Source organism: Furipterus horrens, unplaced genomic scaffold (assembly GCF_987537825.1).
Source record: "Furipterus horrens unplaced genomic scaffold, mFurHor1.1.pri manual_scaffold_17, whole genome shotgun sequence".
Taxonomy (NCBI): Eukaryota; Metazoa; Chordata; class Mammalia; order Chiroptera; family Furipteridae; genus Furipterus; species Furipterus horrens.
The window spans coordinates 96,345,155-96,489,333 of NW_028327187.1; the positions used below are offsets into that span (position 1 = coordinate 96,345,155).

General features: G+C 38.0%; 1 protein-coding gene, 1 long non-coding RNA gene, 1 other non-coding gene and 2 pseudogenes across 3 annotated transcripts; 4 read left to right on the forward strand and 1 right to left on the reverse strand.

The window, feature by feature from the left end:
* The first annotated feature begins 23,132 nt into the window (after positions 1–23,132).
* On the forward strand, positions 23,133–23,239 carry LOC149991656 (U6 spliceosomal RNA). The gene has a single exon (XR_016508730.1). It is a non-coding gene; the product is annotated as a U6 spliceosomal RNA (small nuclear RNA).
* A 26,142-nt stretch (positions 23,240–49,381) lies between these two features.
* Positions 49,382–50,401, forward strand: LOC149991657 (malate dehydrogenase, mitochondrial pseudogene; annotated as a pseudogene).
* Positions 50,402–52,686: 2,285 nt separating this feature from the next.
* LOC149991658 (uncharacterized) lies at positions 52,687–57,664 on the reverse strand. Its single transcript, XR_016508559.1, has 3 exons — positions 57,509–57,664; positions 54,042–54,142; positions 52,687–52,888 (listed from the first exon to the last, which is right to left on the reverse strand). It is a non-coding gene; the product is annotated as an uncharacterized LOC149991658 (long non-coding RNA).
* Positions 57,665–58,100: 436 nt separating this feature from the next.
* Positions 58,101–89,180, forward strand: TMEM47 (transmembrane protein 47). Its single transcript, XM_090264380.1, has 3 exons — positions 58,101–58,572; positions 76,372–76,512; positions 85,865–89,180. The coding sequence occupies exons 1-3, from the start codon at positions 58,347–58,349 to the stop codon at positions 86,041–86,043; spliced, it is 546 nt and encodes a 181-aa protein (XP_090120506.1). The 5' UTR covers positions 58,101–58,346; the 3' UTR covers positions 86,044–89,180.
* Positions 89,181–118,824: 29,644 nt separating this feature from the next.
* On the forward strand, positions 118,825–120,479 carry LOC149991660 (keratin, type II cytoskeletal 8 pseudogene; annotated as a pseudogene).
* Positions 120,480–144,179: the final 23,700 nt, after the last annotated feature.

Sequence of the window (144,179 nt, forward strand, 5' to 3'; positions counted from 1 at the left end):
CCACAAGCTGTCCTTGTTCCCTTTGGTCCATTTCATTCTCTTTTCCCAAAGAACTGGTACTCTCTATTTGCCCATGGGTTTTCATTCTTTTTAACTTGAACACAACCTTTACCAATTCACCCTCATCTGTAGTCAGTGTCATGCAGTGATTAAGAGAAGAGGTTCTGGAATCACATAGACCTTGTTTGAATCATTGCCCCACCAGTTATTACATAGTCAAGTAACTTACTTCCTCAGGTTGGGAAATTAAGAACAGTGCCTGGGTCATGGAGCTATTATGGGGATTTGAAAGACAGCCCATGCAATGTGCTAGATAGTGTCAGGCAGATGGTAGCAACTCAGTAAATATTAGCTTTTATATTCTCACCACATCCCTTTAGCTTCTGCTTCTAGTTCTAATTGATAAATTCTTTCTGACTCCCTGTGTTCAAATTCTTGAGAAAGAAACTCAGGTTGGCATAACTGCCCTACCCAACCACATAGCCACAGGGCTGTGTATGGATTAATGAGTCTTCAGTCAAGTGCCCTCTCTTCACTACCTCACCATGGTCTGGACACGAGTTTATGTTACAAAACCTGCTTATCAAATTAGCAGAGGCTATGGGGAATCTGTTTCCTAAAGAAGAGGCAGGGCTGGTTGGTACTGCTCAGTGTCCTAGAAAGTTTTTATGAATAAGGTTTTTACAATATTGAACTAATGTCCCTTTATATCAGAAATGACCATGGTAACTACTTGTTATTGCGTTTTATGAGTTTCGCTGGTAGAGTACATCTGTGTTTTTCTTAAGCCTACTTACTTTGAGAATTTCTGTGGTAGTTTGATGATATGATGATAATTAATTTAAAGGCAATTCTGCAGACACAAAATAAAATTGTTTCCATGAAACAGTCTTCATGGCAATGAGCCTCTGACATGGCTGCAGGAGGAGTGAACCTGAACTCGATCTGCTGTTGCCTGCATGGGGTGTATCTTCTTGAAGGTGAATTAGCTTCATGTAGCAGGCAAGCACACCAAAAAACATCCACATAAACCTCCTAGAAATAGGCATGAAAGCTCAATTCAAATGAAACCATCTGTGCAGAGAGGTCTGTGAAGCTGATGAGTATATTATTTAAAGGCCAATGCTGTAAGATCTGCAGGCTGACTAATTAGGACAATAGCTACTCTGGCCTCTTGCTCCCTCTGACTCAGTTCACAGAATTCATCTACTCAGTCAAACATAGCAGTTCTCTGACGAAGCACAACACTGTCTATTCTAGGGAATAACTGTATTGACAAAGTATTGTCTACTTTGATACAGTAATTTATTTCTTCTGAGTTCATTTCATTTTAAAACTAATACGAAATAACTTTAGTAACTCAACTGTTAAAGATAGCAAGACACTAAGGTCTGATTCCATTCATTCATTTATTCACCTATTTATTTAACAAATATTTTCCAAGGACTTACTTACGCTGGACCTTGTTTCAAGTACTTGAGATACATCAATGGACAAGACAAAAGAGCTTACCCTAACAAAGATTACCTTCTATGAAGAAAAAGAAATAAAAAAAGATAAACAAGTAAATATATGGTAAGATGGGGAGTGAAAACAGCTGGATTTTTTTTTTAAAGAGCAGAGAAGAAGGACATTTCTTTGTTACGTTTAAGGTAGGGGGTTGAGATATAACAATAGTAAGACTGGCAGCATTTTCTGGATGTCTCACTTTTATATTTTCAAATTCTAACAAAAAATTGAGAAAATCTCTCACATGGACAAACCAATCTGCAGGCAACAACTCCCCATTGGCCCCTAGCCTCAGGTAGGGCACAAGTCAGGGGCCTTAAACCACCCAAATCCACCAGAGAGGTAGTGAATTATACTGAAAATCAGGGAAAGTATTGGGTAAGGCCATAAAGCAAAGAAAAGCAAAGCATAGATCTAGAAACCTGGCCGTCAGAAGAAGAGGAAATGTCAGGTCTATATGAAAGATAAGGCCAGACAAAATAGCAGGCAAAGTTAAAGGCAGTCTCCTATTAGAAGCTCAGAGTTATACAGAGGTAGTTGGGAAACAGATCCCCAGACAGGATCACAGTAATAGGGGACAGAATCCAGGCAAAGAGCTCGAGAAGCAGATTTAGAACAACTCAGGCAAATTAACCTCAACTCCAAACAACATTCACTCTCAACCAGGAGATTTGAAAAACATCTTCTTAGGGCAGAAGTCAACTCGTCCTGTCCGGCCCTGTAGATAAAGGGAAGAAAGGTGGCTATGATAGTAATTTCAAGGGTACTATTTAAAGTACATCACAACAAGTGCTACAGAGTAGAATGGAGACAGGTCCAAGCAGAATGGGGACAGGTCTGAATGCTGAAGAGGGTCCTGGAAGGCAATTCCAAGCATGCCCCGTTAGTTGCTGAATGGGTTACATGGTAGTGAGGTGGGGGGATGTCTAAAGCAACAACAAGGAGAAGGTCGGGAAAGTGACCGATAATCAGCTGGTACTCAAACACCTCGATATATTGCTACAAGTTCTATTACTATCTCTCAGGTACTAGATCTTAAATCCAAAGTCATAGAGTGGCAGCTTTGATGACAAAAGCTTTGCCCATTAATAACATTTTAGTTCAGGTGAGCAGTGCCGAATAGTCATTAAAATAGAGAATACCAGCCAAGCCACTTACAAATTGGGTCTACAGCACATTCCTTTTTCTCTCTAAGCTGTGACTCTCCAGCAGTGAAATGGGGGTGGTGACACCTACATCACAAAGATATTGTGAGAAGGAAAATGAAATGGGAAAAGGCTCAGCACGGTGACTAGCACATAGAAATTGCACAGTAACCAGTGAAGAAAATGTTACGCTGGAAGGGCCCAATAAGATCTTGGTCAATTCTTTATTGTACATATGAGAAGCTTTAAGTACAGGGATGTTGTCATTCTTCATTGTTACCCAAGAGTTTAACCACAAGATCAGAAGAGGAACACACAATTCCTGTCTCTCAGGTGAACGTTCTTCATTCTAATTACATGAGCCTTTTACAAAGAATTTCTGTAACTGCTCCTGTGGTACATTAATAAGATATGTATTCATGTTAGTAACTTTTTGTTGTAGAACACATAATAGGGAAGAGGGAAAAAGTAAACATGAAACTAGGTTTTATGCATAAAGGATAAAACCTACAGGTATTTACTTAATGACGGGACTTGAAGTGTGGGGTGGGGGATTCCAATGAAAACAGCATATAGGCTATGAACTCATTCTTTCAAGAATGATCAGACAGTATGATGCTTTTTAAAATATATTGTCCTCACAAATATTTCCCGGTTATTCTCTGACTAATTAGACTCTCCAGAAGCTCAGGTAGGGGAATATATTCTGACAGCGCACAGACAATCTTGCCTTGGGAATTGTTGCCACTAAGTCTTCTGTGAATCTGCATTTCTCTAACTAGCAGCTTCAAGATAGTGTTTCGAAACAGCAATGTTTAGTAAAAGCCACAGCATAAAGAGTATTCACCAGGTTAGCACTACTCCTGATTGCCGGGGACACATCAAACTCACAGATAAATGGTAATGGGAAAAAATACAATAAAAATCAATTTTAAAAAATTAAAAAATAAGGAAAACTCCCAAATATGTCACCCTATTCTTTGTTTGTCATTTATTTAATAAATAAATGAGTTTGTGTGTGGATAAAGCAAAGGAAACAAGCATCAGGCCTGTATCTTAGCCACTCTCTCCCTCCTTGCCTCCTCCCCAATCTATAGATCTATAAATGAGCAGCACCATTGATGGAAGTTGAGAATATGGTCCTATGGCTCATCGATGTCTGAATGTGTTATATGATGCTACCATTACACAAACTCTTAATAGTTACTAAGGCAGCAAAACATGTTCTACCTTCCAAGAAGCAGAAGAGTCTGTCACAGTCTGTCAGAAAACAACCATTTGCCAAGAACTCTTCCAGGAGCCTAACCTTTGTTTAATACGTTATTGATTTTTTAAACTGTTATGTATGGTTTATAATGGCAATAACCTACACGATACCACTCATTACATCAGTTAATACCTAGTTTATTAGAACATTAACTTTCGCTACAGGCAATTAACTGACAAACTGATTGCATGTGGGGGGGGGAGCGAGGGAGAGAGAAAGAGAGATAGAGACTTATGAGAGATTTCCAAGAGAATATTAGTTATCTATTTTTAACTCGCTTACAGTAGCTCAGCAGTGAAGTCCAAACCCTTTAAAAATATTTTATTTATTTTTAGAGGGAGGAGAAGGGAAAGAGAAAGAGAGGGAGAGAAACATCGATGTGTGCGAGAAACATCAGATCAGTTGCCTCTCACACGCCCCTAACCCAGGACCTGGCCCACAACCCAGGCATGTGCCCTGACGGGGAATTGAACCAGAGACCTTTTGGTTCATGGGACAAAGGCCAATCCACTGAGCCATGCCAGTCAGGGCCCAAACTCTTCTTGTTTTTATCTTTTGTTACTAGAAGAAACAGCCAAGTACTATGCACGTATGAAGCCCTGCTCACATTAATGAGCTAATCCACAATTAGCCATCGGAAATAATGTGCATGGTTAATTAAATGTCACTATTAATGGAAAAATGTGTGTGTGTGTATGTGTGCAGGTGGAGAATTTGGGAATGTAGTAAAGAAGAATTCTAAACTAATGTAAGAACATTAAGTTTTGCTCCATCATTGGTGCAAGGTAAGATTCATGTTTATTCCTTTACACAGAGGTAGCAAAACATGTGGGAGGTTCTTTATATTTTATTGTATCCTCAACTTAGTACCTTTTTTATGAAATAATATTGTCTAACTTATCTATACTTCTATAACAATTTTTCCTAAGTGCCTCTATGAAAAATGTTTAAGATTCTTAGTAAACATATATGTATATATATGAAAAACAGAGAAGGAAAACTCTGACTCCAAAAAACCTCCGCTGCCTTGCGGCATACCTCTTCTGGGGAAAGGCTAAGGGAGTAAACCCCGACAGAAAATCCGGAGCCGGAGTCCCTAAGGCGGTTTGACGCTGTAGTCAACACCGGCAACTCCTGCGGCGCACCTGAAGCCAAGCTGTATCGACTCCGTCTTTCCCTTGGACCCTTCAGCTGCGAAGAGAGGGGGGGTCTGCTGCATGGGCAACAGCAGACCCTCCATATCACCCTGCCCAGGCTCTGTAGCTTCAGCTCCACTGGAGAGGACACTCCAGCGTCATCGCAAGATGTCGATTCAACACGGGAGGAGACAGATGCCGTGTCACTCCCGAGTCGGACTGCACAGCCATTCTCGGCGGTGCAGATAGACACTTAGGAAGCTACACCATCGTCTCTCGAGACGGACGGCTGCCGACGATATATATGAAAAAGATGCCTTGATACTTTTGTTTTTTTAAATTTTTATTTATAGTTTTTTTAGAGGGGTTAATGGGGGGGAGAGAGAGAGATAGAGACATTGATTTGTTGTTCCCCTTACGAATGCATTAGTTGATTTTTGTATGTGCCCTGACCAGGGATCCAACATGCAACCTTGGTGTATCTGGATGATGCTCTAACCAATGGAACTACCTGGTTGGGGAAGATGTCTTTTTTTAAATTTTTTTAATGTTTTAAAAAGCTAGTATTTGGAAGAGACCAGACTTCCAGAATGGTGGAGTGAAGAGATATGCAAATCTTGTGCTTAACACACAATGATACAACTGGAAGCAATCGTCAAAACAGTCATTTCGATATTTTTTGGAAATCAACCAAAAGCATACAACTACCTGAGAATCATTTGTTTATGCTCAAAAAAACTGCTGAAATCTGGGTTTCAGGTACAAACAGCATTTTCACCTGTACTTGCTCCCTTTCTTCCCCTGCCCCCTGCTAAGTTCTAAGGTGGGCAAGCCATAATCATCAGGAGGCCAACCTGATGTGGTAACCCACATGCAGGGACTTTGTCTGAAACAATGGCTATCTTAGTGGCAAACGATCAGCAAAGGACAACATCACAGCTGTCTGAGCTGTTATACTAGATGTAGCAATTTACCAGACAACCCAGCAATTTCACTCCTAAGCATCTTGCAAAAAGAGATGAACACACAGACTTGTACACAAATGATCATAGCAGCATTATATATAATAGTCAAAAAACTAAAAATAACCCAAATTTCCATCAATCCATGAATAGATATACAAAATGTTGTGTATATATATATAAAATAAAATATTATTCAGCAATAAAAAAAGGATGAGCTACTGCTACATGCTGCAACATAAATAAATCTTTAAAAAATAGCGAAGTGAAACACACCAATACCAAAGATCATATATTGTATGATTTCACTTACATAGACTGTCCAGAAAAGGCAAATCTATAGGGACAAAAAACAGATTAGTAATTGTCAAGGACTGGGGGTAAGACTACAGAGTGAATTTAAATGTGCAAGTGAATCATTTTAGATTGTGGTTATTGTTGCATGACTCTATAATTTACTAAAAGACCTTTAATTGTACACTTAAATTGAGTGAATTGTATGGTATGTAAATTTCCCTTAATAAAGCTGTTAAAAATTGGTATGTAATAGAGTATGAAGATGTGAGTAAGGATACTAGCACTAACACAGAATAAACACTTGCTTTAGTATAATAATCTAACTTCTCTTAAAGTATGAAGCATCCTGAAATAGCATTGTAAGATTCTAAGTAATTTCTATAAAACGTATATCTCTTATTGCTTCATAATATACTAAAATAGAAAATTCTAACAGCCCCATTATTTTCTTTGGTATATCTTAAAAATTTTTTTCCTTTTGGAAATGGTCTCATAAATCATGATAATAATTTCAGATAGTTATAGGAGAATCTGTTCCAAAATTACATGTGTTCTAATAAACTACACATAAGAAAAACATAGGAATTACTCTATGTTCCAGCTATTGAAAGAGAGAAAAATAATTGTTAATAATTTACTCTGCTATTAGCTTGGCATCAGATAAAGCAATGCACTGAACAAAAGAGTGAATACCATTACAGATAGTATCTACAAGGTCTTCTGAAATTCATGTAATTGTCAATTTTTAAACTAATTCAAAAACACAAGACCACTGTCCTTTTGTTCCCTTACAGAGTTTCTTTGGTGGAGATTGATCAGGAGCTCCATTTTTATTTTGTCAGAATAAAAGCAATTCAATAAAACAATCGTTTTGTGCTAAAAAGATTTTTTCTAAAAAGTAAAAGATAAAATCATGGACATTATGCTTTCTCTCTCTTTAAATTCAAAATGTTGGAAGGGCCATTTCCACCTACGACATTTATATAATACATATGTGCATACGCATATATGCATGTATTTAATTTAATTCTATTACCTACTGTTGATGGGGATGTGGAAAATCTGATAATACCATTTGTTGCTGGTTACATTGCCAAATGGAATCAATTTGTCCCTGTTTATCTTGAAACATAAAAATCTCCATGCCTGTGACTAGTAATTATCTTTTAGAGAGCTTGTCCAAATATCCTGTTACTTGAGTATTAATTCAATAGATGCAGCACCTTTGGGGTCCAGGGTATGTGTGGATATGAGAAAGAACAATCTGACTCAAAGAATATTAAATATTTTCCGAGTGCCCGCCTGCATCATGATAAAAAATTAACCTAAACTAATGCAGATTAAATCTCTTTTCTCCTCTGACATTTTCTCCAAAGCTTTCCCAATTCAGCTTTATTGCTACATCAATCCACATATCATGTGAATTAATAGAGATATTACTCAAAAGATCTTGGCAAAATGAATCTGGAATTGTGACCCTTAAGGTTAATGTAGAAACAATCATCACTTCAGGTCCCATTTGGTAAGGTTTTACTGTTTTTAAGGCTTTTGGTACCTTGTGATCTACATTATCTGCCAGTGAGCATGTGTGGAGTCCTCCTTTAAGTCCCCAAGATTCTTTACCAAGTGTATCACTTACCACTTACGTAACAGGGTGATGAATGCAATTCTTTCTGTAGGATCAGAATGAGGCCACAAAAGCTGAAAAGAGAACAATAGTTGCCTGGTAACCACACTAAGCCAAGGGGCTGGCTCATCTATGCAGGATTTGCAAAGGGTCTGGCCCAAAGTTAGGTCTTCTAGCATTAATTAATAGATCACTGGTCTCCAGCTCAGATAAGAGGGTGAGATTAAAACGTCAAGATAATTAATCTCATTTTTTGCTGGTTTGTTCTTGTTTTCTTTTGTTTTGTTTTATAATTCCTACTGAAGTCTAATATCCAAAAGAGAAGTGTATGTATTAATAAGTGTTAGCTCAATAAAATTTTATGAACTAAATTTACCCATAACGCTAGCACCAGATCAGGAAACAGAACATTACCAGCAACACAGATTCCTCCTTCAAGCTTCTTCCAGCCAATCATCCCACTATCCTTGACCTCCAATATAACACAGTAACTTGGTCTAGGTTAAAGATTTTATATAAATGGTGTCATACAGTATGTCCTCTTGTGCCTGGCTTCATCTGCTCTATATTGTATTTTTGATCTTTTAGCATGCACAGTTGTAGAATGATCATCCTCAATGCTGTATAGCACTCCATTGTGTGAATATTCCATTTGCCTTTACATTCTATTACTAATGAGCAACTGGACAATTTTCATTTGGGGGTTATTACAAATGTGGCTTCTACAAACATACTTTTTTGAACATATGTGTGCATGTCTGTTAGATATATTTCTAAAGAATAGAATTGCTAGGTCATGGAGAATAGATATATTCAGCTATAGTATATAATGCCAAGGTATTTTCCAGTAACTATACCAATTTATACTACTACCAAAATATATGAGACTTCCAGTTGCTCCACATCCTCACTAACACTTAATATTTTCGTTTTCATTTTAGCCACTCTGATGGGTATACGGGCTATGCAGTAGTGAGAGGATTTATTTCAAGAAAGATTTAATTGTGCTGTGCTTCACTTCCCCTCAACTCAAGTGAGAGGAGCTTTGGGATCTACAAGAAAACCTTGATATGTATTTCTAAAACCTGGAGGAAGAAGAGGACAAGCATCTGACTTCTTCTTATGAATTCTTGTTTGCTAAAAAATATGTTTTTTATTTATTTATAGAGAAAGGGAAGGGAGGGAGAAAGAGAGGGAGAGAAACATGCATGTTGCCAATTAGTTGTCTCTCACATGTGCCCACAACCCAGCAAACCAGTGGGTTCTCAGGCTGGTCGCTTAATCCACTGAGTCACACCACCCAGGGCCTTCCTATGAATTCTAATGACAAGATCTATGGCTGTGTTGAGGAGGGGGAGAATTCTCCCCACCTGCCTTCTTTATTTCTTATAGCTAGGCCAATAATTAATACAATTAAAAGAGGACTATACTAACAGGAGGAAAAAAAACAATATAATACTTGCTCATGAGAGAATCACAATGTGATACTTAGATCATAAAATGAGGCTCTAAGAAATGATCAGGGCCAGAAACCTTGTTACACTTTTTAAACAAAGAAACAACAAATTCATGAGCAAGTGACAGGACAAAGAAAGTCGGTGTTCATTAGAAATGAACCTAAGCAAAGTTTTAGCTTAAGAAGTCAATTAGTCAAGGCATAACAAGGTTTGTTTATACAGGCTCTTTTGACTGTAGATTGTGTAACTCCTGTGATAAGGTTGTCTCTTAGCCCTTGAGGAGTAGGGAGTGCACCTATCATGGAGATTTATCTTCTGCTTTTAGGGAGACAAAGGAGAGTATGAGAGCTCTTCCTGTTCGCGCTGCTTCTCAAGTGATTTTAGTTCAAAATAATCACATGCCATTGTGGCAACCTGCCCTGACAGCTGGTACTGCCCCTTGCAACTGGCAGCGTGGAGAGGGCGGCCCCGGGAGCTAGCTCCTCTTCCAACAAACATGGGGCAGAGGTGCAGGTTTCCTAAGGACCGAATATGACTTTGCAAAAGGGATACAACCTGGGTATCCAGATCTGTGCTTCAGAAAAGGCAAAATAATTCAACAGAAGGTGTCAGACTGACATCTCTAAGCCTCTACTTACCAGTGAACAGTGAAAACTGAACGCCTGTGACTTAACCTACTACTGCTCTGAAGACTGTACCATCAAACTGTTCTAACACCCCCAGGACAGAAACAGTCTTGCTCCCGTTGTAACAGAAGCATGTGTGACCAACATACAGACTACTGAAGTTTCTGTGCCACAAGTAAATTCCAGTGAAATTTCAGGGTGTACAGCAAGTGTTAGCATTCCTCAGACTGCCACACAACCATTTCTCTGCCACCAGAGCTGATGGTGTGTTCTTCAACATGTCTGGTAAACCAATCACCTAGACCTTCAGGGGCTGCAGCAACAAAATTACCTAATCCTATAGTAGGAATCAAGAGAACATTCTCACCTTATAAAGAAGAGCATTTAAAAACTAAATAGCTTCACTGCTGGCCTCACAGAAAACATCTAGTTCAGACCTTTCCAATATCCCTGGGCTCCCTAAAAATTCTATTAAAACTGAGATTTAACTGGTCCAAACAATTTCAGGGGACTCAACCTGTTGTCTTCAAATACTAAAAGAGGAGAATAGAGTAGAAATTTAGACATGACTAAAAACTGATTGTTTATATGGGGATTTCCCTAACTGCTGAAGGAGAGCAGACTTTTTCACTCCAAAATATAACTCTTTGAGATACTGATTATTTTAAGAGAAAAAAAAAAAAGAATCAGGAAAAACCTACCTTCCTCCTACCTACCTAAAAAATTTTAGATAAAGAACCTGCTCCAAGTAGGGAGCTATCATCATGTAGTTTACCGTGAACTAGGTGTGATAGACAGGAACCTAGCGAGGCCCATTTGATCAAAGTCCTCCCTGTGTCCCATTGTTAAAGAATGGCCCTGCAAACATTTGTTTAACAATCATCTGCTTTTCCATATACTAGTGAATTGCCTTCTACATTTTGAAGTCCAAACCACTACTCTCCTTTTTCCTTAGGTTCAGAACAGCATATAAGCCCCCACTGCCCTATCTGTCCCAGGGCTCTACATTCTTATGGAACTCCTGTAGTATTGAATACATGAGTAATTTAATTTGAATGTTTTTCTCCAGTGAACTTGTCTTATGTCATTTTAATTATTCAACCAGGCAGAACTAAGAAGGGAAAGGGGAAATTTCCCACTCCCCAACACTGGGCTAATTAGTGTTTGTTAGAAAGTTCTAATTAGTAAATGCAGAACCAGGAGTCTATTATTAATTTGTTAAGAACAGTATAAAGTATGTCAGATAGTGATAAACTTAGTTACTCTTTCTTAATCTGGACAAAGAAAAAAAACAAAGTTTTTCAAATAACATGTTTCATAAATTCTCCATTCTATCCTATGTGGATTTTCATGTTAAGTTGCAATTACTCCAACTCTTCATCTTTTTAAATTAATTTTCCAAAGTTGAAGTATAGTTTTTACACACTTAGGAGATGCCTGAATTGAGAATGTCTTTTTACCATTGCTGTATGCTGTCTAGTACACACTATTTCTTCTTCCCACATTTTCATTCTTTGTAGTCACTTTGCTACTCCAGCCCCACTGCTTACAAAAATATGGTTGTACTCACAGGCGAAGTACACACTGTATGGTGTTTTGTGTAGCTATGGATTTAGATTGAAATGGTCAGGCACAGATTTAGTCTTGTCATTTTGTTTACACAATGGAGAAAAATTCAGCTTATTACACATTTCATGAAATTGCATCTAAGCTTTACCAAGCAGGAAAGTTGGACCTTTTCTGTGTACTGACTTTTTAATTCTAGTTTTCATAACCTAGAGATCAGACTGTTGCTTTTATGTGGTGATATATTTCCTCATTGAAACACATTTTTTTTAAAGCCAAAGAAAGAAAAGAAACAGCAGCAACAACCAGCAGCTTAAAGGGAAAAAAATCAGGAGTAAAATAAACTAAATGTTTAATATTAAAGGAATTGAGAGTATAAACGGATTTAACTTTACTTAGTATTTCTAATTTTCTGTGATACAAATATGCAACATTTATAATGTTAAGAATATAAAATCAATCATTTTGACCTGTTAATTAAAACAAACATTAGAGAGCAAATATTCATATTTTACTTTAAATGGTTAAATTTAATGATAGCTTTCATTGTCTATACATTTAGAAGTTATTTTTGGAAGTAATTTATAATATTTCCATTAGATATATTTTTATTTATATAATATGTATGCATGTACATATAGATATGTGTATGTCTATATATATAGGGTATATATATATGTGTATATATGTTTGTGTGTGTGTCTATGTATAGTTCAAATGCATTTTATTGTCTGTTTCATTGTATATAGTACTTTTAAATTTTTAGTTACAAAAAATAATAATAGATATAGAATCTTGCCTTCCTGGAACCTGGAAAAGTGTAAAGCAGTAAAGAGTTAAGAGAACTTTTCATACATGATTTCACGCGGGCTTTTTTTAAATTAAAATATTTTATTTACTTATTTTTTGAGAGAGGGGAAAGGAGGGAGATGGAGAGGGAGAAAAAAATTGATGTGTGAGAGAGAGAAACATCGGTTGGTTGCCTCTCACAAGCCCCCAACTAGGGACCTGGCCTGCAACCCACGCATGTGCCCTGACTGGGAATTGAACCCGCAACCTTTCAGTCAAGCCACACTAACCAGGGCATGTGGTTTCAATAGGATTACAGATTATTTTGTGGCAGAGATGCCATTGTGTTAGTGAAATCATCAAATAATGTTTAAACAATATTACTAACATCAATTTCTGGAGCTTATATATAAGAACTTATACTTGTAACTCCGAGTCAACTCTATTATTCCCTTAATCTTAAAGACCCTAAACTCTTTGTTAGGTACATGGTCTAGGGCCTTAAGAAAACTGAGATAATATTGGTCTCAATCTCTTGTAGACAGTCCAATTGAGGCAGGCTAGTAAAAAGCTAAGAAATTTCTGGGCAAGTGGAATGGGAAAGCTGAGACAAGAAAATTAAATAAGGCCAAACAGTGTGAGCAGCTTACAGCCAGCTGGTGAATCACAAGAACTTATCTACCCTAACCAAGGACACTTGGGAGTGAATGGTTTCTACCTCTCCTCCCTAACCACAGAATACATAGCTTAAATCTCCTTGGTCTGGAAAATAGAAAACAGAGACTCCATTAATGTCATTGGTGCCAGCTAAATCCAAGGACAGATAAAGTCAAGAACAAATAACAAAAACCCCATTAAAAACCAGACAGACTCAATATAAATGTAAAACAATATAGCTGATCAAAGAATATTCCCAAATCCCCCTCATATGCTCATTTTAACACATCAGCATATTAAAAATGCACCTGGAAAGCTGTTGAATATTCTGCTAACAGCACCCCCCCCCCAGATTACCACCTGCAAAAGAAAGATAAAAAGCCCTCAGGACAAAGACTCAGGCAGGACTCCTTCTACAGCACCCCTATGCCCCTCCCCTGGCATCAACCTTTCATTTCCTCCTAAACTCTAAGGGTCCCCACAAGACTTGCAAGCAGGGCAGGAGTGGGCAGCAGCATCTCTACCCGGGCTTACCTCCCTCCCTGATCCTGTCTCCAGGGCCCCCTTTTTCTCTGAACTCCCAGTGAGCTAACAGTAGCTCTGCCTTGGCTCATTCCTTTCTTATAACTTTTCTAGGGAGCCAAAGCTGAGCACTGCCTGAATTCTCTCCTGTTGCTTCTTGTACCCTAAGTCTTTCCTTTGTTTTGCTGTCCCAAGCCTTAATAAACACTCTCTAAATCACCTGGACTCGTGTTGTGAAAACTTTCTTACATAAAATCATGAAACCACACACTACAGGCCCATCTGAGGCAGACACACTCCGGGACTGTGCCTGTCCAGTAACACAATGACTCATCAAAGATTTTTGCAAATTCCTGGTAGAGGTGTCAAAGTAAAGAGGAACTCCAGGTCTGATTGCATGCCTTCGGTGCATTCTTATCCACTACTCTGTGTCTCAGGATTTTCCTCTCTTCTCTCTCTAAAAATAAATAAATAAAATAAAATAAAATAAAATAATTCTATTGAATAATATGCAGCACGATATATCAAAGCAAATTGAAATCATGTATTAGCTAAGCTTATGCTTCAAATCCATTGAGCATCTGGTTATAAGAGATTTTTTCTCAATTCCAGTGCCCCAAATACCACTCTGACCTCTTGACATTTCCTGAATCCCTCTACTCATCAATTGAAACATATTCTCCCAATGACACTACAGTAGTTCCCCCCTTATCCATGGGGGATATGTTACAACAGCCCCCGGTGGATACCTGAAACCAAAGATAGTACCAAGTCCTATATGTATATTATGTTTTTTCCTATACATACAAGGGGTATGTCCAGAAAAAGTCTAGCCATTGTTAATATAATGAGAACAATTTGTGTGACATCAAAGTAACCTGGCAGCCAAGGACAGTGGAGTGGAATGCACATGGGTGAACAATGATGACTTCACTGTACCAGTTAGTGGGGGCAAGAGATGTCATTGAGTGAGCATGTGTACTGTGTGGCCGTCACATTCAAAATGACTGAGTGAGTAGAGTAACAAATGTGCATCTAATTTTGCATTAAGCTTGAACATTCCTCCATGGAAACTATTTGGATGACTCAGAAGGCTGCAGCTATGAGCAACTGGTGATTGGTAGCTTCATCACGACATTGCACCCACTCGTGCATCACTTCTCATGCAGAGATTTTTGGTGAAACATCAAATCACCCAGGTGACTCAGCCTTCCTAACAGCCCAGATTTGGTGCTCTGTAGCTTCTGGCTTTTCCCAAAACTAAAATCACCTTTGAAAGGGAAGCGACTTCAGACCGTCGATGAGATTCAGGAAAATATGATGGGGCAGCTGATGGTGCTTGGGAGATCTGTGTGAGGTCCCAAGGTGCCTACTTTGAAGGGGACTGAGACGTCATTGTCCTATGTACAATGTTTCTTGCATCTTCTTCAATAGATGTTTCTATTTTTCATTTTACATGGCTGGATACCTTCTGGACAGACCTTGTATATACCTGTGATAAAGTTTAATTTATAATTTAGGTGCAGTAAGAGATTAACAGGAATAATAATAAAATTGAACAACTATAGAAATAAAAGTTGTAATGAATAAATAATAAAACTAAATAAAATCTTGTAATAAAAATTATGTTAATGGCTTTGGGTCATTATTAAGTAAAATAAAAGGTTTTTTGAACACAAGCACTGTAATACTGTGACAGTCGATCTGACAACAAAGATGACTCCTAAATGACTAATAGGCAGGTAGCATATACAGCATAGATACGTTGGACAAAAGGATGATTCATGAGATTTCATCATACTACTCAGAATGATGCATAATTTAAAAGTTTTGATTTTTTTACTTCTGAAATTTTCCATTTAACATTTTTGGACCCTGGTTGACTGTGGGTAACTGAAACTGTGAAAAGCAAAACTGGATAATTGGAGACTACTGTATTTTCTCACTCTGTTATTGAAAACAGTTAAGAGCTTATTAATATCTATTTATGTAACCATCACTTATAAGCACCTAAATAAGAGAAATATCAAAACAAAAGCCATTTGAACAGGAGATCCTAGGAGGGAGAGAAATTTATATTGATTTTTTACAGATCTATTGACTGAATTTGTCCAGTCCATTTGAAGGGGAGCTAAGGCAGTACTTATTCATCCATTTCGATAAATATTGGCAGTGTGTTAGCCTCTAAAGATACTATTTTGAATGAAACATAAAAAGCTTCTGAACATCCATAGTTTACTGTCTAGGGGAGACAGACAAACTCACATAAATAAGGCATAATTAAGAGCCATGATGAGTGTTGCATAAAGTTTAAGTTTGTTTTGTTAAAGTGTGCGGGGAGCCTCATTTCCACTGGAAACTACAGGAAGGCCTCTCTGAGGTGTGGGCACGGACAGCGTGCCCTCAGTGATGAGAAGCCAGTTAGGGAAACAGGCAAGCAGGAAGAGAGGCAAAAGTCCTGAGGTAAGAACTTGGGCGTTTGAGGAAATGGTAGGAGTGAGTAGTACAGGGAGGGCGTCAGCAGGGCTGCAGAGTGCAAAGAGTCTGTAGAGACAGGCAGAGGTCAGCTCCCCAAGGATTCGAGGTGTTATTCTAGGTATACAATATTCCCTCACTTATCGCAGGTATTATGTTCTAGACCCCCCTCGCGATACCCCTCGCGATAGGTGAAAATCCACGAGGTAGGAACCTTACGTTTATTTTAGTATTTATATATATTTAAAGCTTTATAAACCCTTCCCACACACTTATAAACCGTTCACAGTCCCTTATTAACCTTTCCCACTCCCTTATTAACCTTTTCCGCATTTTCATAAACACTAGTTATGTTCTTAAACATAATCTACACTCTTTAACCTATGTAACTTTAACAACATATGTATACAGTACCACAAAATCCTGCGATATAGCAAAAAATCCGTGATAAATAATTAAGTATAATATTTTTAAAAATCCCGCGATACAGTCAGGCTGCTATAAGTGAACTGCGATATAGAGAGGGACTACTGTAATGGGAAACCCTTGAAAAGGTTTTTGAAGAAGATGGCATGATCCAGTTGACATTTTAAGGCGATTACTCTGTAGTTGATTATTAGATCCCAGGACAACAATGGATTGCATTTATGTTTATAAATCTAGAAGAGGTGATGAAACAAATTATATATAAGACAAATTATATATAAAAGAACACACTTGTTTTAGAAAGAGTTAGATGTCAGGAAATATATCCAATTTGTCTAATGAAAGAAGCACCTATTAGGACTGTTGGAACTTTAGAATAAAATTCTTAGTAGACACTACTCAACATAAACTTCCTCAGGTAGGTTAAAGTCTAAATTACTTGAAATGCCTTTTCCCTTTTGATCATCAAATGGAACATCTGATGCTAATATTCCCATGTAACAAAGCCATGTAAAATCATTCAGATACAATTTCATGGGACAAAGCCAAAAATTGCAGGTCTAATTTATATTGCCATTGCACTCACATGTCTCCATACAGCTTATTGTGTGACTGCTGCTACAGTGAAGAACAGGGCTCCCTAAATTTAAAACTCTATCACCCAGAACACTTATTATTAATGTGTGCTAGTCACTCAATTAATTATATAGATCTATTGTACAAGGTTTGCTGCGATGGCTGAGAGACAATATACAGAGCACTATCAGCATGCAATATAATGCTGGTGCCAACCACTTGGTGAAACATGAGTAACAATATCATAGTTTCAATACGTGATTTTCTAATGAAATTTATACATTTTAAGAAATTGATTGCACACATATAATAAAGAGGCAATGATAGAGGCCATTATTTTTTAAAAATTCATTGTACACATTATAGCAAAAATATACCATATTAACTTCATGCTAATGTTCAGAAATTTTTCACAGCCTTTGCTTCCCTTTTGGTACTGTTTTGTATTTTCCAAATAGTTTGGGAGTATATAAATTTAAATCTGGTGTAGGTTGGTCTATTCCCTCTATATATTCCCTTCCTTGCAAAACCATTGTGGAACCTTTTCAATTTGAATTATCACAGTAATTCAGACCAAGTTTTACTGCCACCAATCTCAGCTCTTAATAGCTTATTCACATGTGAAGATACATGAAGTAGGCTTTCTTTTGTATTTTAGGAAATTGACTAGTACATTGTGCCCTTCTTTTCTGGAAGCTGAAAATGTTAGCTAGAAATAGCTCAAAGCATAAAAGAGATGAATGCAAAGTACAATTGGTCAGACCTCCTAGAGTTTTTCATAACATCCATTCCTAATCTTCCAGGAACAAAAAAAAAAAATTTTTTTTCAACTTTGCTTTCTATGAAATACAAAAATTCTGGCCTTGATTATTGCTCATTTTTAACCATACTGTTAGTCCATTCAGACATACGTTTAGTGGAACTTTCCCTATAAATTAATAAAACAGGTCCTGATCTCAAAAATACTTCATGCTATTTGCAGAATTTGTTTTCAGAGGGTGCCATCAAGGGATCCTATAATGCTAAACCGGTTCTTAATTTTCTGTAATATATACAATTTGGGTCTTGCTTTCTGCTGTCACATTGATGGAAATTACATATAAAAGGGGTTAATATCCAGAATAACAGAAAAAGAAAAGGAATTGGACCCTGATTCATACTCAACATGCAGCTGAAGGAGAGAGCAATGTCATGCATTGGAGAGTGTAGTTAACTAGAAAGTATTCCCAATCTGCTCACCTATTCAACTCTTTGCCTGGAGCTAAAGGGTGATAGAAGATGGATATATTTTAATTACATTGCAAGCAGCAGAGAGTAAGTGGTGAAGACAGAATGGATTTGACTATATGTAGGTTTGGGGTTTGGGGGTTTTGGGAGCATTTCAGTAGAGGGAGGGGAAAGACTGTTTCTGTAGCTATGCATGCAATGTTGTGACATAGAGTAAAGAAGGAAGAGGGTTTTAAGTTGTGTTGATTGTCAAGTATAAACATCCATATCCATAGCCATTTCTTTAGAGACTATGGTTTAAAAAAATGAAATGGCTTTCCAACTGGTTTTGGATGGTCATTGTTTTTTGTTTTTTGTTTTTCATCTAATGCAAAGCTGTATACATTTTATATACCATCTCTCTAATCCTGACAAAATAATTACTTTTGTGCTCATTTTACAGATGATAGAACTAAGATTCAGGAATGTTAATTGGCTTGTTCAAAGCCCCACAGTTAATAAGTAGGCCTGCTGGAGATTTTAGTCTGATATGTATGAATCCAAAATCTATTTTCCATTCTATCATGCTGCTTCCCTATGCATTCTTTCTTCTGAGCAGAGAAAATAAAGAAAGCATTAGGATGAAAAAAGTACTGAACTTTCCCTTTTATCATTCTGCTGCCAACATAAATATTTCCTCCCTAAACTTATTTTAAATCGAAACATGAGTACTATTTAAATAATAGTAGATAATTTAAAGGAAAAAACAGACAATTATCTGGTTCAATTGGATTTCATTTGACTTATTTCTTTAGACAGACACTGTTTTTAGTGTGGGTGGCAGAACATACATTAGAAATAAGGCATCAGTGGCTTGCGATAATGATACATAATAGGCATTCTCAGTCTTTTCACACAAATCACAGGCAAATGTATTCCCAAAGACTCAAAGATTCATACAGAAATGAGGAACACAAAAACCAGTACTAAAGGGCCAGTTCTCTGAATAAAAGAGGAATATCACAGAAATATGAGGTAGCCAGGTTTCATTGATCATTTGTCCACCTGGGATCCTGTCAGAAATATTCAGGTTCAATCGTCTTTCTTATCAGAATGTTTGTCTGGCAATGTCTTTACGGATTATCTATTTCTGCTGAATAACTTGCAGCAGGGCTGCTAATCAAGAGAGAAAAGAAGCTGCCATTGGTGGTGAAAATTGTTTTCCAGTGACTGATTGTGTTAATCAATCTTCTACAAAGGAAATCAGGAGTAAAAGATGGGCAATAATTGCAAAACACTGCTGTACACATGAAGAAAAATAACTGATGCACAAAGCACAGAAAAGCAGCTCTTAAAAAAATGTTGCAGAGTTGGCTATTTAAAAAGTGTGTGTGTATATGTGTGTGTGTATATATACACACACACACACACACACACACACACACATATATATATATATATATATATATATATATATATATATATGTTGAAAAGCAGTTCTTCACAATTTAACACCTAAGCCTTATTTTTAGTGGGTGGGTAAGGACTATGCCTACTTTACTCTGGTTTTATAATATTTGATAACACTTTATAATTTGAGAGTAGCTTGGGTTTCTCGTTAGGAATCTGAAAACTCATTGAAAGTTATAAAAATTATCAAGATTGCTGATGCAGGGATTACAGTTAGCCTCTGATTACAGTTTTCTGTGTATGATAATCACAACTGAATTCATGACAGAAAATCTTCATTTCTAATGATTCCCAACTGTCAGTACAGCTCAAAAAATAATCACCAGTGCTTCAGTCTTTGTTTAGAGTTTGCTTGTAAGTTCATCGTGCTATTGCAAGTTTGAAATCCAATGTACTGTTGACTCTACAGGTACTTCTGTGCAGATATTATCAAGTACAATCTGAAACTTATACTCTTTCCCATAAAAAAAAAAAAAACAAACATTAATTGTTTTTTCGAATCTATTGTGAACTTAACACAAAATTTTTAGGACTTTATAACTTGAGTCAACTACGTAAGGGATCTAGAATTATATATGTGAGTAAAATATGTTAGATAATGCCTGAAATTTTGGAAATCAATTTTGGCTGCTTAGAAGCAAACACCACATTTTTTCAAATCCAAGAGAGCATCAGTTGTATGACTCATTAAAAAAATTAAGGAAGAAATATATCACTAATTAAATTATGATATATCACTTTGATGAAAGTCCTGCCTGACACATGATCTGGTCACACTATTTTTGCTTTGAAGTTCACTCTTACAAGTGATTTGGGAATTTCTCCTGCCTACAGTGACCCTGCTCGGAGTATTTAGGCAATTTCAAAAGGATATAACAAAAACTATGACAGCAGCATCCATTTATAATGGAAATCTTTCAAAGGTCTCATGAAGCCTTTTTATATTTCTTTGCATAAAATCATGAAATTGTTTTCATTCTCCCAGTGATAAGCATTTGCTTTAATAGCATTAAATTTATGTTCTACTGCTGTATTTTCATGCCCAAGTAATTCTGTATTTCAAACCGAATGATACTGTAATCACTGACAAAATTGTAAAGCAATGAAACTCAACATGTTAGTAACCTAAGTCAACAGAAATTATATTAAAAGCTATTACCAAGGATGTACAGGGGCAGGCAACGACAAATACTACATAATTGCTAACTAGACGATGGTAGTTGTAAGATACAGATACATCCTGACTTCAGAAAAGTTAAAATGTGAATCTTAGGATTTATGAAATACACTAATATATTGCAAGGTAAAGTTGTTCAATTTCTTTATTTTTTACAGTGGTTCCATGAGGACCAATGAATTAAGAAAATCTGTTTCAGATGGCAATAGAAACTAGATAAGAATGTTAGTTTTTAAAAAATAGTTTACTTATTTATTTTTAGAGAGTGGGGGAAGGAAGGAGAAGAGAGGGAGAGAAACATCAACCAGTCGCCTCCCGTACATGCCCCAAATGGGGTACAAATCCACAACCCAGGTATGTGCCCTGACCGGGAATCAAATCAGTAGTTTTTCCCTTTGTAAACAATACCCATCCAATTGAGCCACACTGGTCCGGGCTAGAATGTTAATTTTTAAGACAATTTATACTCTATGAATTCTTATTTTGGTGATCTGCCCTTTTGAATGATTCATTACTTTATGATTTTCTCCTTTTCTTGTGCTCAGAGCTGTTATTTGATTGAAGAATGATTTAATGCATCATTCTATCAACCCCTGATCATTGAAAATGCTGCATAAGTTGCTTTTATTCTTTATAAAATGAATGTACTTGGCAACATAAAATGTTCTGAATCCATTATGTAATTTCAATACCTTATTTACTTTCTGGTAGCTAAAGGCTATAAATATTATCCTTGATTAATCTTCCTAAAATAACACTTTCTTTCTGCCAAATTAAATGTCTTTTATTTACTGCATCACTTCTAAACTTCTCTATCCAGTTTTTAAGGCTTTTTATAATTTAGTCTCATCTAAATTATTCAATTTTATTTTCCTCTTCTAGAAACCACATTATCCTGATTTTTAACTTGTTCATTATAATGATTATTCATAAAATGCCTGTAAAACTATTCTTCAGTCTCAAAACTTTACCGTCTGTCGAAGGAATCTTCTGAAAGTTAAATAATTTATTGTATTATTTGGCTTTGGCTAATAACATGTAATGTGTACCACATCTGGGCTTTGAGAGTTACTAACTGGTTCATTTTATTTCTTCACCTGGCTTTAATGGTCCTTTTTGACATTGGTTTTAGTGGTGTTTGGTAGACATTGTCACACACTAGGTGTATATGAAGGCCTTCTCAAGCAGTATATCCCCTTTTTCATTCTTTTCTCATGACAATATATCTCTGTCAGTAATGAAGTTTCTTCCTAAAACAAGAAACCAAATTTAAAAACTGTTAAACCGACTATCACTGAATACATTCAAATTATTACTATATAATAGACGGTTGATATTGACTTCTGGTTATTATGGCCCTTACACGTCTACTCTGCTAAAAAAAAAATAGAGTTCAAAATATTGAAGTACTAACACAATACAAAAATAAGAAACTTCACAGTACCTGTACCTGAATGTGTTTGTCATCATTTAGAAAGTATTCTAGAACAGCAAAAGTACATTTAACTACATACAGATCAAAGGACTGAGGAGAAATCATATGATGTTTGAATTGGTTTGTGATGGGGAGTAATTTCCTTTCACCTTTTCTCTCCTATAACTTAATAAATTGTAGTATTAAGGACAATCTTTAACCTGAAAGCCATGGTCACTTTGTCATAAAGATTAGTCAACCAGATATATGATATAAGCTGTCCTTTCCAAATAAAATTATATCATCTATATAATTATAGATATTATTATTCAATCACCACCTTTTATATAATGAAACACACACATGTGTAGCATCATATAGATATGAGTTTTAGATTTATTATGAGCACAAACTTTACAAATTAAGGTTTCATAAATAAATATATCACAAATTAAATTTAATATTCAAAAACAGAGCACTTAATTACCATAATGAAATACAAACAACCATTAGAAATTATGGCCTTGTCCTGACCAGTGTGGGTCAGTTGGTTGGGTGTCCTTTTGTGAGGCGAAGGGTCACCACTTCAATTCTCTGTCAGGGCAAAAGCCTAGGTTGCAGGTTTGGTCCCTGGTCGGAAGGTATACAGGAGGAAACAATCGATATTTCTCTCTCATACTGATGTTTCTCTCTCTCTCTTTCTCCCTCCCTTCTCCTCTGCCTAAAAATAAATAAAATCTTAAAAAAAAGAAATTATGGCCTCAAGCAATTTCTCAGTATATATAAAACATCAATCTTATATTAAGTTTTTAAAAGCATATCATGTGAGTGTTCACTTCAGCAGCAAATATACTAAAACTGGAACAACACAGAGAAGACTGGCATGGCCTTTGTACAAGGATGACATGCAAATTCGTGAAGCCTTCTATATTTTTCCCAGTCAAGGCTCACACCTAGGCTACAGATTCGATCATATGATCCCTGTCTGGGCATGTACGGAAGGCAACCAATCGATGCTTCTCTCTCACATCAATGTTTCTCTCTCTTCCTTCCTCTCTCTAAAAGTAATGAAAAAATATCCTTGGGTGAGGATGAAATAAATAAATAAATAAAACCATACCATGTGATCTAACTAACGTGATCCTAGCTAAAAGCTATACATATTATATGGAGCTAACAATATAAATGTATCTATATATTAATATTTAGAAGGTTATACTGTACACCCAAATGTAAAATGAGAACAGAGATTGGTATGAGCCATGGCATTACGAAATACTATTCTGATAAAATGGGATTACTTTAGTGCTATAGTATCTTCATTTTATGTTATTGTTCTTTTTTTGAATACAGAGCATTCATATTTTCTGAAAAAAAATTTATAATAAAATATAAAAATATTATATTATGCCTATTAATGAAAAAGGCTATCTACTTATACGCCAGGATATTTGCAAATTGCATGACGATGATCAAATATGTGTTGTTAGATCACTTTGGTTGCCATCAGAAATCAATGATAATATATATATATAATTGATCAATCCTTAATCTGAGAAATCAATGTAACCCATGACTACATTGGGTATAATAATAAGAAACATGACTATTTTAAGAAAGAAATGCATAATGTACGTAAAGTACCTAGTATACTGCCTAGAAATTACTAAGCACTCATTAATGGTTAATTTTTCATAAGAAATTTGTTATTTTAGATTTTTTTTTACTTAAAATCGTATCAGCAAATATATGCATCTTTTAAAAAAATTATGACAAAATTAGTTCCATAATGTTAAACCAAGAGTTGAGAAATCCCTTACACTGTATAGTAAACATGTAGACCTTGTGCTGATAGGTCCTTTGAAATTTCATGTATATTTAATCAATGAATTGGTTCTGTACCCATCTGAAGGTATTTCCAATGTCAGCTTTTCCAATTCATAGGTTTCTACTTTAAGACACTACATTTACAGTTATATTAATTCAGAATTAATGTATTGCAAACCTCACTTCACCGTTCCAGACTTCTAACATAATTTGCCAGCCATATCTGTGATTCTTAGAAAAAAATTTTTTTTGTTAAGAAAGGAAATGATGAACTAAGAAGGAATACAACTACCTCAAAAGTAGAAACAAGCATAAGTTTCAGAAAAACCAAACTGCATGGAAGTCCAGCAAAGAAAGAGATAAAGAAGAAATACTCATCCAGGCAGGTACGAGGGGCAAAGCCGGGGCAGAGAGGATGCCGTGTGGTGGCGGCAGCAGCGGCGGCAGCGGCAGGCCGGCAGAAAGCACAGTCACATGTTTTAAAAAGTCAGAAGGGACACCTGGGGAGCATTCCCAGCTCCTCACCGGACCTCACAGCTCACAGTCCCAGCACTGGGGAAAATCAAGCCTCATTGCTTCTGACCGTGCAGACCAATGGGCACTGGGGTTGAAGCAGAAACTGCCGGACTCAGCAGAGTCCACTTGTTTAAAGGGCCCCCACGGTCCTAGAACATCCGCAGACCCACCCACTCTGGGAACGACGGCCAGGGCAGCAGCTAGAGGGGCGCCAGTCTGGTGCAGAAGTGGGAGAGGTGCCTGGAAAGGGGGCAAGTGCTGGGCAGGCGGCATTGTACCCTCTCAGACCCCTCCCCACATACAGCACCAAAACGTGGTGAAACAGATCGCCCTGTACTGACTAATCACTAAGGCTCCGCCCCTTACAACGTAACAGGAGTGACAGCTCTACCTGGGACATGGAGGCAAACAAACACAGGAGCCTGTCAGAATGAGGAGACAGAGAAGTATGGCCCAAAAGAGGGGATGGATCAAGGTTCCAGTGGGAGAACTAAGCGACGAGGAGACAGCCAACCTAACAGATGAGGAGATAGACAACCTAACATGCAGAATTCAAAGCGCTGGTTATAAAGATGCTCACAGGCTTAACAGATATGCTTGAGTACGGCAAATGCATAAGAGAAAAAGTGAAGGCTATGCTAAGTGAAACACAGGAAAATCCACACAAAACCAATGGTGAAGGAAAGGAAACTGGGGTTCAAATCAATTATTTGGAACATAGGATGAAAAAAACAGTCAACCAGTGCAGAATGAGGAAGCAAGAATTGAAAATAAATGAGGAAAACTTCCCAAATTTTGCGAAGGAGATGGACATACAGGTCTGGGAAGCATGGAGGGTCCCTGGTGAGCTGGACTCAGAGGGGACCACACCAGGATGCATCATGATTGAGATACTAAAGGTAAAAGATAAAGACAGAGTTCTGGGGGCAGCAAGAGAGAGGCAGAGAGTTGCATACAGGGGGGTGCCTATAGGACTATCAGCTGATTTCTCAGAGGACACTTTGCAGGCAGGAAAGGACTGGCAAGCAGTATTCAATGTGATGAAAAGCAAGGACTTACAACCAAGATTACTCTATCCAGCAAGGCTATCATTTGGAATGGAAAGGCAGATGAAGTGCTTCCCAGACAAGGTGAAGCTAAAGGAGCTCATCATCACCAAGCCATTATTATATGAAATGTCAAAGGGACTTAAGAAAAAGAAAATCAAAACTATGAACACTAAAATGACAACAAACTCACAACTATCAACAACTGAATCTGAAAAATAAAAACAAAATACAACTAAACAAAGCAGAATAGGAACAGAATCATAGGTATGGGGATCATTTGAAGGGTTATCAGCTGGGAGGGGGGAGGAGGAGAAGTGGGGAAATGGTGCAGGGATTAAAAAGCATAATTGGTTGGTACAAACTAGATAGGGGGAAGTTATGAATAATATAGGAAAGAACTTATATGCACAACCAATGGACATAAACTAAGGGGGGTGGGATTGCTGGAGGGAAGCGGGTACTGGGCAGAGAAGAGTAAAGGGAAAAAACATTGGAACTACTGTAATAACATAATCGATAAAATATACTTTACAAAAAAGGAAATGATGAGTTTCTTGTTAAAATAAAACACCCAATAATGGAGTGAGAAATTCCCAGAAGGTAATCACCACTGTACATCAAAGCTCCAAACTATTTTCTGAAATTTATTTGCTCTTTGTGTTTCTTGCTTGTTACTATACAGACCACTGTACTAGCCAGAGTGCAAATAAAGGTTGGAAGGGACATGAGTAGAGAAATACCCTAATAGCCAGAAAATTCAACTCTGAATATTTCACAGCACTGTTAACTTTAGTGAAACTTAAGGTAGTCGCTTCAATCTGTCACTTAAAAAATTTTTTTGGCTCTTGCCAGGTAGCTCAGTTGGTTGAAGCATTGTCTCCACATATGCCACAGTTGTAGGTTCAATCCCAGGTCAGGGTCAGTCGGCAGCCGTCCGTCTCGAAAGACGATGGTGTAGCTTCTTAAGAGTCTATCTGCACCACCGAGAATGGTTGTGCAGTCCGACTCGGGAGTGACACGGTATCTGTCTCCTCCCGTGTTGAATCAACATCTTGCGATGACGCTGGAGTGTCCTCTCCAGTGAAGCTGAAGCTACAGAGCCTGGGCAGGGTGATATGGAGGGTCTGCTGTTGCCCATGCAGCAGACCCCCCCCTCTCTTCGCAGCTGAAGGATCCAAGGGAAAGACGGAGTCAATACAGCTTGGTTTCAGGTGCGCCGCAGGAGTTGCCGGTGTTGACCACAACGTCAAACCGCCTTAGGGACTCCGGCTCCGGATTTTCTGTCAGGGTTTACTCCCTTAGTTAGCCTTTCCCCTGAAGAGGTATGCCGCAAGGCAGTGGAGGTTTTTTGGAGTCAGAGTTTTCCTTCTCTGATGTGCCCTGACTAGAAGATCGAACCAGCGACACTTAGCTCGCAGGCCGACGCTCAATCCACTGAGCCAAACCAGCCAGGGTCTCAAACCAGTAGGAGATACCCAGGTCAGGGTACATACCAGAATAAACCAATGAATGCATAAATAAATGGAACAACAAATCTCTCTGTCTCTCTCTCTCACCCTAATCAATAAATATTTTTTTTAAATGTTTTTCAATCAACATGGAGCTGCTCTAGGTGAAGATGAGGGATCCTAGGGTCTATCTTCTCAATGAGGGTCCTTGGAACCTCTAGGTCTTTCCACTGGACAGAGCTTTGAAAAGACCCGAGTTAGAGGACAACCAGAAGGAAGTAAACAAAGGGGAAAACACAAACCTAGATAATCTGATTTGTAAAGTGCAGTTTGATTGTTTTCAATTTGAGGACTTCTACAGAGAAGATTCTCTATGAAACTCATAACAGAATGCCACCATGAAGCAAAAACTGCAGTATCTGTTATGAAAAGAGCACATACATATTTCTAGATTCTTGAAGGTCTCAACTCAACAACACTAAGTCTAAAACGAGGTTCTTTTGTTCATGCTGGGCCACATCTGACTTTCTTTATAGGTACTACTTCATAGTCTGGGAACTAAACTCTTCCCAAGTACTGACACAGTAAGGCCCACTCTTTCAAAGAAGACTCTGCAGGAAAACCTTATCTGAATACATTGTCATACTAGAACATAGCATATAATAGATCCACACCAACCGTATCAGCTGTGGTTTCATAACACAGTATTTCTTAACCTCCTCAAAAATCTAAGTCCTGATTTTATTTACCACCCATTCTGATATATCGGGACTCCATTTCCCAAGCAGAGCCACTATGGTGGCTCCATTTCAGTTTTGCAACACTCCACACACCTAAGGAGTGTCACTAGTGATTCTGTGCAGAAATGTCAAATTATTTTCATGCTATCATAATCTATTAATTTTAATATTCCCAACTTAACTGATCATCACCAAAAATGGCATAGATATACTAAATAAGAAAGTGAATAAATATTTAGAGACAGCCTGCTGGTAAGAAATACAAAGAATGTTTTAAAGTTATAGTGCACAATCCAATTTTAATGATTTTCTTACTTATCACAGAGCTCTTCTTTACTGTAGAGACTGGGTGTCTTATAAAAATTCAAACATCCTCTCTTCATCTACATTAATGTCAATAACCAGAATTTTAAAAAACTAAAAATCTGTTTCAGTCAATAGTCGAATAGAAAAAGAATAAAGTCCTTATTTCAGTTTATATTTTTCAATATGAAATACCTATTTTTCTTGCCACTTTAAAGGAAATAAACATTGATAAATGTTATTAACATTTAATGAATGATTAATAGCAGTGCCTTTCCCATAATAATTTATTATAAGAAGTGTTTTATCATGTTTAAGAGACATGTAAATAATCCTGTGCAATGCCATTTATAAATGCTTTATAACAGAATGCTAAAACATTATTTAGAACCTGTTTCAAACATGAAAAAGGTAAAAACATGCCTAACGACTGCATCTTAAAAGCCTGTGTTCTCATCAATCAAGATTGTTAAATCATTTCTAAATGTTACCTCAATTTAAAAGGCAACTGCCATTTCTTATTCACTTTTGCCCTCAAACAGAAATAGAAAAACCTACAGCACTGAACCTGGAGTGAGCACCATGGCATAGAATTGTTAGGTGCAGCGGTAACAAAAGCTCCAGACCATTACCTGTCATCAAAGGCCAGAATATTCTGTTATTACAGATCGATTATAAGTAAGGGATATATTAGAATGGAGTTTATGACACTTTTTAGATAAATCTTTCAAACTAACTTACTGATACTAAACCTAACTTAGAAATGAATGCCACCTATCATTGGAAAACGGGAAATTTCCAACCTTATGTGGCATTTTTCTCCTTCCTGGCCTCCTGATGGAAATTTTATCTTTATTCTGCCATTGGAGATGCATTGAATGAAATAACGACTTCCAGAAACTGTGGAAAGGAGAAAAATTGGCACTGTCCACTTATGGAAGTAAGGGTCAGGCAGGCAGTTCTAGCTCACTTTGGGTTGGTGGGGTGGAACAGAGGAGCAGGGTGGAGTAGGGGATACCTTAGAGGCTGAGACCTCCTTAGCCACTGGTCAGAAATTACCTTTGAGGAATTTAAGATCACATTTTCATTGCAGATCCTATTCTCCTTTCATCATGCCTTTCATCTGCTTTCTGTAAGGCCTAAACCAGTGGCTAAATTCTTGGGCATGTACAATCAGAAATACCACATTCAGATAAAATAAGAAAATAAATTTTATATAGATTTGGATAAAATAAACAAACTGAAGAAAATAAATAAAATAGCAAAACTCCTACACTGCTATAATAAGCACTAATTCAAAATTTGACGAAAATAATTTCACAGGTTAAAAAAATCTATTTAATACTGTAGTTGTTTTGTAAATAGGAGAGAGTTGTCTAGCCAATGTCTCCGTGACTGTGAATTCTCACTTGGTTATCTCTTTACCGTTAATCTTCTTGTCCCCACCACCCTCCCTATTCAGATATGCCTCCTCTCCCTGCCTCAAGCTCCTCTCCTCTATACCGTGCTTACATAACACTGGTTATACTGTCACCCAACAGCAAGTGGGGCCCCGCTGCCTGGCTGCCACCCTCTAGGCAAATTGTGGGGGCAAAGGTTTGGTGATAAAGGAAATGAGTCTTTATTCGAAGGCTACACAATTTTGGCGTAACAACTATCCACATTCATTAGTCACTTAAGCCTATCAATTAAGGCTAAAAATCTTTAACTCTTTAGTTAAAGCTTTAATAACTTAAGCCTGTCAATTAAGCCTAAAATCTTTAGCTCCGGAGTTCCCCTACCAGTCCCCCTATCAGTTTTTTAATTATCTTATTTCTATAGGGTTTGTTTACAAATGAAAACAACGTAAGATTCAAAAAGCTACACAATTTTGGAAGACTGGCAGTCTTCTGACTCAGAGCCTGTCCCTTCTAGAACAGTGGTCTCCAACTTTTTTTCGCATCAGGGACCACTTTCGTAGAAAACAATTTGACACAGCCAGGGGTAGCATGGAGAGACAGGTTCACTCGCTTGCCCACCACTTAGTTCATCTCCTGCTGTGCAGTCCAGTACTTAACAGGCCACAGACAACTACTGGTCCATGATGCAGGGGTTGGGGACCCTTGCTCTAGAACACCCAATGAAAAACAACCCTGACACCCTATGTCAGGCCAGCCCGGTCCTAGGCTGGGCCTGGAGTTTCGTCTCCCAACCAAAATCTATCCAAATCACTGCCCTTTGGGAAATGCAGGCAGCTGCTGCACAATCATCCAGGTGTCCTGGAGGAAGAGAACCCAAGAGCTAGTCTCTGCCCTCTTTTTAATTTAAACCTTCTGGTCCACAATTCCATGTGTTCTGGAGGTATTCCGCTTTTCAGCCAATCCTGTCCTAGGCTGTTTACCGTTGCCTCGGGCAACCTCCTCCTAGGGCCTATTCCTACTCCTCCTTCCCAGTGATCTGATCAGTATCAATACCACTCCTTCGGGATGTCTCATTCCTTACACTAGCATTTCTTACCCAAGATCCTCAGAACACATACATTTCTGGAGAGGGTACCTGGTGTTTGATTGAAAAAAAAGAATTTGTGATCAAATATATTTTGGAAAATACAGGGTAAACAGCAAAGTCTGTTTCTCTACTTCTCATAACGTTTGGTATCCCAAAAACTCAATATGAAGTTCCTAGTTAGAGTTAAGATATGAAGCACAGTACCTTCCAAATTTATCAGTTCATCACAATTGTTTTTTGCAAAACATCTTCCAATATCTTGAAGGAAGCTTTTGCTATAGTAGTCGACAGTATAATGACTCAATTCTAAATCTGGTAGTCCATGAAATTTACAATAGGACCTTGTATTAGTTTCCTTGGGCTGCTATAACTAAGTACCACAAACTTAGTGGCTTAAAACAACAAATACGAAGCCTGTCCAGAAAGTATCCAGCCATGTACAATGAAAAAGAGATATTTATAGAAGAAGATACAAGATACAAGAAACATTGTACATAGGACAATGACACCTTAGTCCCCTTCAAAGTAGGCACCTTGGGACCTCACACAGTTCTCTCAGAGTCTTTCACTGTTCAAGACACTGCAAAATGCTTTGTTGGAATTGCCATCAGCTGCCCCATCGTATGTTCCTTCTGCTCTGGTAGCAGAAGCCGCAGAATAAATTTTGCAAGAACAGGTTTCATGCCAAGATCCTGTGTCAAAATCTCAGACACAGTAGTTATTGGAATCCCCAGATTAGTTTCTAGTTCTCACTGATCTTTGTTGATTCCAGCCCATACACGTTCAACATTCTCAGGTGTTCTGCTTGTTGCAGGCCCTCTAGAATGTGGATCACTTTCAACAGATTCTCGACCATCTTTGAAGAATTTGTGCCACACTTTTATTTGCACTGTGCTCATTTCATCATCCCCAAAATCTTTCAAAATTATCTGAATAGTTTCTGTGGAGGAGTTTTCAAGCTTAACGCAAAATTCGATGCAGATTTGTTGTTCTCCTTGCTCAGTCATTTTGAATGCAACAACCACACAGTACACATGCTCACTCAGCAGCATATACCACCCCCACTGACTAGTACAGTGAAGTAAGTCATCATTGTTCATGCATGTGCACTCTAGTCCACTCTCCTTGGTTGCCAGGTTACATCAATGTTGTGCACACTGTTCTCATTATATTACCAGTGGCTGGACTTTTTCTGGACAGATCTCATATTCTCTTGCAGCTCTGAACGCTTGATGTTCAAGATCAAAGTGTCAGCAGGGCCATGCTCTTTCTGACGTGTCTAGGGAGGAATTCCTTCCATACCTCTTCCTGGTTTCCAGTGGTTGCCGGCAACCTTGGCATTCTTCGCCTTACAGCTGCATAATTCCAATTACTGCCTCGATCATCACATGGTCATCTTCCTTCTCTGTCTATCTTTACATCAATCAACTTCCCCTCTATGTGTGTCTCTGCGTGCAAGTTTTCCTCTTCTTATAAGGGCACCAATCATTGGATTAGCGTCCACTCTAATCCAGTTTGACCCTGTCTTAACTTGATTATATCTAAAACACCTTATTTCCAAATAAGTTCACATTCTGAGATTCTGAGTGGTTATGAATTTTGGAGGGACACTAGTCAAACTAGCACAGGCCCCAACCATCTTTGCAGTATTTTCCTTCACTATTCTTTTACTGTTTCTGATATTTCAGCCAATAAGGTTCTACTGTGTTTTCCTTCCTCTATCACAGATTATGTTGTCCTGGGATAAATTATCCTTGAGATCCTATATGATGGCTCCCTTAACAACTATACCAACTTTCTCTCCCTCACTTTTTTCTACTATTGAAGGTAGAAAGCGAGATAACTTGAGGGCCCAGCCACCCTTGCAGCTATGGGTGGCCACGTAAAAAGTTCCACACAAAAGTCCTTTGGGAAGGTTCTCACCAAAATATAAAAACACAAATCATCATAAGGAGAAGAAAGTTTCCCTTCTTGTTTTATACTTTTCCTGTCTTCCTAGAGAATGGGGAGACATGATGCTGGAACTGCAGCAGCCACCTTGTGACCATAAAGATGAAAACCATACAAACCTCATGGCAAAGGAGGAAGAAGATCAAAGCAGCTTGGGTGCTTGCTAACACCACGAACAGCCTCTTCCTAGACTTTTTCTGTGCAAGAGTATCTGTTTGCAGGGGTTTCTTCAGCCAGCAGCCAAGTCCCATCTTGATTAATAAGCCTCTTGCATTTGTTAAATTCAAGTCCATCAGCTCTCAATAATCAGACACTGCTTTCTATAGCTGAAAAGGGCTTTCTTCTCTGAATCGACATAATGACTGATTGCTGGGATTCATTTATCAATTAATCCTGCCCTGCCATCCAGAATTTTTTCTAGTCTACTCTTGAACTCCTATGGCAACATTCTGTGTACCTTAAATCTTTTCAAATTTACCCATATAACTAAACATAACAGTTGTATTACATGACTCACAAATACATTATACCATACTTAAGAGCACATATGGCTTCTTACATTTCCTTCTACTTCATAGCATGTAATAGCTAAAGTATTTTATCAGAACATGTCCAGTATGTTATTAAATTTGGGGGGGTTTGAGTTATTTGTAAAAATATTATCTAATATTGTCCTCTCAAATAGTTCTTTTTGCTGAATCTTTTGCTACATCCATCAGATTGTCTTGTTGACATCCTCCTGCATAATAAATCTGGAAGCAAACATTGCAGATATTTTCTGTAAGGAAGATTTAGTCTAAAAATTGATTTCTTTGAGATAAGAAATTAAGTGTCTCCTACTCAAAGAGTCAGTTCAGAGTTTGTTTTTTGTTCAAACCATAACATCTCTCTGCTCTTGGAACCTAACTCTTGGCAGAAGGATAGACAGGCCTAAAATGCTCTTCTGGGAGTCCAGAGAGAAGGAGCCAGAAAGGACTGATGCTGATGTTTGCAATAAACTTTAAATAATTTGGTAAATGTTCCATTTATCCTAAGATAACCTTTCGACAGGCAGAGGAAAATCCCTTTATAATAATGGTCTCTGAACATAACTATATACGTTTGCTTAGGCCTGGCCTCATAGCATGGACAGAACTGAGCCTTTACTTAGTGCCTTTGCTATATATGCACATATTCATAAATAGATACACATAACCAACACACATGCACTCGTAAATATGTACACATAGACATAGATATTTATAAACGCACATGTGCACATGCATTCATAAGTAGGCACATGAATAAACACATACATATCTATAAATACACACACACAGACATTCATGCAAACTAATAAATCCTGCATTAATCTTTATATATCTTAAATATGTCAGATCTTCCAGGTGAAATGGAGAAAGAAATATCCATGGTGTTTTCAACATAAAATTTATAACAAGAGTTTCTGTTGTCTCACCATAGAGATAAGAAGCACTTGTACTAACGGCAACTATTTTGTTTTTAAATAGGATTGGAGAAGTCCCAGAGCTCAGATTCTTTAACAAGTATTGTTTGAAAAGAGTGCCATGCCAATACCTCTCATACCTAATCTACGTGAGCCACCCACCCTGGCATTCATTTAGCTCCTTAAAGGCTACACCATCTCCTTCCTGATTCAGACACTCTGTCCACATTGTTCCTTTCTGTTTCCTGGTTAAGTGGTACTTTTCTTCCAAATCCCTGGGTAAGTTTGTTCTCCTTAGGGAAACTTTACCTGGAGTAAGTACTAAGTAAGCTCCTTCTTTTATAGTTTCTTATAATCTTGAGTATATTACTTCTATTGTTCTCATCAAAGGCTGTAATTGTACATTTATTTGTGTGATTATTTAATGAAAGGTTGTCTCCTGCACTAGACTATAAGCTGAGAAAGCAAGAGTTATCTAGTTTGTATAATAGTACCTCCCCTGAACCTATCAGAGTGACTGGTACATACATAATAAATAAGCAATAAACATGTGTTGATTTGATGGGAGGTTATCTCTGAAAGATCAGAAAGCACAACGCATTACTGCCTTGTATCAGAATATATTCAGCTGCAAAAAAAGACAAGGTGAATATGGCTCGAACAATAGAGGAAACTTACCATTTTACAAACCTAGGAAGTCCAGGTAAGGGATGAGTATCAAGGATGGTTTGATTCAATAGATCAATGGGGTCTATAAGAACCGTGATTCTTTTCATTTCTCTCCTTCTGTATCATCCTCTTAGATTTGGCTCCCCTGCATGGTCACAAAATGACTGACTGCCAAAAAGTCCAAAAGCTACATGCTTTCTTGTCTATATTCAGGGGGAAATATTCACCACAGCAAAAGAAAGAAACCTACAGGTTTTGAATTATGTGCCCCCAAAGTTCATACAGTAACTCAGAATGTGACCGTATGTAGAGATAGTCTTCAAAAGGTTCAAGTGGAGTCATTAGGGTTGGCTCTAATCCAGTATGACTGGTGTCCTTATAAGGAGAGGAGATTAAGAGTCAAACAACTCTGACTGATGGAGGGATGTCTATGTGAGTTCACAGCAGGAAGACAAGCCAAAGAAAGAGGCCTCAGAAGAAACCAAACCTGCCCACTCATTGAACAACTTTACCCTCCAGAACTGTGAGAAAATACATTTCTGTCATTTCAGCCACCCAGTCTGAAATTTCGTTGTAGCAGCCCTAAAACACCTAAACATGGAGACAGTGTAATTTCCAAATTGATTAGCCAGCAGTATAGAACTTAGTGGAAGCTCAATGAGAACAGAGTTCACGCAGGGATATGGCACATTTACATGGCTTTTCACTGGACCCTGGATTCCCTATTCATACACAGTTTCCTGTCATCCGCTCATGCAAGTAACTTTCTGTCAGAGTCGAAAAACATTCAAATTCCTGCTCTTTTATATCAGGCTTCCTTACATCATTCTCTTAGAAGACTTAACATAAGAATCTGTGTATTTCTATTTAAAAGCTGTTTATAATTACTAGATATTTTTGTCTCTTCATCAAAACTGAACAAGAACATGCACATTATTCAGCAAGAGAAGATAACGTCTTCCCAAACAGAGCTCCCTAAAAAGTAGCCATGCCTCTCAACATTCCATGATCTGGAAAGCCAATAACCCCATATAACCCCAAGGACCATTAGCATAAAGCCATCGCTTCAGCAGAAGTTCCCACTTCACCAATGTGACTGTTAGTAAAAATGAGGTAAGAGTTGACATTTTCCAACAGTTGGAGAAAGTAAGATAAATTCAGGGCCCTGCATCTACATAGACCACAGAGTGGTTATTACAGAAACCTCTAGATCGGAAGGGGAAACAACTACAGCATAAACCTACCAGCCCATGAAAGAGCTGAAACCCAAATCCTCTGCTTTCCTTCTCTTAATTTATGGTTCTTATATCAGACATGAACACAGGGCCATAAACTCAGCTGTGCCAGAATTGCAGATCTGTTTATTGCTTTCAAGCTCATTGTATTTCTGTAATGATCTATTCCACTGCCACGATGGTTTTACTCCGTGTGCCCAGCTGTCCCCGGCATGGTTCTGTGCCTCAGGACACTGACCTCTACAGGCTTCATACCCTACACTCCGTTCCTGTTCTTTGGTTTGGCCAGGGGAATGAGAAAGCAGGAGGTAGTTTCCCACCCCGCACATCTCTGCTGCTGGGCAAAGCCCTGACCAAAGTACAGCCACCTTCTGCTATTCCAGCCATGCTTTCTGCCCTAATGGATCATGAAGAAATTTAGGAATTCCCAGGTAAGGAGGTATCAGGGAGGCTGGTGCACGGCACGCAGGAGATCCACATGGAAGCTCATGGCAGCAGCAAATTATCAAGCAGTGTGGCAGGATTTCTAAATGTTAATCATCATTTTTCTTGCATAGGTTCTTGCTGGCTGAACATCAGCCCCAGTTCTGCTCTAATCCATGGAATGCCTGTAGGAGTGAAACTTCTGCTTGGACTATCTTGTGGCCTAAATGAGGCACAATGACCTCACTGAATTATAACCCAATATTAAAAAAAATGATGAGAATAACACTTTATTCTGTAATTTCAATAAGCAACTTACCTAGCTTGAGCCTACATTTCTTCAACCAAAAAGTGGAGATGGCACATACCTCACAGGATAACTCTAAAGGTAATTGGACTCAGCATGTGTAATATGCTCAGTATTGTGAATGACACCCAATTTAGGAACAGTACTGGAGCAACTAACCAGTATTTTGAATTATCATCAATGTAATAAGTACTATATATACTGTACTTACTACAGCAGTGCAGAAATCATTACTTTTCAAAACAATTTGGAATACTTTCTCTTATTTAATCATTTGAATTCACTTTCTCCATAGAAAAATCAGAACGGCTCCACTGTATCTTTGTAAAAACATACAGTTTTGTGAGGCTGTAATTTTAACCTTATCTCAACCCAACCCCGCCCTTGCCATTCTCAACAGTTGCACTTTTGCTATGCTGGTTTTTCTCCTCATAAATCAGAGAAGCAAATGCTTTCTTTTAGATTTTGGAAAGTCCTGAAATAGGCAAGAAAAATATTTTTACATTGAAATGAACCATCTGGCCACTTTATCCCTGTCTATATCTAACATCCACAGTTACTATAATATTTATTTATTGGATTCTTTATTCATGAAACTGATATTGCAACTATAAATTGCCATGAGTAGTCAGCAACTGCTTTTAACCAATTCCTTTTTTTTAACTAAGAAAAATTCTCTTTTTGAGATAGACTTAAGAAATGTTCATGTAAATTAGAGCATTGAATAAGAAATCTAGATCCAGCCCTGACCAGTGTGGCTCAGTAGGTTGGGTGTCATGCTACGAAGTTAAAGATTGCTGATTCGAGTCCCAGTCAGGGCACATTCTTGGGTTGTAGGTTCAGTTCCTGGTTGGGGCTCATGGGAGACACAACCAATCAATGTTTCCCTCTCACATGGATGCTTCTCTCCCTCTCTCCTTCCCTTCCCCTCTCTCTAAAACTAAATAAATAAAATCTTAAATAAGAAGAAATCTAGATCCAAACATAATTTCTGTCACTAAATTTGTAATCACCAACAATTCACTTAATTTTCTCACCAGTTCAATGTAGAATTGGGATAGGTGGTCCTTAAGGAACCCTTCAGATTTAGTTATTACCTCTTCGTGTTTCTAAGGTATTTTAGCATAAAAGAGCACCTGATATATTGTAAACAATCGTGTCATGAGCATGTGCATTTAATAATCATAGCAACCCTACTTTGCAGATAAGAAATAAAACTGTGAGGGCAGGTTTCTAACTCAAGATCTTTCCAGTAATTGGTATAAGTGTCATAGCTTGAAAAATTCGTTTTGAATTCAAATCCTATAACTCACTAAATATTACCTTACTTTATGATGATTTTCAAAGTAAACTAGAAGCTTAAATGACTGGGGAAAAACAGTCAAGTTTCACAAGCAATCAGTGAGCCACTAAATAAATAAGCGACAATTTTAGCAAATTTGAAGGATTGCTAAGCATTCAAAATGTGTCAGTTAATAAATGTAGAGATATTTTTAATCTATTTATTTAAAAAACTATAAATGTAACTCTGCATTTCTAGGAACAGAACAATAACAGCTACAAGAAAGAACACCCTCTTTCTGCCTCAATGGAACCAGGGATTGTTTTGCTGCAAGCAAATCCCCAGAGCATGGCGCCAGCTGCCTATCTGCCTGCTGTGCTTCTCAGGCAGGTGTTTCTTTGTTGGATGATTGCGGAATTCAATGGATGGTTGGCTCATGATCTGAAAATTGTTACTTACATATTTAGTTTTATAGTCAGCAGATTGTTTTCTGGATAGATTATAACAGTTTCCTAAGATTTATGTGAAACCAGTGACTCTGAAATTCCTACTGGTGGAAGTTACAAAAAGATCCACAGCTAGGGGTGTTTTTATTGTTTTATTATAAGGAGAAAAGACTAACAAATATAAGCTAATCTGAAAAGAAAATTTAAAAATGTAATATGTATTTTAAATTATCTTAGTAAAAGGTAATGACAATAGCCATCTCTGTGGCAGTATTGTGAGGATGAAGGGGATGATATTGACAAAACTTTTTTTTAACATGAGATGATATTGCTCTCGGTTAACTGTTAATCTCATTTATAAAATCTTTAAAAGAAATACCTTCCTGAGGCAGTAATGACATTTTCCGTAATACTACACAATGCTTGTCTTTGTAGAGCGCTGTAAAAAATCTTTTGGGGATTTGGAACTTGAACTTTACTTCTATTTATTGGTGCAAAATTATCAGTAAATAGAAATCACAGTAATTATAATCAATTAACAGACATGACACATCATCATTTCTATTTAGATATGGTCTAATGTTATGATTCATTGAAATTAAAGCTCAATGTACTTCTTCCCCTGGATAGAGCAATAGAAAAAAAAATCATTATCAATTGATTGAGAGAAACTCTTACAATTAATGCTTGGTGCCAGGCCCCCTGACAATTAGGTATTTCAAAACCATTATATCCATTGTTCTCAAATGACATGACCTTATATGTAGGAAACCCTAAAGATTATACAGACACACACACAGTTAAAACTAATAAATGAATTCAACAAAGTTACAAGACACAAAATCAACATACACAAATGAGCTGCATTTTTGTACATTAACAGAAAGCTCCTTGAATATAGAGGTAATATGTTGTTGTTTTTTCACCTAAAACCTTAATAGAAAATAAATTCCTCTTGTCAAGGAGCTTATATTATCAGTATTATATAAAAGATTCTGATTTTGATGATAAAATTCCACAAGCGTTTAACTATATATTCCATGATGGTCAGAATGTAAATCAATGACTGGGGAGAAATTAGAAAGTAGTTCAGGGATTGTGTTTTATCCATCTCTCTGTCATAGAACCTGTCAAATTGCCTAGTGTTGCATTATGAGGATAAAGAGAATTCTACATAGTGATCAAATGTTTCAATCTGTTAGAAGATAATAATGATTCTAAACTCATGTGGGCTTAATAATATAGTCTCAAACTATGTGAAGCACAAACTGACAGAATTAATGGGAAATTACAAAAACTCTTATCACATTGGGAGACTTTAACACATCTATAATGACTAATGGATCAAACAGATAAAAACTTAGCAAGAATATAGAAGACTGAACACCACAATGAGTAAGTTTGATCTAATGAATGTATAGGTAACATTGCATACAATGATTAAAGAATATTTTTTCTGCAAGAACTTGAGAAACATTATGGAAACTGATAACATTCTAATATACAAAGTATATAACAGTACATTTTTTTCTCTTCTTGCTTCCCCTTTGTCCCTATTCAATATATTCTCAACTTCCTAAGGGAAAAGCTAACCTGGATAAGTCATATCTCTCTTCAGATTTCTCCAGTGGCTTCACATCATACAATAAGTGAAAATTTAAATCCATATCGTTACAGTAGCCCCAAAAGCCTACCCACCTAGCACTCCAGCCAACTTTGTCTCTCCAATCTCATCTCTTCCCTCCTCCCTCACTCAGTGTGTGCCTAGTACATCTGTCTCTGCTGTCCCATTAACACATTAAGAATGAGTCAGCCTCTGAACTAGTCAACTTGGTGCTTCTTCCGCCAGAATCTTTTATGCAGATAACTGAACACTCAGTGACTCTTTCATCTCCTTCAGGTCATTTTACTAATACTACTTTTTACTAAAGTCTTCAACACCCTATTTACAACTCATTCTCTATCCCTTGTTCTGACTTCATTTTTCTCTAAATCATTTCACACTGTCTTAAATATTACTGGTTTTATCATCTGTCTCCCTTCACTAGAATGTAAACTCTTAGAGCCTATGGTTTTTATTCTACTTCATTTATTGTTATATCACTGGTACCTAGAGCAGTTCTTGGTATTTTGTCTGTATATAGTAAGAGTGAATGTCACCCTGGCTGGTGTGGCTTAGTGGATTGAGCCTTAGACTGCAAACCGAAGATTCACTGGTTCAATTCCCAGTCAGGGCACATGCCTGGGTTGTGGGCCAGGTCCCCAGTTGGGGACATGTGAGAGGCAACCAATCTTTGATTCTCTCGCATATCAATCTTTCGCTCCCTCTGTTTCTCCCTTTCCCTCTCTAACAATAAATAAAATCTTTTTCAAAAATGAATGAATTTGGAAATTGAAAGGCACTTTTTACATAATCTTTAAGTTTGAGAAAAAAGTCATAATAAAATTATAAAATATTTTAAACTAAATGAACAAATTCATATGTATCAAAACTGGAGAATGTAACTAAAGTAGTACTTGTAGGAACTTTGATACCCTTCATTATGCTCATTAGAAAAGAAGAATCATTTTAAAATAATTAACTAAGCATCCAATCTAAGAATTAAAAAATCAAAGTATAATAAACATCCTCAAAATATTAGGGAGTAAATAATAAAGATCATAAATAAATAAAATAGAAGCAAAACATAAGAGGCCAATGAAATCCCCCTTAAACAATTATTTGTAAAGACTAATAACTTGCACAAATTTCTGCCTATAAATAAACAGAGAAGGCAAAATAGACAGTATTAAGAATGAAATAAATGATATAACTACAGATACTACAGTAATTAAAAAGAAAATTGTATTATGAATAATCTTATTAATAAATTTAAAATATTAGATGAAATGGGGAAAAAATTCTAGAAAATGCAACCTGCCTAAACTCTTTCTATTGGAAAGAACAGAAAACCATTAAAATTCACAATCAGTAGTTTAAATTATCCTAACACACACACACACACACACACACATTAGAATCGGGTGGTTTTGCAGGAAAGTTCCAGGAAACATGAAATAACAAAGAATTCCAATAATAAGCCAACTTTTACAGTAGAGAAAAAGGACTACTTCCTCCAACTTTTTGATGATGACATAACTTTAATAGCAAATGTTTTTAAAATAGTGTATTAAAAGTTATAGGACTGGGCTCCTTGGGGAAATGGCTGGTTCTAGGACTGGTGCTAAAAATATACACAGTGAGCCTGGGGTATCCTGTAGTGCCAGAAAGAAAGGAAGTGTTTGGAAAAAAACAAAACAAAACAAAACAAAATAACACAATGATTTGGGTACGTCACAGGAACACAGAAGACAACATTTGAGTAACAAAATAAATAACAATATTGAATTGTAACCCAAAGTAGAGAATAAATATCCATGAGTCCACAGTGATATAAATAAGCGACTGAAAAAACAAATAATTAAGGGAAAAGAAACAAGTCTCCAGTGCAGAAGAATTCCAAATAATTTATGTAAATACTCCTTCCTTAAGGAGGGGGAGCATAAATCTCCAATCCTTAGGACTTGTGGACTGTGCATAGTGACCTCCTTCCAGAGGGTCTAGTGTGTCATGTTCTAGGCACATTTCATGAACACAGAAGCACTACTCATAAACACACTACCAACAACCTAAGTTTAGTCTTCTTGAAAAACGTCATCATTATCAATTGGTATTATCCTAGAAAATATTTTAATATTAATACAAATTTTAATAAAAATTCACTAGATTAAGAGACTATAAAAAGGAAAAAACATAAGTAGATCAATAAAACATTTAATACAGGGGGCTCTGAAGTACTAACACTTTATTTTAAATTTGGTGTTGGGTACATGATTGCTCATTTAATTGTTATTGGTTAAATTGATATACCTCCCTTTTGCAAACACGCTATATTTCATAATTAAAAATGTGATTGTGAAGAAAAATGGTTTTAGGATTGGTGGGAACAGAAAAATATGTTTTTAGCTGGGAAATGACCTATAGCCTTTTGGGCCAGTGAGGAGCCTGTGAGCGCTCCCTCCTAAACAGTGTGAGGCTTTAGACACATTAAAAAGATCTATGGCAACCATTGCGTCTGCTCAGAGAATTTTTCTCCATTTTACCTCTCCCCTCTCCACTATAAACCTCTTAGCTATCACCTCATTCACACAACCATATACCTGGATTTTACCTTGGTCTGGTACGTTAGGGTTAAAAATGTTTCCTCGGTCTACTTGGCTTCACCCCCAGGATGTAGCTTATATATTTGTCCTTTATCCACATTCATTGCACTGCCCATGGACAAATAATGCCCTGGCCCAAGTTCTCAACCTGCCCTGCACTGTCCTGAAGGAGGAAGAGCCATAAGCAACTGCTTTAGCTTAACTCTTTGAACTGCACGTTCACATGATTTTTGTGATGCAAAACACAGCTAACCTGGATGGAGCAAATATTGGTTCAATTGCAATATCAAAATGATAAAGTGAATATTAAAACTATAAATATTTTTCTAGGATATTTACATATAAGTGAAATTATTGGATGAACGATGAGCAAGAAAATAGCCTTAAATTAAATGCAGATGTTATAATGACTTTTTATACAAATCATAGTTTCTCTAAAGCCAAAGCTTTTTGGATATGCATAAATGGATATTAAATAACTTTATTTCTGCTGTTGGAAAGATAACTAGATCACTTTATATTCAATCTAATTATTTCCCAAAAAGGGGTTTAATGTTTATAACCTTTATCAAAAGGTTGGGGTGTAAACAAAGTCATCTCTCTTGTATTTTTCAAATTGATTTCTTAAAACAGAGAAGGAAAACTCTGACTCCAAAAAACCTCCGCTGCCTTGCGGCATACCTCTTCAGGGGAAAGGCTAAGGGAGTAAACCCCGACAGAAAATCCGGAGCCGGAGTCCCTAAGGCGGTTTGACGTTGTAGTCAACACCGGCAACTCCTGCGGCGCACCTGAAGCCAAGCTGTATTGACTCCGTCTTTCCCTTGGACCCTTCAGCTGCGAAGAGAGGGGGGGTCTGCTGCATGGGCAACAGCAGACCCTCCATATCACCCTGCCCAGGCTCTGTAGCTTCAGTAGAAGCTACACCATCGTCTCTCGAGACGGACGGATGCCGACGACGACGATTTCTTAAAACCCCGCATCCTTATTAGCAGTATTCCAATCTCTCCTTTTTGAAAGCTTTAGCTTGCATTTATCAAGAAAAGAAGAACTTACTTGGTATAAATAAATCAATTTTTCTTCCAAAATCTATCTGAAAAAGAGCTCGATTCTAGTTTGAACACCATTGTGTTGTTGCCATATGGAGTCACAGTTGTACTCTGATACTCCGAGGTGTGATGGTTGCTTGTCCACTGCTGAGGTGAAGCCTTTGGTGGTTTGAATCCTTTATGGGACACAGAGGTGCTCTGGTCCAGAGTTCCAACATTACGGTTGTATGTTTGCACTCGTGTGTGTGTGTGTCAACGTCACACTCACATTCTCAGCCTTTGTTCCTCAAAGTAAAATGGGACCTCCTAAGAGATTGAGCACATATTTACCAATCTTGTGATACAGGCCCAAGATACTTCCTTGGAAGAAGAGCCCACTGATGGAAGTGTCCTAATATCTTCCATGACTAAATAATTATCTAATTTGGGTGCATGTTTGATTTTAAGGACAAAGAGAACTTACACACTTAAGAGTCCATCTGGATTTGGACTGCATCCAGATTTTTGTCTGGTTATTTCCCATTTTATACCATTGCTTCTCCTACATCTACTTTGACAATTACCAGAATATGTGCAAGCACTTTAACATACAGGTATCATCACAAACACAAATAGTTCTTGGTAAACATTCATCTTCCCATGGAAGCAGGCCTACAGTTGAGTAAGCTTACTAACCCTGAGTCTTGAGTATTCCCTGGGCATCAGTTGGCCTGCTTTACAGACACAGTGAAAAGTCTAAGTTAAATTTATTAGTTGGTCGGGTGGACATAGGTTTGTTACATGGGATGATGATACATTAAAATGGCATATAAACTATGATAGTACAAAGAAATCTGAACTAGGAGACACAGGTGTCCCTATGTTTACTGACTTTCAGTCAAGATACCTTCAGTCATCCCTGGTTAATATAGCAGTCTTCCACATTTTGGGTTTGTATTAGTATGCAGATTGTGCTCTACAGAAAGTGAGCTTGGTGTATGTGTTTGTGTGTGTGTGTGAGTGTGTGTGTTTATAAACAATGCTTAGTCTGGAAGACTAAGTGTCCAGGTGGAGACAAAGGCAATTAGCAATGCTGAGGATGGGGGACAGAACTGCTGGGGGTGGGAAGACAGCGAATAGGGGGTCAGTCCTGGATTGAAGTCTACTAGGAGGAATAAAACAAAAGGCACTTAGCAGGGCTTGTCATCTGGTTCCCTGAGTAAAACATAGCTTTAGGCTCCCTTGTAAAAATACATTGACTGGCAGCAATAAAATGATCTTGATGTTCTAACCAGTTCAGGTGACATAAGACAGGGATCTCAGCTTTTTTACGTAATTGTACAGCCTTAGGTGAGTGACTCAAACTTAACACAACTCAGTTACCTCACCTAGAAAGCAGTGCTGGCACCTACCTCTTTGTGCGGTGGTATTCACTTAATAAATTTTAAAAGCATGTGTGAAATACCTAGAAAAAGCTAGCAGTTGGTAGGCACTCAATAAATTATAGCTAATAATAACATTAAGAAAATTATGTGCAATAAAACTTGATTTGGAACTACTTACATCTCTCGCACACTAGGTCTTTAATACATGTGTGTCACAACAGTTAAGTTTCTGACAGTCCTTGACCAGTCATCTGAGTGAGGTCCACATATTCTCTCTTTCTCAACCTTCTGGCCATACTTGACAGCACATTGTGACAAGGTCTTATAATGAAAGTCTTTGCCTCAAATTTAAATTAAGTACCAAATAGAACAGATACTGGGATGCCAGAGGGAGGGTGACAGATTCCCTCTATCAATTACTAAATTTTAAAGAATACAGAGCAGGACCAGTTTGATATTTCTTGACCCCTCAGCCTGATCAACAACATAAACAGACCTAGAATGGAAGCACCATCCCTTTTAAAAAAAAGAGCAACTTCATATGTCCAATCTGAATCAAGTCTGAGCTACTAAGAAGGTTTAATGTTAAATGAAGTTTGGAGTTTTAATAGATTGCATCTGGTCATTGTAATCACTGAACTGAGGTTGTATTTGCCACCTCAGGTGACCATGGGGCTGTCTATTACCTCAAAGCAAATGAACAGATACCCATGAGCTCCATAAGAGACTTCATGGAGGAATAGAAAAGGATCACCCCCATACTAAAAATATTTAAAGAGACATTGGGGAAAAGATAAAATATTAAGATGCCTTTTATTTCTCCCATTTTTATTGTGGTAAAATGCACATAAAACTTATAATTTTAACCATTTCTAAGCGAACATTTCAGTGGAATTAAATGCCTTCATAATAATGCGCTACCGTCACCACTATCAATCTCCAAAACTCTTCATTTTGTAAAACTGAAACTCTAAACCCATTAAACAGTAACTCTCCATTCATCTCTTCCCCCAAGCCCCTGAAAACCACCATTTTACTTTCTGTAAGATGCTTTTTGAATATGTCTTCTTCAAATAGATGGGTTACTCATAAATGGTGGAGTCATTTCCAATTCTTCACTCTTTAGTATCTACCTATCTTGGTTGCTTCCAAACAGGCTTACATTTTTTTCTATATAATGCTTTTCCAAACTTTGTCTTCTTATAGAGTCATTGTCAAATAAATTATTCAGAGTATACTCATCATTAACTTAATATAGACTAATTTCTTCTGATTTCTTTCCAGATCCAGCAACAAGGGGAAAATGAAGAGAAAGAACTCAGGGACAGGGACAACAGTGTGGTAATTGTGAGGGGCAAGGGAGTGGGTGGATGTGGCAGAGGGTATAGGTGGATAAATGGTGATGAAAAAAGAAATAAAATAAAATAGCAAACTACTATTAATGATTACCATCAAACTCTCTCTCTTTATGTATATAATCTACTATTTTACATTTGTTCTGATATTTTCCAGAAGGGATAATCAGAAGGCAAGAAACACCTTACAAGACTAAATATTGCAGCATTAGCAGATGCTGAGACTAAGACATGGTTGGAAAACCATTTGGAAGAGTGAAAGAACAAAGTCACTTAAATACTTAGCTTCAATAGTAAAGAAGTGTTACTGATAACACAGAGCAAAATAGAGTGAAAGTTCTTCACTACAGATTCAGTGATTTCATATCTGGATTTTGCAGGACACTCCAGAGTTTTAATAATTAGCCTAGTTGTTCCCTTAGTTGGTCAGACCTTGTGTCCTAAATTTGGATTTGATGACATGCTGGTTGGCACAGATCTGGCTTGGTAATAGCAAAATCAATGCCACATTCAGTAAAATGGCAGTGGAACCATTGTATCAACATATGCAGAGTGTTTTCAGTTTGGTGAAATTGCTCACATCCAGGAAAAACACATTTCCACATATTTCTTGAGGAGAGACAAGGATATTCATGATGGTTGTATATCATACAAATAACACAGTCTGGACTCTGTGTGTGTGTGGGTTTTCAGACAATTCGATCCACTGCTCACTTATTCCAAAACAATTAAAATTCAGAATGTGGATCATGTGAGAGAATGAGTATAACAACAGCATAAAAGGAATAAGAATAATATTTTTAAATGGGCAAATGATGCATACTTTAGAAATGCCTTTTAATTGTTTTTACCTCTCTCTCTGTCTCTGTTTCTCTCACCGGAAATAGGGAATGTGAGTAAACACTGAAAATCATCAGGAAAAGACCATGAATGTGAAAGAATAAGATAAAATGAAAGCATGGAATAACTGAAAGTATTTTTCAGCAGGTCCATCAATAATTAAAACCACACTCTTTAAGATAATTTCTGTTTCAGTTTTGCTGACTCCAAAGCACAAATTTAATGTGTTTATTTTTCTTATATTATTTGATCCTGCACTCAGAAACTTGAGCAAAGAATGAAAACCAGATTTAGTTTTTCTCTGGAAAAAAAAAGCTTGTCTCTAAGAGAGAAATGTCCTCCAGAAAAAGGCATGAGCAACAGCAGCGCACATTAATTCAGTCAATGAAAAACTATATTAAAAACATAAAACTACCCAAAGCATACACCATACACCCAAAGTATGTGCTCTCCATCATGGGCACACACAAAGTATTAAAATGTATGGCCAAAAAAAAAGGTCCAGAGATTAATATGAAAATGATAGGGAATTGGTAATACGATTCAAAACATTTTGAGAAAAGCTGCGGTACTGAATAAAGGCTATATTGGAAAAAAAAAAAGGACTTCTCTGAATGTGTTTAGGAATCTTTTATCTGTCCTGCTTTATCAAATTGGTGATATCTTGTTAAGAAATAATAGTTATCAGAAATCACAGCTTCACTCTGCACTGTAGGGCGATGGTGTTAAAACATAGAATGGAGGTATCAGTCACCTGGATTCTATGCTAGCTATGAATTGTGCCCTGCAAGGGTTACTAGCATGTCCTTCAGTCTTAATTGTCCACTGTAGTCATCAATCACTTTCATTTATTTATGTTATTTTATTCTCCTGACTTGCCAATTATTCACATAAAATTGAGCTTTCATAATTTTTAAAGTTAATTTTAGTTGACTTCCTCTTCAGTTTTTTTTCTCCATCATAGGGAAAATCCTGTCTATGCTCTGTCTACACATCCCGTCCCCTGGATCAACTCTCTCAAATACAATTTAGCTTCCTCTTGCTTCCACAGGCAGTTTCTGTTCTCAACACTGTTCTCTGGCACACTAATTTTTGTTTGTCCATTCGTCGATTAAGAAGACTACATATAAGTTTCCAAAATCTAATAACTAGGTTGGCTCAAGATAAGAAATTTATAAAGAGTTCGGAGTGTAAATGTCAAAGTGGCCAGAGTTTGAAACCACAATAATGCAGCTTCATCCTCTTACTTTATCTAGAGATATCATTTCCAGGCCTGTGACTCTTGGTATTTAAGGCTCTGTATCAGCAGGGATTAGCTGCCCTTTTGTACTTTGCTCTATGATGCTCTTTCAGATGGTTTGGATAACTGAACTTCTTTCTGGCTTTTACCTCTAGGTCCCTGGTAATTTCTTTATGTATTGTGAAGCTGCACAAATGTCTCGGAGTGAATTCGCAAGGAGCCAAGGGTCACTCCTAGTGTTCCTCAGTCTCAAAAGTTGGTTTTTAAGGTGCACTCAGAGAGGCCTCATCGTTTATATTCATTGGTCAATTAACACGTCAGAATCTTGGTACTGCACTGAGTTCATAGCCCTCAGCAGCAGAAGCCAAACAAAACAAGGTAGTTTAGAACTATCGTGTCAAGAATACAGTACTCCCTCACTTCTCGCGGGTATTACATTCTAGACGCCCCCCACGATAGGTCAAAATCCGCGAGGTAGGAACCTTACATTTACTTTAGTATTTATATATATTTTAAGGCTTTATAAACCCTTCCCACACACTTATAAACCATTCCCAGTCCCTTAACCTTTTCCACACTTTTATAAACACTACTTATGTTCTTAAACATATTCTACACTCTTAAGCATACAAAACTTTAACAACATATGTATACAGTACTGCAAAATCCCGCGATATAGCGAAAAATCCGCGATAAATACTTAAATATAATATTTTTTAAAATCCCGCGATACAGTGAGGCCGCGATAAGTGAACCGCGATATAGAGAGGGATTGCTGTATACTGATGCTGCTGAGGCCAGACAGAGCGGAGCCAGGAGGCCCTGAGCAGCGTAGAGGTGGCTGGCATCATTTGCCCACCTCCAGCTCCTTCCTTGTTGGTTCAAGCCCCACCCACCCCAGCCATGCTCTCAGCCCTTACACGGCTGGTGCCCACTCACCACTCTCTTTGCAGCTTCAGCACCTTGGCCCAGAACAATGCTAAAACTAGCTGGGCTCAGGGCTTCTGGAGGAATTGGGCAGCCCCTTTCACCTCTCCCGAAGAACAGCCCTTTGGTGAGCCACCTAATCCTCTACGATACTGCGCATACACCTTGAATGGCTGCAGATCTGAGCCACGTACAGACCAGAGTGACTATGAAAGGCTGGCTACCCGAGACATGAGCAACTGCCCGACTGCCTGACAGCTTGTGATTTGGCGGGTATTCCAGCTGGAACCTTGTCAAAACCAGGCATGACATGGGATGGCCTGTTCAATAGCAATGCCACAATTGTGACCACGCTGGTTGCTCCCTGTGCCCAGCATTGCCCTGAGGCCATGATCTGCATCATTTCAAGTCCCATTAACTCTGCCATCTCGATCACATCTGAAGTCTTCAAGAAACATGGCATGTACAACCCCAATAAGATCTTTGGAGTGACAACCCTAGACATTGTCACAGTCAACACATTTGCTGCAGAACTGAAGGGTTTGGATCCAGTTGGAGTCCATGTTTCTGTCACTGGCAGCCATGCGGGGAAGACCATCACCTCCTGGTTTCTCGGTGCACTCCCAAGGTGGACTCTCCCCAGGACCCACTGACAACCTTCACTGGGAAAATCCAGGAGGCCAGCATGGAAGTAGTCACGGCTAAAGCCGGAGCAGGCTCTGCCACCCTGTCTATAGCATATGCGAGAGTCCAGTTTGTTTTTTCCCTTGTGCATGCAATCAACAGAAAGGAAGCAGCGGCCAAATATTCCTTTTGTAAGTCCCAAAAACTGAACTGTCCCTATTTCTCCACACTATTGCTGATGGGAGAAAGGGGCATCAGGAAGAATCTAGGCATCGGCAAATCGCCCCTTTCAAAGAGAAGACGATCATGGAGGCCATTTAAGAGCTGAAAGCCTCAATCAAGAAAGAAGACTTTTAAAAGAACATGAAATGAGAGAGCAGTTAGTGAGCAATCCTTTTCCTTAACTTAGTAACACATCATGTCACTGTAAAGTTATTTCAGATATCTTTGTATTTCGATTTGCTTTGATGATGAGTACTGTATTCACATTACCACCCCTTCCAAATTGTAGGTCAGTCTACTGGTGCCTCAATAAAAGCAGGCTTTGATTTCCTTTAAAAAAAATAGAAACAAAAACAAAAAAGATACTGATACCAGTTAAAGTAGACAGCGCTGACTAATCATTGCTAGTGGGACCAAAACCAGTGACAACTTGAGCCTGATGATAAGTGGACATGAAAGCAACACCATTTTCTTGGTCACCATGTAATGTGCTGAAAGTTAAGGAAGAAACTTGGGATTTTTAAAAATCTCTCAGCAGCCGCGTTGACACAGTTACTTGCAGAATAGGTGAGTCCTGAGAGGCCCGAGAAGATAATGCAGATGCAATGCTTCCTGAACTTTAACTTGTACATGAATCACTACAGATCCGTTAAACTAAAGATTCTGATTCAATAGGTCTGGAGGGAGGCCAGCGATCTGCATTTCTAGCAAACTCTCTGGTAAATCCAGTGCTGCTGGCATCCTTGGACCGCACTTCGGGTAGCAAGAATTGAGAGCACTAGTGATGGAATCTACTGCATGAGCAGATGGGGAGAGGAGGGAAAGATGGGAATGACAGAGAGATAGAACAGTGGATAAATGTGGTTCTGATGAGACAAGCAAGACCTGGGGGGCTTTACTCTTCACAGTGAAGTAACCCTTCTTCATGACTTCTCAAGTAGTTAGAAAGTTTAGTCATTAAAAACTATATAGTGCTATTTGATGTTTTTCCTGAACATTGGTGAAGAGGCTGACATTTGTACCTAGGGTGTTTAAGGGTAGCATTGAGCATTTTAGTTGTAGAACCACTGAAAGAGAAGAACAGAAGAAGCAAGAGTTTGGGAAAGGATTTTTGACTCTGAAGAAACATGAAATAAGATTCAAACAAAGTTTACCTACATCTCCCAGGGAGCAGAAGGCCCTAGCTGACATCTGGATTATAATAATATAACAATTATAATTAGTGCTTACCATATGCCAGACATTACACATTATATAAATTACCTCATTAAACCTCACAACTCGGAGATGTAGGTATCACCCCATTTAAAAAAGGAGGGAACTGAGGTTAATGGCATGCCCAGATCCACAGTCAGTAGGTTCCAGAGTATGTTAACCTTGGTCTGGCCAAATCAAAACCAATTCCTCATATTGTTCACCAGAGAGCACTTAGCACCACAACTTTCTCAAGTAATAAACTAGACAAAACCAAGTATAACTTCTTTCAAGACCTGATGATTTTCTTGCAACATCTAAGATTTTCAAGATCCCTAGATTGATTTTTACAAAGGACATTTTAATTTGTGAGCAGACATAACTTCTCTTTTGCTCACATTTATAGAATTATTGTAATCTCCACAGGAGGGGTGGGTGATGTGAAACAGTAAATTAAGGAAAAGTTAAAAAAGAAAAGATTCAGGGAATGACAAAAAGCACCGATCTTCATATGGTTCTGATACTTCTACCTATATTTGTTTGGATCCAAATTAGCTGACATTTGAATTTTGACAGACTGCTGACAAATCACGCAGCACTACGAACTCTCTTTACAGACAAATTTTAAAAGGTGAAATGTAGAGGTGAGAGCTACACTGAAATACAATTCCTAAGAGGATCATTTTTCCACTAGCCTCAGTCCCCTAGCATTGCTGACATTTAAGACCACCTTTTGGAAATTCCAGTGCGAAATAATTAACTGCATTATTCTACTTGGAAGTATGAGTATAAATTGCTCCACTTACCCTTTCTACTTAAGCCTTTTTTAATTTCAGCCTTTCCTTCAATTAAATTTGAGCCATCACTATACTTGAGATGTATACATTTGGGGTTCACTTCTTTTCCCATTAATAATGTGAATCCTTCAGGCTGCAAAGGAGAGGAGGGACCAAACTTTCTAACTAAAGAGGACTTTCTTATACTACATAATCCCTATCAGGAGAACACTTGCAAAGGGCTTCCAGCCACAACTTTGAGACTGCGTATATTACAAAAAATGAACACATGGGAGAGAATACAACATTGCCAATCATCATGGATGAAAATGTTTCTGAGATGAGAAACTGACCCCGTTGCTGTCTAATTTGGGAAGAGGGAATGTTATAGGCAGGCATTTCTTCACATTTTCTATCTAGTCACAAGTCTAAGAGTAAAACGTTTCTTTGAAAACTCACCAAGAAGTAGGTTTCTTTGAAAATTCACCAAAGCCCTGGCTGCTGTGGCTCAGTGGATTGAGTGTTGACCTGCAAGCCAAGTGTTGCTGGTTCAATTCCTAGTCAGGGCACATGACTAAGTTGCACGTCAGGTCTCCAGTTCGGGGTGCAAGTGAGAGGCAACCACACAGTGATGTTTCTCTCCCTCTCTTTCTTCTTTACCCTCTCTCTAAAAATAAATAATAAACAAAGAAATAAATAATTTTTTTAAAAAAGAAAACTCACCAAGAAGTGCACAAAGATGGCTTTAGAGTAAAATCTAGTCACAAAAGGAGGCTTAGCTAATGAACTCCAAAGAGTGAACAATTGTCCACGGTGTTTCCTGATGATGATGATTTAATCTCTGCTCTGACTTCCCTTGGCTTGTGTTGAAGTCAACGCCTAAGTCATGATTCAACACTAATCCCCTTCAAGCTCCACCAAGTATAAGCTAAACCTGCTCATCCCACCAAAGTATTCAACTATTCAGGGTAACCATTTCTCAGGCTTCCAGTGCTGCATTTCAGTTCAGTCCTCAACTGTGGTGCACACCAGGAGAGATGGAGAAATGATGTGTCATGCTGATGGTGGCCAAGGATAACTGAAATGCTACCAGGATGATAATATGGTGGTAGGTGAGCACTTGCTTTAGAGTAACCAAAAGCTTCAATTTATAGTTGTAGCAACAAGGAGAGAAAAAGTTTTAAAATGCAGTCATGAGATGCTTGAAATGCTTACACTGGGTCATTTCTCCACAAAGCTGTAAGTGACTACAACAATAACATGTAAATATGAAGGAAGACCTGCGCCTATAAGTGACTGTTATTAAGGAAATAGAGGCTTGAAAACATGGAAGAGGCATTTAGATTTAGTCCCACTGCAAATATTTTAATTTTCCCTGTATTTCCTACCTCCTGGGCACCCAATTCACACTCCTTTCATTACAATAAACATATTTATTTAAAACTAATCATCCTTCAACTCCAGTGGCCTCTTGTGTTTTCACTTCCATGATTTATTTCTTTTCTTTGTGGGCGAGTAAATTATTATGGTCATAGCTACTACTGCGAAACAATTAACTTGAAATCAAAACATGAACACAAAATGTGAGTGTGCTGTTACTGACTTAAATAGAACTGAGTCAACAATATCACACATTTTCAATTGGAAAAGATATTGCAAAACAATGGAATTTAGTATTCTGAAAGTGGAATTCTTCCTTTCCATCAATGTTCTTATTTTTTAAAAATAATAAACAGCAATTATTAGTCAAAATTATTTGTGATAACTCTAAGAAAAGAACAACACAACAAGAAATCTCAATAATGCAATACAGAACATACCATAACCTGGAACTCTCTTGGATATGATTAATTATCATCAATATCATGCGGGTCTCATTATATAATGGTTTCACTCCCATCAGAACTCTTCTAGCGTGGACCTCAGGAATGAAATAGAGTAAAGAGAGTAAACCACTGAAGTATTCTTTGCCTCTAATTTCTAATGTACTTTGCCAACATTATCTGTTACACTGAAAAAAAAAGTTGGTGGATATTTCTAATCTTTGAATGATTAGTTTGTTTCCCTCTCCATTCTATCCCTTCCTTTCTGAGAGCAAACAGGTCTAACCAGTGTACGTCTGGATGTGACCCCAGTGCTGCAGGTCCTGTGTAGGAAGGCCTTTTTAGGATCTGGGAAGAGAAGCAGGACTCAAAGAGCAGAGCAATATGGTTTGTCCCCAATGGATGGAGCCTACTCTATATGGATGGTGACCTGGATTCAGAATAAACTGGAGGACACCTCCCCACTGCCTACCTAAAGAAGGGGTAGAAGAGGCTGCTGTGACAATGTCAAGACTGGTGACTTGAACCATGTATGAGATTTGCTAGGCTCATTCCTGAAAACAGTCAGTTATTCCTGTTTAGTCGCTAACAGATTAAGCCCCCTCTGGTTGACACCAAACCACTGAATTTGAGTAGCTGTACATTTCAACTGCTAAGCAGATGTAGAGATGGTGCCCTTGCTGACAGACCGTGTGAGCAAACATGACATTTACTCCTCTTTATTTTCTAGAGAATGTTCAAAGTCTGGAACACACTCCCCTTCCCCCTCTCCTCCACACCCTCCTCTACCTCCCACCACAACACATTTTTACTTTTCTGATGAATTTCCCAATCTCTTCCATCCAACCTCACCCCTCACAATTCTGTCCCAATTTTCTGGCCTGATTCAAGTTATGGGTCTGATCTCTTCCTTTACTTCAGAGACTAAGGAATGGCTCCTTCCTGCTTTTCCTAGGCTGCACCACTCATACAGAGTCACACATCAAAGTTCTGTGACTCCAATTTCCAACATCATGGAGCTCTTACCGTTAGTGCAAGAGAGAGAGAGAGAGTTAGGGCCCCTAGACTTTGCCCCATTGAGGTCCAGGGATAAAGGTAACTATTGTGACATGGTGCCATAGGTTAGGCTCAAGTGAAAGAGGGGACCTCTGGCCTTTGTGTGACACTATAGTGCAGGGCCGACAAAGTCACAGCCTCTAAGAGATCATCAGTAAATCCTCTTGAGTCAAAGACTCTTCTTCACATACTATTTCTCAGATAAGGTTCTATTTGAATCCTTGTTTCTACCTATCTCCTGCACACACACATACCTTAGTTGTCACCTCATATTCCACTTCCAGTCAGATAACTTCTTTTTTGTAGGTTTTCATTCCATGTTTACTAATTGCTGAAATCCCTCATGCTACTTTTTCCATCTTTAGGGTAAATGCAGGTCCACCATCTCGTATCTGAAACTTTGGGGGCTAGCCGTGTTAAGGAATTCAGACTCTTTCAGATTTTTGAAGTAAACTATAGTGCACATACTGTGAACTAAACAACACCCAACAAGGTGTGTGGCTCCATATTTATTCACACTAAGTGGGATAAATCAAAAATAAATAGCTTCAGATCAATTTGAAATTGAGTTTTCTACCAAATGACTTTCCAACAAACTTATGAAAAAAAAAAAAACTTTTGTCTTGAGAGCTTTTCATTTTTTGAAAGTTAGTAGTAAGGATGGTTGATCTGTTGTCAAAATTCTAGAAATAATTAACAGAGGAATGGAGTGCTTTAGGAGAATTTGGTTTTTTGTTGTTAAAATGGCTTATTTTTCTAATTTTGGAGACAGTACAGAGACAAGTTTGTAGGTAGTACAAAGAAGGATGGAGTCACTCAAGTGAGCAGTTGAAAACAAGCCAGAAAAATGAAGCAAAAGGAGGGTGGGGGCGGCAAGAGTAGGGGTGGAGGAGAAGGAAAGCCCAATTTAGAAGGAACAAAGATAAAGAAAAAATATCAGCTGACTAGAAATGGAACTTATTAAATGACAGGTGATAGAACTTGAAGAAAAAATATGTCTTTATAACTTCAAGGACATGGTCAAGAAATTTTCTTAAACATTATTTTCAAAAGTACATTATAAGCCCATGAACATAAAACCAGGTAATAGAAAACTATCACAAGCCTGGTCATCCCTATTAATCATCCTGGTTTTTAATTTTTCAGTGTTCCATTAGCAACCATTTTAAAGGAGAAACACTTAGGCTTCTTCCTCCTTGGGAGGTTGGGAGGCCAAGAAGCCTGTTAAAAGTTACAGGTTAATGAGATCAGAGGGCTCTAGGTATTCCTTATTAATGGCAATAAATATAGCAATTGAGGGGTAGGGGAAAGTTACCAGTTCTCTAATTTCCAAATATAAGAAAATTATGGGTTTCAATTTCACAGTGGGTTCTTTTTCTCAAGTCATTTGACACTAATTATTTTTTATAATCAAAATGTTGCTTGGAGCCGTTGGTTGGGATGTGGTTCCATACACCAAAACACTGTGGATTCAATTCCCGTTCAGAGCGTCAGTTTGATCCCTGGTCAGGGCAGTCCAGGAGGGCCCCCGGACTGATGTTTCTCTCTCTGTCTCTCTGTTTCTCCCCACCTCTCCCCTCCCCGCCCCCCCTCTCAATCTCTCTCCCTTCTTTTCTCTCTAAAATCAATAAATATATACTCAGGCCAGATTTTTTAAAATGTTGCTTGGGTCAAAACTGTAGTCAGCCCCAAGGAAAGATGTGGTTAGAAGGAAAGAAATGGTTAGTGACAAAAACTATGAAATCCTGCAGTGTCAAGGACTGTGTTTTCATTAAAAGAGAGAAGGCATGTCTTCTAGTCTTCAGATCTTAATCACTATTTTGAGTTTCTCATCATATTTTCCAGATGACCCACCAATCACAAGCTGACTTAGTTAATTATAGAACTGCGAATTCAATTTCAAGAGGTGTTTATTTCTCATGTATAGATTTAAAAAATTAGAGCTTCTCCTTAAGAACAGGAGCAAGGTCATATTTGGCTGAATCTTTAGCCCACAGTGCACTGCAGGTGTGCAATACATATGTGTAGATTGATTACTTAAAGATATGCCACTTTTCCTATGCCAGGCCCTGGGCTAGGTCTTGTGGGGAACAAGACCAGGTTAATGCCCAGGGAGGAATTCAGATCCAACTTGGCATAAGGCAAAGCGAAAAGAATAACGGTTTTAGTCAACACCCAATCAAAGAAGAGAGCAGCGGGTAAGCAGTAAGACTTCACATTTTGCAGGAGCTTTCAATCCCATTTTAGCGCCTGGGCATCGCCTTTCATAGAGGGCGTGAAAGGAGGCGAGTGCGGAGAATAGAAGCGACAGCAGTTTTAGAGGGAAAGTTGGGAAAATAGGGAAAACTGAGGGATTCCTGGGTCCCAGACTGGGTCCGTCCTGGGTTTGACAAGAGAGGACGAAATACCTGTTGTCACGTTTCTTCTCCTTCCTCCAAATCCCCCAACATAAGAAACTGACAGGGCGGCAGTGAGGAGTGGAGGTGGTGTTACATCACTTCTTACTCCAATGGCTACAGCCCAGGAAACCTAGGAATCCACAGCTGACGCCTTCTAGAAAAGGACCCACTCTAGCCTGCAGAGAAAAGAAAACCCACGTGATGGCTGAGGGTGGAGGCGGGAAGCAAGGCGACCCCGGAGCCGGCGCGGCCCGGGGCAGGGTTGGGGGCCCGGCAATTTTGAGGAATCGCCTCGCGTAGCCGGTTGGGGGCAGGGGTCTCGCACTAGGGTCCTCACGCGCGCGGAGCACCACCGAAGAGAACTAGCTCTGAGCGCTGTGCGCGCGAGGGGCCGAGAATAGGGACTCGTGAGGCGCGCACCGAACAGGGGCGGGATGGGGCGGGGCGGAGCGGGCGCTAGCTTCTTGCGCCTGGAGCCGAGAGCCGAGCTTGACGCCGCCCGGGTGCGGACCGCCGCCCCGCCCAGCTAGGCAACTGCCTCCCGCTGCCCGGGGAGGGGCCGGGGCGGAGCGATCCGGGCTGCGCCTGGGCGGAGCGGGCGCTGGCGCGGGATCGGTGGCGAAGGATCGTGGTGGGATCAGCGTCGCTGCGGCTACCGACGACCTAGCCCCGGTCGGCCACCTCCGCAGCCCAATTTAGCTGCGGCGGGAGGCGCGAAGTCCCGAGGGAGCGAGCCCCGCGTGCGGCGGCGCGGCTGCTTCCCTTCGAGGGAGGTCGGGCTCCCAGCTCTCCGGACCCGCCTGGCGTCCTCGCCTCCCGCGGGCCGGCCGACTGCGGCGCCCGGGGCATGGCTTCGGCGGGTAGCGGCATGGAGGAGGTGCGCGTGTCGGTGTTGACCCCGCTGAAGCTGGTCGGGTTGGTGTGCATCTTCCTGGCGCTGTGTCTGGACCTGGGGGCCGTGCTCAGCCCGGCTTGGGTCACGGCCGACCACCAGTACTACCTGTCCCTGTGGGAGTCCTGCCGGAAACCCGCCAACTTGGACATCTGGGACTGCGACTCCACGCTCAGCAGCGGTGAGGGCCCGGCGCGCCGCGACCCCTGCTTCCCACCCCGGACTGCCCCGCGTCCCACTGCCAGGACCGCCACCACTTCTCTCTGCATCTTTTGTGTCCCCTACCCTTATCTGCCCCGCTCCATCTTAGCCTTTTGTGGATCCTCGGGCTCCAGTCGTCTCCCTGATGTCCACCCCCTCCCCTGTACCCTGGTCCTAGTCGCCAACCAAACCCAATGCGACGTCCCGCGCACTCTCCCTCCTCCGGTGGCTTTTCCTTGGGCTCTAGAGTAACACGGGTGCTCTTTTGGGCAATTGTTATCATTTAAGGAGAGAACCAGGTGTCTGTGTTAAAAATGAAACGGCTTCCTCACCCCCTTTAAAAGATAAAGCAAAAACGCTCCAACTCCACCAGGATGCCATGGGTTCTCTCTTGGTTCGGCGCCTTTTTCTCCCTCCTCTCCGCGGGAATCCGCCCTAGTTTACCTCTTAGTGCCGGCGTTCCTGCCTCTTCTACTCCACTTTACGTGGCTTTCCCCACAAGAAGTTTAGGTTCGGACTTTATTTCCTGCATTTTTGAGGGATATGGACAATTGGGAGAGGGACAGGCTTCATTTCCTTTTTTGGTGACACCGTCGTTGATTGTGAATTGCTCTTCTCTCCCAGCCCAAGTACCTCCTATCCCCTTCAGACCTTTCTCTTAAGGAACTACTCACAGAAGCCTGGAACTTCGTACCTTTTTCAGCCAGCACTGAAAGCTGCAGTTGGATAGAATGGAGGGTGGATAGAAGGTAGTCACGGGAGCTACCGTACCCCTGGGGGCTTTATTGCCGTACTCTCTTTTTGACCCCCAGTTGCCTTCCCCTGCGCCCCGGTTATGCCTGTAGCAGAAATGCCAACTTCCGATTTCCTGCTGCAAACCCTTTCCCTTGCTAATATTGATTATTTAGCTGCTTTCAGTATAGAGAAAGGGGAGTAAAGGGAGAGGACCTGCCCGTGATTTTACACTTACACACACTCCTGAGAAACTCATTAAATTTCTTCATTCAGTTTCATGGCCTTGGGACTACTGTATTTATAAAGCTTTACTGGAAACATTTCCAGTTCCAAGAAAGTTGAAATAGCACAAAATCCACAAGAATCTCGTTGACTTTTGTCTTTGGTTTCTTGGTATAAGAGAAATTAGTTCACTTAGTTAAGATTCTTCCATAAATTTGATTTTTCTGTTTACAAAAGGCTTTTTCTTTGATATTTACTCAAAATTCCCATTGAAAGATTTTGGCTTTGTTGCTTAATTCACTGTGGAGGGGACTGGTTGGCAGCAGAAGGTCAACATTTAGGTCTTTTAATTCTTTCAGGGTTGGTTGTTTACAACTAAAGATGAAATGAATTCAGTAAAATGCCTTTCTTCAGTAACCAGGGGATCCAAGTAAACTTTGGGGAAAATATCTTTTCTTTCCCCTCTCCAATAGAAATGGAAATTTATGTAGGAATGCCAGCTTCAGCGAGTCTCCTTAGCAACAAGAGTCTTTTGCCCCTTTCCCACTGTCTCCTGAAATAATAGCCCCTGATTGCATAAAGACTTTTCTGCTAGGTTAGGGAAACCAGCTTCAACTCCCATTTTCTTTTCAGGCCTGGATCCTTTTCTCTTGGCCAGGAATGTGGGGTATGGGGAGAAGCCAGTTCGGGTTTGTTGAGCAGTATGCAGTGCTTGCTAATCTCCCCCTAATTGCCTCCATACCCATTTATCTCAGCCTTTTTTTCCCTCTCCCTAGGCCAGGAAGTAGGGAGACAGGAGCTTAACGCAAAAATGTTGATAATAGGACTGGGCAAGGTACAAATCAAGAAGCAGGTACAATTTCTGATGTTTTCCCTCAAGCCGTTTTTCTGCCCTCTTGCTCAAACTCATACCCCAGCACTGATTTTTATTTGGGTTCTTGAATATCAGCTTCGGTTTTATTTTGCTTCCAAAATAGTTTATATCCTAGAAAAAGTATACTTCATCAGCAAATGGGGGGTGGGGAGAGGAGTAGAGATGGTATTTTTGAGGATATCTGGAACAAGTTGTTGGCTTTGTTTAGCAGCAGTTCATTTTTGCCTCCCCAAGGTGGTGTGTGCAGGGGTGGGGGAGAAACAATATGGGAAATTGCTCACGCTCCCCACTTTACAAAATCAGTTTTCTTCAAATGTTCTGTGGACTTAAAGCTTCTGTCCACCAGTGTTTTGAAACGAAGGGGTCAGCTTGAATCGGAAACGAGCAGTGCTTTTCTTGCCTGTTCCAAAGGGCCAGCAGCTTTTCTCAGTCTGTTTGCTGTGTATATGTAGTAGCAGAAAGCAGGGAGACAAATGTCTCCTCTGAAGATTTGAAGAGATCCACTTCATTGTCTCTCAAAATGAATTATCTTGGAAAGAACGAAAAGGGACAGTTTTACAGAAGGCCATTCACCAGGATTTTCAGGGCTTAATTGAAAACCTTTGTCTTAATTAGAATTAAAACTGCTCAGAAGAGGCCAGCTTGTATTTACAGAAGGGAAATTTCAGGAATGTTTCTACTGACGCTGACAACAATCTGTCCTACTTAGGCCCAGATCCTACAGAAACTTTGCCCTCAACCGTTATTTTTAAAGCTGCATTTTAATGTTGGTACCACGTATGCATCGTTTGCTGCTTATAACCTGCTTTATGGTTCTAAGCTAAAGCAGAGCCATGCCTTTTGTGTCCTGGTGTATTGAAGGTTTCGTCAGCACTTCTGGTCCAAACCAGTAATCCGGGTGTCAGTCCGTGGTGTCCCAATTCAGTGTATGGGGGTGGGGAAGGGCAATCCAAGCATTTATCTTACGATTTAAGTTTTCCAAAAGAGGCAAATGAGAAAATGGCTAATTGACTGCCATTTGCAGTGGAAACAAGCAAACAAACAAAAGAGTATGCTTGTTAGGAAGTTTAGATAGACTCCGTGGTACTTACATGGCTGCTGGCCATAGAATTTCTTTCTAAGGATAGTTTTCCCCACTACTGATTTTGGCTTTTAATAAATCCTTTTAATGCATGTTCAGTCTTTTTTTTAATGATAGTAATGTTTTAGAGTTTTCCTTAGTCACACTTAGTTGTGATAACTTTTTAAAGGAATGTATTTGTTAGGGTTTCACAGCCATAGTAATTACAGGAGAATCCTATGTACAAATAGGATTACTCAAGCGTATACAGAGTCTCCTGCCCTGAACTTCATATCAAACGTGCCATATAACCTCCAGGGTGATTTTACATTTATTCTGTAAGATTTATAAATATGTAGCTGTTTCATATAAAGCAGATTGTCTTTTTTATAAAGTGTGCGTGTAGATGTTTGTGTGATGTATTGACTAAGCAAAAACATGCAGATGACCAAATGAAATAAATTTTACTGCCTGTAATTTTGGGTTGGGATGTAACAAGTGTGTTTGTCTATTTTTCCATACACAAAATACTTGATCAAGTAGTTAGTGCCTTTTCAAGGAATATTGTTAACATCATTCCTGTACTGTACTAAAAATAGCTGCATTTGTAACATGAGTCACTGGCGGTTTTGAAATGGCAGTGTGCCGTATGCTAATAACAGGTGAATATTATTATTTTCAGTTGACAAGAGCTGCTTTTAAGAGTGCTTTATATGCAACTCCTTTTTTAAGTAGTAGTATGAAAATCCACTTTAAAAGGCATTATAAGAAAACCTGTCTTGGGTGGTAATTTAAGGTAAACCGAACTGCTTAAACACATGAAAATCTTAGAAAACCTGAAATGCAGTACTTCTGAGTTCATCTGTGCATATTTTAAACCCATACCTTAATTGGGAAACGGCATTTCATTGGGAAAGCTCAGAGTGTAGTTTACTCCGGGGAAGGTTCGGCTTGTTGCTTAAAATGAGTTGAAACTGGCGTATGTTTACAAGTAGCTCAGTAAGCCTGGAAGTAACAACAGTTATACCCTTTTCTGGCTTCCTGCAAAAGAACATAAATAGAGCAAATGCTGTTGTTTTCTTGTTTTTTGTTTTTTTTTAACCTGCACAGTTTAGATGGGTGGGAAAATTATACAAAGAGTAGCACTTAGCACCAAAACTTTCTCACATAATAAACCAGAGAAAACCAAGTATAACTTATTTCAAGATCTTCATGATGATTTTCTTTTAACAGTTTCTAAGATTTTCAAGTTCCCTAAATTGACTTTTACAAAGGACGTTTTAATTTGTGGGCAGATATAATTCCTCTCTAGCTCACATTTATAGAATGATTGTAATCTCCAGAGAGCCATTTAGATCAATCTTTTGTCAGCTAAGGGATTTGAAGGGTGTGTGAGAAGCCCGGCCTTTCATAAAACACTTCAAAACAAACAAAAATACGTCTTAAGCAACAGATTTTGCCTTCTGTCAGGAATACATTTTAGGAATTTCTTTCAAGTTTCTGTTTAATAATAAGACCACTTAGCAAGACCATAGATACACATCCGGTGCTACTAGATATATTAGTGAAAAGGATTATCAATGCTTCCAAATAAGTCCTGGAAATACATACCATAGTAAACTTCTGTATGAACTCTGCTAAATTATAACATAATCCTGTAGGAGGGCAGAGTAGTCTTGTAAATACATGAGGGTTTGAATTCAAAATGCCCTGAAACTGACCCCTTACCAATCATGTGATCTCATACAACTTATACGTTTTCAAATGGTTTGTTATGAAAATTAAATATATGAAAGTACATGCTCACTAAGGTTGTGTTTTTTTCCTTATTATATATTGAGAAAACAAACCCAAAGTGATTTTTTTTCAATAAGTGAAGGCACTTTACCCCTTAAATGGCAAACCTGCTTTGCATTGAAGTACACTTAGTTTCTAATTTAAATTTTGATACACATTGCCTAGCATTTAACAATGATCTTGGTATTGATAGATCATTATCACAAATAAAAGCTACCTTTTATTCACTGGTCTTACAGGCCAAATATCTCAAGTCTTTCCGATGTCACAACAAACTTGCAAAGTAGTGAATATTATCCCTATACATATACTTTTGAAGAGACCAGGGGTTTTTGTATGTAAACTTTAAAAAGTTCTCAATCAGTGGTAAAGACAGATTTTATCCAAGCGTGTTCCATCTACCAATGCTGGGAAACAAACCACCCCAAAAGTTAGTGGTGTAAAATAACAATTATTTTACTGTACTTATGACTTCTGTTGGTCAGGAATTCAGTTAGGGCATGATGGCTTGTCTCTGCTCCAGGATGCCTGGGGCCATGCATAGCCAAGGGTGACTTGAATGTCTAGGGACTGAAACATCTGGAACTACAGGATTCTCTTACAAATGCTTTCACTGGGTTTGGCACCTTGGTGGGAATAGCTGGGAGACTGGACTAGGCTGGAACTAGCTCTTCTAGTATGGTGGTCTCAGAGTGGTTGGATTTCTTACAGAATGAGTGATTTTGTCCAGAGCCAGGGTCCTACGAGAAACAGGCTCTGTCTGAACTAGCTTGGAAAATCGCAGAGGGGCCATATAGACAGCCCAGAATCCAAGGGAGGACAGTTGGACTCCACCTCTTGATGGATCGGTAACAGAGTCACATGGTCACATTGTAGATGAGCATGCAGGATAGGAGATGCTTCGGGGCCACGTTTACAGCATATTTTGACACTGGAGTCTAGGTGCGTATCTGCATTCTTACCCTGGTGCCCCTGAAGAACAAAGACAGCTAACTATACAGCTTCTTTCCCTAAGGACTTTGAATAGGTATATAAATAATGTTTAGCAAGGGCAAAAACTACCCTCAACCAACACATGGCTTGAATGATTGGTCACTTATAGGCAGTTACTTTAGATTTGGAATCAAATGAACTCAAGAACCTAGCCTGTCCACAAATAGAGAACTTTTTCTTCTCTCATCTTTGATTTGCAGAATCAAATGGCCAAGGCTCAAACTGATTAAGAATCAGGACTGTAATCTGCTACTTCATGTTGCATGATAAAATTTTAGTATTTTTTTAAAAAGTTTTGTGAGTCTGAAGAGATGTTTTGTACACAAACACTAAAGCCTTAAAATTCCAGACAGGAGCCAAGTCTTGTATACAGCCCTAGAAAGTTGGAGTTTCAGAGTTGTTTTTTTGTTTACTTTAAAAAAAAAATAACATAATTCTTCACCTGATAACTGCCCATATACTGAATTGCAGAATCATAGCACATTTGGAGTAGGAAAGATACTAAAAATTATCCTGCACAATCAAATTTATTGCATAGATTAAGAAAAATGAGGCAGGGTGCAATGTTGGTAGATTGTAGTTAGCCACAGTATTTTCACAGGGTGGGTTTTCAAAAATTTCCTGTAATATGATATTTCAGATAACTATCTAGTAGTGTTTGAAGGATTGTTGAATACTGTCATGGAATTTTGGGTGAAGAGGTTAAGGACTACTTGTGAAACAGAGGTCCACTTTTTATAAGATTGTCATCCAAAATTTGATTTCACATAGAATTGTGAATCTTCAGATAAACTCAAATATGTTGATAAGTTAGTTAAGTTTTAGATGTTTGTTATCATCAAATTTACATTGTTACCACGGCTGGTCCTTAAAAATCAGCAAAGATTGTTTTCTTTAGGTTTCTCCATGATATAGTACTTTAAAACAACTGCTTAGTTTTAAGTGGAAAAGTAATTCCAGAAGTATGTGGAAGCCAGCCATGTAAGCCTCTTAAATGGGTTAAATGAATATAAATTTCACTAGATCAACTTAGTCCTGCATTCTGGCTTTCTATTTTAAAAGATATTTATTTATCAAATGAGACTAATTTTTTTCCTGAACCAGAATTTCATCTTCACATGTCACTAACTTTTAAATCTTTACCAGTCTTGTCAAAGTATTGGATCGTCTCCCTTTAAAATTAGACAAGGACACCTTTTCTTACCCCTTTTTGCTCATATCTTTATTTGTGTGGGATTTTGAGGTACTAGTAGATGATCAAGTTTTTATTCCTTTTTTTTTTTTTTTTTTTTTCATCACTGTGTGGTTGCCTCTCACTCGCGCCCCCAACTGGGGACCTGAGGTGCAACTTAGGCATGTGCCCTGACTGAGAATCGAACCAGCAACACTTGGTTCGCAGGCCGACACTCAATCCACTGAGCCACAGCAGCCACGTTAAATTTTTTATTCTACATCATCTTGCCTTTGGCACCAAAAACTCCCAAAACAAAACATCCTACAAAAATGTGGCATCATGGTTCCCAAAGAACAAGGAAAATAAATCTAGGAGACTATTTTTGTCTCTGAATAGCTTATTAACTTAAGAGGTTTAAAATGATCGTTTAATGAGCCATGTTTCAAGATAATGTCACAAATACTGATTCTGTCTTTTCAAAATATACATTTATTAGTCAAAAAGATGTTAAAAAATAGAAGTTGCAGCTTCTGAGTCATAAGTAAAAAGGAACACCCACAAAAGAACTCAAATTTTTGTCAAAGGGGATTTTACTACTCTCATGTTTTAAGGTCCCTAAACCAAATGTTCATCAAAATGCTACCATAGTGCTTTGTGAATGCAACCTGGAGTCTATTCCTAGCACTGTTAGGTGACTTAAAGAGAGATTGAAATGACCTCTCTCCTCTTACCTGTCTTCTCACACATAGCCAATGAGTTAACTTCACTGAATCATATTCATTGATTTCCTAACAGGGAGTAGGCATTAAACTGGTCCAAAATCAGGCAAGTCAGTCAGTATGCCAGGCACTGTACTCCTAGATGGTGAGAGTAAGGTGGTGAATGAAACATTTTTTTTTTTTAAACAGATTGATTAAGTAATATATATATGCCAAGTTCTCTAAAGGAGGATTTTAAGTTTGACTTCTGTGGGAAGATAGAAGAAGGGATCTCATCTGAAGAAGCTTGTTAACAGGGAACTGGTGGGAGGGGGTGCCAGCTTGCCAATTTTATCTCCATATTTATTTACTAAGGGGGTGTTTTTAATACTGATCATGGGCGACTGGTTGTCGTCCATCTTCTTGGATTATTATTAGCTACCATAAACCCATCAAAAGCTTTTTAGTTGCTTAGAGGAAGGTAATTCCAACTAGTCCTGGTATGGGTTTTCTTCCTGCTTTTCCAAACAGCCAAGTTTTCCAAATTGTAGTCTTCTTCGGTTTTATCCAAAGATTGGAGAAGGGACACTGTTCAGTGTAACAAACTCATCGCAACTTTATAGAAATATTATAGTTAGAAATTACTGTTGAGAAATACCTGTACCCACTAGATAATATTAGTTATCGCCCATGTTAATGAAAGCTTTCGTGGTAAGAAACTGCCATCATTAGCAGTGATGGTGGCTTTCCTTTTTTTCTAAGCACTGAAATGTGCTTTAATAGCAAGGCTCTTTGCTAAGAACTGTATACAATAGTTTTATTTTTGTGGAAAAAACACCATATTTTATAGTATTTAGATGACAAATTGCATTTCCACCAAATTTCTAAGATAGAATTCAGTGAGGCAGCTAAAATGCCCCTTTATTTGTTAATGAAAGAAGGATGCATATGCTTCTAACATCAACACAAAGTAACTCAAGACTTGAACAAAACTGTCATGGATTGAAAATTAGTAACTTATATGATAATCATAGGCAACCAGAACTTTCCAAAATTTTGGCAAAATTGATCTGCACTTTGGTTCTTAGAGTTTGTTGCATCACTAATTTGGATGGTTACCTTGGGTCATTTATGTGCTTAAAATCAGGCTGGTACTGTACTTTTTAAATCCATAAATGGCCTAAAGAGTAGGACTCTATAACTGTATCACTTCTAGCCCTGGCTGGTGTGGCTCAGTGGGTTGAGCACCAGCTTGTGAACTGAAAGGTCGCAAGTTCGATTCCTAGTCAGGGTACATGCCTGGGTTGCAGGCCAGGTCCCTGGTTAGGTATGTGCGAGACGCAACGATCAGTGTTTCTCTTCCTCTCTTTTTCCTTCCCTTCCCCCCTCTCTAGAAATGAATAAATAAGATCTTTTTAAAAATTATATTGTTTCCCAGCCTAAGTGTCCATCAGTAGAGAGAATTATGCTTAGTGAAATAAGCCAGGCAACAAAAGACAAATACCATATGATATAACCTAATACAGAAAACTAATGAAAAACACAAACAAACTAACAAAATAGAACCAGAGACATGTAAACAAGGAGCAGACTGACAGTGACCAGAGGGGAGGGGGAGGGGGAAAAGAAGGGAAAGAAGGGGAAGGGTTTAGTCAAGGAACCTAGTATGAATGACCCATGGACATGGACAACAGGGTGGGGATTGACTGAAGGGGGGTTGCGGGGAGCAATGGAGGCAAAAATGGGATAATGGTAATAGAAAAACAATTTTTAAAAAAAAGATACAGAACAAGCAAAAATATTCTTTGAAGTCAAAAACCAGGACAACTTCTTAATTGAAAACACGCTCCAACTCTACACTTATCTTGATTGTTAATTTCATGGCTGACTTAACGGATACCTTTAAAAGTAGAAGCATTTATAGCCCAGATTATTAATATCCCACAGCTCAAAGGCCCCTGTTCAATCTCAACTTTCTTGCCAACAATAAGCGGGGAACAAGACATTAGGACTAGTGGTCTATTCAAAATAAATGGTTGAATGAGAAATATATTAAAAAATAGTATTGTTTCCAATTTGATTAACATGGATATGTACAATAGGTGTTTCTCTGATACACCGCTTCACTTTGTGCTGCACAGTGCACACATGTCTATATTGTTTTTCATTTTATAAAAGACAGCATTCTTTGCTTTAAATATTTGTTTGCACATTAAGAATGTTCGTTTTGATGGTAGTTGTTTGAAAAAGAGGAGGTCGCTTTCATTATGGAAATTAGAACCCAAATTCTTTTCATTGCCTTTGTGTCTCCGTCTCATGGAATAGTGGGAAACTAATCCAGCACTGACGGATTTAGGTCAGAATGCAGAGGAGCCAAGGAAACAAACTTTAAACTCACTCAATAATGGTTTCGGTGACCCAATTTGTTTGCCACATGCACACTAACTTTAGGAAGTTAAATACATTATTTGATACCTCCAGAAAGGTTTCCATGTTGCTTTTGCACAAAATAACAGCACTGTTTTGGTTCATTCTCCATATATGAGGACATGGCCTTACTCTCCAAACTCAGAAGTATGTAGTATTGATTTCAGAATAAATTCTTACATTACACTTGCTGAAAATAATTAAATGCCATAATTTCTGACAACGGGAGTGAGCTGGGAAAAAGACACAGTTTTCAGTGAAAGATGAATATCTTGGGGAATGTGGGTTTGAAATGTTATTCTGTAACTGAACTTGTTTTCCTTAAACATAAACCATCTGAGTACTTCCAATTTCAGACAACAAAATGGAATAAGCAATACTGAATTCGCTTTCTGAATTCTCACCAATACAACTAAAACAAATTTAAATGTTTTGCTAGGAATGTCTCCTCCCTGTTAATAAAGGTATTTAGAAGAACTGAAAGTTTGCTGGGAGGTGAGTGAAAAGATCCAGTTCATGTGGATAAATTTGAGCAAACTTGTGGGTGACCTGTGAGTTGGTGTCAGGATGATAGGTTGAATAGTGAAGTGAATGAGTCTTTTTATTTTAAATAAGGGTGGCAGATCCTGTAGGTTTTTTGTTTGGTTGGTTTTTTAACAATTTTATGTATTGATTGTAAGAGAGAGGGGAAGGGATAGAGAAAGAAACATCCATCTGTGAGAGAAACATGGATTGGTTGCCTCTCCCACACCCCCAACTAAGGATCTGGCCTGAAACCCAGGCATGTGCCTTGACTGGGAATTGAACCAGTAACACTTTGGTCTGCTCAATCCACTGAGCCACACCATCCAGGGCTAGTAAATGAGTCTGATTGCAGTCATGGATGTTTTGGTTCATATAATTTTCTTTTGGAGAATTCAGAAGTGAAAATATAAGTGCCTGTCTGGCAAATTTGAATGATTATAAAAGTTTTTTAAAATCAGTGTTTTAATTTGTGATGAGAATTACAGAAAAGTGAGAATCATTCATTAAAACATTCGAGTACATTTAGGGAAATACTACCCCACCTAAAGTGGGAGTTTAAATTTAAGGTTAAAAATCTGTTTCTTTATTGCTTTTTAACTATGTCTAATTTCCTAGAAGTGACAGTTGTGTGCTTAGGGATTTACATACAGTAGAACTAATCTCAGTTTATAAACAGTACCTACAGAGGTAAATATGTTAGCCTGTGTTTGACAAGTTAAAGGTTTTGAAATAAGATGGATGAAGGAAAGCTGTAGGTACTCGTGTGGAGCATTGACCTTGGCTCAAAAGTGTGGAAAATGTATCATCATTAAGTTTTTGCCTTTCCTGAAAATCAGAAGTAAATTTTGACCATGAATTCCCTAAGGAAATGGGAATTTTCTGATTTAGCAGTTATGATGTGGCCATAGAATTTTCATAATGTGATGGCAATTTCAGAACTGTGTCATGTTAGACTGTAAAATAACTTGGCAAAGTTCAGCAAAAAACTAAAGCATTTCTAGGCATTGGAAACTGGTGCCAGCTAATACAAATACCTTGAAAGAGGACTTAAATTTAGTTCCTGCGTTGCATATTAATTGTGGACTTGATGTCATTGTGGGATGTGGGAGAAGCTGCAAATCTCAATGCCCCCCCTTTCCCCTCTTAGTTCTTTGTACTGGCTTAAGAATTAAATAGACATGAGACAGATTAACAGGAGAAAATAACCAAATTCACTAGCTATGTAATTACGAGGTTCCATAAGAATATGGAGCCCTGGGACAAATAGTGCAGGCACTTGAGGTATACACACCATTCTGGAGCTAAGGAAAAAGGAGAATAGTGGTTGGACATTAAAGGGGAGAAGGCAATTCACATGGAGATGAAAAGCAGATGATTGGTAAACAAACGCTCTCGGCAGTCTTTAACAATGGGACACAGGGAGAACTTTGATCAATGAGGGGCCTTGGGAGGTTCCGTTCCTCTGTCTATTGCACCTAGTTCCTGGTAAACTGTAGCTGTCTGTCACCATAGCCTGCTTCCTGGAGAGGTCCTCTGTCTTAAGTTCTTTTAGGCAATGGGGGGGGGGCGTGAGGGTTTCTTTTTGAGTCTTTTGCTTCTTAAACATAACCAGGTTAATAAAATCAATATCCCGCAAAAGAGGTGGCCAACTCTGCTCCCTCTCATTATGACATAAGGACTGCCTAATATTTTTTAAAGGTTTTATTTATTTATTTTTAGAGAGAGGAGAAAAAGAGGGAGAAAGAGAAAGAATGAAACATGAATGTGTGGTTGCCTCTCACACGCCCCCAACTGGGGACCTGACCCGCAACCCAGGCACATGCCCTGACTGGGAATTGAACCGGGAACTCTTTGGTTTGCAGGCCAGCACTCAATCCACACACCCACACTAGCCCAGGCAAGACTGCCCAGTTTTTGTTCTGTAGCTGCAAGGCAAAAGATAACTAATATATATATATATATTCATTATATATAAATAAGTATATATATTCATTCTTGTTATTTTTTTCCTTTTTTTATCTTTTTTTTTCTGTTAAAGAAAGCACTAGGGGAGAAGTACACACTTATCTTGAGCCTTGGCTTCCATAGATTCTCATATGCCTCCAGTTTGTCACTGGTTCATTTTGCCAAAATACTCTTAAGTGGACCCTGACGTACATTATGACAACCTCTTTTCCAGTTTGATTTCCAGATCCAAAGCATTCTTCCTAGCCCATTCGAGCCCTCTCAGGTTTATGGACCAAAAATATACATTACTTCCTCAAAACTGATTATCATTTGTTCTTTCAGGTCTTAGAAACCAAACTCAGATTTCAGATCAGCTGACCTGACGTTGAACGGTGACCAGCTTTAATAGTGCAGAGCAATGCAATTTGTAAAACACCACCATGGCCATTGATGTTCTGCAGAACTGTTTCTATTCACTGTTCCACTTCATTATCAGTATATCATTTATAAAAATGTGTAAAATTAATGCAGAGTAATAAATCTGTCTAAGGACTTTTAATACTTCATCTGACTAAATACTGTGAGGACTATAAAATTAGGGAACTAAGACTGATATAGAAATTCACCAATTATGAACATTTAAAATAGATGATTTTTTAAAAAGAAATGGGGCTGAAAATTAAGAATTTTATGACACTTTAATTTGTTTTACAAACACTGAATATGGGATAGCAACTACTTCTGGCATGCAGACCTTCTAATGGAAAAACCATTAGTGTAGAGACAAGTTTTTCTGATCTTTAGTATGTTATTGTAAATTGCCCATCCTGTAGTATATAACAAATATTTTACATGTATATATTCTTTTCAAATCTACATTTGGTAGATAAGTAAATACCTATGTAAACATAAAGCCTAGCCTGTTTTAATGGCCATTAATAGGTATCCGTAAAAGTATTTTTCATTTTTAAAAATTCCCCATATTCTAACCTTGTTCAGTTATAAAGAAAGAAATGAGTGGGATGAAGGGGAAGGGACTAGTTAGAGAGCCTGTATGAATGACCCATGGACATGGGCAACAGTGCAGGAATTAACTGGGAGTAGGGGGTGGGCTGGGCAGAGGAGGGAAAAGGGGCAAAACTTGGACAACTGTAATAGAATAACAATGGAAAACCCTTTAAAAAAGGAAAAACTATGAAAATGTGCAAAAATACAGATGAATCTCAGAACAACATGTTGACTAATTATTGCATTTACATGAGGTTGAGGAATAGGCAAAAAAAAAAAAAAAAAAAGTCTACAGCAGTTGCCTGGGGTTGGAGGATTTGATTCTAAGAGGGCACATAGAACTTTGCGATGATAATAAACATGTTTTGTATCTCAATTTGAATGATGATAATCGTATCGTATCGGCAGCCGTCCGTCTCGAGAGACGATGGTGTAGCTTCTTAAGAGTCTATCTGCACCGCCGAGAATGGTTGTGCAGTCCGACTCGGGAGTGACACGGTATCTGTCTCCTCCCGTGTTGTATCGACATCTTGCGATGATGCTGGAGTGTCCTCTCCAGTGAAGCTGAAGCTACAGAGCCTGGGCAGGGTGATATGGAGGGTCTGCTGTTGCCCATGCAGCAGACCCCCCCTCTCTTCGCAGCTGAAGGGTCCAAGGGAAAGACGGAGTCAATACAGCTTGGTTTCAGGTGCGCCGCAGGAGTTAATACTAATGTATATATTTATCAGAAGTTGTTGAACTTAAGATCTATTTTACTGTATGTAAATCATTCCTCAATAAAGAAAAATAAGTGTTCACGGGGAAGAAAAAGAAAGAAAAATGGAAATGCTATCAGGCCAATCTACATAGTCCCTGACTATGTCATCTCACCTGTAAAGCAGATCCTAATATTTGGACAATGGATTTTAGCTGTTGACTGCAAGAGACACACCACCAGAAGCATGTTCTTAGCTCCAGAATGCATAGTGCTCAACATTGAAAAGTGCCCCAGGCTTCTTTGACTGTGGTAGCCATATTGAACCATTCTTGGCTTCCTGATTGATGCTCAACTGGTCAGCAAGTTTCAGCTTTGATTCTGGGCAGCCTGCCTGAGTGAATCATTGCAAATGGATAGTGACAACAATCCCCAAACTTGGCACTGTCCACCAGAGATAAAGCCTCAATACTTCAGTCTGAGCCCCAGCCTCTGGCTAGGACAGTAGCAAACATAGCCCAATTCTAGTCTCAGAAAATAAAATGGCTTTTCTGTTAAGTAGGCATATCTGTAGCTGTGGATCAAAGGGAAGGATAGCAATAGCACAGGAGTGGTGGTGCTGATGATGGGCCTTTTTGACTTTGTGTCCGGACTTTTTCATTAGCCACAACCTCAGTACTAAAAATAAATATAGGACATCTAGAAGAAAATCAGAACTGGTTGTATTCATTTACTTTTTACAACTATTTCCTATGCTATAAGAGGTTCCCTTCCTAATTAGGACCTGGACCCTTTTTAATAACTGTTATTCTCCTGGTGGCTTCTTTTACATTTTACATGGTGTTCCATATGGAATAAAGTATTACTATTTTAAGGAAGTTCAACATTATGTGAGATTAGGATTTTTTGCAGTTTTGTATTGCTTAATTGAATAATCATCACTTTGTTCTCCTGTATTACTACTCATTTATCAACTTGACTTCATTATGAATTTATCATTGTCTTTACTTAGAAAGAAGTTCAACATTTAAAATGGTGCATACAATCTAGAGCAGGGGGCTAGCAACTACATCTGGAGGGTCAAATCCAGTCCACCACCTGTTTTTGTATATAAAGTTTTATTGGGACATTTCCATGCTCATTCGTTTGTGCATTATCTATGGCTGTTTTCAGACTATATGGCACAATTGAGCCGTTGCAACAGAGATCATGACCCAGCAAGCAAAATATATTTACTATCTGGCCCTTTATAGGGAAACTTTGCCAGGCTTTTTCTATCTTAGTCTATCTTTATAAAATACAAATAAATATACGTATTTAAGCTACTATTTGAGGAGATTTAAAGTAGAGGAAGTGATCAAAATTAATTTCTGGTTTATTTGGGGATGAAAATGGAAATAGTCACATGAATAGCATTTTATGCATATTGGACTATGTGAAAGGGCTTATCGGAAAAAAACATTGTATTGTAATTTTAAGATATTTTAAAATGAGTATTTGCATTTAGGTATTTTAAAATTCTTATTTATTGAAAATAATTTGTAGGAAGTTGTTGAGAGTAATAACCATTTGATAAAAGTAATAGTACAACTAGAAAGTATTCAGCATGGGCTCTCTTAAACAAAGTCTCCAGGAACTGCATAGATGGTTGAATAGATTTCATTATTTTCTTTGTACCCCAAACACTTTGATATAATGAAAATTTGATTTATTATTTGGAAATTTTAACTTCCAAGTTTTCATAAATATTTGTTATGTTAAAGTGCAATATAATTGTGCAATGTATAAATTTTTTCAAAGAAATTTAGAGACTTCCAAACGTAAAGATTCTTTTTTTTTCCTAATTCAAAGCTACATGCTGTTATGAAATAAAAAGCCATAGTATAAGTATCCTTTTAAACTCTAGTTGAAAGCCAGGTGACACTTTTGTTTGAAGTTATATGACTTTGTTACAAATAGGAAGCAGGAAAAAATCTTCCCCACTTTCTTGTGATTCACCTTTGTATTTTAAGAACTGGATTTCTTCTGTTTTCCCCTTTGTTTGTTTGTCTCCTAAAGACAGCGTGAGTTCTGGTTCAGTGCCAGCTATATATCCAGAATTGATTAGGAGAGGAGGATGTACAAGAGGACCCACAAGGCAGGGATAAACAAGTATAAATGAAAGGAGAAAATATAGGGTATTGTATGTTCCTCCACTCACCTTTTATCCTCCAGCAGTAAGAGTGCACTTTGAAAGGTTTCTAGAGAGATAATTTCAGCGTGCAACATCCACATATCATGAGTTCTTGACTTTGGATAGACTACATTGCAATGTAAGCATGGATTAAGTTTGTTTTCATTTCCTGCACATACATTAAAGTGAGAGCCAGAAGAGGCACCCTGGTACTTCCAAACAACCCATTGCTGAAGAATGTACTCCTCTGTGTCATTTTCTGTGATGTTTCCTGAGAAGCTGGATAGCGCTTTCATATATTCACTTTGCTTGTTCTTAGAGAACATGTTGCTCTTCTTGTGGAAAGGAAAATGGGCCAGTTTTCTGTCATGCTATTTCTACCTCTTTATTTTAAAAGGAATGACAGATGCATTTCAACGAGGCTTATGTTTCACTCAGGGAATGGGAGACTCTTAAAGTATCCATGTACAGGGGCCCGCACATAGGAAGTGGTCAGTCTGTTTACTGTCTCCGTGCATGAATGAAGAAAGGCACTAATCAGCCGGAGTTCCTTTGGGCTCCTGGTGTGAGTAAATACAGCAGTAAGGTTAGAGTGAAATGAAAGAGGGGAGGAAAAACGAACAACAGATCCCCCTGATGCTAATTTGTTGGGGGGTTGTTTTAGTGAAGCAGAGGAGGGGAGAATGGCAAGTAAAAACTTGATGGATTTTTGTTTTGTTTTTACTTTTGAGGGTGGTGGGGGTTGGGTGTGTGTTTGTGTGTGTGTGTGTGTGTGTGCAAGCGCGCGTGCCTGCGCGCGCAGACAATGCTTTCCAAGAAAGGACAGCAATTAAGAAAAAAATACTGCTGCCACAAGCAACAACGTGGATGGATATGAGGATCATGAAAGCCTGACACAAAACAGTTAAAACCATTTATATACAGTTTAAGAGCAGGAAAATGACTCCATGTGATAGAGGCCCATAGCCCCTGGGGAGGTGAAAGACTAGGAAGGGGCATGAAGGCATGTTCTCAGTGATGGAAATATTCTGTCTTAATCTGGATGGTAGTTACTAGGGCATATACTATATATTAAAATTCATCGAGGTCTCTACTTTCTGTACTTAAGATTTATGAACTTCATATAGCTCAATCGCAAATTAAATAATAATAAAGAAAATAGGTCATGGAGGGGGCATTAAATTGAACATGAATGCTTAAAATAGGATCCTTGGAAGGAAAGCATGGCACACTCCTGGTCAAAAAACTGCTGAATTTAACGTAGGAAACTTCTCTGAAGAAGGACATTTATAGTACTTTTTGTTGCAAAACATCTCAAGCCCCAAAGGATGCTTAGCATGCAGTAAATTCACATCCATTTAGCAGCAGCAGGGTAACGGCTGCTGAGCACAGTTCTCTCGATTCCTTGAGGACTTCCTGCTTAAAAGCAACGTCTTTCTTTTTCCTTTCTAGATTGGCAGATTGCTACTCTGGCTTTACTCTTGGGCGGGGCTGCCATCATTCTCATTGCGTTCCTGGTGGGTTTGATTTCTATCTGCGTGGGATCTCGAAGGCGCTTCTACAGACCTGTTGCTGTCATGCTCTTTGCAGCAGGTAAATGTGTTCATTTCTTTCAAACAGGTATTAAAGTTTCATGAACCGATCTACTGTCCTCTCTTATGCAGAAGCAGTATGTAGTTGCTGCATTGCATACAAATTGAGAGGCATTTGTTGTGTTTGAAGGTAAATTGGCTACAGGTTTGTCATATTATCAGTTTTTAGTGTGTTAAGCATTTCACAGAGCAAAGTGGCAATTTCTAAACTTCTAAAAGGTGAATAAATAATAGTTCTTGACAGGGTTGTTGCCTTAGGAATTACAGCAGATGTGTTTACTAACAGTCTTCTCACATCCAGTTTCCACCCCCTCCCTTTACTTCCCCCTTGGTGATCTTAAGGTGACATTATTGTTTCTGACAGGAAACTGAAAGAAAATTCCAGTATATGTACCTTTAAAGGTATAAATCTACTTGGACATAAACATGGTTATACTGAAAAATCATAATGTTTCATTTAAACCCTCAGACAATTGAATTGTATGAGGTCAATGGCATACTCATTAATTTAACAACCATCATTGTATGAAGCATTCCTTGATTAAAATATCACCCAAGGTAAAATGAGCATTTTACTAAAAGGCAGGTGCCTCCTTTAAAAAGAGGCTAATAAGAGTAAAATCCCAGTGCATTGTTTCATGTGTTTCAATTTCCATTTATAAGGATAGCCTTGAATAAGCTGTTCTTTATGACTCAAACCGAAATATTCTTGCGGTGCTTTCAGTGTTACCCTGTCAGTCATATCTGATTTGAACACTGCAAAATAAGCCCCTGTGACTGTCAATAATGAAGACATTGACAGAACCTTCTGGGCTATTAGGTGGATTTTTAAAACACTGTATAAAGATGGGAATAAATGAAATGTCTGAAGATTTGAAGGGTACTAAATCAGAAGTGTTCTGCTGCCCCCTGCTGTTTGTTTATCTTCTTATACCCATGAAGACTGATCAGAATGTGTCATAAAAATGAAGGTCCGCAAGGCTGAGGGAATGCAGAAGTACATCTGATTGAAATCTCCTAAGTGACTTGCTCAAGATCACATACATTACTAGTTATACTGGTCAATCTAGTGGTTTGTCACTCCTAAATCCCTCACTCATTCAGCTGTTTATTGGGTGCCTATTCCAGACCCAGTAAAATACCATTACAAAAAAAAAAAATATTTTGAAATCTTAGGTGGTGACTATGATATCAATATTTTGTTGATCTGTGTAATAAAAGGTCTCTATTGCGAATCATATAGTACAACATGAAGAGTCTCCTAAAGAGTCCATCACTGTTCTCTAGTTTATTTCTTGCTTCATGAATTTACCATGGCTTTTTCTATTTTTTGAGTGAAATAACTTAGATATTTTAATTGTAGTAGAAGTTTGTCTTTGCAGCTAGGATTTATTAACATAGTAGTTAATTGTAATAGAATTTCTTGATAAATTGTTCAGAAATGATATACCATTCTTTAAAGCTGGAATAATGTTTTGAACAAATTTTAGAATACTCAGAAATTTCTGATTTTAGGAACAACATAGAGATATTATAGGCATTATTTTATAAATATCTAATATAATTGTGCTACCTGTTAACTATCCCATTTAGCTTTTAACTTACCACATAATGGCATATGCAGGATCTATAAAGAAAGTTGTTGTTTATAGCATTTGTTATAAACATGCTTAGAAAAGTAACTGGACGTTTCCAGTTTTGTTTTGTTTTCTTGAAAAGTTCCATACGTCTTTCCAAGTACAGCAAAGTTCATGGAAATGTGAAAATAACTACTGGCTGCCAGAGAAAGCATATTGTAAACGACAGTAAGTTAAAAGTATTGGATTTGATCAAAACAAAGATTTTGATTGAGCTCTAGCTATCACAAACATTAGTAAATTATAACATAATGAAAGGAATCTCTACAGCAATATTCATGTAGTGTAATTCTACCCACTGAGACCTAAAATGAGCATTATACTGCTACATTTGAAAAATGCCCATGTGCTAGGATTTAATTTGACTCTTTCTCTTTTGACACTACTGTGTACGGAAACTTTTTTTTTTTTCTTTTCTTTTTTAATAACCATTAGTGCTCACTTTGCATATAAGCAAGGCAAAACTAGATGGTCATTTGAAACATGCCATGAAAGGGTTTCTCTCTTCCATCTGCAAAAGCCATTAAGGAATTGCCTGTAGCTGATTTCTGGAAAAGATATTCATTACACATAATAACCATCATTGATTTGGGCCTAAGATGAACAAGGTTGGAAAATCTGCCTATTTGAAATAACGCTAGCTTAAAATCATGGTTGTTTATGTTACTTGCTTTTTAGTAAACATACTTATTCTAGTGGTTGACTTGTCTCACTTGTAATTCAGTTTAGTGATTCTTTGCAAATATGTATTTGGGGCCATTTCCCCACTTTATTCATTGTGGTCTGCTTGAAAGTGGTCTGCACTTCTCTTTTCTCAAAATGTTTTCTTCTTCGAATAATATGAAGCCTTATCGTGGTGTTCACACACATGGAGAATGATATCTTTCTCAACAAAGAAATACTCTTTTCTGCCGAGACATGCACCACATAAAATCAAAACAGATACAGCACTACTGCTTGGAAACGTTCTGCACAGGCCTGCATATTTACTTCATTAACTTGGTACCATGTGATGTGCCTGGTACTCTTGAATCACTTGATAAGGTTGAGTGAAGGATGGAAAGATGACTAAGGTTTGTGGCTTGTAATCTGATAAGGGGAAAAAAGGCATGTAAATAGCTAGCTAACTGTAATTCTACTTTTCTTAAGCCATTTCTCTCTTTGCAATTTATGAACCAGCAAGTTTCATGGGACCACAAAGCTAAGACCAACATAGCTCAAAAAAGTAATAGTTGCAACACTGATTATTTCAGTTATTCATGTTTTAATTCATTAACAAATATATGTTGGAAACCTACAGTATGTGACTGTACTTTGTGTTTGATAATATACTTTGAAGAGTTTTTACTAAAAGGTGACGATTAAGTAATATAAAGCCAGCCAAACAGATTTTAAAGGTTTTTTTTAATCTTCTCTTTTTCTTTGAGGTCCTTAATTCAGGGTGGGCTCATTTCCTGCTTGAACAGCTGCTAGAAGAGCTAAGAGCTAGCCATCATTGCAGCCCATCTAAATCATTGTCCCATTATTTCACATCTCTCTTAGTTGCTGGTCCTAGAAGTCTAGACTTCAGAATAAGCTGTTATCTATCATGTTGATTATAGTAATTAACTCAGCACCTACCATATGTCACACCGCTAGATGCTTAGCATACTCAATCTCTGAAAATAATCTTAAGATTAGGTGTGTCTTTTCCCTCGTTATCAGTGAAGAAATAGGTTCAGCAAGGTTAAGTTCCCCAGGGTTATCCAAGTGGTAAGATGCAAAGTTAGGGTTTCAATTCAGGGCACCTATCTGACTTAAAAACCCAAGTGAGGATTCACAAGTCATCTTTAATTGAGTATGCATAACATTTAGAGAAACAAGAGCCGAATCAGCCTTGAATTTTGAATTCAGCTGCCAGCTGCAGTTGGAATCCATCCTGTAACTCCAGTTACTCCATCTGGGGAGCAACACATAAAGGAAATCAGCAACTTGAGATGTCATAAAGCCCACAAACTGATCAGTGCAGCACAATTGAACCGTAGCACATCAGGAAAGCTGCGCACGTTTCCAGTAGAGTTGACTATAGCACATTTCTTATTGTGGGACTGACAATGATAGATAATATATGATAACATTCTGATAACTGGCATCTAGTGGTCATGGAGACTCCATGAAATTAGAGGGGCTGCCTCTTTCTGGGTCTTTTATTGTCCGGCTCTGCAGATCTTTTTATGTCCCACAGGGAGTTAGGATTTTCTTTTTCCTTTTTTTCCAAGGCCTTTAATACAAATGGCAGAAAATTCCCAGTCTTTCATAACTCAGATTTTAAATAACACAGTTCTCACTAATTGTATTATTAATAACGATGTTTATTTCATATATCTGCAAAAAAAGCCACCTATAAATGACTTGATGTGAAGTGATGATTTTTTTCCAGTGTCCTGCAACCCTTTCGCATCTCTCAGCTCTGATAAGAGGCTTGTGTATTGCAGGCCTCCTCACTGTCCTGTAACACAGTGAGATGACTGGAGGTATTGTGAGTCTAGATTTGGATGGGAAAATTAGTGTCCAGCTTAAATTTCAAACTATCCTTTGGCCAGAACAATTTGACAGTATCACTGCCAGTAATTAATTTCACATGTATGATGATTTTTAGCAGTTATAGATTACGTTTTAAAAAGAAAAGAAATCGATAATTTCATATTAATCCTTCACGGGCAAATGTTTTCGTTCTCCAAATTATCATTTCCTCTGTGTACATGGTGTATTTAGCAATCGGCTGCTACATCCTATCAATTCTGTCTTTAAATTATCTTCTAAGTCTGTAGCTTCTTCTCATATACCACCATTACTGCCTTAGTTGAGGATAATCTGAGTCCCCAAATTTGAACTTTCTGTGCTTTGTTTTATTTTTCTGTGATAACATCTGACTTAAACTGCTACGTGATTCCTTCCTTCCCCTCTCCTAGAATCCAGTTATTCGGTTTTTCTTTTGTAGTCTTTTCTGTACATTCCCTGGTCTTATGCTCTGACGTCACCTTTGTCATCACTGTACACGAATATCCATTCAGTGACTAACTTCCTACGGGCCCATCCTTCTCCAGTCCCTTCCCCTTATAGTCTGTCTCACACACACACACAGGTGGTGTGTAGTTCTGAAATACAAATCTGCTCTTGTCACTTGTCCCCTTGGTTTGCCTGGAGGCAGAACCTGATACAAGGAATCAAGTGCAAGTACTTTTATCTGGAAGGTAAAAGAAGGGAAATTGAAAGTGAGAAAGGGAAGGGAAGGCAGCCAATAAAGAGTACATTATCAAACCGGTTGTCACTGTAAGCAGCTGGAGCTTAATCTTCCTGGAAAAAATTTGAAAACCAGTATAGAATACACACCTCAGAGCTTTCTCACAGGAAGAACTAGAGAATGCGGGGGTATTTATAAACCAAGTTCTGCAAATCATTGGGAAGGACTGTTGATGACAAGAGGAGATAGCAGTGTTAATTACACAGAACACCAAACCTACCCTACAGTCAGAAAATGTAGCTGCAGTAGCCAGCGGAAAAGCCACGCACAGCCGTGCAGGTACTGATCAGTGCAAGTCAGGCTGTGCAGTGGTGATATGAGACCCTGGACAGAGCACCAACAGCATCTGCAATTAAACCTGCGAAATGTCTTCCTGTAGAAACCAGTTTATTCCTTTTATGACACATTAAGGCTTTTGTGGTTTGAGCCAAACATCTCCCACATGAATGTACCCTTCATTCCACCCATGTGAATTTTCTGTAGGCACACTTTCTTAGACCTCTCAGCTGCATACAAACTGCTTCTTCTTGAAAGGCATCTTGCTCTCCTGACCAAGTCCTGTCTATCCTTCAAGAATCAGTTCAGCTGATGCTTCCTCTCTGAAGCCTGCCCTCCTTTCTCCAGGCAGAATGGTGCTTGGAATAGTGTTAGAGCTCAGTAAACATGTGGTGAGTGGCTTACAAGTGAACATACTGTACAATAGGAAATATCAAAGGGCAAGAGCCATGTCCAGTCTGTTTTATTCCCTCCCCCTAAAACACAGTGGACATCCAATAAATGTTGACACATGGAAATAGTCCTTTAAGAAAATAGTGAACATTCCAATATGGAGTATTTTGGATGTTTCGGTATTGAAAACATTGCAAAACATCCCCTTAAAGAAAACTAGCCATAGCACAAGAATTAGTACCTGTAAGTTCTGCTCATGCACACAGTTTCACGGTCAGTAGTGATGTTGCCTCTTTGTTAAAAAGTGGAGAGGGGGATTCAAGTGAACCTCAAATTCCCTTCACATTCTAAAGTGCTACAAAACTTCACATTCATGGTCTCTGAGTTACAGGGTAGGGACCACCACGGCCAGAGCCTATTATGTTTCATTGATTGGTGGTCAAGTAAAACATGGCAGTAGTATGGTGGTATTTTCTTGAATTCTCAGCCCTTTGGGCTTGTTTCCTTTGCAGCATCTGCGAAAGACAAGGAGGCATTTTGGCTTGCATAGATGTATTTTATTAAATGGAGAAATTTATTTGCAAGTGCAGGATAATATTTTTGTTTTCTCAATTTTGCTATTGCATGCATTTCTCTGTGATTCCAGAAGTGTAAAATAATTCACAGGCATAAAGCATTTTAGGATAATTTTCATCTGGCTACAATACAATACAGTTTTATCTCAAAGAAAGCTGCTCGGGAGAGTATGCCAGTGGAACCTAATGGAGTTATATTTCCACCTTTCCACTAGAGGGAAATTAAGTTATTATATTATACCTTGGAGGCCAAATAGTTGCTAAATAAAACACACTGAAATGAATATTAAAAGCAGTCTAGCTAAACATCTCACTCCAGGGACTGGTTGGTTCACCAAAGAAGCAGTTTAATTCTTTTAGAATATATTTCAGGTCAGTTATTACTTTTCTGTTCAAACTCCTCTAGCAGCTGCCCATCACATTTAGAATAAATTCCAGATCCCTGAGCATGGTTCACAGGTCCATCTCCGGCTGTCTTTTCCATCATCTCATGCAACTCACTCCCTTCCTTTCTCTCTACTTCGACCACAGCATCCTTACTGATGTTTCACCTCACTCAGTGTGCTCCTGCAGCAGGAGTTTTGCACTGCCTCTGCCCTGCCCTGGGGTTGCTGACTCCCTGCTATAGTGACCTGCACCGCCCACTTCATTCAGGTCTGAGCGCTAATGTCTCCTCCCCAGCAAGGTCTTCTTCAACTCTCTCTAGGAGAAGATAGCATCCTCTGTCTTGTTTACTTGTTTTCTTGTATTTTATGTCCCTTGGCAATGCCTGCCACATTCTATATTTGATTACAGTGGACTGCCTACCCATGAGGATAGCACTTTTGTGACCAGCACCTTAAACTGTATCACTTTAGGAACATTCAAGTGTTTATTGAATGAGTTCATTTGTTGAATGAGTAGATGGATTGCTGTTCCTAATTCTCATTCATATTTCAGTCCTATCCTGCCAGGATCAGTTGTAATTCGACTACTGACCAGAATACAGAAACCTTAAGGAGAAATACCTTTTTTTTTTTAATTTCACTTAGTAACTTTGAAGTTTTTCCCCCTATAGCTCATGGTTGATAGTAATTGACTTCTTGTCAGTATTAAGACATTTAAAACATGAAAGCACCCTTTCACAAAGGCACAGAGCCGATTGAATTTTTTTTTAATTGATACACATTTAGCACTTACTGGCCGGAAATACTATGGGTTATATAATATGCTGTCAGTTGTCCGAACAACAACTTAAACCATTTTTCCTGAGATTTTTAAGCTATCAACAAGGTGTGATTTCTATTTTAGATGCTGAGAGAGTCTTCTTTTTTAATGGACCTATTTATCCACTCGCTGTCAATAGTGATGTGGAGCTACTGACCTGTGTGGCAGGAATGTTTAGAATTCTTATATCAAGTTCCAGAAAGGTCACTAGCCCTTAGTTAGGGCTTCATAGAAAGTAATTATTTTGAGGAATTAATGCTTTCATCAATTTTCTGTACTTCATCAGTTTTATACTAGAGATAGATGACTGTTTAATACAGACTTTCTAGGAACATTAATCATATTGATAATAATGATCTTTTACAGGTACTGAGAACAGATGAGAATAGGTTTTAAAACACATAATTCCAGGTTAATTAAGCATACTATCCATCCTGTTGCTCTTTTTACAAACGTAATAAACTGTCTTTTTTATGTTATCAAAGTTTATCCTTCTACTCCTTGTTTACATTTTCATTGTTGCACTGTTGGAATCTGTAGTACTTTTAAGATGAGTTAAATAATAATCACTTCAGGCAAAATTTTACTTTATATGTATATGTATATATATATATCAGGGTTTACAAACTTTTTAAAATTAGGGACCAGATAGTAAATATTTAAGGCTTTGTGGGCCACATTGTTTCTGTTGCAGCTACTCAACTTTGCCATTGCAGTTGGGACAGTGCATAAATGAATGAGCCTAGTTGTGTTTCAGTGAAAAACAACAGACCAGATTTGGTAGTTTTCCAACTCCTGTTACATATTACTGTACCCCAGATATTTCAGTGAGAATATTGTCTGTTTCATAGAGTAGAGAATGGGGCAGGTGCATCCCATAAATTCTCTTGCAGTTAAATTGATTTATAAAATGGAAATGATATAATAGTTGACTCAACAGAAAGTCATGATTTTGAATGGAAGACATCATCTCTTGTGTAATCCCATGTCTCATATAAAGATATCCACAGAATAAATATCACACTCTATTTAGATATTTTTAAAGCCCTCTTTCCTGATTAATTGGCTTGTTTTATTTTATTATCTGACTCATCACATTTCCTCTTTAGCCCTGACTGAATGAAGATTTAAAGTGACTAAGGATTAAATAAAATCTATAAATGTCATCTGTTGTGTGTAATAGGGAAGGTATAACTGAGTGTAGCTTTTTGACAAAGGTGACTTTTGAGCCCCCTTTTAAAGATGAGGGGTGTGGACGGGATGAGAGGGAAAGAATGAAAATAGTTTCATCAAAATAGGACTTGCTGGAATATTGGGCTGAGGTAGATGATAGTGAGAAGCAGCAACAACGAAAGCACATCTTGATTCATGAGTGGATCTGTTTCATAAATACAAGTGAATTCCAAGTCCCCAGTTCCTCGGGAGCATAAATAAATGATAAGGGTTTTAGCTCATACTTAGGGTCACTATTCTTGGAGACCTACTTATAGGTTTTGCGTAGTGGAACAGTTAAACTTAACTAGTACTGCCTGCTATCATGCTAATAGTTACATACAGGAGTATGGAAAAGTAGGTTTACAGTTGTGAGTACACGGAACAGTTTATTCTTATTTATTTATTAATTATTGTATTATTTATTTGTACAATTGTAAACCTACTTTTGCCCACCCCTGTACATGTTTGTGATGTGAGAATTACTACTTTGAGTTCCCATATAAATTACTATATTGCACTAATTATTTTGTCCAAAACTATGATAGTGATTTACTAATTAATAAGAGTAATTCTTAATATATTGTTAAACAGAGAAAAATGGTCAATATTTTAAAGTCTATACCATCTAGAATAAGCGATGATTCAAATGTTTTGGCTTTTATGTTTATTTGGTTAAAAAGTAATTCTCATACCTATGTGTATTTATGTGCTTTATTATTTTATTTCCTGTAAATGTATTTTTCTAATTTTGATTTGCTTTTCTTGTAGTTGTTTTACAGGTTTGCAGTCTGGTCCTTTACCCCATCAAGTTCATTGAAACTGTGAGCTTGAAAATTTACCACGAGTTCAATTGGGGTTATGGCCTGGCGTGGGGTGCAACTATATTCTCGTTTGGGGGTGCCATCCTTTACTGCCTGAACCCTAAGAACTACGAAGACTACTACTAGAACGAATAGTCTCAAATTGGGGGAAAAAACGTCCAACAAGGATTACATCTGCATCTTTTCTAACTCACTGTTTTCTAAAACACTTGTGGAGTGTGAAGCAGTTTGCTAAGTTGATTTAATATCTTTTGCCTTTTGGCTGTCAACATCATAACCAGCTTTTACATCCATTTTAGGGACCTGCACAAATTAAGAGAGCTGATTAGACATAGGCAAATGCTACAAACTTCCAATATGTTCATGTCATTTTTCTTGACAAGTGAAGGGTCTATATGACAGCAACCATTGTGAGAAACTAGTTGGAATGAGAAATGCCCGATTCTCCTATTGCCTGCAGGGGAGCAGCTGGCATAAGCAACATTTAGAAGTTCCTTTGTTCTGACAAGGATTCCACTGTTAGAGTCCTTATCACCTGCTTTTCCCACCCAGTGACTTCATTGCCATTGTTTTTTTTTTTGCTTGAGTGAGCTCTTGAATAGTGAACTGCCCATCAGCATCTAATGGGAGTTCTGAATGTAAGTGGTTAATGGTACATATTCCATCTTCAAGAGTACTCTTTGGCAATCAGCATTTCCCTGGGAAGGGAGTCAAGACTTGGAGACAATGTGCTTTTCATTATGTGATTAGAAATTGTACCTCAGCCATATCTAGAATGAGGAAAATTGGGAGTCTCTACTTTCCTTGGGGCAACTAGAAAGAAACATGCATGAGTTGCTTTTGTCCTAAGTACCCGTCAAGTCATTTACCAAGCATCACAGCAAATAATTGTGCATATGTAACAAACTTAAATATTTTTATAGAAGATGGGCCATAAATGGTAATAAGTTATTCCCTAGCCCTACACTTGCATTTGCCTATTACACATAAAATTAATATTTGCTCTAGTGAAGTGATTTGAACACTAACCTTGTACACATTGTTAAGAGGCTTAGATCGGTATGCACACTTACTTACCGTACAAAAGTACATATTAAAGCTTTTTCTCTATGTTCTCTACTGTTTCACTGGAAAGTTTTAATAGATTTGTATAAGAAAAATTGAAATGGTGTTATTCTGAACGTTAATGATTCTCCTGTAAGCACTGTAGTTCAAAAGAGAGTAGCAATTAGGTTGATCATTTTGTTTAAAATAGAAGGCTGCTTTTTTTTCAAGTATTTTAAATGTCTTTATCAAAAAATAAAGGAATAGTGATAGATTTATATAAATGTCTAAATGGAATTCACCTGGTTATCACCTGGTCCTCTGACATTAACTAATGGGCTAACTGATTTGTGCACACGATTATGGTGGGTTTATGTTAAGGGAATCATTTGTTGACTGTTCAAATGGAAGGAAATATCAATAATAGGGGATAAGTTTGCAACTAATCTCACACTGCAAACTTGTCTATCCTGTTTAATATACAAATTTGGATAGTTTAATTATAAACATATTTTTATATCAAATATACAGTTCTAATATAAAAGTTATAAATAATTATTTTTGTTAACAAAAACACTAAAAAACAGTATTCCTGGTTTTGGCCCTCTCGCAGAAAGAAGCATTGGAAAATCATTTAAACATGCCTATGTTCTCTTGTATTGCAAAATCTGTTAAGAGCAGTACTGCATAAATAGTATTTAATAATTTGCTTTACCTCCCAAAGCAGAGTTCTGCTTTCAGCTTGTCTTAAGAACTGTTGCCAAAACAACAGAAAAATGAAACCTATTTTATTATTCAAATGCTTTAAAAAATTGCTTATCTTTTGACTTTTCTATAGAATCACAAAGTAAATATGAAGTACCAGGCTTATTCTTATTTTACCAATGACAGAAAAAAAAGTGATTAAATGCATTCTAGAGAGAAACCTTTATAAAAGTTTATGTTTCTATGTAGAATTGTAAGAAACTGAGTGGAAATTTTCCAGAAAGATGTTAGTATTATAGAATCTTTTGAAGCAATTTTCTTGAGAAATATACATAGTAAAATCTGGGCCAGACTGTCTTGCAGTTAATTGCATATTGTCAGAGCAGCATGAGAAATACGATATTTGTTGGAAAGGGATTTTGGCTACTAAACACTCTGTTTTGAGAGAACCTCTTTATTCCTGAATAATGGAAGAACAGTACTTTGGTGCTGACATCAATGAGGCACTTTTCTTAGTCCTAGTAGAGGATGCAGTGTGCTGTCAGAATAATATCACATGTCACATCTTACCAAGTTTTTATTCTCTGTCAATATGACAAGACCGTGTTATCGGCTTAAGGCACACATATTTGCAGTTTACTGAAAAGTAGATTTCTTATAACTTCCCCCTTCCCAGGGAAGAGCCCTATGCTATATTTCTTAATTTCTACCATCACCATTGTTGGAAGTGTTTCATTACTAACAAGCTCAGTACTATATGAGTTGTTGTTGCTCATCTGAAATACTGTTTCGTCTATCAGAATAAACAAGTGAATTTTCGCCTGCATTAACATTATGTCTACAGCTTCAGGTTTGTCTGATGTCTTACAAGCAAGACTGTTAACTAGATACCCATTGTTTATCTTAGAGAGAGAGATACACACACATATAGCAAAAAGTACTCAGCAGGGCTAGTTATTTGGATTTCTTGCACAACTGTTTAGCTTTTTGTAAGTTCAACATGTAAATTTTAAAGACAAATATAGAGAGACCTATGTGTTTGAAATATAAATGATATATATGGATTAGCATGTACCTGTATATTATTAAACATGCAATGAACTGACTGGTAAGTGACGTCTACTTGTATGGCTAGCAATGTAATTTATTCAGACTGTATTTTTGTACAGAGCAGCGCACACTAACCTATGCCTCTGTGTCCTCTTTAATGCCTAAAACTGTGCCTAGAAATTTCATCTGTCTTAAAAATAAAATATACTTCATGCTGTTCATGCTATTAGTTTCTCTATTGCTGTTCTATATTTATTATTTTAAAATACATGACATGTTTACGACTTAAATATGAATTCATGGTATACTGGTTATTTTTTCTAACAGTCCTCTGGGGGTTCCCTGTTTATCACTCCAGTGGTTTTGAGTTTGCAGTTTCAGGATCAGTTCTTCATTTCATGATTTTTGTAGCTGACATGAAGTTATCTATGTGGAAAAAATAGAAATAAAAGTGGTTTCACTGATGTGGCTTGGCTCTGTGTCTTCTCTACTGTGTGGACCCTTTAACAGTTTTCCAGATTATGTGTGCTCGGTTCATTTTCTCCTTTACATATCATTTTGAAAACACAGCTTAATGACATGCTCATTTTATATCAGACTTCTTTAAAACTACATTTTATTTCCAATTCTCAAGATTCTTTCTATCCTCTGCAGCTGAGTTATCTGAACAACAAAAAGAAGGAAATGTTTTTTTAAACTTTCTATTTTTTTAAATATTTTTTATTGTTATTCTATTATAGTTGTCCCACTCTTTCCCCATCTGCTCTCCTCTGCCCATCCCACCCCCTTTCTCCCAGTCAATCCCACCCTGTTGTCCATGTCCATGGGTCATTCCTACATGTTCTTTGTGTAGTCCCTTCCCCTTCTTACACCCCTTATACTCCTGCCCCTCCCCTCTGGTCACTTTCAATCTGATCCATATTTCCTTGCTGGTTGTTCTGTTTTGTTTGTTAGCTTATTTTTCTTCATCATGTTCCTCTTATAGTTGAGATCATATAGTATTTGTCTCTCACCAACTGGCTTATTTCACTTAGCATAATATTCTCCACCTCCATCCATGCTGCCACAAATGGTAGTAGTTCTTTTAAAGGAAGGAGATAATGTGGGCTATTGTTTTTCCTACTTTAATCACACAATTAGAAGCAGCCATAGTGAAAGTGTTTTTGTTTAATTTTCAGTGTTTGCAAGGTATATTAAAGCAGGCTTTCCTACATCGTTTCTATTTTTTAAAGAAGCACTCTAAATTTGCAGTACACATGTGCACACATGTATGTGTATATGTGAAGAAATCCATAAATTTAAAGTCAAAATTCCCCATCCTTGTGTACATAAAATGGAGAGCATACGTGGAAAGAAATTTCCACGTATAAGACAATAAAATACTTGTGAGATTGTCAGAAAAATTGTCTTAAAGTTATAAATAAGTATATATGATTGAGCAACTTTCCTGTTGGTAAATCAGTTTGAACATAAAACTTTTTGTCACAAAGACATCCATTCATGCCTCATAAACCCTCAAATTTTTAGAGGTTGACAGTATTTTTTTCTGCTAAAAACAGTGTAAATCATCTGCAAGTCTATGATATATTTCAAAGGTATATTTAAAAATTATAAATTCTCAAATTTTTACAAATGTTCTATCATTTTTGTAAGTTTCCCTTTCAATGGCCTTATAATTTGACAGAGTAGCATCATTCACTTGATGTATTAAATGTTCAGCATAAAGTACTTTCATTTTTATACAGAATTCTCATGAGCAGAACACTTTTACCAACACGTCCTGCCTGGTAATTATCCATGGCCCAGTTTCTCTGAACTTAGAAGACATGGAGACATAACTTCACTAGGATTTGACAAGAAAAAATCCTTTGCCTTCAAAGATTTCATTGTGAACATGAAACAGGAAAGCATTTACTATTTGCTTTATCGTAATGGCAATGCAGCTTCTTAGCAGTTTGTTTTATTAAGTTAGGCCCATACTATGTCAACACAGTGTTCCATTTTGATGATTTTTAAGTTATTTTTGTTAGAAAATAACTTGGTAGTGAAATGATTTTGTATTCTGTAGCATAATCCACTGAATACCTGGGTTTATAATTTTATCAAATTTTCATGTTATGACCTGTTAATAGCTTTTCAGAAGTATGACCTTAAGATAAAAAGAGCAAATAAAGATTAAAATTAAGTACTTAGTATTTTCACAGGAAGCACTGATTTGTTTGAATAATTTAACTTCTATTCAGGTATTAGAACACAGTCTCATAGCAACTTAATGTCAAAGTTAAAATGAGACTAACAAACCTCCATGTAATAAAGTGCCAACTTTTTTTTCTTTATAAGTCAGGTTTTCACATTGGGAAGTCCTCACATTTTTAACAACTACTAAGTGTTGCCATGAACACAGGGTTCATGTATCTATACATAGAAGATTTGTTTTCAAAGAATCACCAGCTAGGTGACTCACATTTATATTCCAGCAGTAAGTCTAATAGTTCCGAAGTATAACTAAGAGAACAGGAGCTGAACTGTTCAAGTGGAAAGGATAATATGTGGTGTTTCTAAGCCAAGATTAACAGCACACAAAGAATGGTGTTCTTTGTCAAACGAAAGCTGTGTTAAGTGGTTCACCAGAGAAACTCAGTTTTGGCAAGGAATTATTTCCAAGTTGAATGACTTCATAGGAATAATGATTATAAAAGAAGCTTGGAACGAATACTGGAAAATCGTCATCAAAGCAGCAAAAATGTTGAATACTTCAATTTCTGCATGTGACAAGAATTAATGAAAAATAGTATCTATACATTTTATACACACACAAACACTCATTTTAACATTTGTGGGGATGTGTCTGGATGACCCAAAGACATTTCTTATACTACAGAAGAAAGGTGGTCAGGCATGGAGTTAAAACATTACATATATGTGATGATGGTACTGAAGACTGCCTCTTGCTTGCATTGAATTTATCATCATAAAGGTAAAATAAAAAAATGAATGTCATACAGCCTCTATTTAAAATTTTTCTGGCTCCAAAATCTGTCTTTATTGTATTATTTCTTCTTTCATGTATACACTGCTCACCCCCCGAAATATCACACACAAAGGAACTTAAATTTACGAATTCACAGTCACTGGGGTAACAACTACTAATAGAAACCTATTAACTTGGGAGGGGGCCCCATGAGAGAGAGAGAAGCAGTAAGTTTTGATAGGTAAACAGAAGTGACCAGAGGGGAGGGGAGAGTGGGGAAAGAAGGGGAAAGGTTTAGTCAAGGAACTAGTATGAATGACCCAGGCACATGGGCAACAGGGTGGGGGGCGGGAGAGGGGGGAGGTGGGCGGAGCAGGGGAGAGCAATGGGGGGGGATCGGACAACTGTAAAAGAAAAACAAGAAACATCCACAGCATATTTAATTCTTTATTAAAAATTAGTTCACAAGCAACAGTTCAAAGAAATTGCTTTAAACCTGAACAGAAGACATTTAAAAATATGCATGGAGACTTAACATTGTTAAGGGTTAAAGGGAGGCGAAACACTCCTTTGCTGTGTGTTAAGTGAAAAGACAGAATGCTATCACACTAGGTGACCTTTCCCAGGCAAACTTCTGTGTCAAAACAGCTTTGGAGAGTAAGGCTTCCTTTGTGGCCACATCACTGTTCAGTGGCAATGTGACAACTGACATCAAGAACAGGTTTTCTAATTTCTAACTTAGGTGATTCTTCTTCTAGCTATTATGGTTGTGTTAATTATTTGAATAGTGGTGTGTCTGAAAGACGCAAAATAAGAAATTGTAATAAAACATTTAATTACTTACGATCATGAAAAGTATGTTTTTCATTCAACTCCAAGCTATGAGTACTATTCACCGTTGGAGGACATTTGACATAAACTTGACATAATACAGAAATCCTTATGGAGACATAATATTTCATGTAAATTTTCCGGTTATATTTTCTAAAGACATAAGTGCTTAATGAAGGAGAATTTTGGAAAAATCCATTCTCGAATATTTTTTTGCAAACCTCAATATTTAGCACATATCTTTCTAGCCAGCTTTCTTTGAGTTGTCCCTCATTTTTTAAGACATGGATAGAATTACACTCCCCTATCAGAAAGCCAGTAAATGTAAGTACATATTTAGCCAGATATTTGAGCTTTAGGAAACTCAAGTATGATCCTAAGCACACTTAACTCCTCCTGCAGCTGCTGATTGCATGACATCTGTGAATCAGAAATGCTCTAAAAGTTGGGCCAACAATTAAGACTTATGCCCATTCAAATCGGAAGCACTGTTTGGCTTCAGTTAGGCTTATTTGACTACTATGCTGTTCCGATGGGGGGAAACCCACGTAATATGCTGTTTTTTTTTAAGTTAGGCTGGTTTTGATTTATTGGTATAAATATGTACAAATTCCACCCATTTATATATCTAAAATGGTTTGCACATTATCTACATTGCAACAGCTGCATTTTTAGAATTATTTACAGTGTATGGAAATACAAAGTTAAATTCAGTAAGATTGGGGGAAATACCTACAGGAAAAAGAGATTAATCTTTTGAGTTTTACCATTTAGTCATAATTATGGTATAAAACCATGCAGGTATGACAGTAGAAACATGACAGGTTGATGTAATTGATTAGCTTTAGAATCTGCTCCACACTAGTGATTTTTCTGAGAACAATAGAGGACTTGGCAGACAGCCATAGTATTGCAGCACATGACCCTGCGCCCCTGGTCAGAGATGATTACAGAGGTGACTTAGGCTAGCTCCCTCTGTTTCTCTTGCCCATTAATTTGGAATTGGTCTCTGCACGTACCTAGTAATAAAATGCATAAACTGTGGGGTTTGGGGGCAGTGCGTGGGGTACAAATAAAAACTGCAGAGAATAAAGAAATGAAATGGATATTCACATAAAAGAAGTGAAGAGGGACTGTGGGTGGTCAAGCTGCCTGTGTTCTATGAAACACTCAAATGTCCTTCCTATAATTTCCTGTTCTGATTATCCAGCTTTAGTTGGAACCAATAGAACCTTTTGGTAGACAAAGCACCCATCATTAGATGGTTGAATATTCAGGTTGTGCCAAATTTCTAAAAAAGGATTGGGAAGTCCATGAAGACTTCTTGACATATGTCCCATCTCACCCCAGGGTGGCCAACACTCTCTATTTCCTTGACAAAAATTCCTTCCGGTTGTCTCATTCACAGTAAAATGGAACTAAGTAAAAATACTTTAATGTAAACTCTCCCTTCTGTGTGTATATTTTTTCCAAGATCAAAACCATATGCTAAAGGGGAAAGATCAGTAATGATCATGAAATGGGGGTACAGATCTTCCCCATAGTCCATGGTTTGGAGGGTAGGGGAAGGAGATAATATAGCTTTTAAGGTACTTTGCATATCTAAAGCAAGCTGATAGCTAGATAATAGCTGTGCTACCCCTCAGGAAAAAAGGTGGACTAACTTTCAGGATTTAAAAGAAGGGTGGGCAGTCTTGAGGAAAGTGTGCCATGACAGAGAAGCATGATGGAGGGGTGCCATAATGTAGGAGCAGGTTGTAGCAGCCATGTGAGAAGCAGCAAGCAGCTATGCAGTTTGGAGTCAGGATCCGGCCACACGGCCTGGTTTAGTAGGAAAGCAGACCCGCTGCTGCTTTGATCGTGCCTGCTCCAGCTGATTCCGAAGCCACCAAGGACTCTGCCTTACAGACATGTACTCTATCTGGACTCTTGGAACTCAGGATGTATGGAGAAGACACTCTCTGAGGACTTGTGTCTTTCCTGGACTTCACCATGATCCAGTGCAACACAGCACATGCTTTCCTGGATTATTATATGGAGGCTGAAGACAACGTACCCCAGATCCTGAAGGAGAGAGCTGACAGATAAGGGGTGGAGAACTATTGGGCTTGGTTTTGGTTTATAGCCTATGGGGAGCAGGGGAAGTGCTGGGGATAGTGGTAGAACAGGGTTCCAAGCTGACATGTCCCCAGCCCCCCCCCCCAAGGTAGGACTATTGTGAATAAAGACCTGTTTTTCTTAACACTAATTGTTGGGTCTTACACCAAGGCACCACGTGAATGGGCCCTGCTTTGCTTGGTAACAATCAGATGGGATGAAAGCTGCCCTGGAGCCTCTGCAGTCACCCATGGTAATTTACCCCTCATTTTACATGTAGATTTCACTGGCAATTTACATCAGCCCAGAAGAGCTGTTGTGCTGCACAGCCCTAGAGAGGGCCATTTGCATGTGTTCTCCAAGAATGTTAGTCCTGCTGACACTTGGATCACAAGAATACGTGAGTTCAAACAACTGAACCCAAGGCAAAGGATGTAATCCCCGCTACCTTTGTGTTCCAAACTCAACCTGAGATTAAGTAAGGGATGGGAAGTCACCCCTCCCTTTCTTTTTATTGTGTCCTCCTCAAGGCAAATGTGTATGTGTATGTGTTTTCAGTAAAGATCATTACTTGTTCATGATAATCCACTGAAGGATGTATTTCAATATCAGATGCACTATGACAAAAACACCTTCAAAAGAAGGACTGTTTTCTTTTTGCAATGAGACAAAAAATTTTTATGTGTTTAAATGACGTACTACAATGAATTTTTTAGTTCTTAATGCATTGTGTATTGTACATTCAAATCATCTGTCATCTCCACAGATTTCATCCAGGGCCTAATCATCCACTCTAAAAGGTTTATTGGGGTTTTATTCCTATTTAATTTCAAAATAAAGTTCTATTGATTGATGTGAATTTCAGCTTTGATTATCATTTTACTGTGATTCTGCATGACAGCTGATGGCCTCAAGCCCTTAAGAAAAACCGACTCATCACCAGAAACACCCACTGGTAAAATACACTATCCCTTGCTTTTTGTGAAAAATATCTTCAAATTGTCCAGAGACGCTACATACCCATAGAACATGGAACAGAGTGGTCCTGACAACTGGTACTACTGAAAGAAGGGTCCCTTAAGACTTAATTTCTAGAAGACTCCAAGGATATGGTTGGACTTCCTCTGGACCATGTTAGGTGTTTCAGTATTTGATATCACTAATACTCCATACCATCATTTTCTCATTTGTAAGTTTCTCAGGCCATCAAAAACTATCCTTAAAGACATTTAACAAAAAGTCCAATTTTTAGCACATTTTCTTTTCCTGTGACCCAAGCAGCAAAAGTCATTTGTTTTGAAATACCAGGCCAGAGTCACATTTCCTGGGTCAAGGGAAAATGCATGCCTTGTTATTTTTCCACTCTAATTTCAATCTAACAAGGCAAGGCAAAATAATTTTGCATTCCTTACTCCTTTATCAGGAAAGTGACATAAGAATCCCCATAACAAACATAGCACAAGGCATTTAGGAGTGCTGTATTTTATAGAGTATATTTAAATGCTGCAGGAGTAAGAATGAAGTCTTAAAAATACATCCAGTCAGGACTAGCTTCACTCCTTTAGCCAGTCTTTAAATGCAAACACATGCATACTGACAGCTCTCAGAAAAATAACCCTAATGAGAATTTCTCCTGTTCCCCAAGGGTGCCCTCTGTTACCATCTATTTAAAGAATAGTAGCGGGCTCCCTACTTTATTCTCACATCATACGTTTAAAAGAGCAATTTCCATTTTTGAGGTATTGCTGAAAGGAAAGTCATCTTTTATCACAGTCAGGAAAGGTCAGCAAGTCAGTAATCCTCCACTCACTTCCTGACAGAAATATCTTCTTTCCTCCCACAGGAGACCAGAAAAGTGATTTATTTGCGATTGGCATGAATACATAAAGTGGCCAATGCGTGTAGCTATGCCTGGGCAATCCCTTACATGGTCCTGAGGCTTCTTTTATTACCTGCTAAGGTTGTGAATTTAATCTATTGGAGCAAGCATTTGAAGATTGGATTCCCAATCCCCCTCCCAAGCACTTTTCCGTGATATCTAATCCTGTCAAGGCCAAAATATGTTCATAATGAAGAGCAACCAAGAAGCTCTCTTTGCTTCTGTGCCCAGATATTGATCTTTCCTTCGCATTCCTCTCTCTCTCTATTTCTGGAAACTTTGTTTCTTGCAAACCTCTATGCTTGTTTTTCCACCTTCCAAACATTCACTAAGTTTCATTGTATCTTTAATATGGGCCCAATACTGTATAAGGCTATGGGACATTCTAAAAGTATAATCTGAGACTTCATGGGTTTGATATTTCAAGTAGGAAACACAAAGCATGCATATAGAAAAAATAAGGGTGCCTTACATTGTAGAATAACTTACAGTTCTCAAAGTAAATTCACTAATTTTATTGCTGTCTGATACTTTTATTGACAATATAGAATATGTAGCAAGATTTTGACCAGAATTAATATGTAGTTAAACAAAGTGATACATGTAAGAATCAGTCTGGGTTTTCCTGTCTAATTGTAGGTAAACATTTTGTTTTGGAAAAAGAGCAAATGTCTACCTGTGATCTGTATTTTGTGTAATCGAACACACCACTGGCTGATTTTATGTACCATTAGGGAAGGGAAAAATGCAGCGAAGACTGAGAGGAGGGTGGTATAACAGGTGTCCTCTGCATACAACTGGGTCACCAAAGCCTATAGCTTCAGTATAGAACTACGTGACTCAGTATGGCTACAGAGAAAGGCACAGCAAGGGAACCTTAATGTCTAAACCTTGGCGCTGGGTAGAGAATTTGAACTACGTAGTTGGTACTCAGACCTGAGGTCTGAATTCACACTTCCAGTGTGGTCCAAAAAGCTCAAGCAGAGAATTTAATTTAAAATGGTCTCAGATGGGTAGTGCCTGAAGTTGGCTGGCAAAAGCAAATAAAAATTCTCTCTGCAAGACCTTAACTTTGATCCATGGCTGACAAAGGTTGAGGATGCAGTTGATAATAAGATGCATCCTGATTTCATAGGTGTGAGAAAATATTTTTAAGGATTAATTAAATATGGTTATTACTCATTTGTAAGTAATTAAAAGACCACCTCAGAATTAGCTCTTGGTTATGATTAAAATATTTGAGATTTAAGAAGAGTTAGTTGTTATATATCCAAGTCCTTATTTTCCAGTATCTGTAATTTTAGGAGACTTATTTACATTATCTTCTGAAATATGCTTCCAGCCTAGCAATTCCAGACTAATGTCACTTATGCATAAAATAATAATGGTGACAGATATAAGGTAGGATTTTAAGTAGTTTATGTCAAGGATTTGCTCTATATAAAAACAACCATTTACAAAAGTACGATGCTTAACAGCAGCTTAGGCTAAGGAATATTGATGAACAAGAAGATAATCTTATAGGGGTACTTCTGTACACGACTTTTTAATTAGTATCATTTATTCACTTTTAACTTTCTTACTATGAGATAAGACACACACAAAAGTGTACAAAGACCTAAGAAGAACGTAGTAATTTATCACAAAGTGAACATCCATGTAACCATAACCGAGATCAAGAATCAGAAATTGCTAGCCTTTCAGAGATCACTGTGCCCCTTTCCCCACCCTAGGGATAATAGTTGCCTCGTTTTCTCTTTTAAAAAATAGCTTGAATATGCAACTATTCATCCCTATACATTATAGTTTTATTTAGTGTATTTTTCGAACTCAGAAAATTGGATTTAGGCTGTATTTGTTGGGCTTATGTCTTACTTTGCTCAACATTATGTTCTTGAGATTTTTACACATTTGTTGCCTATAAACTGTAGTTTACTTATTCTAATTGCTGTGTAGTATTTTATTGTATGGAGATGTCAAAATTTATTTATCCATTCTACAATGGCTGGACATATAGTTTGCTCTCAGTCTGGATTATTATAAATATTGATGGTATGATTATTCTTATACAGGCCCCTTGATTAAAACGAGGCACACAATTCTGTTGTGTATTTATAACTTGGAATATAATTGATGGGTTATAGGGAATTCACATGTTCAATTAAATGACTATTTCCAAGCAGTTTTCCAAAGCAATGCTATCAGTTTGCATGCCCAGGAGTCATGTCATAGAGTGCCAATATTTTTTGTTGTCATTTCAGGCGTTTGGCCTGTAGAAACTTTTATCAATGACTTTAAAAATAGCTAAAATTTTGCGAATAGCATTGTAGGATTATACTGTCAGGATTCCGAACTACTGACAGGTTAGGACAATCAAGCAATAATAAAAAGGTGAAATTCAGCAGGAATTATCCAAACCTACATCATTTGACTAAATACAGTATGAGGAGGCTAAGTGTCACAGAATTTCACATGAAAAAGATGGTGGAATGTTACTGAGGTATAGTTATCAGGAAAAAAAAGTGCCATCCAAATCTATATCAGTTTTCCTTAGCAGAGCTTATTAATACCAACACCCCTAAGGAGGAGTTATCATTTCACTCAGTAGATGTTTGTTAATGAATAAGTGAATGAATGAACGGTTGAATAGTTTGTATCCAAAGATGAATGCTACAGAAAGTATAGACACTCAAGAACAAAACTCATCTGGGTGTTTTCTCTTTCCCTCTAAATTTCCTTTTTATTCAGAGAAAGACAGAGACAATCAGCTGACCATTACCAGAGGGGAAGCAAATGAATAAACTAAGAGCCAGTTAAAGCGAACCTAGCATTTTTTGGAGACGTTTATGAAACAAGAGGTTCTGTATAAATCGTTTAAGTCTTCATTATGCTTTTCAAAGCAGAACTCTATTTTCCTATTCAGTTTAATCCATTTCTTCTGTGTTCCCTTTTGGTTGTTTTCTTTTAAGTTCATTTTTTTCTCTTTCTCTTTTTTTAAAAGTGTCATTTCTGTGTTTTATAAAAAGAGGAATCCTGCAGACAAAAGCCTCTGAAATCAAGAAGTCCCTCTTCTGGTCACACCTTGCTCAGCTTGGGTGCACACTTACTTCCTCAGAGTCCTGTTTCCCACCAGTTCTATCCATCATTCATTTCACCCAGTGCAGCATTCTAGTTTTATTTTTTGAAGAAGATAATAACTTTGGCGGGTTGGTATATGTAAAAATGAAAAACCAAGTGGCATTTAAAAATTTCATACCCATAGAGAATATTCCATGTAAATAAACTCACACTTCATAAGCTTAATGCCTATTTGCATTGCCAGATTTTTTTTAATGTTTATTCCGATTTCCAGGCATAAACAGCTTCTTGTTTTGCAACATTTGTATTTGCATGTCTCCTCAAAGCTGAGGAATAAACGTCCCGTTTCATTGCTATTTCCCTTGGTTATTTTGGTTCAGTAGTCTGATGTGTGCAAGGTTTCATAAAATTAAGAAATATCTTATTAATGCTTTCATTTCCCTTTCAGGTTTTTTTTTTCTTTGCCTGTATGATCAATGCTACAGATTACGTTTACTGTAAACTCAATCTGTTTTTAATGACACTTGCCAAGAAAACCATGGCTTTATTTTTCTGTTTACTTGGTAGTTGCCTAGCAAATAGCAGCAGTCTATCATGGATTTGGAAGGAAGATGGCACATGAAATTTCACCATTTATCAGTTTTCCCTGTGTAACTGGTATATCAAAGAACGATGCATTTTAAATCATCTAGTGCTTGCCTGAGGTTTCTTTCTTTCTTTCCTTTTTTTTTTTTTTTTTTTAATGAGACAAAGAAAAAACTTAGCTGGGATTTTACAGCATCTTTGGAAAGGAATTGCAGCTTCATAATAACGACATATTTTTAGTGTGCTTTAACACTGACAAAGCACGTTCAAAAAAAAAATCGCATTTCATCTAAGAACAAAGCTGTTTAGTGTACTGGTTAGAATATGGCCTCTGGAGCCAGGCTTCCTAATTTCAAACCCTTCCTCTGTCATTGACTGTCTGTTATTATGATGCAGGGTGATTTACTCAACTCTTCTCTGGGTCACAGTGTCTTCTTCTGTCCAGTGAGGATGATAATAGTGTCTATAGATTTGTTATGTGAATGAAGTGAGGTAATCACTTGTATCTGTCAGTTGCCACAATAACACGTACACTGATGTAAATCCTCAGTGGTTTACAACAAAAAGGTTATAGCTGCAGGTTGGCTTACACCAATCATACCTGGTCTGAATAATTCTGAGAGTTAGCTGGATGGCATTGGATCTAAGATGGTCCACACTGGAATGACTAAATCTCCTTGATTCTGTTCTATAGATGTATCTTATTCTCTAGCAGTCCATCTCATGGCACAAGAGGGCAAGCCCATTGCTGAAGATTATTTCAAGCCTCTGTGCTTGCTCACTCATGCTAATATCTCACTGACAAAATATAAGTCAAGTTGCTGAGCCCAGACTCAAGAGACACGGTAGGCCAGTCCACTTGTGATTGGAGCACACTAAAAATGTATATTGCAATGGGCAATATTTGAAGCCATTATTATAGTCTATTTTAATGTGTAAAACATAAGACAAAGGATTCAATAAATGTATAATGATAACTATAAGGTTGCTCCAAATGAAATGATCAGTTTTGTAGATAAAAAATGATCAAATATCAGCAATTTTATATGATTCAACGTCAACTTACTACCACAGCACCCTGTATAAAGGAATTATTATCTATAATTTTCAGTGGAAGCAACTGAAGCCTATTTTAATTTTCAAGGTTACTGAGATACTAAATTTTAGCTTTTTATTTTAATGTAGTCTTCTGACTAAATCTAGTTGCCTTTCCTTATGTTACAGCTGCATTTTGAAATTGTGTGGTGATAGATAATTCTAACTGTGATATGACTTTATATATCACACAGAGACAATTTTCCAATGCGTTATCCTCATAAAACTCATGCACTGCCAGTGAGTACTGACATCTGAAACATCATGTCTTTTACCAACAATAACTCTGTAGCATTCTATCTCCTGGTTACTAGCTCCTAGAAATAGAATTGAAGCTAGTAGTAGCTAAATACTATGTCAGTATTCCCAGAAAAGCCATCTCAAAAGCACTTGATAGCCTAATACAATATTTCATGCTTCTGTCATTTGTGTTTTACTAAACACCACGGTATACTTAAAATTTATTTATTGTCTGTGTATTTAATTATATTTTAGCCAGGTAAACAGATGCATTATATATAAATACATATTTGGATTATTTTCACATGCATACCTATTACATATTTAGCACTAAACTATGCATCATGATGTTTCTAGAGATGTTCTATGTATTGTTTTGTCTTTGGTATGCCCTCTGCTCTAGAGATTGACTGCATTAGTAAATAGCTGTATAGTTACAATACAATTGGTTTCTCTGTGTATCAGTTCAGATGAGTCAATTAAATGAACATCCAAATCCAATTATTCTTTCAACTAGAAATAATATTTTCTTTTTTCTACCTTAGTTTTTAGAAATAATGTTTTATATAAGGAGAGGCTATTTATAAAAAGCATCTAACTATTGAAGCTCCTCATTATCACATATTGCTGCTGAATTAAGTTTTTTTATCCATCAGTTAGTACATAACTGACAATAAATCCAATTTCATTTCCCACTTCCTACACCCACTAAGGTCAGGAACATCAAAGGATTCTGACTTTTCTAACATACTGATAATTTTAAGACTGCAGACTCTTGTTACTTAATACTTTTTAAATTGAATGATTTCACTGATTTATTTTGTTGATGCTGTCAAATCAAGAAAGACATGTATATTACTAGTGTAAAACACCATAGCATCTTATCAGCACTAAGATAAGGACTCATACTTCTTAAGTGCTCTATATTCTGCTCTGAGCCTGAAAGCTGTGTGTAAATCGAACACTTGCCACATGCCATCTAAAGGAAGTGTGAGGAGAAGGGGACATGACATCACAGGATCCATAGTTGATTCTTATTTCTGTCATGTACTAGTTGGATGACTTGGCGAAAAGCATTTCCGTTCAGCATTCTGTCTCTAGTATTTGTATAAGCACCAGCTCACAGTGTTACTGGCATTGAATGAGATCTTGTGTATACCAAAGCACCACAGTTGTTGGTTCAGCTCTGAAGTGCAGAATCCAGAGAATCATCTGAGTGATATCTGCTTATATATCCAGTGAAGGAGAAAACGAAAAATAACCCACACAGCCTCTAAATCTGAGGACATTACCTATCAAATCTTCCAGTTATAGTACTTCATTTTAGGGGTTTCTTTTCTTTTTCTCTTCTTTCTTTTTTTTTTTTCTGTTTCTTTTTTTACCGTGCTTCAGTAAGAAGTGCATTTTTATTTTAGATCACTATGCCCAAACTGCACACAAACACACACATCTGAAAGACAAGTTTCATGAACTATCAGTACCTGTGTTGTAATGTAATATTTTCTACTCTGCTTTATTCTGGTGCAGTTTTTCATTTTTAAAAAAAAGGTTAATCATCCCACTCAGCAATATTTTCACCGATATATCTCCCAGGGCAAGGAAAATAAAGGAACAGCTAAGCATGAGACTACAACAAACTAAAAAGTTTCTGTTCAATGAAAGAAAACATCAGCAAGATGAAAAGGAAACCAACAGTTTGGGAAACCGTATTTGCCAGAGATACTTCAGACAAGGTGTCAAAACATGGCGGCAGTGGAACTGCTGGCCCAGACTTTTGACGTATGCAAATGAGCCATATGCAAATTAACCTGATCCTAGTTTCTCCCATAGGAAATAAAAATGAACTTTGCTCATTTTCAGAAGAAATGTTGATGGACCTAGCACGATATATTGATGGGCTTGGTTGGGGAAAAGCAGGGAGATGTAAATATCCTGCCGAATGTATTAACTCACCCTAACTGAAATGTATGTTCAGAGTGCTGTGGAGACAGCACCTAGAGCTGTACAGTCAGGAGATTCTAACGAGCTCTCAAAGTGGTCTGGGGTTTTTTCTCTTAATGCTAACTTTTTTTTATCTCCATTTGTTTAATAAACCTGGTGTAAAATCTTATGGGAAAAGAGAGTTCACGGCCCTTCTCCTTTTGAGAGAACTGCAGTCTCTCTTCCACCCAGACAGAAATCAGTGTCCAGGTCAACTAACTTTTCTCATCCACGATCCTGAAACTTATGCTGGACAGAGTTTTCACCGAGCCAGGGGCGCGCCCCCTCAGAAAAACAATGAAAAATAAATAAATAAAACTTAAAAGATAAAACAAAGTTTTTATATCCTGTGCAAAAACAAAACAACAACAACAAAGGTTGATCGGTATCCCAGCAGCTATCTGTCACAACATGTTTAAAATACTTTTCAAGTAAGACAGATCAGAAGTTAAATCCCAAACCATCCACTTATTAGTATAGTGACTGTGAGCAAATTAAAATGTTTCCTCGTTTGTGAAATGGGCATTATAATAGAAATAAACCTTATTTCATAAAACCCTAGTGAAGATTGTATCAGATAATTAATATAAAGCGCAGAGCATAGTGACGCATATTACTTGGGGGTTTCAAATCATTACCTTTAGTTGCATTAGAGACAAAGTTTTAAAATATATTTGACTGCATTCTATCAAATTCAGAAAAGTTAGACAATGATCTAGACAACTGAGATCCTTAAATTTATTTCGCCCTTGACTTTTTCATGTAGAGAGAAATTACAGCTTATTTTAAAATGTGTAATGACCACTGAAAAACAAAGTTCATATCCCAACACCACTGACCTAGTTTGGTGGGGAAGGCCATGAAAGCTTTGGACGCAATTTGGAATGCTTGACGACTGCTTCGCTGCACAAAGCCATTCAGGGTACTGGTCTGGTATAATTTAACTCTGTTCCGGAAAGCTCTAAATCCAGGCCAACACTTGTAAACACCAACGCACAATTGATTGCAATGTCACCTTGTACTCTCTTTTGCCTCCTCACCTTACTTCATTTCCCCAACATGACTCAAAAGTTTTAATTTTATCTGAATCTTCGAAGTGTGTCCAAGAAAATTGTATCATTGTTAGTCACTTCCCTTTGGGCTTAGAATACTTGGTCAAAGTCAAATCTCCTATTTCAAACCATATCTGTCTCTGTTTACTACTAGTGTGAGAAGCAGAAATTCAACTTAGCTTAATTTGTATGTTCTCCCCAATTTAGTAATGCGAGTTATTATATTTTACAATGTAGATACTACGATGCAAAATACAACTGGCTTGTTGGCTAGCAACCCAGACAAGTGAATCGGTAGAGATGTTTACAGGGAAGCAACTGACATGCTTACTTAAAATTCCTTTCTTTCTAATGGTAAGAAAATTTCTTTTCAAGTTGCAATCTTTAGGTGTTTGCTAACAAATCTTTCCTGTTTTTACTGTTTCTCTTCTCCTCAATCCTCTTTTGCCATAATCAGTAAATATTGTTGACAATGGGTTTCAAAACATTATGCTATGATGTTACGATTCTACGTCCTGTAGATTGCTTATCCCGTCCTCTTGATATCATCTGGAACATAATGTGTTTTTACAAGGAAACTGGATGATTACTTAATTATAGTGTTTCTGTTTTCACTAGATGTGCTACTGAATAGAAGTGAGAGGAATATGGTCCCCTAAATAAAAGTCCCTAGCTAAGCTACAAAGCTGGTCTTCATGCCCCATTCATCAGGTGAATCTGAGCCAAAAAAAAAAAAAAAATTCCTCCTTCTGAATGGAAATGACTCATGCCTAGTCTCTGATGGAAAGTGAAGTTCATTTTCATCTAACCTATTTCAGTCACTTTTCCATTAAGAAATCTTTAAAAATATTTTTGTGACCTATAAAATGTTCAGGCAGCCTTAAAAATGGAGTACTGTAACTTTAAACTAGCAGGAAATTTCATTAATAAAATCATTTATATGCTCTGTGTTAATAATTGCAAGCCTTTTGGGAAAAAAATGCTACTGTGCACTGAGATACACTCAGATTTTAATGATATAGAAACTGTAGGATTTGAAATCGTTAGAAATTTAAACACAGTGAAAAAAACGGGAAAAGTTAATAATTCATAAAGTAATGTCTTCAAGAAGGATAGGCATTCTGTATTTAAAAATATATATTTTAATGCATCTTTGTACCTTTATAAAAGGTGTCTAAGTCCAGCGTATCTGGATCAGTGGTAAAGATCTACTTCTGCTAAGGTCCACTGTATATTCTATCAGGTAAATTTATAGGTCTCTAATTTCAATGGGTATGTGAATATGCTGTTTATATGTATGTGTAATTTCAGGATATGCCCAGTTTGCCCAAATAAAAGGACGCAGTCACATAAGGAGAACGGGCTAGAATTTGGACCAAAGGACCAAACAAAAGAAAAAGCCCTAAAAGCCCTGGCTGGTGTGACTCTGTGAATTGAGCACCTGTCTGTGAAACAAGACTCACCGGTTCGATTCTCGGTCAGGGCACATGCCTGGGTTGTGGGCCACGTCCCCAGTTGGGGGCGCACAAGAGGCAATCACACATTGATGTTCCTCTCTGTTTTTCCATCCCTTCCCCTCTCTCTAAAAATAAACAAATAAAAATCTTAAAAAAAAAAAAGAGAGAAAGAAAAAAAAAGCCATAAATGGATGAAAAGTATCTAACCAGAGTAATGAACTCAAATAACTATGTGCCTGCCTAGATAACATAAATGAATGAAACTAGTTGTTGCAATATACATTGAAGAGTAGTGGGGTTGAAGTCCAGCTGTGATGGAAGGATGTACTGTATTTTTCACTCCATAAGATGCACTTTTTTCCCCCCAAAAGTGGGGGAAAATGTCTGTGCATCTTATGGAGCGAATATTGTGTCACAGACCGTGATATGTATTACCTGACCTGTCAGCAGTGGCGACAGCTGTAAGAAGAGGAATCTGTGGACGCATACAAAACCCCGGGGGATGTTTAAATGTCCCACTTCACTGCTGAATCTCAGGGCGTCTGGTCAGTTGCCGTCCACCTCTGCCCATCTCCCGGGACCTGGAAGAGTGCAGAGAGCCGCCTCACACTCCCAGCTACAACCGCTAACCTGTCGAATCAGCTGAGACTAATAACGGGTATGAGGCACAGTGCCAATTGCCAATGGTCTTTGACACCGGCTGGGGTCTATGTCAGTAGAACCACCTCCAATCACCAGTCATTTTGTCTTAAGCTCTGCCAATCACAAGAGGCAGATGGGTGGAGCTGAAGTAACATGTTCTCCGCTGGCTCCTGGCTCCGTTAGATGCTACAGCTGTCTCATCTACCTCCATACTGTTTCCAGTGCACACCGGATTTCTGTGTGAGGAGGCCAGCAGTAACTGGGTGAGAAGCCATAAATGCTGAAGAAGTTTGTAGTACATAAAGGGAGTTATGGTGGGGTCACTATTCCAGTAGTAACACAGGCACTCAGGGGATTAAGGGGTATCACTAGCCATAACAAATGCTGGGGGTAGTCCTCCAGAACCTCTAACTAGGATAGTGATACTCTCAGTGACTATTACAACTAGTGATACCTCTTAACTCCCTCAATGCCTGTTATTAAAGGCCCCCATAAATTCTGACACTAGCAATGATGAGTTCTTGGGGTTTTCAGAATACTAGAAGAGTACTTGAACCTTAAAATTTCTCCTCATTTGTTAATGACAGTAATGGTGGTTCTTAATACCACTGTTGACTGCTGTTCACTTTACATGGTTAAAATATTATTCTGTTATATTTTATTAAATATTTTAGTATACCGGTTGGCTCAGAATTTTATTTTTCTTTTCTTCCTCTAAACCTAGGTGCGTCTTATGGTCAGGTGTGTCTTATAGTGCAAAAAATATGGTATTTGAAGCAAAGCTCAACTGCTAGGCTTATATGAAAATGTGGGTTCAGTTTTATTCAGGTCTTCCCATTTTCTATAAAAAGTCAGAAACACAGACTTCTAAATTGAAAATGATGACAGCCATTAAAAAATTACTCAAACATTAATTTATGATAACTTTTGTTACTGTTTTACCTTAGAATTTTCATTCCTCCAACTGTTAGGTAGAATTTACATAAAACAAATTATATAGATTTTAAATACATAATTTAATAAATTTTGATAATGTATATACTCATGGACGCTTTACTGCAAACAAATTGTAGAATGTTCCCTTTACCCCCAAAATGTCCTTTATTCTCAGTTCCAGTCAATTCCCTACCCTCAGAGGCCTTTTCAAGAACTTAATATAAATGGAATGACACAGACAATTTGGGCTTGGTTCCTTTTGCTCAATATAACATTTTTGAGATTCATCCATGTTGTTACATTCATCAGTAGTTTGTTACTTTGCATCGCTCAGTGGTGTTATATTCAATTTATTCTAAAGCATGTGTGGCCCAACTCTTAAAATAGACATGGCCTGCAGGAACATGATTGATTATTCCTGAATAGGAGAGAAGGTAATGGGTAATGGCAAAGAATCTTAAATGCAGAAAGGATGGGCTAATGATCATGCTGCTGGGAGAGTGTTAAAATAAAACAATGTAAAATAGTGGAAATAAGAACTGGAAGGTAAAAGAGAGCAGAAGCATCCTTAGGAAGGCCTTCCAAGGTTTTTAAGAATGTGGGTATCAGAGGAACATAGATATGATAAAGAAGTGAAGAAAATAGCTGATGAACAAATGCACAATTTAGAGGTTGAATTTTTAAAAATAAAGTGGGGTTTTTTTTTGCCCTGGGTGATGTGGCTCAGTGGATTGACTACTGGCCTGTGAGCAGAAAGGTCACTGGTTCGATTCCTGGACAGGGGACATGCCTGGGTTGTGGGCCAGGTCCCTGGTTGCGGGCGAGTGAGAGGCAACCGATTGTTTCTTTCATACATTGATATTTCCCTTCCTCTCTTTCTCCCTCTTGAAAAAAAATAGATAAATAAATAAATAATAAATAACATGTTTTTTGATACCTATACTCATTTAATGCAAACATTTAAAATGTTTTAAAAATAAAAAGATAACACCTTTTTTGTGACTGTATATGTTTCACATGATTAGACTGGTGTTACGTGTGTTTGCAAAGAAAACTATAGAGGTCAAGTGTGATTCTCATCACATCACATTCCGGGTACATACCGTCAACCTGACTTAACCACTGCTGGTGTTGAACTTGCTCCCCTACTCAGCTAGTGTTTGTCAGCCTTCTCCCTTGTGAAGTCCATGGAGAAACTGGGAGACAGGCCTTTTTGCCTGCTCCCTCTGTGCTAGGCACAGGGGTATGGCTGTGGGAGGCAGGTTCCCCTGCACCCATTAATAATTGTTCCTTTGTTTGCTACAGTTCTCTGGAACTCATGAACGCAAGTCTCATTGGCTATCAGAGACAGGTGATCTAGGGGATCTGTCCCTTGGGCAGCAGCCATGAAAACTGGACACCAGATATACACAAGCTCTTTGCAGGGAGATACTGGCGATTTGTAAGTGGGCTTGAGTGAAGGATCTGCAGCCAGCCACTAGCATGGCCTGACCCTCTTCAGGGAACAGATGGTAAAGTATGAAAATCAGCCTCTTTCAGGCAAAGACTGGGAAATAGACATTTTTTTGCCTGCTCCCTCTGTGCTGATCCCTGAGAGACAGCAATGGAAGTACTCAGAAACCTGTCAAAAATGGTCTTTGTTTGCTGTAGGCTTGTGGGTCTCATGTATCCAAGCCCCAAAGGCTTTCAGAGCAAGGTGTTTTGGGGACCTATTCCACAAGTGGGAATCTTAAAGGTTGTCGTGCAAGATGTGGGATCCACAGCCTTGGATTTCAGAGAAGCTGGGATCTGGGAGGTCCCTCCAGGCTGTATGTCTCTGTGCCCAGGAAAGAGTTTATTGTGAGACGGTGTCACAGCCTTTCCTACCCATTTCTGTGTGGGTGATGTGGGTATTTTCTCATTCACCCCAAGTGTAGGAGTTGCTCAGTTAGTTCCTGGATTTCTTTCAGAGAGAATTGCTTTGTGTGTAGTTGTAGATGCGGTGTGTCAATTGTAGGAGGTGAATTCGTGAGCCTCCTGTACTGGAACCCTTCTTATGGCTTTAATAATAATAGTGATATTATGCTACAGGGAACCACAAAGATTGGGCTTGGTTTTCTTTTTCAGGACTTTGTTTCTTTCCCATTTTTTCTTCATTTTCCTAATTTGTGAAGGTTAAGTTCACATTGTAAAATTATCTCTATATTGATGACAGTTTAAGCACAGGTGATATCTTTCCTACGTCTCCCACTTAAGAGAAATAATCTTCATTCTGTTTTTCATCAGTATCTTATGCTCTGTAATGAAATTGGATCGCAATTCCCTCAGAGTACAGAAAGTGTCAACAAGGCCATTGCCATCTATGACCATTCAATAGAGCGTAGATATAGTAGAAATTACTTCTTCTTGAATCTCAATATTCTCAAATCATTATACTTCAGTCCAGTGTTCTTGGGTTTCATTCTTAATTGTTTGTCACTGTGTTTCCTGTAAGAGATTTTATATACTTGAGGCCTTTTTTTCAGTCCTTAAGTTTTCCATTACTTAGAGGATTTTGGAGTCTCTCAGCTACCAACAATGCTATCTGTTGATATGTCTGGAGATAGTCTGGTAAACTCCTTCAGAATTGGATTGCACCATAAGAAGCAAAACATATTCACTTATTTTCTGTTGCTTGCATTGTAGACAACCATGAACTATCATGAGTATCCTATTTTGGCCTAAAACTCAGTCCAAGAGCAAAATATTTCACTATGAATCAAGGCCTGAGTATAGATAATGACATGCTTCCATATTGCTTAGAAAAATAATTTTAGATAAGAAAAACTAAACTTTCCTGAACAGTAAGGAAAGACATTTCCTTGCATACCAGAAAGACTAGAGGTAGTGCAGGGTCAAGTAAAGGAACATCAGTGACTGAATGATTCGATAAAATATCCATCTCTCTCTACTTTGCTCTCCTTAATAACTTCCTGTCAAGAGAATGCCAATCACAGCTAGGGGTACTTAACTTCTTTTTCACTAAGACAAAATAGAGTCACTCCTCCTCCAGACATAGAATAAAATTTATTCTGATTAGACCAACTTAGGGCACACAACTTATATGGAGGAAGAAGAATAACCAAGAGAAATTCTATGCTCTTATTCCACTGGCAAATAGGAACGCTCTCTGGAACTGGAAATAGAGTAGATATACCTAGACAAAATTGAGGTTCTGTTTAGAAAGAGGAAGTGTAGCTACAGCAGTTTTCCATTCTGTTTTATTTTATACTGTAATATCTCCTGAAGTTTCAGTTAAACACATGAGCATTAAATTGCACTTCATGTCATTTAACATGTGAAAAGATGAGCCCTGAAAATGCATTGGAATCTAAATACAAAGTGATTCATAAAATGCAGACACTGAATTTTTATACTGAAGAAATTATCCATAGCTTTCAGAAATAAAAAAATCTTTCCAATTTGTTTATTTTAACTGGATTTATTTTCTGGCTACAGAAATAAATAAAACCCCCTTTTAAATTTATGTAATATGCCTTCAAACACCACAGATGTGTTAAGTCACTGATAAATAATTCTCTTAGCCTGGAAAGAGATGAACTAATCTCTGAAAGCTGTAGATATCTAAGTTTCCCTCTACCTTTCCTTGTTGACATTAGCTAGAATAGATGAATGATGGCATTCTAATCAGGACAAAAAAGAATATCCCCTTTAAAATTTCAGCAACTTACCATGCTGATGTTATGCTAGTTATATTATTTGTGTCAAGAGTCCTCTGGTCTGCTGCATCTAAGTGCTGCAAATAGTTGTGAATAGTTGATAGTTCCTCCAGAAATAGCCACATTTGCAAATTATCATATTTCCTTTAGGCCATGTCAAATGTACAAGAATGTGGTAATTCTACTCCAAGTAGTTTAAAAGTGAGTTTGAATTCATTTTACTCAAATCATTAATGTAGTTCAAGGATATTTCTCTGATCTTTATTCAACACTGCAGCTTACAAGGTATCTTAGGAAGCATTTATTGAATAATCTTTCGGGTCTATTCACTAATATCTCTAAATAGAAGAAATTAAAGAATATCCTCCACCAAAAAACAATAACTTAGATTCACAATTATAATAGTAGTTATATACTTTATGTACATTTTAGTTAAAAGCTAATGTTGACTATGGAATCAATAAATGTGCTTTGGTGACTTTGAATAAGAATACAGCCACAGAACAGGAAGTTGTTTTCACTGAGGTTTCACAAATACATATCATAAAATATTTGTAGGTCAAACAAACTAGATCACAAAAGAAAAATGATTACTTGTATGCTGAGTAAATTTCCCCAAGTATTATTCAGCCTAAACATCTTTTCTCAAATAATTAATTTATAAATGTTTTTATTCTTGAAGTTATATTTAAATATAGTGAAACAAACAATACTTGAAGCGCACAATTCAATGCTTTTTGATTGTATACACACAAACACTCACATGTAATATACACACATGTAATCTACAGCCACTCAAGATAAAAATCAAAAGACACTGGTGCTTCCTTATTCCAATCACATCCCACCCCCAGTTATGCAAACAGTGTACTCATTTATATAGCCATAGGCTAGGTTGGAATGTTCTAGCACTTCATCTAACTGGAATCATAAAATATATAATGCTTTGAGTCTATCATCTTTTAGTCAACATTATGTCTTATGAGATTCATACGTGTTGGTATGTGTATCAACAGTTCATTATTTTTATTGCTAAATATTATTTCATTACATGAATATACCTCAGTTTACTATCTTGTTGATAGACTTTTGGGTTATTTCCAGCTTTTGGTTATTGTGAATAAAACTACTATAAACATTCACATACAAATCTTTGTGTGGACAAAATTTTTAATTTCATTTAAGTAAATACCAAGGAGTAGATCATTAGATCTAAGGATGCTATATATTTAACTGTTTAAGAAATCACCAACCAGTTTTCCACATGGTCATTTATAGATTTTCTTTGACTAGACCCTTCTCCTTCTTTATCCCCTACCCTCTCCCCCCACCCCTCTGGTCACTGTGAGTCTGCTCCTTGTTTCCATGCCTCTGGTTCTATTTTGCTCTTTTGTACCTTTTGTTCATTAGGTTCCTCTTACAGGTGAGATCATATGGTATTTATTTTTTGCCACCTGGCTTATTTCACTAAGCATAATACTCTCCAGGTCCATCCATGTTGTCACGAAAGGTACTTTAAGTCTATCTTCTAAGCTTTTTGTTTTCTATTTGTCCCATACATTGCCTCTTCTGTCCTCAATTACACTTATTTGGCCTACTTTTATTACTTTTTGTCAGGATAATAAGATGTATCCCTACTTTATCACAGTTTACTTACAATTAATATTACATCATTTCATGTATAATTCAAAATATTTAAAAGAATATAATTCTATTTTCCCTCTTATATATTGTGCTATTTTGTCATACATTTAACTTCTACATCTGTTAAAAATTTCACAACAAAATGTTATTATTTATTCTTTAAAAATCATCAGTTTTCTCCTAAAGAAATATAGAAACTAAAATTTAAAAAATGACAGCCTTTATATTTACCCACATATCTACCATTTCTGTTACTTTTCACTTTCTGTTGTAGATTTGAATGTGTGTGTATGTCTGAGAGAGAGAGAGAGAGAGAGAGAGAGAGAGAGAGAGAGAGAGAGAGAGAGACTGAGAGAGAGGAATTGGGAGTTTGAGACAGTAAAAATGTGTTTTCTATTTTGGTGGTAAAGTGGTAAAGGCACACTACCGGGCCCTTTGGTTTAAAATATATACAAGAGAGGCCAACCTAATTCACTTAATTAAGAAAAAACTGTGGACTGGGCACAAAACCTTAACAAAACTTCTTCAGGTCATCATTTGAGCCTGTATTGATCAGGATAGTTGCTCTGAGGTTCTGTAGCGAGAGGTTATGAATCTCTTTGCCTGCTGGATGCAGTCTGCAGTTTGACATGTGAGCTCTTCCATCTCCTGGCAGCAAACAATGGATGGAAATTGTTTGACCTAGACCCAGGTGTGGCCAAGTGCAAGCAGCCAGCAACATGATGTGGATGGTACCATATGCCAAGGAACTCACGATTTGCAGTAAGACCGGTGAAGCAGCCTGAGCTACAGTTAGCAGGTGCTTTGAGACCAGACAAATCCAAGGCAAGGGTAGTATCCAGGCAGCAAGGCAAAGTTTGAGGCAGAAACACAGGCAGGTTTTTAATGAGGGGTGCCATCCTGAATGGGACACTAAGGGAAGCTGGAGTCCTAATGTGTCAGCAGTAAAGGGAAGGACAGTCATGTGGTTGAACAAGACTGATATAATATTGTCAGTGTAAATGCTGGTATTTTGTAGCTTATACGATGATTGTGTCCACAGGGAAAACCTCCATTCCTCACATCTATGTTGCAGTTTGAACTGAAGCAAGCATTCTATTCTCAGAGAGAGAACGCACGTTCTATCCAAAATTCAACTTGCTTCTCAGAAGAGTGACCTATGCTAAGACAGGAGGGTAGTGCAAAGCCACAGCTTTTCAGTGCACATTGTACTGTATCTTTGGGGGCTTCAAGAAAAGCACTTAGTTTCTGAAATTACTGCACAAAGTAATCTGTGAAATGAAAATCCTTGCAAACACCAAGTGCACTCAGAGAGCACTTGAAGTACTTGGCAATCATTCTGAAGCTCTTTATTAAAACACTAAAGCTCAATAAACCCGGCACTCTGCGATGAAAGAAAAAAGACATTTCAAATTACTCGTGGAGGGTACAGGGATTGCTTCAGTTGACACTTTTAAAGTTTTCCTCTCTTCTCCACTGCATTAATGACTATACTTGACAAAGACATTTATTGCCCATAGATCTGTATAAGTGATTTGGTTTTAGCAAAATATTTCTGCTAAAATTACCTCATAAAATGTGTGAACTTCTCATACATGTAGCAAAGATTTTTGCTATCTCTTCAGGCTTCAATGTCCTTCACATGTAAAGTGAGAATATTGAACAAAAAATTAGAAATATATTTCTAGTGACATCATCTTACAAACGAGCAAATGGTTATACACTAAAAACATTCCCTATCACTTAATGTCAAACACTAATATTTAAACATAATCTAAATGTCCAAAAATGAATGCAGTCATAATAGTAAAGTTCTTTAATGGAGTATAATGCAATCATATATAATCACATTCACAAAGGGCTTTAATAACATGTGAAATTGCCTGTGATTCAGTGTGATTTTTAAAATTGGGAAATGATATTATGTTAACAGCATCATCTTACCTTTGTGTAAATTTCATGCAGAGACTAGGGGAAACAGTTACAAAATGCAAATGAACCAACATCTAATGAAGGAGAATTCGGTAATATCTAACTAAATCACATGGGCATTTACCCTACAACTTAGAAGGCTCACTTCTCAGAATTTACCCTGAAGATATGACTCCAACTGTGTGAAAATTCACATGATCAAGGTTAGTTATTGGAGTAGTATGTGTAGTTGCAAAATATTGGCAAATACCTAGATGCCCAAGCTTAGAGAGAGATTGAATAAAGTATGTTACATATGCACAAGTGAGTATAGTATGACTGTAAAACAGAATGAGAAAGATCTCTATGAACTCATATAGGGTGACTTCCAAGGGGTGATATTAAATACAAAAGGCAAAATTCAAAAGAACATAAACATGTGCTACCATTTGTGTGTATGAAAAATAGAGAAATAAAACACACATGTCAGCTTACCTTTACAAAAAAAAAAAAAATACACCAAATACAATGAATAGGTTATACATATAGGAAAAATAGGATGAAAAAGATACAGGAGGGAATGACACTTCTCTGAGCGTATCTTTCTGAATATTTTTGAGTTTTGAATGTATGTTAATGTTTTATATATTCAAAAAATAGATCAATAAAAATGAAAAAGTAAAAATATCTAAAAGTTAAAGCAAATGAATGAACTTAATTTTATTTAAAATGAATATCATGCCCTGGCTGGTGTGGCTCAGTGAACTGAGTGCCGGCCAGAGAACCAAAGGGTCGCTGGTTCTATTCCCAGTCAGGGCATGTGCCTGGGTTGTGGGCCAGGTCCTTGGTTGGGGGCTCATGAGAGGCAACTACACATTGATGTTTCTCTTTCTCTCTCCCTCTCCTTCCCCTCTCTCTAAAAAAATAAATAAATATTTAAAAAAGAATATCATATCTACAATAAAAAATAAGGAAAGTAGGAAGGAAGGGCTAATCCAATTAATTTAACAGTGAAACATGTGACTATATATTCTCAGTCTTGGGCAGGGTTGTGAGGAAGGGAGGAGATTGGCAAACAAATTTTAATTTCTTCTTTAAAAGTGTGTTTATTGTAGTGGTATGGTGAAGCAACTCACAATATTTCACATGTATTATAGAATTGAGCATGTGAGTGAAACTGATGATGCTGGGAGCTAGTGTTCTCAGCGTTGCAAGAAGGGCCCTGAAAATATAGAATATGGAGAAGGCAACAGAGAACCCTGTGGAAGTTGTTTAGAATTAGAGGTGTCACTGTGAATCCATAATTTCTGAAATATGCATATATGTGTACTTGTTTATGTGTGCATGTATATATATTTGGATATGTATTTAGATATGTGTGTAAATATAAGCCTATCTTCCTAGCTCTACCCAGTAAGAAGGACAAAGAGCAAAGTCACCCCTGGAACAATGAGAATACTGAACATCAAAATCTAGGTCTCCAATACCATTTTTCATGAAAGAGTCAGGACTCTTTGGAGAAATGGTAGATTTCAGGAATAAGGCAACATAGTTACAGATGAGCCTGCAACATCTTGTTGTATCTGAAAGTAAGAAAAAGGAAAAAAAATAATTGATGGGTCAGTTCATAAGGGCATAAGAACTGACTTGACAGGGATCGTAGTGGCCAAATTTAGGACAACTGAAACATCAAAATAATTAAGAATCACAATAAACCCTTGACAAAATAGAAATTCATGAGTCCACAATTATAATAACTAGATAAATAAATAAATAAATAAATAAATAAATAAACGTGTATGGCGTAGGAGAGCCCTTGCTTATAGGAGAATTCTGAGGACTGACTAAATGTGAAAGAAATACTGGAGTTGAAAAATCATTATTATTTTGCTACCACAATGATAAAAATTGGGCCAGTCAAGAATTATTAATAGATGCTAAATCTAGGGAGAAGTTTTGATGAAGAGCAGGATCATGGCCTTGAGCTATCTCCTCAAAGACTGGTTATGAGTTTCAAAGCATAGAAAAAATAGTAATTATACATTGGGGACTTTGGAAAACATTTGACCCAGTGATTTAAATTAGCATTACTAATCTAAGACAGATGGATAAGGTGTGATAATCTCTGAAGGTGGCAAATTGGAATCTAATCATGAGGAAAAACTAGACTAACCCCAGATGAAGAACACATCATATAAAAACATGCACGCATATGTATGTTCATAATATCTTATTCATAATAGCCCTTAACCGGATATAACTGAAATGTTTATCAACCAAAAGGTTCATCAATAGTGAATGCTTAAAGGGTGTGGTTTACTTATACAATGGAATAATACTCAGTGACTTTAAAAAAAAGAACAAACATCTGATATATTCAGCAACATGAATGAATCTCAGAAACATTTTGCTGAGTGAAAGAAACCAGACTAAAAACAGTGTATGATTCCATTTATATGAATTTTAAAAATTGGCAAAACTAGTTTTGCAGGTAGGAAGCAGATGAGTGTTGACTGGGCAGGAAGAGTGATGGAACTTGAATGCAAACATGCAAACAGCAAATGTTCAGGTGTGGTGAAAATCATCTGTAACATGGTGGTTACATGCATGTATATAGTGGACAAATATATAGTGCTGTTTATATAAAATTAGGATATTGTATTGTGTCTAAATTATACCTTAATAAAGTTTATTTAAAAAGATGAAGGGAAGGTATACTCAAGGGAAAAACAATGAAAGTGAATGCAACAAAGTATGGACCCTGAGAAAGAAGACGCCTACTCAGAGAAGCTCCCAGTCGCTAATGAGGCTCAAAAACAAAACAAAACAAAACAAGACAAAACAACCCAGAGCCTAGCAGGCATTTCTACACAGGGGCCTCTCATACAAACTGCTCTTCATGGAGAAGCCTGCACTGTGTTCCTGCCCTCTGAGCCAGCCCTTAATAAAGGAGTTCCTGGAATCCTATTTCAACCAATAAGACTGAGGTTTTCCCTCTCTAATTGGAGCTGCACAGCAATATCCCCATCAGCTTCTTCACTGACCAACCAGAGAGGCTCCATTCTGGCCAATCAAGAAAGTGCCTTTTGGACATATTGTCAGGATTTGGAGTTTTCATTTGCACGAGGACAAGCCAATCAGGAACCAGAGTGGGGACTTCTGTCTATATGAGTCAGTCCTCTTCTGGCTCTGAGCACTTTCCCTCTCCACTTAAGACTGAAATGAAGACTGTGTTTCCCTGGCTGGAGCTGAAACCCCAAAGATGTCTCCCAGGAGTAGAGGGAAGCAGATCACCACAGGGCACAGCAGAGATGTCTAGCTGGAGAGGGCCGTGGCCCCAGGGCCTCCTGACAGCCTGCTGTATCACAGCTGAGCTCTTTGAACTGAATAAAGTTTGCTTCTTCACTGAACTCCATATTGGTGATTCCTTTAGTAGTGAACTGACACCAACGACCTTTGGATGACAAAGTAATCACACTGGTTCTTGGCTGGTTCTTTTCACTTTTATACTTTCCTGCATTTAATACATTTTGTCTAATGAGAAAAAAAACACCCAATATTTAAGACAAGTTATGTTTGTGTTTAAAGGCACTGTACTTTATTTTGTAGATGACAGTGTGTGACATTTAAGATCTTCTCTGTGAGGTTTGCTGTAGTGATAAACGTGTCACTTAGCTGAGAGACCTGGGTTCTCATTCTGATGTTTCCGCTGACTGCTGTTACATTTTTGTGCAAGTCAGCTTCTGAGTTCAGTTTCTTTTGAATTGTGGGGAGTGATCTACCTTAGCTCAAAAGTTTCATGATACCTTTGGTAGCAATTTAAGAACATATGTGAAACTTGTTAATTAGATAAAATATCTGTAATGCATTTGTATATTCAGCATCCTTTGTACTTCCGTGCATCCCATGTTCTTCTTATAAGCCATAACAACATAGATACCAGAAGCAGCTTTTTGGCTCCTTCTTGAATCTCTGTCTGGTTTGCCTCCTCACCTCAACTCCAGCCTCCACCATGTCGACAGGGGTGACCCAGAAGACCTACAAGGTATTTATCTCTGGCCCCTGGGCCTTCAGCAGCTGCTCGTACTCGAGAGGGCCCAGCATCAGCTCCTCAGCCTTTTCCTGAGTGGGCAGTGGCTACTGGGTTGGCCTGGGTGCCAACATGGATCTGGCCGGAGGTTTCAGCAGAGATGGGAGTATGGGGACCATCAAAGGCATCCAAGTGAAGCAGAGCCTGCTGAGTCCCCCGAAGCTGGAGGTGGACCCTAACATCCAGGCCACGCACAACCAGGAGAAGGGGCAGATCAAGAGCCTCAACAAGTTTGCTTCCTTCATAGATAAGGTGCAGAGCCTGAAGCAGCAGAATAAGATTCTGGAGAGCAAGTGGACTCTCTTGCAGCAGCAGAACATGACTCGCAGTAACATGGACAATATGTTCGAGAGCTACATCAACAGCCTTCGGTGGCAGCTGGAAACACTGGCGCCCCAGAAAATGAGACTGGAGGTGGAGGTTGGCAACATGCAGGGGCTGGTGGAGGACTTGAAGAATAAGTATGAGGATGAGATCAACAAGCGCACAGAGATGGAGAATGAATTTGTCCTCATCAAGAAGGATGTGGATGAAGCTTATGTGAACAAGACAGAGCTGGAGTCCCGCCTAGAAGGTCTGACCGATGAGATCAACTTCTACAGGCAGCTGTACAAAAAGGAGATTTGTGAACTGCAGTCCCTGATCTCTGACAAGTCTGTGGTGCTGTCTATGGACAACAACCACTCCCTAGACCTGCACAGCATCATCGCCGAGGTCAAGGCCCAGTATGAGGCCAACTGCAGCCAGGCTGAGGCTGAGGCCACATACCAGATCAAATGTGAGGAGCTGCAGACATTGGCTGAGAAGCACCGAATGACCTGTGCTGCACAGAGATGGAGATTTCTGAGATTAACTGGAACATCAACCTAATCCAGGCTGAGATCGAGGGCCTCAAAGGCCAGAGAGCTTTCCTGGAGGCTGCCATCGCTGATGCTGAGCAGCGTGGCAAGCTGGCCATCACGGATGCTCAGGCCAAGGTGGCTGAGTGGGAAACCACTCTGAGAACCACCAAGCAGGACAGGGCTCGGCAGGTGCGTGAGTACTAGGAGCTCATGAATGTTAAGCTGACCGTGGATGTGGAGATCACCACCTCCCACCAGCTGTTGGAGGGGAAGGAGAACTGGCTGGAATCTGGGATGCAGAACATGAGTATCCATACCAAAACCACCAGCAGCTACTCAGGTGGGCTGATGCAAGCTTACGGGAACCTCAACTATGGCCTGGGATTCCAGGTCAGCTTGGGCTCTGGTGGGGACCCTGGCTCCTTCAGCTGCACCAGCTCCTCCAAGACAGTGGTTGTGAAGAAGATTGAGAGCTGTGCTGGGAAGCTAGTGTCTGGGTCATCTGATGCCCTGCCCAAGTGGATGATGACTGTGGTCCCTCCTGTCTTCCCAGGCCCCAGGAAAGGAGCTGTGCAGGGGTCAGAGGGCACAGGAGCCCCACCTGAGGCTCAGCCCCAGCCCTCAGCTTGCCCTTGGGGTGGGGGAGTTGACTGCCTGGGGGGCCGCCTCTTACCCATGCACCCGATAATGAAGTCTCAATGGGTTCTGCCAAAACAACAACAACATAGATACTAGAAGGACAAGTGTTTTCCTTCTGACTATAATTGTTATTTTCATTTTTTAATTGTATTTTTTTCATTACCATTTAGTCCTTTTATACCACCTTCCCCACATCTCCCCCTGCAATCACCACACTGTTGTCCATGTCCATGAGTCCTTTTTCTTTTTTCTCAATTCCTCCACCCCCTCCCCTCCCTACCCCTTAGCTGTCAGCCTGCTCTCCATCTGTGAGTCTGTCTCCATTTTGCTTGTTAGTTCAGTTTGTTCATTAGATTCCACGTGTAAGTGAAATCACATGGTATTTGCCTTTCTCTGACTGGCTTATTTCACTTAGCATAATGTTCTCCAGGTCCATCCATGCTGTCACAAAGGGTAAAATTTTCCATTTCATGGCCAAGTAGTATTCCACTGTGTGAATGTCCTATAGTTGTTTTATCTACTCGTCTACTGATGGACACTTGCACTACTTCCATATCCTGGGGATTGTAAATAACATTGCAATTAACATAAGGTGCTTACGTTCTTTTGAGTTAGTGTTTTGGGTTCCTTCAAATATATTCCTGGAAGTGGGATCACTGGATCAAAAGGCAGATCCAGTTTTAGTTTTTTGAGGTATTCCCATGCTGTTTTCCACAGTAGCTGCACCAGTCTGCGTTCTCACCAGCAGTGGGAAAAGGGTTCCTGTTTCTCCACATCCCTGCCAGCACTTGTTGTTTGTTGGCAATTCTGACAGATGTGAGATGATACCTCATTGTGGTTTTAATTTGCATTTCTCTGAAATCATCAACAAAATAAAAAGACAACATACAGAGTGAGAGAACATGTTAGCTGATACATCTGATAAAGAGTTAATATCCAATATTTATAAAGAAGATACAAAACTCAACACTAAAAAAACAAACAACCCAATTAAAAAATATGCAAAGCACCTGTATAGACACTTCTCCAGAGAGGACAGACAGGTGACCAATAGACATATGAAAAGATGCCCAGAAGTCCAATTTAGAGGGCCTTCTAAATCCTTGAGAGAAAATGTGACTTATAATCATCTTCAGTTTATTGTTATATAAAAGGTGCTTCTAACTTTATTAAAACTTAGTCTTTTCCTTTTGTATTGTCTCTGAACACTGAAAATATTTCAAGTTCCTGTTAGAGACAATAGTAACCTTCATATTGTCTAATCACATTAACAGCCTCTTTTCTTCTCCAGTGAAAGAATCACAGGCTATAAAAGTTACATATCACCTTTTTCTACAATGAGTGAAATTGGCTTTTGACTCCTCTGATTACATGATAATTGAATCAGACGTCTGGTCCTAAGTGATATGTTTCCTTTGCTTTTCTATTTGTTTATTGCTGTTTGTGTTGCTGCAAATGCATTAAAACTGAATGCTGATAAAAAAGAGCTGAGTTCTGACTGTCAGACGGGAAGAGCAAGCTTGCCTGGCTGCTGATGCCATTTTCACTAGGCCTCACTGGGGCTTTCAAGTGTAGATTTTTCTCTGTAGTTCTTTCTCCAAGACGCGTTTTTCTCTTCAAATCAGATAACACCTTTCAGAAGGTAGAAAATGATTAGGAGAGGCTTTTTTCCCTCCATAACCATTTATATCAGATGGCTGCATTGATGCCACAAAATAATAGGGAAAACTTCTCAATTGGATATAACAACACTTTGTCACATAAAGTAAGCTTTTAGCTGGATCTTTTGTGCTTTCATTTAGAACTAACTAAATGTGGCCAATATTCTAGATGTTGGTTCTATACAAGTCTACATTTTATTTACACTTCTCAATTCTGGATAAAGTACTTGTGCCAATTATTGAAGAAACCAGAAAAAATGTGGTTCAGTATTTTATGTTAGGTTTTCACAATATTCATATATGAGACCCAAGAATCTCATCGATGTAACAGGAAGTGACTTAATAAGCCTAACTCCTAATGACAAAACATTCTGAGAAATATATATGCAACTGATCTTTGCTTTCAACAATTTACAAAAGACTTTAATATGCCTGAGAGTGCTGTTCTTGACATTGTCCAGTGTAAGGATACAGGAGCAGCTGGTACTACTGTGTATGCTCAGACCACAAGAAAATAAGAGTATATCCTGTTTCCACCATATCCAGAAAATCTCTATTGAATCTCTCAAAATTAGGAGCCAAATTATTTTGAAGGCTTTTAGTTTCTCCTTTTTATAATGAGATATGATACCTATGATTCCAAAATTTATTTTACTTCTGGAGATTCCTGCAGTTTAGGAAAACTAGTGAGAAAGCATCATTAAGACAAAACTAAAACAATATGGCAATGATCAGAGCTATAAACAGTCATTGTTCCTCTACCTTCTCTTTTAGTAAAACACAGATATTACATTTTGTAACAGAACTTCTGAGGTAATGTGTTTGAGAATAAACAAGTGGCAGTTTCACGGAAATGAATTTACCTGCTTTTGATTAGTGATTCTTAGCATTTTAAGAGCCTGGGAGGAAACATGGAAGGAAGTAATCATCCAATCATTGTTACTTCATGGACCTAGCAAGAAAAATTACTTAAATTAAGGTCTGTGCCCAAATCCATTCTCACACTTCCCAGTCAGTTCCTTACTGGGGCCCTTCAACCCAGCTAAGAAAGCCAGAAAGTCCACAGGAGATGCTTGATGGATGGTGAATTACTGAAATAAGATGTAGAAAGAAAGAAAAAAAAAAGATAGGGTTATTTTAGCATTGGTTCTTGAAAGAGTACAACATATAGTTGCAGTTTGACTTTCTATACAATGAATCAAAACAGGATAACAGCATCTGGTTGACTATTCCTATGTCAGATAGCTAGCAGAGAAGGCTAGAGAAAAAGGAGGTAGTGGGAACAAAGTCAGACTCTGAGTAACATCACATAAAATGGAGCTACTCAATCCTAACTCCATATTTAGAATCACCTGGAGAGTTGCTAGTAATGCCTGGACCTTGATACATACAAATAAATCTATACATCCAGGTTTGGCCATGGCATGTACAGTCACAGTTGAGAATCACTAACTCAAATGATCATAATGCTTCTTCTATCATATACTTGTGATAGGAAAATATTGAGAATATTTAATTGTTTAAAAATACTTTCCTCTACCAAAGAGTATTCGCACCCTTTAAGCATAATAGAATGATACTATGCTAAAACATATTTAAAATATGATCATCTTGCCTGGCACATGATAGAAAATCAATAAATGTTATTTTGTTTTTTGTCTTTACAGTAAGTCTGTGCATTTAGACACATATACAAACATATATAGAGAGTAGTTACATGAGACTAAATAAGTGTGGCTATTTTTCATGGAAATATGGAATCATTCTTACTTTCTATTACTATTTGAATGACAACCAATTGTTTTCTCAAAGAAGAATTTCTGATTTGAGTTTTAACAGTCTTTCCTTAGACTATCCTATTTGTGGTTATAAAAACAGTAAGACATCTGTATCAGAATATTTTTGGTTGCAAGTAACAAAAAACTTTAATGAAGATGACACTTATTAGCTCAATGTTCTGAAAATTCCAAAGGCATTTATGTTGTACATTGGTGGGGATGTCTTCAAGTTAGAATTTATTCAGTAGAGTAATGTCACCAAAAGCACATTTATTTTTGTGTATTCACTTTTCTATTCCTGGGACTAGCTCCCCTAGCTCTTTCAAGACAGCTGCCAACACAACCTGGGCCAGAGGCTTCCTAGTTCTTATTCAGTGGGCAAGTGAGAGCTTCTCTTCTTCCAACCATAAATCAAAACTCTGGGCAACACCTTATTTAGACCAACTTGGCCACATCATTTGTTCATTTTTTAAAATATTTTTTTTTATTTTTTAGAGAGAGGATAAGGGAGGAAGAAAGAGAAGGAGAGAAGCATTAATGTGTGAGAGAAATTGGCTGCCTTTTGCACGACCTGGCCTACAACCGAGGCATGTGCCCCGGCTGGGAATCAAACCAGCAACCCTTTGGTTTGCAGGCCGGTGCTCAATTCCCTGAGCCACACCAGTCAGGGCCACTTGTTCATTCTTAACCAATAGTTGGTCCAAAGGGTATAGGGTTATGTTGATTGGTTTGGGTAGGCCCAGAACTGGAACTAGAGGGGTGGGTGGGGCGGGATGGGAATCGCTAGCCTCACCCAAGTGACATGGTTGAAACATGTAGATTCTAGGGAAATCAATCATGAATATCTATCACAATGATTAAAATAACATATTTTAAACAATGCATCTAACGAGTATTAAAAAACCCGTATTCATAAATATGTTTGGAAATTTTTGTTTTCCAATAGATATGACTATATTATTAGATGGAATTAAGATGCAACAAGCTTTTTTTTTTTAAGATACATGGAAGATGTAAGGTATCCAGCATAACACTATTTTATATAAATTGGTAAATCCATATCAACTATAATTTTGAGTAAATGAAAAACAGTTTTGATACCATTACATCCCTTGTATTATTCAAAATTCCACTGGAGATAATACATATAGTTCAGAGGTTCCTAATCTTTGCTCATAGTGTCTCAGTAATATTTTTGTGTGAGATCCTGGGCCAAAATAAATATGTAAGAATTATTTTTATTGAGTTATTAAGGTTCAAACAACTTAATAGGTATTTTTGTGCTAAGAAAAAGTATTGCTTGGCCCCCACAATATAATCAAAGGGAATCTCATATTGTAATGATAAAACTGTGAACTACTTTGCCCTAATAGTTTGCACCATGTCTGACAGATATTGCTGGACTTCTTTTGAAATTTTAAAACATCTCTTAATATCCTAGGGTATCTTAGTGCACAGTGTGGGAACTGCCGTTGTAGTTGTAACAGAAGACAAAATAAATGTCAGAACTGGAAAGCCAGGCCTCCAAATTAAAAATACCAGAAAATGGTTTGGCTCAGTGGATTGAGCGTCGGCCTGCGAGCTAAGTGTCGCTGGTTCGATCTTCCAGTCAGGGCACATCAGAGAAGGAAAACTCTGACTCCAAAAAACCTCCGCTGCCTTGCGGCATACCTCTTCAGGGGAAAGGCTAAGGGAGTAAACCCCGACAGAAAATCCGGAGCCGGAGTCCCTAAGGCGGTTTGACGTTGTAGTCAACACCGGCAACTCCTGCGGCGCACCTGAAGCCAAGCTGTATTGACTCCGTCTTTCCCTTGGATCCTTCAGCTGCGAAGAGAGGGGGTGTCTGCTGCATGGGCAACAGCAGACCCTCCATATCACCCTGCCCAGGCTCTGTAGCTTCAGCTTCACTGGAGAGGACACTCCAGCGTCATCGCAAGATGTCGATTCAACACGGGAGGAGACAGATACCGTGTCACTCCCGAGTCGGACTGCACAGCCATTCTCGGCGGTGCAGATAGACTCTTAAGAAGCTACACCATCGTTTCTCGAGACGGACGGCTGCCGCCGCCGCCGCCGCCGCCGATTAAGAAAAAGAAAATTACCATATAAATATTGCAAATATTGTCTTTATAAGTTAAATATTTGATTTTTATAACAAAATTTTAATTTGTACATGTTTCCCCAGAAGACACATTAATAGCAAAAACTGTATGATATAATATAGATTAATATTTGGAATTTTTAAAACTCTACTACTTCAGTAAATTAGCATTCTATACTGAAGCATGTAATTACAAACTCATTTTAATGAAAAATGGAGACAGGCCAGTCCAGGAAGAGAAGCAAGCCCATATTACTGTAGATTCAAAATTTTAGTACCCTTCTAACTAAAACAGTAGCAGTACCAATGGCAGTAATTGCTGAGACCAGTCAATGTTCTGAACTAACTCGTTGACTTTATTGACTTATCTCACATTCATGACTTAGGAAATATTAGAGCATAAAAACTTCATCCCCTCTGGATTTCCTCTTACAATGAATGCCTGGTTGTCACAGAATTAGGACAGATAGAGTGCTATTTTTTTTCTCTTAGAAAAGAGCACTAAAAACCCATATGATAGTGAATCACTGTAAGATTCTAGAAGGAGAAAAGTCAATTGTCAATAAGATATTTTGTAATAAATCTTACAGGAGTGACCTTGTTTGGCTGCTATAGCCTGCAGAAAGAAGAGAGGAAGCCAATGAAAATAGCATGAATGATTAATGCATTTCAGACAAAGCCCAAGAAATCCTTAGCATATATTTGCTAAGGCACTGCAGTGATAAGAAGGCAAACAAATGATAGTACTCAAGTAAGAAGTTTCAGGAGTTCTTAACAGAGACACACGCAGTTACTTTCTTAGTTTCTATTGACTACCCAAGCTGAAATACTAATACCAGAATACTCCTTGGGAGGAAAAAAAAATGACATTCACATTCTAGATTGAAGGTATGAAAGCTGGGGCTATGTAGTAGATTTTACTAATGAAAAATCCTAGAAAAGGATTATGTATTCTTCTGTGTTGACATAAGATTTAGTCATATGATTTGCTTTGGCCAAATGGTATGTGTCACTTTTCAGCACAAATTTTTTAAGACAACAGGTGGTTCACTATATCTTCTGTTCCCCTCTGCCACAATGACCAACACTATTCCAGATCGAGACTGTTCCATCAGTGTAGAGCAGAGCCATACCTAACCCTTGATGGGTATGTGGAATGACTGAGTCACTGAGATATTCAGGCTGTTTATCACTGAAACATACACTAACCCCTCCTGACTGATGCAAGTTATTAGCCATTCGTATTAGCATAAACTAAATGTGGGAAAATAGGGAAAGAAGAACAAAAAAGCAATTACTTTCATAATGAGTATATCAAGGTTTTAGAAGCATATGAAAGAGTCAAGCCTTGGAAATGACGAAAGGAGGAAAGAAAACTTTGGTAATAACTCTATTGTTAGAATCCATGGCCCCAGACTACAGTGAATAACCACAGCTATTGTGATTATCCTGGAACAGCCATTGTCATATATTTTCTCTGAGCTCAGAGAGTTTTAGTTGCTTTCAAATGATCACACAGCTAGTAAGGGACAGGCACAAAATGCATTGCTTGCAATTATATTAGGCTATCACCTGAACACAAAGCATGAGCATCAGATTAGGTGTGGGAGCTGCTCAGATGTCCCTTGAAGAAAGAAACTGATGTGGGGAGTGCAATTGGCTTAGAGCCTCCAGCTCCAGTGCCTTCAGGATTCAGGATTTGCTGTTGACATTTGAACCTAGGATACTCTCCCTGGGAAGCTTCCCCCTTCCCTTTCCCTCAGTATCTGAACATAGTAGGGGTCTTTGGGTCTGGCCATTTCTGCCCAACGTAATATCTTCTCTATGGATAATCTTTATTCTGGGGCTCTCTGTTGGAATGCTGAGACTTTCTCAGAGCTGCATTGTGGTTTGAGGGTCTTCCAACCTCCTCCTCCTTCTTTCCCCCTCTCCCCTCTCAGGTGACAGACCTGTATGGTGGTTTGAAAGCTTTCCCTGCTGACTCCTGCTCCCTCACCCCTTATCTTACACAGGTTTCGCCTGGGAATCAAACAGTTCTGACAGTTGTTAAAATGGCAACAAAGACTATTCAGGACCTCTGGGATAGATGTCAACACTATCACAATAGGGGTGAGCAATTGTGCTCACCTTTGAATACAGCAAAGACAGCTGGGGTTTTAGAGACATGAGCAGAATAAGGGGTCAGTGGATGGAAAATTACTAAGAAGAGACATCTAGGGTAGGAGGTTTCTTGCCAAATTGACTTAACAGGATTCTTTCTGATCACAAGCCAGGGTGATCAGATAACAAGGGAGGGAGGAATCTCATTCAAATGACTTAGCAGAATTCTTACTAAAACTGGGCTGGGCCCTGGCTGCTGTGGCTCAGTGGATTAAGCGTCGGCCTGTGAACCAAATGTTGCTGGTTCGATTCCCAGTCAGGGTACATGACTAGGTTGCATGCCAGGTCCCCAGTAGCGGGCGTGTGAGAGACAACCGCACATTGATGTTTCTCTCCCTCTCTTTCTCCTTTCCTCTCTCTCTAAAAACAGATAAATAAAAAAAATAAAATAAGATAAAGTAACCTTGTTAAAAAATAAATTAAAAAAAAAAAGCTGGGCTGAGCAGGCCAAAGACAAGGCCCAAGCATGTGACCTCGTCAAAAAGTCAGCTCAGAGGGGCCTCTCTAAAGCTTGGTCAAGGAGAGTCTTCATCACATTCCAATAAATCTCTTACTCCGTCTTGGCACCTACTTCCTGGAGGCCTGAATTGACACATTAAGCAAACTGGAAAATCTGATTAGTACCCTGTTCTGTGGCAAAAGTTGTAGATCTTTATGCCTAGACTAGTCTGGCTTAAAAAGATAAAGTTCCTCCTGTTTTTAAAAAATATATATTAGAGGCTTGAGTGCTGGTTAGTGTGCTGACATGACATCTGGGCTGTTTCCTGATTGTTAAGCTTTGCAGGTAGGAATTTACAAGAATTGTCTCATTTAATGTTCATATAATGTTGCCAGTTGGATCATTATGATTACTTTTTAAAGATTTTTTTTTGAGAGAAGGTAAGGGAGGGAGAAGGAGAGGGAGAAAAACACTGATGCGAGAGAGAAACATCTACTGGTTGCATCTTGTAGGCACCCCAATTGGGACCAAACCCACAACTCAGGCATATGCCCTGACTGGGAATCGAACCCATGACCTTTCAGTTTACAGGGGATGCCCAACCAGCTGAGCCACACCAGCCAGGGCAGTTATGATTATTTATATTATATACACAAAGAAACTAAAGCTCATGTGAAATGACTTGTGTAAGACGATCCTTCCAATATATGACAGAGGCAAAAAGATACAGGCCCAGACCTATAATATTCTAAACAATTGAGACAGGACACAAATCACACTGCCCGGCTAAAATTTGGTTCTGCTCCCTTACAGTAGATGAGGGATTAATGTTATGGAGACAGCACTGCGCGTGTGCCACCCCTGTCCATCTGCATCCAGAATCATAGTCTTGCCCTTCTCCATGGAACCAAAGGATCAGGACATGATGGGAACTTGAACACAGAAACCCTTACAAAGCGAAGGGTCTGTTGTCCAGGAAGACCCATTGCTGAAGCTCCATATCATAAATGACCAAGTTCCAAGCTCCTCCAATTAAAACTCACCCGCTAGCATGTCTACACACCTGTTCCCCTAACTCCTTAAAACCCTCTGATTGTAAGCCATTGGGAAGTTTGGGTTTTAAGTGATACAGCTTCCCATTCTCTTCCTTAGAACTCTGCAAATAAAGCAATTAATTTATCCACTGCAAAACTTGATATCCAGTGCTCAGCTCTGCTAGTGCCAGGTGGATGAATTCTTTGTTTGGCAACACTCTCTCTTTTTAGTCATAGTCAAAATCTTAGCTGATAAATTATTGTTGTGCAGGTTTGCTGAGTATGAAGGAAAAGGTATAATATTTAGTCTGTTTTAAGATAGGAATGAATTGAGAGGTGTGAGGCTTTGTGAGTATTACATTGTGAGTATAACATTTGATGCATACTGTTCCCATTGTTATGCCAAGCCCCTGGAGAATAAATCCTTTGGGGCTAAAATGGATAGTCACAATTTAGATATACATCTCCTTGGATAGGGAGTCCTTTAGCTAACAGAAATCTGAGAACTGTACAACAAAATAGAAAACAAAGAGAAAATACATGGCTCTAAATTCAACTTTTATTCAGAGTAAGTTTCATTTCCTTTGGACAAAAAGATCTGAGCATGCTTGGCCATGGACGCAGGTTGCGACTCGGCCGTCTAGATTAGATCAGGAACGAACCGCTGTGTCAGACATTATTCCTCTTCTGTAACTGCTCCTTTGCAACACCTATTTTACCTGGCAGTGAATATTGGAGGGAGCCGGTGATTATGCAGTAGAAATTGAATAAGGAAGCAGTAGGTTGAGAGAGATCAATGTCAATAGTCTAATTGGCATTGCCTGGTTTCTCATCCATACCTAAACACTGACTCCTAGCCCAATGATTCTTCCTGCAATCTATTTCACGTGTCCTTCCTTCACCGAGTTCAGAACGGATCATTCATTCTCTGATTCATGAAGCATATACTGTGCACTGTAGCTGACAATGTCACTGCTGTGCCCAGATCCCTCAGATTCCTTTTTAGCATGTACCTGTGTACCTTTGTAACCTTTGGTATTCTTTTGCTTCAAACAGCCAGCAAATTTGGGTCTTTTCTACAAGATTTCCCTTGGGCTACTGGCACCCCTTTGCTTTAGTTCACACACAGAGCTGGAAGTGCAGAGGGATTTGCAGAGTCTGTTTGACTGACAGGGCATGAAAACCCTGTTTTCTTTTCACGGATCAAGATAACTTTGAGGCTTAACTTTCACTCCAGATTTACCCTGTGGGATCAGGTTGAAATGTTACCTTCCACAGGAATTTCTCTGAAACACATCCTTGCTTGACTTCCTCCCTTTGCCTATCCTGCTTGCTCCACTCCCTCACCAGTTTCCTCTGGGTTGTAAGCATTACCTTAATAAATCACGTACACAGGATTCCTCCCCTCAAGTCTGTTTCTAAATGTAAGAAGGGCACCTACTCCATCTAAGTCACAACATTAAGCAATAACAATGACTCTTGCCTTTAGAGAGGTAATTGAAAAATCACAGTATTTTATGCTATAACATCACCAATGTACATTATGAAATGATACTACTGAGAAGGGAGTATTAGCAAGTGTTTTCCAAGAAGTTACATTTAAGCAGATTCTTGAAGAGTGAATGAATGAGTAGGTATCCAGTAGGATGAAAATAAATGAAGGGTATTTAAGCAAAGGAAACAGACTCTGCTTTGATACTAATTTCACTGGAAAGGGATTTTGTAGATTTCATTTTATTCTGAAAAGCAAGCTCCACTGTGAACTCTGACAAAGGTAAGGCCCCTTCTGAATTATACAGATGAAGTGGGAGAATTAATACCCTCAGAAAATATCTTCAATACAAAATAAGTCTGTAAGCTACTTTGGACTAACAGCTACAAGAAGGAAAGTCATGTATCACCCTATTAACCACTATAAAAATTGCTTAGCTTAGGGTCTGTTAGACTGTGGGAAAAACAAATAACCAAGACAGCAGAAATAATAATAACACACAGTGAGTAAGAGTCATGAGATATATAGCTTCCACCCCTGCACACCAAGATAACCTATTAACCTGCATTGTTAAGATGTTTTTCAGCCCACAAAGTTAACAACCACCCCACTGCAATCTCTCAGAAACCAGACAAGGGGACGCCAGGAGGGAAGCTGATAACTAGAAGGTGAAAATGAACCGCTTACCTAACCAAGGACCAATCAGCAAGACCCATGACCCCAAACCCTTTACTCATCATCACTCACGATTTTTGCTTTATAAAACCTCTTGTCTAAGCCATCAGAGAGTTTGGATTTTGAGTACTAGCTTTCCCATTCTCCTGGGTGGTGCCATTCATAATAAAATAGCCAAATCTTTCTTCACTGCAAAGCCTGGTGTCAACTTATTGATTTAGCTGCCAAAGGGGGGAAACACTCTGATTCAAATGGTTCGATCACACAGATTATATCACTAGCGTTTAATATAGGACTTAAGAGAGTGTTTAAAATATTTTTTGACAAGTGAACCTATTTCCAGAAAGCATTCTGGCCTTTCTCAGTTTTCTGCAATCTTCATGAAGTTTAACAATAATTATAAGAAAATCCTTGAACAACAACAACAACAACAAAAAAAAATGATGGGAGTGATTTAAATTACCTAGGCTATCTCCATATAATAGGAAGATACTCAATAGCTTAAGATATTCTTTCTTTTTTAATGTGTTAACTTATAAAAGTAGCATTTAATCAATCTTGCTTAATATTCTAAAGGCCATGCTGTGTTTCAGGCACTCTGCAGTACTCTGGTTATGAATCAGTCTTGTGACTTAGGATTTGGAATTTGGGTTGTAATGCACACTCAGCTTCTAATTGTTTGACTTTGAGCAAGTTATTTACTTCCATAAGGATAAACACAGTGCCTACCTCATAGAGTACTGTGAAGAGTACATGAGTTAATGCATGGAAAATTCAAATCACAGTGCTCAACAAGTGTTCACTGTCACTAGGGTTGGTGGTATGGCCGTGACTGTTGTTTCTGTTATTCTGTGATATACCAGCTTCGTAGGGTTCTGTGACTTTTTTTTGCTGGAGAGTCAAACTTTTATTGTGTTCCGTTCTTCTGAAATATTAACCAGAATGGATGATTACAGAGTGCATTTACAGAAGCCTTGACAAACCAATTAGCTACGGAATGCTTAGTTTCCTCATTCATCTCAAAAGCAAATGATTAACTGTACATCTCTGCAAGAAAACTCATATGGAATGGATAGACTTCTATTTAATGAATGACTAGGTAGATTTCATTGTAACCAAAGGCACTATTGTGTGCTGAAAATTCTCTCTTAGCAAACAAGGGGGGAGAAATGCCTTTTACATAGAAAAAAAAACAAAAACACAAACTTCAAAAATATTCAGCTAAACACTTGATTAATACTTAGAAGTTGCATCAGCCCCTTATAAGCCAATTAGGAAAGATCAGATGTTTTTGATTTCAAAGTTAAAAAATGTGTATTTTGCCCATTTATTTTCTGTTGTATATTGCTAAAGATCATTGTTCAATGTATCGTCTTTAAAATGAGAAATCATTTATGATTTTCTTATTGGTAATTTTTAAAAGAAATATGACTCCCCACTTAATATGTTTCAATTATTTTCTGATTAAAATGTCTAATTTGATAAATGGAAATCAGGGCCTTATCATAATTATTTATCTAAGACTTAAGTATTAAATATATGGACCACGCATTTATTTTATTTCATTCGGGATAATTGATATGTCAGTCACTTGCCAACCACTTCAACATAATTTTCTGCACATAATAACAGGCACCGACACTGGTAATTTTTAAAAGATAATTTAAATATCAAGTTCAGTATAACCTGCCATTTTTCATTGTTTGGTTAAGTAAAACCTTAATTAACACTTAACTATGAAATATTATTTGCTCCTTGATAACTATATTTCAGAAATAATAAAGGCATCAAAAGAAGTTTTACTAACTTTGGTAGCTTAATTTTGTCTCAACTCTTTCCTCTGTATTTAAATTTGAATGAATATAATTAAAAATCAGGTTTGATATTTTACCCTACTTTTATGCACTTAGCTTCTTTCAAAATAAAAATGATATAAAATGCATACAATTTTTATTCAGCTCCTGCCTGTGATCCAGAAAATGGTGGGTTTTTTTTTTTCTTTTTGTTGTATAAGCTTGAAGAATGGCTCTGACAATTTTCCAATACTGTTCACACACTGCTTTGAAATTTTTCTTTAAGGGTCTTCAAATCAATATTTTTCATTTGGTTCAGGCAAAGATAGCCTTCCCTGCTATTGTGAAAATTACTTCCCTTTGCAAGTATATAGAATGGCAAAATCTGGATCATGAACAACAGGAGTTCATGAATTTCTAATTTACATCTAAAGGCCCTAAAATATTCTTTGCACATTGAAGAAGTTTTGTAATTCAAGTAGTATTTTTAACAAAGTTAAAATATCACCAAAATTACTCTTGGAATACAACGGAAAGTGTTACGTTAAATTATACTGCAATGCTTACATACTATAACCTTGCAGAAACTATTTCTTACTGCGACCCTTTCTCTTTTCTGGCCCTCCATACCCTTCCTTAATCATTAAGCCCTTAGGACATCAGATTCATGTCAGTATTAAACCATCTTTAAGGACAAAGCCTCAGGTCTGTTGACCACAGAAACAGGCTTTCTGCATCAAACTAAAGATAACATCTTGACTTCAACTGTGTTTCAGCCCTAGGCCCATGAAAGCTGAACACTCTGTGCACCACACCCTCTCAAAAACAAAAAGAAGAATGCCATGGCTGATATTAGGCCCAACCAATCAGTAGAGCCCACAACCCCAGCTCCATTAGCCACCATGCTTAATGATTTGTTTTTTTCATGTATAACTCATACTTTGGAAGCCATAAAAGCTCCAGATGTTTGACTAGTTTACATGAGACTCCAGGCCAGGCACCATTTCTTCATCTTATAAACCCTTATTTTCTTGGCTGTAAACTCCTGCTCGTGCTTGATGGGCTTTGATGCACGCAGGCAAATGAACCCCTTCAGTCAGGTAACAGTCCTGCTGCTGCTGGTGGAAATTGTGTTTTTTTCATGAGATCGTGAGGAGAGCATTCCATAGACCCAAGCAGGAGAGATTCTGGTATGGTAAGATTTATTTGGGTGGAAGGCTGCCCGTATGTTTCCAGTGTCCCCTCTTTCTGTCCCACCATGCACAAAGTCTAGTCTGCCTTCGTCAGGCCAAAACAAAGGCCAGTGTCCAGAGTTTCTGTTTCGTATTGAAGTTTATTCCTTTGAAGCCCACTTGGTCTGTTGCAGGCCCCAGATGGCTGCTAGATCTGCATGGCTGCTACACAGATAACACATGAACAATGGGAGGAGCAGGTGTTACTGGACGAGAGAGAAAAGGGCTTAGTTTGCTGGGATTATACTACCCGGGGCTTGGGATGGACCACATGCTTTTTCAAACTGATCAACTTCCCAAGCTTTGCAGGCTTCTGATGGGTCCACATCCTAACCAACCTATTCCTCTCCCAGGTTAGACTGACAGGTCCCTGTGGTTGTCATCTTGGTTCCCATGTGTTTACCTCCCCCTGTGCCATTTTGACTTCTATTGTGCATGTCTAAAGGTTCTGATGCATCATCTGGTTTATACTGCACCCCTGCCCAGCAGGGTGACTTCCCTTCCTCCTTCCCCCTATAATCCTGATACCAGGCTGGTAGAGCCCTGGGGAGATTTCTCCTGTCTGCTTTGAGGATTAAATCTCAAGGACAATGGTCTCCTGGAATGTGTGAATGAGTCTGTAAATGCTATAACTTCCTGGTAAATTAGGTTTAATAGAATGCTATAACTTTCTAATGAAGCAGATTCAGCTTCCCTAGTTTATTATGGTTAATGTCTGATTCCCTTTGCTCCTTTCCTTTATTAAATACCTAGCTACCTACACTAATGCTTCATTGAATTTTGTCCTCAAGAGCCATCCGTTTTTACAAAGCACTCTTTAAAATAAAATATATTTATTTATTTATTTTTAGAGAGAGGGAAGAGAGGGAGAAGGAGAGGGAGAGAACATCAATGTGCGGTTGTCTCTTGCACACCCTAAACTGGAGACCTGGCCTGCAACCCAGGCATGTGCCCTGACTGGGAATCAAATCAGGGATCCTTTGGTTCACAGGCCGGCACTCAATCCACTGGGCCACACCAGCCAGGACTCAAGCACTCTTATCAACAAATATGTATTGCACTCAAACTTTCTCTAAGTGTTGTATACCGTACAAAAGAAACAGAAGCCATAGTGTTTACTTTTAGGAAACTTAGTTCTTATGTGGGGAAATGCCTGAATAGAAATAATTCTATTAGAGAACTATTTAGTATAAATCTACAAGGCACCACTCTTAAGTTTAACAGTTTATAAAAGAGAAAGATCATTAAAGGCTGACATTTATGGAAAAGTCTCCAGGGGGAGTTGCAGCTCACACTTGGATTTGAAGAATGCCTAGGATTTATGTATTAAAAAAAGAAGACTACCACCATACTCCTTAGGTTTTCTTTTTGAAATACGTCTTTTTCATCTTTAGAGAAAATACTAGAATGTTAGTGGAGGGGAGCAGATTTTGCCATCCCCAAATATACCTCTTTGGAATAAGGATTATGTTGAGTTGGTTATTTTTGAGAAATAGCAGACACAGGAGAAGCTCTGAAAACCTAGAAGTTATCCTTTTGTAAGGGATATTTACATTTGCAAAGGTGTCTCCCTCTCTGTACCAGGAAAAAGAGGAAGATTAAATCTCTAGAAAATTTTATTTTTTAAAGATTTTATTTATTTTTAGGTAGAGGGGAAGGGAGGGGGAAGGAGAGGGAGAGAAACATCAATGTGTGAGATATACTTCAATTGGTTGCCTCTTGCACACTCAACCAGGGACTCGGCCCGCAACCCAGGCGTGTGCCCTGACCGAGAATCAAACCAGTGACCTTTCAGTTTGCAGGCCGGCACTCAATTCACTGAGCCACACCAGCCAGGGCTCTAGAAACTTCCATGGAAGTTAAATCTCCATAACAACCATACCCTTGTTTACTGTGCTTTGCCCACTCCCCTTAACCTCCTATAACTGGCCTCCCTACCCCAACTCCACCCCCTCAACATCTTTTGTCTTTAGCTGTATTTAAGGTGGTGGCTTGGGCCATTCCCAGGGGTTACTTAGTTTCCTGGGTCTCTCCCATGTATACAGGAGATATACATGTTATTAAACTTCTGTTTGTTTTTCTCCTGTTAGTCTTTTATCACAGGGGCTCTCAACCAAGAACACAGAATGGTAAAGAGAAAATTATTTTTCCTCCTCTACAATAAAAATATGTTGATTGAAAGAATGCTCACATTGCCCTTTTATGACACAGAGCTTCCATTACAATTGCAATTAAATAATAATTGTGGAGTTAATTTTATATACTTTCATTCGCTTTGCCACTAGAATGTAGAATCCATGGAACATGAATTGTATCTTTCTTGCTCATTGCATTTGGGTTAAATGGTTTTGGATACAACAAGAAGTTCTATTGCTTACTCTCAAGTAATCTAGAAAATTATTCTCTATAAGGAAGAAAAATACAAGGACATGAAATTGTTATGGGAGAAACTCCCAGAAACTCAGTTCTTCTTGCCAATGCAGTAAAGAATTACAGATCAGCGAGTCTATTAGCGTGCAAGCAGGTTTTATTAGTGGTATGTTCTCATGGAAGAGAACAGGCCTAGCTAAAGAGGGGGAGAAAGGCAACAGCAAGGGTGGCAAGAGCAAGAGCCTGAGCCCTGAGCTAGGGTGGCCAGAGGCCTGGTGGCCAGAGAGAGTGAGTCCTTTGTTCTGAGGATATATAGTGGCGGGATGGGGGAGGGTGAAGAAGTTAAATATTGATTGACAGATAAAGGTGGTGCCAGCTCTCCAGGACAGGGATGTTAATAGGCTTCTTCCTCCAGGCACTATGGGCCCTTTCCAGCCTTTCAGCCCTTGGGATTAAAGCACGGTTTCAGAGACTTTCTTTCCCACATAGTGGAAAGAATACAGAGAATTTCAAGGATTGCTGAGTCAGTGGGTGGGACATGTATCCCTCCTTCTCCCTGCCTTGGTTTGCTGTCTATCCTACCCTACAAAATGACAACATAAAAATTTAAACAACAGATAAAGGCAACATAAAAGTAAGGAATTTGATATATGATAGGCACTCAAATTCGTTATTGTTAAGATATTAAGAGTATGATTAGGTGTCAAATAAATATTAGGATATAGTCTTAGAAGTGTTACAAAAACAATATAGTATTCAGAGGTCAAAAAGGGCTTTACATAAGAAGCAGAGTTCAAATGTTTTAAAGGTAATGACTCTTACAAGGGAATAGGAAAGTATTAGGAAAATATTAGGATAGAAGCTAATGGTTGCCACAGCAGGCAATTAATAAGAGAAAAAGCCAGGGAACTTGAAATAGTTTTAGCAGTTTGGACTGATAAAATAAATTTGTATAGCAGGACCCATACAGTGGTACAGCCCAAGTCACAAACCTAAACCTAAATCAGCCTGCACTTGGAAGGAACATCTGTCAAGGAAACCTAACATATACCAATCACAATCCTCCATCTCAAGGCTAGCTTACCCTACTCTAGAAAACAGGACCTGCTCCCCTTATAAGGAAGCTCTCAGCCTTAGCCAATCAGTCCCTGTTTCCACGTTGTCTCTTCTAACGCTCCGTAAAACTGGCTCTTGCCTCAAACCCTTGGAAATAGTGCTCCATTGCTTGAGAGACACCGTACTCCCCAATCCAGGGATTATGTTTTTTTGTATAAAGGCCATCAAGCTCATTATTAAATTGTTTTAGCTTTGCAATTGGCAGGACTTAATCTTTGGGCAGTGACTGAGAAGGGAGCAAGAAAGGTTTTTAAGCAACTTAGTAAAAATATAAAGTGACATTTTAGAGATAATTAGAACAGCACATATACATTTAGCTGTAGAAACTGGAGAAAGGAAAATCAGATAGTAGACCAGTAATGACGTAAGTAGCAAATGCCTCTCATGGAAACTTAAAGCATTTTTTCTTTCCAATCAAGATTGCGTCCCAAAAATATTTCCTGACTTGTGACACAAAGACAATAGCTGATCAGTACTCAGATCTGTTGTTTGCTTCTCCTAAGTAAATGACATGTGTGGACATTTTCCAAACTATTATGTCCTATAAGCTGCCCAGGATTATCCAAATGTTTCTCTTAAAAAAGCAAGTGAAGATATCAGAGCAACCACATCATTTATTGGACATAAAGGTTTGTTTATGTGCTTCTGGTCCACAGCACTTATTTTTAAAAGGCATGGTGAGCATTGACCATCAGTTTAGCTGTTTAAATCACTCTTGCCCCTACTTTTAGAAGGGTAAATGCCCTGTCTGACGCATATGCAACACTCTAATTAGAGTTAATTGGGATTATATGTGAAGAATAAAGGGACACTTATTTGCAAAGAAAAAAAAATCCTGCATACACTCATGACTATCATTCTCTTTTAAAGGAACAATAAATCAACCTTAGATAATATAACTCACAAATATATTAGACTGCCTTCAAAAGAAAAGAAGCATTTAAACTTTCTTTGAGCAAAAAGGAAATATAATGAGAGATCAAATGCAAAGGCTTATTGAGATCCATTCAACTCTAAAAAATAAAAAAAACATACCTTTTGGTTGTACTTGATAGTATGAAATAATATATTAATGAGGAAAAACTTCAGAAGAAATTATCCTAAATATTCTTCTAATTTATTTATGTTAAAATTGGGCACATGGATCTAAATGTATTACTTACGTTGTAATGTTGCAGAGATTGTTTGAGGTTATGGTGCCTGGCAAACCACAGACTCATTCAGCCTGGTTAGGGTATGATACTAAATACCAATCAAACAAAAGGGTGATTCACTGCCTGAAGTAGTTTGTAATTCCACAGGAAGGATACTGAAATTGAACCTAAAACAATGTGCTACGATGCCTACAATGCCTTTTATTATTACACGGTTGCATCTCTGCTTGCCATACATTTTGCTAAAAAATAAAACATCCCAATGATTGCTATTATCTTTGAATATCTTAGTTAAAATACTCCTTTGGAAGGAAAATTTTCACACCGACAATAGATGTTTCTCTGTTAAAAGCCGTGTCATTTTACTCACTGTGAAATGGAAAGTTGATTCCATTTGCTTTTATTATTAAAATTATAATAACAACTTTCATTTTAAAAATGACTTTATTGTTTTAAGATAATTATTACTCCTATTTATTATTTTGGGAACACAGTGAAAAGGTCTCCTGCTTTTGAATTTATTACAAATTAACAGAATTTCAGTTCAAGAGGTCATAGAAGAACAAAATTATTTTAGGGAAGAAGAAAACGCTAGGAGAAATCTAATTTCCTTCTGGTTCTCATTGCTTCTTCCTGCCCCTCCCACAGTATTTGCTAATGGGAAAACAGCTCCTTGCTGCTCTGAGCATTGTCTAAAACGAGTTAAATGGCTTAGTTTAAAACTTACATTTATTTTATCATCTTAACTCTTAAGAGAAAAATGAGTGAAAAAGGAAGAGTTTGACATCATTTTTTTTCTCGGTGCCAGATTAATACTGCTTTGAGAATTGTGTTTTTACTGCTGACAAACACACAAATCTTCACATTTATTCTAAGAGATCATACTTTTTTATAGCTCTATAAATCCTCCAGGCCAGCCCATTTCAATTATGCTTTCCAATTTGTGAGCCATTTCTTCTGCCTTTGTGAATGGGTGCTTTGACAGAGGCCAAGACATATCTGATTACTTAGCAACATTTTCTCTACCAAATTGGGTTACAAATGATAAGGGAGGTTTCATGAGTGTGTTACATGGTATGTATTATCACAGGAAATTGCAGGAAGCCTTACACAGCTGTTCATGAGCCCCATGATTCAAGGTATTGCTCTCAGAAAGGGCAAAGGAATTTCTGTGGAATGTTCAGTACATTCCACAATAGCTGGATGAATCATTTCCTGTTCCTTCGCAGGACAACCATGACCCTGTATTTCTTGCAACATAATTACACCACGGTTTCAGAGTGTGCTTAAGAAAGATACAAGAAATGATATTAAGCAAGTTTGATTAATTAACTTTCTATATTATTTATATAACCCAGTCTACACCCAACACGTTCTTCCTTCTCCCAGAACACAGATACCAAACGCAGACTTTTCTATGAAATGATTTGTAAACTTTTAAATATTTTGAAGAATTAAGTTGTAGTTGATTTTGACACGTTTCTTTTTATCTTTTCTTTAATGTGATTTGTGAAATTAAATAGATGTCAGTCTTTTTGTTTAGTGACTGCTGGGAAGCTCAGAGGTAAATTTCGGTTCCACCTGTGGCAAATATGCAGGTGTCAAATAACTTTTAATTACTTTTTTATTGAGATGTAATTTTCACACAATGAAGTGCACAAATCTTAAGTGTACAAACTAATGAATTTTTATGTTATGTTGAATTTTTATGCCCAAGAATTCACCAGTCAGTTCAAAATAATGTTTTCAGAACCCCAGAATGTTGCTTCCATATCCCTTTCCTATACTGACCACTGTATATTGTGAAATTTTTATGAGACATATCATATTACATGAATTACTCTTGTTTTTGTTTTGACTTTACTTTTCTTTACCTACCTCTAAATTACATCTTCTTGATTTATTTTATTTATACTAATAAGACATCTTGGATTCTTAATTTTGACTAAGATGGGCCATAAAATATTCTTATACAAGTGTTGAATAATTTGCCAAACTACCAAGGAAGTGAGACTAGAATGGGAATGTAGGAACTTGGAAGGAAGTTCAATTATTGATACACTTATGCCATTGCTGAATTGAAATAATAAAGCTGAAATACTAATAAATATATTCATTTTTAAATTTCAAGACAACCCTTTAACCTCCTGCCCTCATCCTCCTTAAAAGACAAGTACCATTTGACTCAATCTGTATATCAAAAATATGATTCTGTAACTGAATGTCCCTGATTAAACAATAAATTATTAATAATTCATGTGATGGATTTCTACTTCTGACCAAGATAAGAGTGACAGACATTGAATTTACTCTCCTGTCTGAGATAAGAAAAAGAACAACAACAACAACAACAAAAATCATTGAGAGGCAATATATTGGAAATAAATATATTGGAAGTATTCAAAAATGAAAAATCTTGAAAATGACCGAAAATGAACAAACAAATGAACAAACCTGGAAATAACCAAAACAGTGTAGGGAGAGGAAGCTACTTGCAGTCCAGCAGACTCTCTGAGTTGAAGAGACAGAGGTGGGGAGAATCTGGGAAAACCAAAGCAGCTAGAGCTCATAGGACAGATTACCTGGGAAGAGAGAACTGGGCAGAGAGAAGCCTGGAGAGCCGCACAGGAGCCTTCTCAAGTATTCAGTTCGGTACTGATGTGCGAAGTGTAAGAAAACTCTACAAGACCTTTGTGGTGGCCATGGCTGTGCCCTGAGCCCCAGAAAGATTCTTCTTACAGACCACGTCACTTAGTCTTCTTTGTCTTTGGCTTTTGGTTACATTTAGATGGTGAATATACTCTTAGAAAGTGGGCAGAGAGGTGAGGCTGGTGTGTTCATTCTTCGCATTCTTCCCTGCCTTCTTGAGGTGCTGTGGTAATTGAATAGCTAGGCCCTTGTTATTCTGAAGAATGTGATCCATGGACCGGCAGCATCAGCATCACCCGGGATCTTGTTAGAAGGACAGAATCTCTGGCTGACTCCAGGCTTGCTGAGTCAAAATGTGTATTTAAATAGGATCCCTTGGTGTTTTATATACATATTGCCTTTAATGTGCATTCCCTCTTTCAAGGCTCCAGCTTTCACTACGTTAAGATAATACATGTAAAAAAAAAAAAAAAAAAAAGATAATACATGTTTCTCCTCTCGCCTCTTCGGGCCCAGGGGCCATAATGGCTTTCTGTTGTCACTAGTTGCTTGTTAGATCACATAACTCTGCCCACATTTCTGTAAACAGACCCTTTCAAAATCTATTTTCCAGTTAAACACTTTTGAATATACCATCTGTTTGCTGCCATACCTTAATGGTACAGTAATATATTATCTATCCTGATATTGATATATCTGTGTTGATAACTGTATACATACTACATCTCTATCTCTGTCTTTCTCTATCTCTACCCTTATTTTTTCTATCTTTAGCCCCTGCCCAAATCCCAGACTTCATGCTTCAAAATCATACATGGAATTTTGTAGCACCTTTTCTTTAGTTACAGTTCAATGATATCAAATTATGTACATACTCATTTCCCAAAAATGCAAAGCCAGACTTTATAAAGAAAGATATATGCTCTGGCTGGTGTGGCTCAGTGGACTGAGCACCAGCCGGTGAACCAAAAGATCGTTCATTCAATTCCCAGTCAGGGCACATGCCTGGGTTGAGGAACAGGTCCCCCCAGTTGGGGGGGTGTGAGAGGCAAGTGATTGATGTTTCTCTATGGAAAAAAAATAAGTATATATTATTCTTAGTTTATTAGGGAATTTTGTGAATCTGGAAGAAAAAAAGCCATGACATTATTCTGTGTTTGCACTCTAGTGTGGTGGGTAACCTATAAATTGGTCCCCGATAATCCCTACCTCCTGGTAGCTCCCCTTTTGTATAATCCTCTCCCCTGGAGACTGTGCTAGATTTTTTGACTCACCTCTAATAAATGGAGTACAGCAGAGTGATGAAATGAGACTATTGGTATTAGGTTATAAAAATATGGTAATTTTTCTCTTGAGCACACTCTTTCTCTTGCATTGCTCACCCTGGAGGAAGCTAGCTACCATTCTGCAAGGAAGTCCTATGGGGAGGCCTACCTAGAGAGGGACCAAGGCCTACCAACATCTGCATGAGTGAGTTTGGACATAAATCCCCATCCTCACACCATTTAACATTGCAGATGTGTAGCCCCAGCCAAAGAAACAAAGGCTTAACTGTGGTCTCATAAGAGAGCTTAAGCCAGGGACAACCAGCTAATCTCCTTCCATATTCTTGATCCACAGAAACTGTGAAGTTATAAATTTTGTTGTTTTCAGCTGCTAACTTTTGGAGGAATTTATATGCAATAATGGATCATTACCACAGCTAAATTCTTTTTTAAAGCATAAAAATAACTTGGGAATTTTGTTTCTTAACAAGAACAAGATGTTTTGTTTACCTAGTCTTTTTTTTTCTTTCAAAACTTAGATTTCTTAACATTAATTTTGAAATATATTTGGGGACACTTTTAAACCCAAATCAAGTTTTTACATGACTTGAAGCCCTAAAAATGAGAATTCAAATATGAATAGTTTAAGAAGGGGAAAACTAGCATAGTTTTGGTAAAAATAAGTCTTCCGGAGAAAATGTTAATTTCACTGAAAACAGTATGTATCACCAGGGGAATAGGGAATGATTTGTGTGTCATATAAGTACAGAGAATAGAATTTTATAACCTGAGTTTCCACATGTATGTCAAGATACAGCTCTTGTACTTTTTATTTAATACTTTGAGGGAAAATATATATATGAAAGAATGAAGAGAC

What these genes read in the sequence shown, in the direction of transcription:
- TMEM47 (XM_090264380.1), top strand. Translation starts at nt 58,347, where the DNA reads ATGGCTTCGGCGGGTAGCGGCATGGAGGAGGTGCGCGTGTCGGTGTTG. An exon ending in CGACTCCACGCTCAGCAGCG is followed by an intron (nt 58,573 to 76,371) that starts GTGAGGGCCCGG and finishes TTTCCTTTCTAG; the next exon opens with ATTGGCAGATTGCTACTCTG. An exon ending in TGTCATGCTCTTTGCAGCAG is followed by an intron (nt 76,513 to 85,864) that starts GTAAATGTGTTC and finishes CTTTTCTTGTAG; the next exon opens with TTGTTTTACAGGTTTGCAGT.